At 33.4% G+C, this 144,179-nt stretch overlaps 5 protein-coding genes and 2 non-coding genes across 7 annotated transcripts; 3 read left to right on the top strand and 4 right to left on the bottom strand.

The window, feature by feature from the left end:
- Positions 1 to 8,648: 8,648 nt before the first annotated feature.
- On the bottom strand, positions 8,649 to 11,735 carry LOC124936834 (GDSL esterase/lipase At5g03610-like). Its single transcript, XM_047477356.1, has 4 exons — positions 11,610 to 11,735; positions 10,163 to 10,369; positions 9,776 to 10,050; positions 8,649 to 9,290 (listed from the first exon to the last, which is right to left on the bottom strand). The coding sequence occupies exons 1-4, from the start codon at positions 11,665 to 11,667 to the stop codon at positions 8,781 to 8,783; spliced, it is 1,050 nt and encodes a 349-aa protein (XP_047333312.1). The 5' UTR covers positions 11,668 to 11,735; the 3' UTR covers positions 8,649 to 8,780.
- A 15,807-nt stretch (positions 11,736 to 27,542) lies between these two features.
- LOC124935277 lies at positions 27,543 to 40,549 on the bottom strand. Its single transcript, XM_047475722.1, has 5 exons — positions 40,475 to 40,549; positions 30,910 to 31,080; positions 29,094 to 29,186; positions 28,407 to 28,955; positions 27,543 to 28,229 (listed from the first exon to the last, which is right to left on the bottom strand). The coding sequence occupies exons 1-5, from the start codon at positions 40,547 to 40,549 to the stop codon at positions 27,543 to 27,545; spliced, it is 1,575 nt and encodes a 524-aa protein (XP_047331678.1).
- A 14,232-nt stretch (positions 40,550 to 54,781) lies between these two features.
- Positions 54,782 to 57,443, bottom strand: LOC124935276 (GDSL esterase/lipase At5g03610-like). Its single transcript, XM_047475721.1, has 4 exons — positions 57,380 to 57,443; positions 56,326 to 56,532; positions 55,944 to 56,224; positions 54,782 to 55,426 (listed from the first exon to the last, which is right to left on the bottom strand). Exons 1-4 carry the CDS (start codon positions 57,441 to 57,443, stop codon positions 54,917 to 54,919), a joined length of 1,062 nt encoding a protein of 353 aa, XP_047331677.1. The 3' UTR covers positions 54,782 to 54,916.
- An 11,338-nt stretch (positions 57,444 to 68,781) lies between these two features.
- Positions 68,782 to 76,144, bottom strand: LOC124935696 (DNA-directed primase/polymerase protein). Its single transcript, XM_047476116.1, has 14 exons — positions 76,008 to 76,144; positions 75,676 to 75,806; positions 75,410 to 75,573; positions 75,169 to 75,315; positions 75,007 to 75,058; positions 74,513 to 74,687; positions 74,087 to 74,169; positions 73,602 to 73,814; positions 71,779 to 71,895; positions 71,488 to 71,644; positions 70,486 to 70,593; positions 70,159 to 70,224; positions 69,808 to 70,055; positions 68,782 to 69,309 (listed from the first exon to the last, which is right to left on the bottom strand). The coding sequence occupies exons 1-14, from the start codon at positions 76,060 to 76,062 to the stop codon at positions 69,217 to 69,219; spliced, it is 1,809 nt and encodes a 602-aa protein (XP_047332072.1). The 5' UTR covers positions 76,063 to 76,144; the 3' UTR covers positions 68,782 to 69,216.
- A 10,706-nt stretch (positions 76,145 to 86,850) lies between these two features.
- On the top strand, positions 86,851 to 86,932 carry TRNAS-GCU. The gene has a single exon. It is a non-coding gene; the product is annotated as a tRNA-Ser (tRNA).
- A 19,795-nt stretch (positions 86,933 to 106,727) lies between these two features.
- LOC124935275 lies at positions 106,728 to 122,067 on the top strand. The gene is made up of 8 exons (XM_047475720.1): positions 106,728 to 106,793; positions 106,871 to 106,963; positions 107,161 to 107,393; positions 107,479 to 107,578; positions 108,043 to 108,144; positions 121,348 to 121,467; positions 121,615 to 121,737; positions 121,840 to 122,067. The coding sequence occupies exons 1-8, from the start codon at positions 106,728 to 106,730 to the stop codon at positions 122,065 to 122,067; spliced, it is 1,065 nt and encodes a 354-aa protein (XP_047331676.1).
- TRNAS-GCU lies at positions 112,713 to 112,794 on the top strand. Its single transcript has one exon. It is a non-coding gene; the product is annotated as a tRNA-Ser (tRNA).
- Positions 122,068 to 144,179: the final 22,112 nt, after the last annotated feature.

Raw genomic sequence — 144,179 nt, 5'->3', positions numbered from 1 at the left:
TGCCATTTCTAAAGGCGTTGAGCCTAAATCTTATAGACATGCCTCTCGTGATCCTGGATGGCGCGCATCCATGCAAAGTGAGATACGAGCCTTGGAGAACAATAGAACGTGGAGTTTGAAGGATTTACCTTAAGGGAAGAAGGCATTGGGCAGTCACTGGGTCTACAAGATCAAGAACAATTCTGATGGGTCAATTGAGCGCTTGAAGGCACGTCTGGTTGTCTTTGGCAACCATCATCTTGAGGGGATTGACTACTCTAAGACATTTGCTCTAGTTGTCAAAATGAGTACTGTTCGAGTCTTCCTTGCAATTGTTGATGTTCGGGGTTGGCACTTGCACCAGATGGATGTGCATAATGTCTTTCTCCATGATGATCTGACAAAGGAAGTATACATGCGCCTACCACCAAGTTTTGAGTTCAGTCATACCAACAAAGTGTGTCGCCTACGTAAGTCTCTCTATGGACTGAAACAGGCGCCTCGTTGTTGTTTTTCCAAACTGACAACTGCCTTATTTTCTTATGGTTTTATTTAGTCTCGTTTGGATCATTCTCTATTTTCCTTTGTGAGCAGTGATGCTGTCTATTTTCCTTTGTGAGCAGTGATGGAGGATCCGGAGAGTTATCAACGGTTGGTGGGGAGATTGATATATTTGTCTTTCACAATACCTGATATAGCTTACTCTGTACATATATTATCTCAGTTTATGCATGACCCATTACAAGATTACTATTAGGCAGCATTACGGGTTGTGAGATATCTGAAGAATGCCCCAGGACAGGGTATACTCTTAAGGAGTGATTGTGATTTTTGGTTATCTGGATGGTACGATTCGGACTGGGCATCCTGTCCTAAGTCTCGCAGATCGGTTACTAGGTGGTTGGTGTTTCTTGGCTCTTCTCTCGTGTCCTGGAAGTCCAAAAAACAACCAACTGTGGCCTTATCTTCCGCTGAGGCTGAATATTGATCTTTAGCAGCTTTGATTTGTGAGTTGAAGTGGATACAAGGGGTCATGGTGTTCCTTGGAGTACCTCAATCGGGTATGCATGCATACTCAGACAACCAATCAGCTCTTCATATGGCTCAGAATCTAATGTTTCATGAGCATAGCAAGAACATTGAAGTGTATTTATATTTCTTACGGGATCATATCTAGGATGGGACTATTGTTGCTTCCCATGTTCCCACGACTTCTCAATTGTCTGATATTCTCACTAAGCCTCTTGGAAACAATTATTCGACCATTTTAGATCCAAGTTGGGCATCTGTGATTTGCATGCTCCAACTTGAGGAGGGGTGTTAGACTATGTTATATTAATTGATATTCTATTATTATATATGATTAAATGGGCCGGAAATACGGCCCATTAGGTTAATAGAATGTTCATGTATAAATATACTCTACACAAACCTTATTCAAGGTTAAGAATAAAATTACATTTGACACTCCACTTTGGTTTCACATCTCAAAAGATATGACATCATAAATGGATAGTCTTCTAATCCACTTTTTTTGAGGTTCAAGAGAAAGGTGAACCAATGGGTTACATAGCACGAGTTGTGTTTACTATTCAAGTCCTTCAATGCGTACCCTCTGTGGGCGGAACACTCGAATGGATAGGTAAGGCATGTGATCAACCAAATTCGGATCACAAAAATTGCCCTTAATGGTGGGACATTCGAATGGATAAGAACCTGTAATAGGAAAGATCCTTTTACCGAGAAAAACAAAAATATTTTAAAAAGAACTGGAGTTAAAACCCAAAGAGAGGCGAAATAAACAATGTATAGAGTTAAAAAAAAGGTAGATATATCAAGAGAAGGTCATTGACGAATGAGAAGTACATGATGAGGTGTATGACGAAGATATTAGAGTATTCTTTTTACTGCAGACCAATGAGTGATGGTAGGAGACTACATAAATTAACAGGTACTGTTGACATTAAATGCTAGTTTAGGCCGAGTATACGTCAAATATTTTAGAGAACTAAAAATGTTATGATACAAAAATAGCTTAGAAAGAGTGTTATCATCATGACGAGATAAAAATGACCCAGAAGTGATTGGAGTACTAAGAGGTTTTGAGTCACTCATATTGAATCGAATAAGAATTTCATGGATATATTTTAATTTAGAGGAAAATTTTCGGAGATAGATCGATGAGCTCCAATCCCAAGAAAATAGTTTAGTGGACCTAAATCTTTGAGGAGAAAAATATGGTTAAGTTGAGAGATGATGGAAGAGATGTGAGAGAAAGAATTGATAATGTATATAATATTATCCACATAGATAAAAAATAACGATGTAATTTTTGGATAGTGGTACATGAATAAAGAAGACTCGTTTTTGGATTCTTAAAAACCAATGGAAAAAAGAGAGGATTTCAAAGTAGTATATCATTCACGGGATCTTGCTTGAGTTCATAGAGTGATTTGTGAAGTTTGCACACATGATTAGGATAACTATGATGAGTGAACCAAAGGGGTTATAACATAAAAACTTCCTCGTGTAGAGTTCCATGTAAAAATACATTGCTAACATCAAGTTGATAAATAGTCCATTGATGAGTGACAATAGAGAGGATGGTTCGGATGGTAGTATGTTTCACAAATATGTTGAATGTTTCAAGATAATCAATGCCTTCTTATTTATGAAAGCCCTTTGCAACTAAACGAGTCTTGTGACAATCAATGATACCATCAACTTTTGTTTGATTTTGAAAATTCATTTGTAACCCACAATATTCTATGAGGATCGAGGAATAAGAGATCACATTTTGTTTTGAATTAGAGCATTAAACTCATTTTCCATGGCGAAACGTTATTGAGTATCTTTATTAGCAGTGGAGAAATATGTGGGTGGAGAGGTGGAGATGGTGGCAATGTTGGCATTGTGAAGAGCACGAGTTTTGGCATGTGTGATTATATGACGAGAGAAACATTCAAGAGCATATATAACATAAAAATTTCATGTATGAGAGTAGGAGAATTGATTAAAGATGAGTTGGTTGTTGAGGATGGATGATAAGAGTTTGATGTTGGTGAGTTTGGTTGTAAAGATTGATGATAGGAGTTTGATGGTGATGATGATGATGAATGTTCAGATATTGGGGAAGATGGTAGATCTAGGGTTTGTGATGTTAAAATTTGAGATATTGGAGGTGATGAATGTGACAGAAAAGAAAATGCAGTATTTGTGAGACTGATGGTATAGAGAGATTGGTAGATTCTGGTATTGTATTTTTAAAATAGAAATGTCTGTTCATCAAAAGTGACGTGACGAGAAATATTTATTCTATTGGAAGGAAGATGTAGACAGCGACAACTTTTTGATTTAGACTATAGCCAAGAAAAATATATTTTAGAGTTTGAAGATCCATTTTGAGAGAGTTATATGATCAAGTGAGTGGAAAGTAAGATAGTTAGGAGGGCGATTAAAACGTATTTCAAAGGGAGATTGAAGAGGCTTACCATTTTAAAGAAGACAATTAATGATATACTAACTTGTGAGAAAAGTATTCCCATAAAGATAGGGGCATATAAGCATTAACAAGAAGAGTAAGACACATTTCTATAAGGTGGTAAATCTTGCGTTCATCAACACCATTTTTTTACTTGTATGAGAGCATGATAAACGGTGTTTGATGCCATGAGTTTTAAGATAAGATTTGAGACTCTTATATTTGTCTCCCTAATTAGATTGTAGAGTTTTGATAGATGTATTGAATTGATTTTCATCAAGTATCTTAAATTTGATAAAAGTTGTTAAGACATCAAATTTTCGATAATTAGGATATAGCCAAGTGAAGCGCCTGTAGTCATCGATAAAATAGTCAAAATATCGCAAACCGTTATTAGACAAAATGGGAGCATTACCCCAAATGTTAGAATATATTAACTCTAATGGAGCATTACACCGAGATTGAGAAATAGGAAAAGGAATTTTGTGTGCTTTTCCATATTGACAAAATTCACAATAAGAGCTTGATGAGTGGGTAGAGGGTTGATAATTGAGTGTAAGCGATATAGTCTATTTTTAAGTGTGTCACGAAGGAGTTCCTTCTCCGTGACTTGATTATTGACAATACAATGATTTGGATGAAATTCAACAAAATGTATTATTATCGGCATAAAATTTGGAAACACATTTAAGATTTTTGTGATTAATGTGACGTGTAATATATTACGTAAATAAAGATTTTTATTGGAACATGAAATGGATGATTTTCCAATATTAGAAATATGAAAAGGGTTATTGTCGCCCATTTTAATAGTTTTGTACTATTATAAGGACTTGATATGCTAAGGTTGTCAATATTTATCGTGAGATGGTTTGTAGCACCCGAGTCAGGATACCAGACCGAGTAATAAATAGAAGAAGGTGTAGCCATTAGAGTTGAGTGTTTCGTACAATTTTGGTTCTAACAACGTCGAAAATTTTCAATTGAAAGACATGTAAAGTTTCAAATATAACAAAACTGATCTGATCGATAAACATTAGTCGCGTAACCAAAACGATCACGCAATTGACAATGTATTTTATTTTTATTGGGCCCACTAGGCCCACTACCCAAAATTGAAGGCCCGATAGTAGAAGGACCCCCTAACTCGGTAGTAAAAGCCCAGTTGGAATGTGAAAATTTAGATGAACTTGAAGCTCATTTATTTGATATTCATTAAAATTAGAGGAGCCCAAACTATTAATAATTTCATTTCCTGCACTAGATTCACTTGGGGAGACCGAATTACTCAATCGTTGAAATTGGGATGTTTTTGAAATCTCTCTCTGTCCAAAAGAAAGATTGACGGTTGGAGAGTTAGAATGGAGATAGAAAAATCTCATGTGTAATAATCATTCCTTGGAGTTCTTCGATGGTGATGGGGTTACTGTGAGTTGTTACCGATACAGTGAGATATTTGTATTCAAGAGCAAATCCTCCCAGAGCATAAAGGATTTTTTCTTACTAAGATATGCTTTGGCCGTCATCAGCGAAACTATCAATGATTGATTTTATTTTCTACAAATATTTGGCATCGGGAGTAAGCCTTTTGAACCGTCTAGAGCTGAAGATAAAGCTGCATTAGACGAGATTGAGATTTAGAGTCAAATGTGCACATCTAAAGCATACCAAAGGCTTTAGATGTGGTGTAGGATTCACCAACCACTTAGGCTATGATAGATTCTGAAAGGGTGGAGAGAAGCCATCAAAACCCTCTAATCTTGTTCCTCCCAGATGGTAAAAATAGGAATTAGAGTAAGGACACTAGATCCGTTAGCAACATCATCTTGGAGTGTTGAAATTTTAAACTAATTTCATTAATTAAATGAAAATGAGAATTTGGATATATAAATTAAATGAAATTTAATCTAAATGAATATTAATTCACACCAAATTCAAACGTGAATTTTTGGTGCCAATGAATAATATCAAATGTCAATTGATAAGATTGAATACCAAGAGTATAAAAATGTCAAGAGTTTAGGAATGACAGTCATTGGATTAATTATTATCCGTTGAATTGTAAATGAATTTATTATGATGGTTAAATTTCTAATTATATATATTCCATAATGTTGAAACTCTTTAAAAATATCCCTTCTTCATTTATCTAATTATCTCTCTAAAAGTCAAAATGTATTTCTTTGTCTTCGTGAGTGTTTTTTTTGTGTTCTTCACTTAAATATCTTTTTCCGTTGAAACACGTTGATTTGTTCAGGTACTTTATCGAGTTCGTTGCATAGTGATTCCAGTGTTGAATCACTACTAAATTCATTGTACCTAGGAGATAGTCATTTGCAATAAACTTTAGCATAAGGAGAGACGATGAACTTGTTGTAAGGGAAATGTTCTAAGCATATACCTTGAATCATCCTCTCAAATCGGTAATTTTATTGATTTATTTTTAACATCTTTCTATAATATATTTTATGTTATTCAAGACAAGATTTCAAACATGGAGAAAAGCTTTAGGGGCATAATTAATTCTAGTAACATATGGATATAGGCCATAACCTTTTAGGATATGTAAGATTTGAGATTTCCAAAGAATAAAGTTTTTGTGATCAATTTTAATGGATGTGAGATTGCGAAAGAGGTGAGTGGTTGAAGTATAAGAGGATGAAGAAGAGGTCATAGATACATACGTTTGTTAAAAAGTAATGACTCTGATACAAAGTTATAGAAGATAAGTAGCAAAACTTGTCGTGGATTAAGAATGTATTCGCAATGTCTGATTACAGTTATAAGAGTATGAATTTATATAAAAATAAGAGAAACTAAAAAGTTATAATATGTAAATATTTTAAATAAAAGAAACATGTGCAGGTCCCCACACATCAGTGTGTACCAACTCTAGTCTTTCTCTCTTGAGTTCCTTCTCAATCTTTATGAAACTCACTCATTTCTGTTTTCCAAGAATGCAGTTTTTACATAATTGATGTTCAATAGACTTCAATTCTAGAATCTGTTCATTCTTCAAAAGAATTTTCATCTATTTTCACTCATATGGCCCAACTTGTAATGCTATAGCTCATTGTTCTTCGATTCATCAATTATAGTAGCAATTATTTCTCTACAAGTTGAAGTCCGTATAACGTTCCAGTTTTGTGACCTCGAGTTACAACTATGGCTTCTTTAGTCACCTTCCACGCACCATTTCTACAACTAAAACTGTGACCTTCTTCATCAAGTTGTGTAACAGAACTCATATTGGACATTAAAATTGGACATGTCTCACCTTATTAATCTTCCAAACAGAACCATTTATCATCTTCAGAATGATGTCCCCCATGCCAACAATATCTAGTGGCTCATCATCTACGAGATAAAATTTCCCACAGTTTCCAGCCACGTAATTCTCCATTAATTCTTTATGGGTAGTGGTGTAGAAAGACGTTCCTGAGTTCAAAACCCATGAATCTATCGGGCTATCAACAGAAAGAAGTAACAAATCAACGCAATTTTTTGTAACTGCGTTGGCTGCATCATTTTTATCACCACTGTTTCTCTTCAATGCTTTGCAATTTCTCTTCAAGTGACCATGCTTACCACAATTCTAACAATCAAATGTTCACTCAGGCTTGGACTGACTCCTCATGATCCTCGACATAAATCTGCTTTTACCTCAATTGAAATTTATATCATTATCTTTGCCCATGTATTCAACATTCAGAGCAGAATCTTTGAACATTTCATCATAATCAATTTTACGAACCACTTAAGAAAGAATACGATCTCTAACTTTGATAAATTTCAATTTAGAATTTCCAATAGAGTTACTAATTTTTGCCCTCATAGGTTCCCAACTATTTGGTAGAGATGCTAACAATATCAGGGTAGTAATTTCATCCCCCAAATCAATCTCAACAGATAACAGTTGATTCACAATTATATTAAATTCGTTCAAATTGAGTAGTGACAAAAGTACCATCAACCATTCTTAAATTGAAGAGTCTTTTTTATTAAATATACTTTGTTGTTAGCATATGATTTCTCATACGTATTAAAGAGAGCTTTCATGAGACCTATGATGACCTTCTCCTTTATTACGTCGTGAGCAGCAGTTTTGGCTAGTGTCAATCACACAACTTTCAAAACATATATGTCAAGGAGTTTCCATTCAGTTTCATCCATCTTCTCTAGTTTCTCACTCAAAGGAATATGAAGTTTCTTTCTATAGTGATAATCATTAATTTGTATCCTCCAGAATGCATAATTTGTTCCATCAAATCTTCCAATTTTGTGTCCTATATTGTTCTCGCTTGTTATCATTTCTAATGCTCCAATCTAGTCTAGCAACTCTGATACCAGTTGTTAGGATTTGGTTCCCCAAATCTGACCTACTTAAAACGATTTGTAAAAAATACAAGAAAACATATATTTATAGTGGTTCACTCAAATGAGCTACGTCCACTTCAACCGACGCCATATTTCACTATGAAGAAGAAAAATACAAAGTTTTTTTGCCTCACACTTTATCTCTCTAGAATTTTGTATTTTCAATATAAACCCTGAATAATAACATATTTATAGGGTAAACATTCAGTTAATAAAACTTAAATAACTCTTGGTCTGGCCCAAGCCCAAACCCAAATATAAACCTAATAAATTATAATTAACTTTTGTAGAGTTTATTATAAGTGTAGACTCTATAACTCAACACAAAATTTCTCCATACATAACATTTAATCCAAAGAACGAGATCTTCAATGGAAACTTAGAATCCCGCAACTTCTTCATATGAGATCCTAAAAAGTATTTTCCACAATTAAATAGTAGCAATAACTAACTTTCAAATTATCAATATTTTGTGGCAAAATATCACACAAAAAATGATTCACCTCTTTATACCTCACCAAGTTTAATAGTACTATGTAATGTGAATCTAACTCTTCAACATGTAGTTTTCTTCCATCCGTAATTCTCATTGCAAAATTATTAGAACTCACGTTAAATTATTCTCAACTTATTAAATAACACATACAAATCTAATTCATGTTATTAAATTAAAATTTCTTATGTGTTATCCATGGAAGTAAGAAATAGGCTTTGTAACTTATAGTAACAAATAACAATTGAATGGATAACAAATGAATGGATCTTATTTCAGAATGAAACAAATTCTTTAGTATAAATACACCAATTAAGATAAAAAAAATTTACCACTGTATAAAGAAACTTAACAATGACCCACACATGGCTTATTTGATTGAATGAAGAACTATGGACAACAAGAGAAATAATTGATTTTGACAAGTGGCGAATTTTTATTTAAGCAATATCAAATTTGACTTAGGGAAGATCGGAGAGTGAGATAAACAGCACGCCAACCAGCTTGAGTGGGATGTACTGTATCCCAAAAGAATGAATTCTCGGGCTTCTTACACAAAGTATACATTTTTACTCCCGAACTATTGACAACACCACAACTACCGTTTTTGATCCCCATGCAACAAGGCTTCAACGGATTAACAAACTTATCATCATGAAAGATTGTTGTGTTGAAGGAAGAGAAGAGATCGAGGATGATGAAGGCGGGGGACCCTCTGTTTGTGTTAGCGGTTTCGTTGTTGAGCTTAGCGACGGCTTGTCGAAGCAATAGGTTGTGGAATTCGACGGCGGTGTTCTCAGTGGCATTGCATTGGCTAAAAGAGTTGAGGATTGTACTTCTTGGAAGGCAACCCAATGGCTGAAGAGAGGTTACAACCACTTTTTTCACCCCCATATCGTGAATACTCTTTAGATTGATTGCTAGTTGATTTACAACTTGGGTAATGAATGCTGGAATATTCTGCATCACCCACATATATAATATAAATATACCATCTTGTCTATAAAATTATTGTTTTTTTTCGAGAATATCCTGAATTACTATTGTTTTTAAGGTTAAAACTCATTTTATTTATCTATTTAATTGTGTAGATTGAAACCAAACTACAGAAATTCATAAAAAAAAAATTCAGTTCAAGTTATCAGTTAATTATAAAAAAATGAGAAGATAACTCTCAACCACAACAAATATCACTCACCACACCAAGGAAATCCTCTCTTTATTTTTTTAATAAAATATGATTTCAAATAATAATAATAGATCAATATAGATTTTTTTATCCAAATCTATGTTTCCTAATTAAGTTAACAATATCTTTTACAAACGAATATGATTTTTTCATTAATAAACAGGTCACGCAAAGAAAATTTTAAACTGTTATTATTAAATAAAAATATGTTCTTTTGTGTTATTTAAGTTTTAGAAACACTTGAGGCGACTAATACCTGGAAGAGGCCACCTCTAAAGAGGTATGTGCTATAATCGTTACCGGATAGAGCAACTAATGCCATCGAGGTATCTAAATCCCTTTGGGAATAATGAGAACCGTCCAATAGTGTCTTGAGGAAACCTGTTTGGACGGTCATGTTTGCTCCGGGGAATACAGTATTGAATACTCCCGTACCACCGAAGGCAAAGTTCGTTCCATACCTAAACGCCTTCTTGCCTGCTAAGTTCCTTAGCATGTATGGTAACGGAGACTTCAATCCATAGAATCTAGCTGCAAATAGTTTAAACAAATGAATATAACATTTATATAAAATTTAACATACTTTTAAATGAAATATAAATGATAGGGAGTAAAATATGTATAACTATATGGCATGACATACCAAGAAAATCGGTTAAAACGCGACCATCTGAGAATCGTCCAGCAGGCTTGTTGGGAAAAGTGATACCATATGGAACCTTCCAAGAAATAGACAAAGATTTGTTGGTGTTGCCTGTATCGACGTAAGAGTCTCCGAACACAAATAACTTTTTGGGATGAAATCTATGCCTATAGTGGTGATTATGGCCATTAGCTCCTTCATAGTTGGCTGCAAAATTTAAGACAATTACAACCAATTTATTTACAATCAAGTGATCCAGCAATTAATACACATTAAAAACCATGTAATTTTGATATGGTGTCCATTATTTTAGTTCTTTTCCAAACATGATTTTTTTTTTCAGATTAATCATATTATTATCTTAAATGGTTATATGATATAAATATGTTTGTATAGTTTAAATAAATTGAAATTAAAAATTAAAAATGAAAAGGACATTTTCAAATATAAAAAGATGATTGAATCACACCCAAAATTAAGAAGTCTTGTGTTTTTTAAATAGAAACACTTGCAATATATTTACATTTTTGTAAGGATATAAATTTTGCAAGTATTAAAGAATTTTTATAAAAACATCTCAAATGATCTCTTATTGGTATGATTGGGATCCTATATAAGTATGAAAAGAAAAATATGTTTCAAACTATGTTCAATAAATAATATATAAACATATAGTTATTATATATTATTTAAATCGTCAATTAAAAATATTATATACTTTATTTTAAAAAAGTAATAAATAATCATTTAACTTAAATAATTCAAATAGCCCACGTAACCCACATTTGTGATAAAGACCTTTTAATTATTTATATATATGTCTGACAGATAGACTGATTTTAATATTTAATTAAAAGTTCATTCTTTTTATTATTAATTGATTATAATTCTTCTTGCAAAAGACCATTTTGATGAGCAATAATTTAAATAATAAAAGTTCTTTAATTTAACAATAATAATATAATGCTAACTTATATTTAGCTAATCAGTTGTACAATAAAAAACTCATTTTAAAAGAAAATTGATTAATCAAATAATCAATTATAACCAATTTGAAATCATTTTTCAAAATAATGGATTCTAATTGAATGCCGTTTTATCTTAATGTCTTGAGACGTTACATTAAGACTATCTTAAAAGAAAAATTGATTAAACAAATAACTAATTATAACCAATTTGAACACATTTTTATAAAATCAAGATCAAGTTTTTTTTACACCCAACCACTATGGCCCACCGCTTCAACTCAAAACGATTTCAGATGAAATCGAACCCATAACCATTTAGTATTTTAAGCCGACTCTTTTAAATTGTAGATCAAGTTTTAAAAATGCAAAATCTAGAATTACATTAAAATAACCAAAAGAAGAAAATAAATAAATATCAAATTAAACTACACAAAATAGAAACAATGAAACATATCATCAGATAAATAAAAGAGATATACCTGCAAGAAGAATGAAGAAGAAGATGGATAAATAGGAGATGAACTTGCTCTTTGCCATAGAGAAAGAGGTGATAAATGAAGAAAGAATTTGGTGATTCTAATTGGAATTGAGAGAGATAGAATTTGAGATTTGTGAGTTGTGAAGAGAATATATATATTAATAAAGGATGTGGGTGGTGTGAAATGTGATGGTATCAAGAATTAATGAAGGAATAAGAACGTGGACTCACTTATATTAAGGAGAAAAGGTAAGGTCCAAGAAAATACACATATGTTACTTAGACAATATTGGCTACCAGATCTTTCTTTGTTTTCAAGTCAAACTCATCTATTATTTTCCCACTAGACAATGTTCTTATTTTAAAAATAATGTTCATATTACTATTTTATATAACTTGAGTTGGCTTTTTTTTATGCTTAAGTGGAAGTTAGTTTAATTTAGATATATTAGTCAATTATTTTATATAGCATAATTAATGAATGTAAAATCAGGTTAGGCCGGATTTTTAAAAGTTGGATATCTTTTTATATGCAATTTTTATTTTAATATAAAAAATTACACTTTCAAAACAGTATAAAATATATAATTATTTAATATTAAAATTAACAAAATCAATTTAATTTAATTTAATTAGGTAATTATTTATTTTTCAAGCTTATATGACTAAAGGTGAATTGCTCAAATCTTATATATATATATATATATATATATATTGTATAATTTGTATCACCATAGAGCTGGATTCTGTGACCGTTTTTAAATCAGAACCTAAACGGAGTTAATACTTATGTCATTATATATAAATTAAAGATACTTTTTATTGGTTATAATAATTATTTTATTACTCAAATAACTTTAGCGGAAAAACAGCTGAATTGGATGAAAACGTAATTTTTGAAAGATAAAGCAATATATAGCAAAAACTAGAGAAACAAAGTGGCAGCTGGTATTTCTAATGTTTTAGGATGTGAATAGGCAAAGCGTATGAATCAGAGCATCTCATTACGAGATTTAAAACCTCATTAGGAGATCTAAAACATGTTAATCTCAAAATGATTTTTGGATTCGTTTGTTTGAAATATCTACATTGTAATGGTACTCTAATCTTCTCCGTAGAACCGGAGATGATCTTTGTAGGTTCATTAAGTGTGATTAGAGTTATCAAGAAGGAACGATGAATGATGGGTCCGAATTAATTATTGTGGCCTCTCTTGAACCGAACGTCAAATATCCGAAAGTCTTTATTTTGGATAACAAAACACATCATTGTAAGGTTATGGTTTGGCCAAAACGTTCTACTAAGGCTTTAATAACGACAAATATTAGTTTTTATTCTGTTCCTAACAATGATATCCCTATTGAACCTTTATTGACAACTCATCCTACGAGTCCAACGACATTAGGAGCACGTATTAAGGAATTAGTTGTGACTCCTTTCTATGTGGATCGAATTCGTTTGGTTGTGCTCGCTAATGTTGAATGGTTAACAGTTGTGGAGGATAACAAGTGGATATTGAATCTTGATGCCTTATATGTCGCGGATGTCATAGTGTGTTTAGGCAAAGAGGTGGGTCATGAGGTTGGGTTCGAGGTTATTCCACCCATTAGTTCTCCTATGAGAAATGATATACATTTGGTCTCATACTAAGTTAGGGTGCCCCGGTCTCACACGCAATCTCATATTTATTTGATTGGAGCATGTTGAAAGGGTTGAGGATGATATTTGTCTCATTTTTCTAGTGCGCCTAATGATTAATGTCACCCAAGCAAATCCCTTTATTCCATTGGTGAGTCGACTGTGGTCATTCACGAGATTTCTGAAGAAGAATCCATTAAGTTTGATCTTGAGTACGATGTTGAGAAGGAGGTTTACGCAGAGTTCTCGACTCATAATATTATTTTGAATAAGAATAGATATCCAGTGCAAGAAGTTTTGAGGTATGAGACTAAGATTTGGTCGGAGGTTCATGGGATTCCCCCACTTTCATATTGTTATCTTCGAAGTGAAATGAAGAAGATTGATTTGCCTGATTACTAATATTATTGATGAAAAACATGTTTCAAAAACCAAATAGGGCGTATTCTAATTAATTTATCTTAATGATTGGAAAAATTGTGACGTGAAACGTTTATGGAATTAACGATAGTGCAAAGTGCAAAATGATAAAGTCTTTGGTTGACACTTTAAGTTGTAGTATTTATTGCTTCAGCGAGACTAAAATGCATCATATGAATTAATGAATTATTCGTTACTTCTGTAATTGGAGAATGTGTGGGTAGGAGGCTCTTAATTCAATTATGGCATCATGTGGGATTCTAATAACATGGAATGAGAATTTATTTGAGAAAATTGACGTTAATATAGATCGATTTTTAGTAAGTATTCAGTTTCGTAACTTTGGGGATAATTTTTGTTGGGTGTTTTATGCGTTGTACGAACCTGTGCTTTCTAACCTTAAGTCCGTTTTTTTCAATGAGCTTGTGGAGGTGGCAAGTATTTGGGATCTACCTAATATTTTTGTGGGGATATGAATGAAGTTAGGGTTCCTACCGAGAAAAAAGGGGTACATAGACTCACATGTCATATGTGTGAGTTTTTTGAGACAATTGAAATTTTGAAGCTCATTAACTTGCCTTTGGAAGAAGGGCAATTCAGATTTAGAAGAGGAAACGAACATGGTGGGAATGTGCAATCCCGCATTGAGATTTCTTGTGAGTAACTAGATTTTCAGTAGTTTATCTAATATATTTTAGAAGGTCTTACCGTGGAGTTATTTTGATCATATTTCTATTCTTTTTGAGTGGAGGAAAGAGGTTCCAACTAGTCGACCTTTCAGATTCGAGAACAAATGGTTGACTAGAGATGGTTTTAACTCGATGGTGGAAGGGTGGTGGGCAAGTGAGATCGTGTTTGGCTTCCCATCTTCTAGGCTACTTATTAAGCTTAAAAATTTATGGAAGTTGCTAAAAAGTTGATTTGTGGGGAATCGTGCATTGTTTTACTCCAAGGTTGAGGTTTTATGTTGTGAAATTTTAACAAATGATGGTGTGGAGGAAGTTCATGATCACTCTATAACGAAAATTTCTACATAGATTCATCTAGTGAGTGAATTGCTTAAACTATGTAAAGAGGAGAAAAATGGGGCGAGACAACGCAATAGAGCGATTTGCTCGCGGAAAGGTTATAAAAGTACGAACCAACGATATCTAATAGTAATATTCAATTTTACAAAGATTAGTTTCAGGAACCATTTTGGGTTAGACCAAAGCTAAATGACATCAGCTTTGTATCTATAAATACAAATGAGAAATGCATGTTTGAAGCTCATTTCTCTATCGAGCAGGTGGAGGCGACAATAATAGATTGTGGTAGTGATAAGTCCTTTGGGAGCAATGGTCTTACTTTGGGTTTTTTTAAAGGTTGGGAGTTCACTTAAGGCTAATATTATGACGACTATGAATCATTTCTACCGATTTTCATGTTTTGAGAAAAGTTGGAATTCTACGTTGATTGTCCTAATTCGTAAGGCAAACATAACTATGGACGTGAAGAATTACCAACCCATTAGTTTGGTTACATCATTTTATAAAATTATCTCGAAATGTTTGACAAACAGAATGCGTGGAGTTTTGGGTACGGTTATCTATAGCAATCAAATGGTTTTCTTCAAATGCCATCAATTTTTTTGATGCGGCACTAATCGCCAATGAGTGTATTGATTCAGCTAACTATAAAGGCGATAAATATACTTTTGTCAAACTCGATATAGAGAAAGAATATGATCATATTAACTGGGAGTTCCTTTTTAATATTATGGGTATAATGGGTATGGGAGTTCCTTTCTTCAGATGGATTATATTTTACGCATCGACGGTAAAATTCTCTGTTATCGTGAATGGGAGCTCGCATGGTTTCTTTTAGATTTCAAGGGGTTTAAGACAAGGGATGCTCTTTCCCCTTTTCTTATTTGTTATTGTTATGAAATGTCTTTCTAGAATGATGTCGTTATCCAAAAATGCGGGTTTGTTTCGCGGGGTGGAGTACGGTGCGAGATGATCTTCGTTCTCTATGTCTCACTTATTATATACAGATGACACTCTTTGCATGATTCAGGCTACTAAGAGAAATGTCAAGCACGTTCGTGATATTCTTTGGATGTATAGAGTGTGTTCGAGACTACGTGTTAATTTGGGTAAATCTGATATCTTATTCTCTAATTCAGTTTTGTCTAGGAGAAAGATTAGACTGACATTTATTCTGGGATTTAAAATTGAGATATTTTCGTCTACGTATCTCGGACTCTCTCTAGGGGCTAAAGCTAGCTCCAAAGTTTATTGAGACTCGAGCGATCCTCGGTAAGATGGAGAGGAAGCTTCCCATTTGGAAAAGTATGATGATTTCTAAGGAAGGTTGTTTAGTCCTTATCAAGAGCGCTCTTTATTTAATACCAACTTATATGATGTCTATATTTAGTGTCCCAAAGTGTGTGGTCGTAAAGATGGAGAGAATTATGTGTAAATTCTTATGGGGATCATCTAATTCCTCATTTTCTCATTTAATGAGTTGTGATAAGGTTAAATTAATATAAGGGGACTAAGAATCTGCGATCTTGTTTCTTTTAATAAAGCCTTATTATCCAAATGATGTATTAGATTTGTATTTGAACAAAAGAGTATTTGGGCTAAATTGATTAAATATAAAAATGATAGGATAAGTCTGGTTGGTTCACACATAATTCTTATAGACCTGTGGGATGCAACATTTGGTGTGATATTTATGCCATGTGGAAGGTTTATCGAGAGCATTCGATTTTTATTGTGGATGATGGACGTTCGATTAGTTTTTTGGGACGACACTTGGTGTGGTGGTAAATGTTTGGCAAAGATTTTCCTTGGGCTTGATTCTATTTCTATTTGTAAAGATGCATCGGTCAAAGATATGTTTAACATTCGGTCTAGTGGTTTTGTTAATCGTATCAGATATAAAAGAGTATTGAACAGTGAGAAAAACATGTTTAATGATAGACTTTTGTTCATGGTTAGAAATAAGGGGTTAAACCCGTCTTCTCATGATTCTATGCGGTGACATGATTTGAATAACTTTTATGTGAGACATTGTTATACTTTGTTCAATAAAGTTAACCTAGTTGATCTTTGTTAGAAAATTTTATGGGAGTCTAAGATTCCTACCAAGATCTCATTTTTTGGTTGGAGTTCTATTAACGACAAAATTCTCATTGACGATTGATGTATGAAAAAAGACATGATTATTGTGAGTTGTTGTTGTATGTGTTATAAAGAGGTTGAGACAACTTCTCGTCTACTTTTATATTGCCACGTTGTTGCAAGTATATGGAGTCTTTTATGCAATTTGACTGGAATACAATGGGTTATGTCAGAAACTGTTAGTGTCTATTGGGAGACATGGATTAGGGCGACTAAAAATGTGAGAATTAGAAGATGGGTCTCTATCCCTATAATTTTCCGATGGACTATCTGGTTGGAAAGAAATTGGAGATCTTTTAACAACGTAGACCGTTAAGGATTATTCACAATGTCATTATTATGATGATGTCTGAAATTAAATTCGGAAAACAATTGGATTCATGTGGAGATCTTAACGTACTTCTTGAAAATCTTCGAGTCAATTAATTATTTTATTGTATTTAATTTATACCAAACTTTTTTTTTCATGTTATGGTTTAATAATTTGTTTAAAAGAATTTTTTTTATTAAATGAATCATTTAAAAAAATAAATTATAACATTTATTCTTTAAAAAAAAGTAAGGAAATTAAAGGTAAATGTATCAATTTGAAAGTGTTTGATTATTTAAATTAATTTCTTGAAAGGGAATATTAATATGGTTTTCTAATGATACATGTACTTTGATTAAACATTTAAACTATTAAAAATAAGTAAGATACAATCATTTCAAAATATTTTACAAGTTAATATTAACAATAATCTCATAAAAAAAATCCCAAACAATAACCTTAAAATTCCTAATCAAAATTTGCAAATCAAAATTCTAAAAAGCCTTAATTTGAAGTCTATTTGATACATCTCTAACACATTCTGACCGATCTGGATGTATAATAATTGATATAAATATGAAGTTTCAACATTTTTTCTTTTATTAAACTTTGATTTCACAATTTTCAATTATTTTTTTTTTGTTAATGTTCTTGATGCACAATAGCTTTCTCCATTTAATTTAATAATTTCCTTCTCTTTTAATCTAACAAAAGACAAAGGTTATATATATATTCTTCTATATCATAATTTCATTAATTGTTTATTTGTTTTTTATTGAAATTAATTTTTTTATGAGTGTTTAACAAGATTTTTTACTATCATAATCTCATTTAAATCATAGCCTTTTTAATGTGAATCAAAACATGAGATATTTAATCTCTTATATAAGACTTTTTATTATATAAACTATTACATTAATTTGAATATGGATGAATGAACTGGCATGATGACATTTAGACGTTCTCTGTTAATCCTAATTATTTGTGTAATCTTTTTTTTTTTTTTGTCAAACACCATATTCATCTATTTTTAACTGAAATTCTTTCTAAAAATATGGAAATAAATGAAATAATTATAAAATTATTTTAACTCGGTAATATATTCTTACGGGATTATTGTGATAATTTTGAAAAACAATGACAATTTTAAGTGTCATCTAGCTTGTAAATAAATTGTGAGGGTTGGTTACTAATTTTTATGACGTTTAATTCTGATAAAATTATTTTTGATGAAAATGAAAATATTTTAAATCACACCGATATGTTGGACTAGATAAAAAAATCCATATTTTATTATGCTTGTTATTGACTAATGGCCTAGTCAAAATTTACTGTTTAAATATTGTGATCCAGTCAACCAAACTTTTCTATATATAAATTAAAAAATGAAAAAATACATTCAATTTTTTCTTCACATATTTTCAATAAAAATCATAAACTGTGCAATAACTTGTTACAAAATATTTATTTAAATAAGAATAAATATTCCTCCTAATAATAATAAAATATATCATGGAAAACCAAACTAGTCATGGTCATCGATCCACTAAATAAGCCGAAACCCTTCGAGATTAATTCACCTACTTCTAGCCAGTATTGGATGGTGGAGGGCTTAACTCTATGATAATGAGTTTACTTTAATATATTATATATAATGTTTTATAAATCTTTTTAAATTATATTCAATTTGAGGACAATGTTGACTTCGTGAATAAAATTGAAAATATAAGAATAAAACCAACTCATTAGGGAAATTTAAGTTGTATATATATTGTGTAAGAGGATAAGGTCACAAAAATATATATAATTAAATTCCATTTTTACTAAGAATACTCTATTTTAATAGGATAATGCTAGTTAAGTGTATCTTAGGATAATGCTAGTTAGGTGTATAGATCATAAAATAAATAAATAAATATTTGAAGTTTTTAATTAAGTAAATGAATTAAATTTGATTTCCAATAATTAAAAACAAGGTTAACAAATTTGATGCTACATGTTGGCAGCCTATTTGTGCATAAATAGCCATTTTTGAGAAACAAACATAAAACCTACCTTACTTTTCCATTCATTTCATCACACTCCCTCTCGCAATCTGATTTGTTAATGGTTTTTTACAAGTTTATTTCTTTTTTATTTGTAAACGAGATAGATAAGTTGTACACAAAGTCAATATATATTTATGAAGATGCAATACTTGGGAAAATGAAGACAAATTAATTAAGGGATATTGAGATCCAAAAAATTGAACTTAACTTCACCTTTCTATGTGATATATTAATTATAATAAATGCAGATAAAATAAAATAAACTATTGCTAGGTACTTAATCAATTATTTAATTTTCTCTCATTTATTTTCTTTTTATCCATACATATTTCCTCTCTTCAAATGGAATACTAATTAATACCCTAAATAATAAATACCTACAAGCTTAATCACATATGGTAAAATAATTTAAAAATTATACTTGTAAAATCTCTTACTTTTTAGTTTACGGTTTATAATAAACAAAATGACGACAATTAAACAACTAAAATTGGACGGTAATACCTTTCGATTTTTTATTTTTATTTTTAAAAAGGTAAATTTAATATGATATAAAATTACTGTCATTTAAATATGACAACAAAAACAATACAAAAACACACGTGTCCATCTTGTCACCAAACATATCTGAAATACAATGAGATTAACCATTTGAGAACAACAATGTAAACATAAACCAAAATGTTCACCAATAAACAAACATAATATAAATTTTAGTGTTAACGAGCTCGGAGATTCAAGATGATCAATGAGTTCAGCGACCGTTTTTACAAATTTTCTAGAAAAGATCTCATATATCGTTATAATAATAGTGTTATGAATTAAAACATCAGTCAATCCTGATCACCGAAAATTCTATGGTTCCTTTCGAGTCAAATAGTCCACCAGAAAATAATCGGGATAGGGACCCATCGACTCAATTCAACCGAGCTCGTGGTTTCTATTTAAACATTCAAATAATAAACGATTGATTCAAACATCACCCATTCAATGTCAATCATGTTCAAAAGTAGACACCAAATTGTAGTCACTCATTTGCAATGCAAATCAAGTGACATCATCTCCACCTCTTTCTAATATATTCTGCAGTGATTAATCATAATACACATTTTTTTATAGATCTATCATCCATCAAGATCTCTCCATGCATAACATTCCATTCAAAGAAAGATATTTTTAAACAAAACTTAGCATCCCAAAACTTCTCTCATATAAAGTCATATGGGGCAATTTATGCAAATAATGTGTAACAATTACCAACCTCAAAGGAATCCATATTTTACCAACGTAAGATACCACATGAAGAAGGAATCACCACATTGAACCCTACTAAGAGCAATATCATTTCATGCAAGGTTATCTCTTTATCATTAAGTCTTCTCTTGTATCTGATTCTACTTGTGAAATTATTCGAACGTTGATCGAGCATGTCCTGGATCGAAATATATCTACAGATCGCGGCTGAATCAAGGGTTGGGAATAACAAGGCAAGACTTCTGACACTACATCAAATATCGCCCTAAATGTTGATCGATGATCCGTTGCCAACTAAGAATATGCATTGCCCATGAAAAGACCTTTTAACTTTTTTAATCTCTTAAAACGAATTAGTTCAAAACATCTCGAGTTTTCAGAGCATTTTGTTTTTCTTTACTATATCTTTTAGGAATTAAGACAAAACAAAATATGATAAGAAAAATAAAAGTAGTATAAGTTGAAAAAAAATGTTACAATTAATAAACATTAGTCAAGTGCCATCAAGCCAGCCTAAGTAAATATAGAGTTATATTCACTATTTTTACCTCATTACTTGTGATTCAATCTAACTTTATAGTGGTCTTTACTTGATAATTTTAATCTTTTTTTAACACTTCATACCTCAATAGCTCGATCTATATTTAGGTTTATTGCACATTCATATTTTTTATTTATTTTATAATTCTATAGTGCCTTTGTTTTTCAAATTTTTTATTTTTATTGTTATATTTGTTAGAATGTAGTGAAATATAGAGAAAAGATTGTATTGAATATTATACAGAACTGGAAAGACTCTCCTACGATTCACAAAGATAAAAATATATGTTTTTTAAAAAAAATTTATAATAATATGTATTTAATGTTTAAAATTCTTAATAAATTACGAATAATATATTAAAATAAAAAATAGAACACTCTCATTTTATATTTTATTCACTTTTGTAAAACAATTCATCTTCTCACATATCTCATCACATATTTTTCTAAGGAACCTCTAATCTCGTGAAATTACACTTTCATTTTAATCTATCAAATATCTGATTCATATTTTTTAATATTTAGCATCGTGACCTCACTCATTGGTCAATCAAATATTTGATTTATATTTTTAACCACTTTCAATTGTTACCGGTCTATTATCCCTCGACAAACCACATCTCAATCATACTTGGTTAAAGGGTTGTACTTGTTTTATTATGTTTCAAGTTCGAAACATACATAACCATTTTAAGTTTATGGGCGGGTCAACCCATAATCCAACCTAAGTATGTATTTACTCTCACATATATATCCAAATTAACCACAACTCTCGACCCGGCAATAGGGACATTTTGAAAATTAATCATCATCATTATATATATATATATATATATATATTAGTTAGTTAGTTAAAAAGTTGAACTTATATTATTAAGAATTTCTCGCGTTTATCAAATTTGGTGTTGAATTTAAAATATATAGTCTTATCAGCTTAGTTTGTTAAAGTGTTGTACTTGTTTTATTAGGTTACAAGTTCAAGACATACATATAACATTTTATACTTATTTTTAACCGTTTTAAGTTTATGGGCGAGTCAACTCACAATCTGACTCAAGTATTCATTTACTCTCACATATATATCCAAATTAACCACAACTCTCGACCCGACAATCCGGACACTTTGAAAATTAAGCATTATTATATACAGTAGAAACTCGATAAATTAATACTCGATTATTTAATAAACTCTCTAAGATAATATTTTTGGCCGGTCCCGACTTAGGGATAGGGTGCTAAATTAATAATTCGCTAAAATTATAAGATACTATATTTTTGATAATTTCTTTAGACCCCATATAAAATATAAATTAATAATTCCTTATATATAGCATATTACATGAATGATTTATGAAGGTTTCTTGAAAAATGACTCAATTGTCTTTTGTTTTTTGTTGAAATCAATTTCCTCTTGAATGTCGTCTCTAATTTTTCTTAGCATAATTTTTCTTGCAATTTCTTTTGAGTGAGACTTGTATTATCCTTGTTGTGCTTGCATAATGTTTTTCGAATCTCGTTTGTCATTGTTGTTTTTTTCACACCTTTAAGATGGGAAGTCATGTTGTGTGTATGATTTGTTTGTGTTAACCTATAGTATTTTGATCTTGTTTATATAGAAAATATTTTTAATGTCCATAAAGTGATACATTTAACACAAAAAACATAATAAGGTGGGAGATTGAAGGTTTCTTTCAAATTAGGTCATTCATTTGATATACAGTACATGCATTGTATACAATAATTAAGTGGAAGCTTAAAAGTGTTTGTAAACTAAGTATTTTACTATAAATTAATAAAATATTAATTAATATATAAATTAATAATTATTAATTTATCGATTAATTAATAACTTTTTTAATTAATAAATTTTAGTGGTCCCAAGTGTATTATTTTATAGATTTTCTAATATATATATATATATATATATATATATTACATAAGTTATGTCTAATAAATAGACATTACAATAAATATATAAGTAAATTAATATAATAATATAATATTGATATTATCCCAATATTATAATATTGTGATAATATGTTACACATATATTATTATATATTATAATATATTTTCTCAAACTCAAGATGTAAAGAATTTGAACAACTTGAAGTTAAAAACAAGACTATGAAATGTTGATATTATATTTTTTAAGCTTGATAAACTCGCGAGTGTTGAAATCATCAAATGATGTGATGACATTGTGTTGACAAGTAAAATCATCGAACAAGGTAGAATCACATTAGCGTTGAATGCTATGTTGAAACAACAACCGAAAGAACTACAATATCACTCGTGAGAATTAAGATTCATGCAATATCGGGATGACAATGCGTTAACTAAATAAACAGCGAAAAATTAAAATCTCATAGGAATAAAATGTTGGAATGAAACATTAACTGAAAATAAAATTCATCTAAATGACGAGATAACAGTATGATGACTAAATAACTAGTAAATAATTTCATATAATTAGATTAAGAGCAACAAAATATTGGCATTAACTTCTGTGGTAAAATAACAATTAAAAAACTCAGAAGATATTATCGCCAAAAAAAAAATAAAAACATCAACAAGAAAATCTAAAAGAAATATGAAAATTATTATTGAAAAGAAAATATAATCATAAATTTATGCCAGTCCTCTGTAAATGATTAATCATTGATGTAGGCGAAAGACTGTCACTTAATATGTGCTTAAAAATGAAAATAATATTAGAATATAAATAAATATGGTATTAAATGAATATTTAGAGTTATACATATTGCTATTATATAGATATTGTATTCGACTTATAAATAAACTAATATAATATAATATTGAATATTACGATAATTAGCTATATATTATTATATATTATAACAATTTGATCATTTGAAATTTTTATCAATTCAATCATTCAATCATTTAGTATTATTTAAATAAATAAATTATTTAAATTTATATATGAAATAATCTTGTTCATATTAAAAATAAAAATAAAAGGGTGAGAAACACATACAGTTATTAAGGGAAATTTGATCAAATAACCTCAAAGATGAGGTTATTTGATCTGATGGTAAAGTGATAATTTTATTGCGCTCGTGGTGATTTTTTTTTTTGGACGATTTTGCCCTTGTCGCGAAACGCTAAGTCACTTAGCGTTTCGCGAAGTGACGACATGTGAAATGTCCAAATTGCCCTTACTATTTAATATAACCTCCGTACTTTTTTTTCATTTTTTTCTTCTCCTTCTCTCTCTTCCCGCTCTTCTCCTCCTTCTCTCTAAACTCCGGCGGCGGCGGCGGCGATCTCGTCGGAGATCTCGGCGGAGAAGTTCGTTCGAAATCCACTATGAGCTCGACGACGTGCACGAGCACTGTTCCAATAGGTACGTCTATTTGAAGCATGTTTTATTGATGTTCGTTTTCTGAGATTGATTATGGTTTACTTCCCGTTTCGCTAAGTGCCCAGCGATTCGCGAAGGACTTCTCGTTTCGCTAAGTGCCTTACGATTCGCGAAGGCCTTCCCGTTTCGCTAAGTTCATAGCGATTCGCGAAGTATTAATTATCCGTCTCTAAATCAAATCATGTTTTTATATTGCAGCTGAAGTTTTCGTTTTCTATAATGGAGAGTGGAAACTTGATGCTGATGGAATACTGTTTTTTGATGCATCTTCAATCAAAACATTTGATCTACCCCAAAATACTCGTTATGCTGAATTACTTGATATACTCTACGATAGACTTAATCTCCAGATATCAGCATACGATTTAGTGCTCCAAGTGAAGTATGATATTCCGAATATCAGAAATCCAAAACCTGTTTTTATTGATAATGATGGGGATTTGAACACATATCTATCACGCTTGATTTTGGGTCGAACAGTGTCACCATTGTGTGTACCTGTAGTGGAGAAGTCAGCGTTTACTAAAGAAAAGATACCACTACTTACATACCCAACTCAAGAAAGTATACTACCACCACAACTTACTCAGAAATTTGTTCCACCTGTTGTACCCTTGGAATTCTTTGTTGAAAGTCAAAATGAAGCCGGAGAAACCTCTTTGCCTCACATCCCACTTACTCAGGACTTGCATGTTAATAGTGGTGAAAAAGCATCAATACCTATACAACCAAGTGCAAGAAGATCATCATTGGGTACACCAACTAGTGCAAGAAAGGCATCAAATGGTACACCAACAAGTGCAAGAAGATCATCAATGGGTACACCATCTAGTGCAAGACGATCTTCAATGGGTACACCATCGACAGACCCGACAGACACATCACCGCCAGACCCCACATTTGCGATGGCATTAACTAGTGAAACCGTATTGGAAGTTGGTTCGTTCTTTGAAAATAAAAAAGAACTTCAACTTGCTCTATATAAATATGCAATGGCCAATCATTTTGAATTCAAAGTGGAGAAGTCAAGAAAAAATCTTTGGGAACTCAAATGTTTGGATGAGACATGCAAGTGGAGTTTGCGGGCTGTGAAAGGTAAGTTTTCTGAGATGTTTGAGATCCGGACATTTGAGCATCAACACTCATGCTCAACTTTGTCGAGGCCCAAGAAAAAAATGCAAACACCAGCATGGGTTATTGGGCAGTGCGTGAAGAGCAAGTACATGGACCATCATCATAACCACTTGCCTAAGAAAATAATTGAAGACATGAAAACAACTTATGGGATATTTTTGACTTATAATAAGGCATGGAGGGCAAGGGAAAATGCTTTAATAGTGGTGCGAGGGACGGTAGAGGATTCTTATGGAATACTGCCATCATACCTTTACATGTTGGAGAAGTGTAATCCTGGTACCATAACCGACATACAGACAGACGAGCTCGGTCACTTCAAGTATATGTTCATGTCCCTAGGCCTCTCAATTAGGGGTTTCAAATCCTTTTGCCGTCCTATATTATGTGTTGATGCTAGTTTTCTTAAGCACAAGGTGGGTGGTCAATTATTGGTGGCTATTGCATTGGATGCGAATGAGCAACTATATCCTGTCGCATTCGGCGTTGTTGATTCAGAGAATAATAACTCCTGGACTTATTTCATGCAAAAACTGAGAGACGCAATTGGATTAGTTGATGATCTCGTCTTCGTATCTGACAGACACCCAAGCATCGCTAATGCCTTGTGTGCTGTTTTCCCAGAAGCAGACCACGGTGCGTGCACATATCACATAAAGATGAATATTGTGGCCAAATTCAAAAGTGATAAGTGTCATGCGGAGTTTGATTCGGCTTCAAGGGCATACACTGTCCACGAATTTAATCGTTGGTTTGAGAAAATCAAGGTTAAAGATCACCGGATTGCTGCCTATTTGGAAGAAATTGGGTTCCCAAGATGGAGTAGAGCATTTTTTCCCGGTAAGCGATACAATCAACTGACAAGCAATTATGCTGAGAGTTTCAATAGTCAGAGAAGGGAAGCCAGAAAGTATCCCATTTCAGAAATGACTGAGTATTTAAGATTCACAATACAACAATGGTTTAACGATAGAAGAGAAAGAGCGTCTAATCACGGAGAAGTTTTATCTCCAAATTATGAGAAGGTGTTACGTGAGGGATTCGAGAAGGCCAGATTCTATACAGTCCAATCCCTTAACCGATTCGAGTTTTATGTGCATGACAATCAGTCCCATTTCAAAGTCAATTTGAAAGACATGAACTGCACTTGTAGAGTATTCGAAGTTTCGGGACTTCCTTGTACGCATGCAATGGCTGCTGCCCGTAGTCGGAATTTGGTTTCTTATGACTTCTGTTCAAGGTATTAATATCTAGCTCACGTGTTCATTCTGTTTAACCAATTAATAATTCGTTATATTTTCCCTACACACAGGTATTACACAACTGAGTGTTGAATAAATTCATATGCCGAGACATGTTATCCTCCCGGTGATGAAGAAAATTGGGATGTTCCCGAACATATCAAGCAACGTTCGTGTCTTAAACCAAATGTGAAGGTTAAGAAAGGCAAGCCACAAACAAAGCGTAGGTCATCCCAGGGTGAGGTCCGTAAGATCCCGAGACGATGCAGCTCATGTGCTGGGCTTGGACATAATAGGGCAACATGCAAAGCAGTTATGCCTGCACCATCTACTACACGAGCTTCATCATCTAAGCAGCATGACTCATCATCTAAGCAGCATGACTCATCATCTCAACAATATGAACCTTTAGCTTGATAGATACTATGTTGTAATATATGTTGTTAATTGAACTATGGTACTGGTATGTTGTTAATTCAGGTTTAATGTTTATGTTGTATGTTCTAGTAGTAGTATATGAGTAGGGAAACGATGAGTATTAACTTAGCGAAACGGGAGACACTTAGCGAAACGGGAGGCACTTAGCGAATCGGGAGGGACTTAGCGAATCGGGAGGGACTTAACGAAACGAAAAGTACTTGGCGAAACGAAGAGTACTTGGCGAAACGAAGGCTACTAACTTGAAGGGTCAATTTACAATACATCAATTTACACAAAATAATTTACAATACATCATCCAACTTCCAAAATATTCATCAAGGTTTACAATACATCAAAATAAGTTATCCAATTTACACAAAATAATGTTTAAGGTTCCATAATCTGATGGAATAACCGGACCGCCATCTTCTGCCTAAAAATCCCATATTTTCTGAGGTCACATTATGCACAGGTTGATTAGCGGTCAAGTGTTCCATGTACATTAGCGTGAAGACCCCACAGTCCCCGCTCTCTGTTGCCCGTGGGACTTCACCAACCTTAGCAGCAGCGGTTTTCACTTTGGGGTGTGGAAACCGTTTGTAAGTCATTGGTTGGAGGGGGCCTTCGAAGTTGAAATTAGGATACCTTACCCTCTCACCGGGAGTGATTGTTTTGGCGAATATAAATGGAATCATGTCGCAGAAGGGTTTCAAATAAGGATCCAGATTCTTATAAAGATAGGCATCACAGTCGTACACGTCAATGCGGTACTTTTGAAGACGTGCTACACACAAAATCCAGTGTTTCTGGTTAATGTTCACTGGCATGTAGACGTCGTCAATTGTTGACCACTCTGGCATATATCTATGTGGTGCGCCCATATAATAGTCTTTGAATTCGTCGACTGGATATTTGGCAGGATCCTTAATAAAAGCCCGGTGCTGTCGCCTGATTCTATCCGACAATACGCAATCCCCAATTGCCGCATGTGTATTTTTATACGTCTTGGGATAGCAGGAAATCCTTTTCCGCAGTAGATGGCAGAATGCATCGATTTCCTGCACAATGGGAGCATACAACATACATTGAGTACATATCAAACAACATTGACTAAGTACTTAGCGAAACGAAGAGTACTTTGCGAAACGAAGAGTACTTTGCAAAACGAAAAGTACTTTGCGAAACGAAAAGTACTTTGCGAAACGAAGATTAATGAATTGATTTGAACGACTTACCGTGTCTTCAATCCATGTAAGCCTTGTTACAACTCTAACCAACACTTCCTTCTTTGCTTGAACCGTATGTAAATCCGTTGTCGAATTATCGGTTTTTGGATCATCCAACCACGCCTTTACTTTATCCAGTAGCTCATCATCAAATTTTTGAAGGTGATTCACTTTCATAGGATCCTTTGTCTTGGGCATTTTTGACAAGGAAAGGTTGGTGTACGAGTCATCTTTTTTCGGCTTCCTCACTCTCCTCCCATAATTTCCTTTAGGAGGAGTATTGTATAACTGGAAATCGTCATTGTCATCATTGTCATCATTTGCCTTCACATCCCCCACAGTCTTCTCATCCTTCACCTTCACTTTCAAATCCTTCAGTTTCAGATCAACCTCCACATCATCCACCCTAGCCACACCATCCAGCTTCTCACCGTCCTCCAATTTAGCCTCAACCTCTATCTTTACGTCCTCCACCTTCGCATCGTTGTCTTTTCGTTCATCCTCCACCTTCTCATCATCATCTACCTTCTCATCGTTGTCTTTTCTTTCATCCTCCACCTTCTCATCATCATCGACCTTCTCATCGTTCTCCACCTTATCCTCATCCATCTTTTCATCATCATCCACCTTCTCATCGGTCTCCACCTTCTGTGCGTCCTCCACCTTCTCAACGTCCTCTTTTTGTTCATCCTCCACCTTCTCATTGTCCTCCATTACATCGTCTTTCCCATCAGTCCCATCATTCACCTTCTCATCATCCCCCACAGTCTCCTGCATCGCTATCATCTCCTACAAAATAGACAAAATTCACACTTAGCGAATCGACAACAAATAATTTGCGAAACGGAAACTACTTTGCGAAACGAAAAATACTAACTTAGCGAAACGGAAACTACTTTGCGAAACGAAAAATACTAACTTAGCGAAACGGAAACTACTTTGCGAAACGAAAAATACTAACTTAGCGAAACGGAAACTACTTTGCGAAACGAAAAATACTAACTTAGCGAAACGGAAACTACTTTGCGAAACGAAAAGTTCGCAGAATACCTCTTTCTTCTCCTCCTCCTGTTCAACCTTGCTCTTCTCAACTTCGACATCCTTCTTACAATCCTTAACCTGCAAAATAGGTACTGGTCAGATCAGATATGTACTTAACGAAATGAAATGTAAAATATCTCCATACCTCAGTATTCTTTTCCTCTTCGACCTTCACAGCCTTCTTAGAATCCTTCTTCTTACTCTTCTTCCTCTTTATATTCTCCTCCATATCATCTAATCTGGTTAATAATATGGACATCCTTTTGTTGGATTTTTCTAACAACTGTGTGGACATATTAAAAACCATCTTCTTGAACGACTCAACGTGAGTTTGTTGAGTTTCTTGGATTGTGATTTTTAGCTCTTTGATGAGCTCTGTTTTCATCTTTTTCATCTCCTCTTTCATCTCTATTTTCAGCTCCTCCTTCATCTCATTAAAATCACATCCAACAGTAGGTGTTGGAGCCCGAGGAGAAGGTGTGTCAGCCCGAGGACTTGAGGTCGCGGATGGGGGAGTAAGAATGCGGGCCGGAATCGATTCATAAGCAAGCTTCTTCTTCAAGTTGGCTGCTTCTTTAAGAGTAGCATCAGCCTTTCTCTTCCTCGTGGCAGGTTTGGGGGGAATCGGAGTAACTTCTTCATCTTCACTTTCATCATCTTCATCAAAATCATCTTTTATTACCTTCCCATCAGTAAATCCCTCAAAAAAATCATCAGTTGTCTCGTCGATTTGCTCAAATACATCACCACTGTATAACCTCTTCTCCATGGAGGACTCTTCCATCTCAGTCACATCCGTGGTCTCTAGGGCAGTCTTTACCTCCATCGATGTGTTTTTCCTGTTGGAATGATAGAGTAACAACCTTGGGCGTAGAGGGTCATTAATCTGATTCCTTCTGGCGAATTTAGGGATAAAGTTTTCGATGACCTCATACGTCCACACTTGAAGTGCCAATGCGAACCCATAGATGTTATATGCAAAAGGAGCATAAGGATCTTCAGCCTTCTCCTTCTTGTCAAAAAATGAGGTACAGAGATGTTTCATGTTCTTGTTTAAACCCTTGAGGGTGGCTCTAAAGGTGACCTTCCCCCATGGATATTGGAAGAAAGTGTCCTTGTCTTCCACCATGTTGAGTATTTTTGGAAATATAACTCTTTTTGGGTCAAATGTGAATAGGTACTGGCAAATCAGTACTACCAGCCCCATCTTAAATGCATCTTCCTTGTCTTTGCATTTGATAAAAGCCTTCTCGAAGTCGCACATTTTTACACTCATGCTCCATTTAAAGTATTTAACCGAGAGAGGTGGACAACAGCGCAATTTTTCTTGGTCCAACTCAGGATAAACGCCGAAACATAGGCCGGTAACCAACGCATACTCCTTCATACCAAATACAAGCTTTTGCCCATTCACAGTGAAAGTTATCTCCTTGGAGTTTGAGCTTAACCTCCTCAACAACATTTGATGTACAATACTTCCTGAGAACTGCAGGAGGGGGGCTGTGAATAAGGATCTGAACTGGGTATTGTACACACTCTCTAGAAGATCCATTTCCTCGAACTTATTCACAATCTTCTTCAGGGTGAGGGCACTTTTCCACGAAATCTGACCGGGAAACTCAGTAACAGTTGTTTCTGCCATCTACAAAAGGAAACAACATCATCAAAAATGTTAGAACAAACACATACAACGTAGGAACTTAGCGAATCGGGAGGTACCTTCCGATTCGCTAAGTGCCTCCCGATTCGCTAAGTACTTAGCGAATCGGGAGGTACTTAGCGAAACGGGAGGCACTTAGCGAATCGAGAGGTACCGAGCGAAACCGTTAACTGAACGTAAGACAGCATTACCGAATCGGAAACAATACGAAACTAATCAGAAACAAACAATAAACTTAACATGCAAAAACCCTAAACAAAAAATCTGAAACAAACAAACACTTAAACTTAACATGCAAAGACCAAAATCCATAAGCAAAAAACCAGAAAATGATCGGCCACAACTAGGTATTTAGCGAATCGCTAGGTACTTACCGAATCGGAAGGTACTTACCGAATCGGAAGGTACCTAGCGAAACCCTGATGAAACCCTAATGGCAACAAAAAATATACTGAACAGAAACACTTAACATTACACTAACATGCAAAAACCACCAATAAACAAAAAAGCAGAAAATGATAATGAAAACTAACCTTAATGACGAACGAGAAGAAAGCAGAAATGATCGGGCTTGACAAGATTCAGTGAAGAGAAAATGGGTTAGAGAGAGAGAGTCGGGCGGTTGAAATGAAATGTTATGAATTTTTTGAATATATAAGGTCTAGCGCGTGTGAGTACGCGCGTCTCTTCAACTTCCGTAGCGAGTCGGGAGGCACTTAGCGAATCGGGAGGGACTTGGCGAAACGGGAGGGACTTAGCGAATCGGGAGGCACTTAGCGAATCGGGAGGCACTTAGCGAATCGGGAGGCACTTTGCGAATCGGGAGGGACTTAGCGAAACGAGAGTGACTTAGCGAAACGAGAGGTCAACGAGCTCCAGCTAAGAGAAGATGGTTTGAATACGTTTTCGCTACTATATTTTAATAACGAAATCGAATTCAAACCATTCTCCTAGCTGGAGCTCGTAGTACTTAGCGAATCGTCAAGTACAAAATTTTTTATTGGTTTCATAGGTAATCTATCTCGTTTGACAAGGTATCAACAACAAAGTCATGGTTTTGAAAAGAACATGTGTTAGCAAAACAAACCCTATAATTTTACATGGAAACATTTAGATTCTTCAGAAAAAGTCTTTGAAGAAGCGATCGTTGAACTCCAGATAAGAGAAAATTGTTTGAAATTTATTTCTTTAGCTTAACGACTAACGAGATCAAAGTTAGCCAATCTTTGCTTATCTGGAGGTCAATGATAGATTCTTCAAAGGCATTTTCTAAAGAATCTAAATGTTTCCAATGTAAAATTAGAAGGTTTGTTTTGTTAACACATGTTCTCTTCATAACCATGAAGTGATGTAAATACCTTGTCAAATGAAGTTCATGATTAACTATAAATAACAAAAAATCTTGATACTTAGCGAATCGCGAGGTATACTTAGCGAAACGGTAAGTCCATAGCGAAACGGTAAGTCCGTAGCGAAACGGTAAGTCCGTAGCGAAACGGTAAGTCCGTAGCGAAACGGTAAGCAGATCTGAAACGGAAACACATACGCTCTTATCAGACAGAGATTTTCTGCAAATATGAACAGATAACAAATAATAACCTAACGAAATGCTCAAACATGAACCAATATGAACCATATAAGAAATAAGAATCAACCAAAACGGAGAAAATGATGGACATAAAGGAAATATGAAAAAGTTTTTGAAATGAAGAAAATGTAAACAAGAACATAACTGTTAGAATGAAGATCTACCTCGACGCCGTTCAAATAGTTAGAATCGGAGAACTCACATAAATCCTAGTATAAGAAACCTGCATGCAAAATAGATCTAGGGTTAGAAATCGGCAATAGATAAACATAAATGAATTAGTTAGGTTAGAAGAGCTCTGATCGGGTTTGATTTGTATGGATATTGGAGGAAACGGAGATGTCGTCGCCGCCGGCCGCCGTCGTCGCCGGCCACCGTGAGTGAAGGAGAGAATTGGAGGAAGAGAGAGAAAAAAATTTAGGGAAATGAAATTATTTGGGTATTTATACAAACCTCTAATCCACTTCGCGAAACGCTAAGTGACTTAGCGTTTCGCGACAAGGGCAAAATCGTATAAAAAAAATAGAACACCACGAGCGCAAAAAAAATTATAAAATTCCACCGGGTCAAATAAACAAGTTTGCAAGGTCATTTCGTCAAATTTCCAGTTATTAACCTACTTTGCCCCCATTTTCATCATATAAAGAATGGATCCATGTATTATTTTAAAAAAGAAAAGAAAAAGAGAGAAGAGAAAAGAAAAGAGAAAGAAACGTCCACGTATTATTGGGTTTAATAAAATAATACAGAAACCGTCATACTCTAATAAAATAAATTAAACATATTTAAATATGGTCTACCATTGCCATCAAATCAAATAAAGAGTATGAATTCAAAATAAGCACAAATAATTTAGTAAATGGTAAAACCCAGCTTTCAATTGTCTTAATCCAACCACTCCCTGGTTAGCCAACACAAAGATAAGGATTAAAGACTGATGATACATGCCATATTAAATCAATTTTAGAAAGTAGCAATCAATTTTTACTAATGCATTATAGGACCCAATTTGACCAATTCATCAGGATATTCAAATTTGACATCCTATTTGTATGACAAATTGTCATGACCCCATGAAATGCTGCTATATTTTTTTTCTTAGTTCTATGAAGATTAAACACTTATATTAAATGAATTGTGGTGCATTCAATATATACTAGCTCAAGATTAATTGTTTAAACATAAATGACTAATTCTAGTACACCTTAATATATAAAGTGGAACAAATCTTCACCGGCTGCCTGGAGAGACTAGAATTATTACCTGTAAGATATTAAACTCCTTGTGTCTTGCCTATGAAATGTTACTTTATTTTGTTATGTTTTTTCAATGTGTGATCTATTACTTTGGTTTAATTTTTGAGACTCATACTTAGATTTAATTTTACAATCTCATTGTCATTCACACTAATAAAATTATCTATATAGTCTGATTCTAAGAATACCACACACACATATATATATATAATTAAAGATAAAACCATCAATGATCATATTCTAAATTATATTTCACAATCTTAAGTCTTATAAAAGTTAAATATTACTTAACTTTTTTTTTGGAAAACGATTTAGCGTCATTTCATTACAAATTCCCAAAAATGAGAAAAAAAACCACGAGTTTAAGAGATCATTCTAGACAGGCCTAGAATGATTTTGAAGTCGTAACATTCTGAGTAAAAGCTAAAAAGCTAAAAACGTAAATGAATTATCTGATTACAATGCTTTCAATTCTAGTGAGTTTAAAAAACGGTAAATTCCAGTTCCTACAGATATTCCAGTTCTGCTCCGTGCTTGGAATTCTTGTCCACGTTCCCGCAAGGGCGCTGCAATCCGATACAATATCTTTCCATAACTCTTCAACGCTCCTACGGGTTCTATCATATACCCTTGCATTCCGTTCTTGCCAAATGTTATACACCACTGCTCCAAAGCCGCACTTGAACACGTTTGTTGTAAATCTATTTCCCTTGGCTTTGAGTAGTGTTGCATCTTTGATTTTATTCCATTCGCTCGGGAAACTGATCAGCTCCAGGCTTTTATAGAATCTGTCCCAAAGCTCTGAAGCAATACAACAGATCCCGAATAGGTGATCTATGGTTTCTTCATTTCCTCTACATAGAAGACAGTTCGTGTCCGGGATGCTCATATACTTGCTGATACGATCACGAGTGTTGAGTCTTTCCTAGAAGGCGAGCCATAGGATGAACTGGTGTCTAGAGATAATCTTCGTTGACCATACAAGAGGAGCCCATTCTACTTTCTGTGCGTTTTCCCGAGTTACCTTCCATATTTTCTTTGATACCAGCTTCCCATTGTCCTCAGCTTTCCATTCATGAATATTCGGTCTGTCGTGTAGTTGTATGTTACTTATATGATCAAGTATCCTTTGTCCTTCTGGATTTCTTCTCAGGAGTGAGTCCCAATTTCCGTCTTTAATGTCTCTGCTTTTCGCTTCTGTATAGTCTATTCTAATGCGGGTATTTTGAAACTCCTCCTTGTGGATGATAGACTGGTTTTCGAACCAGGGGTAATGCCAGAATAGAGTGCATTTCTCGTCCCCTAGACGGATGTCATAAAGATATGCAATATCGCTTCTTAGTTTAAGAATCTTTTTTAGAGACCAGCTCATACCTTCATGAATTTTGTAGGTCTAGACGCTGGTTTCATATTTCATAAACCTCGTATGCACCCATTTGATCCATAGTGACTCCTAATTGCGCTCTAAAGCCCACACATGCTTGAAGGTGAGAGCCTTGTTCCACTCGATACAGTTCTTCAAGTTGATGCCTCCCTCGTCCTTCGGTTTGCAGAGAGCGGTCCATTTGACTTTTTTTCCTTCTCTTCCGCTACTACCCCAGATAAAGTTCTTCATCAGTGTATCGATCTTCTTCATTACCTTCTTCGGAATGACCATTTGCTGCGCCTAGTAGCCAACTATGCCCCGGATTTTGTTGGTCCTAGCACTCGGAACGAGATGACCACTATTTTGATAAGTTCGATCCTCCCTGCATAAGAATTTTTTTTCGTTGCCCAGCTAGATATCATGTTTTTTACCTTTTCAATCAGCGGTTTGCAGTGTGAGATCTCGATCTGCTTCGCGGTTAACGGAATTCCTAAGTACCTTACAGGAAAACTTCCTTCCTAGATGCCCATGATGTTGAAGATGTCCTGCTTCGTTTCGTCATTTACGCCTCCATAAAATTCTACACTTTTGCTTTCATTAATAGTTAAACCTATAACCTCAGAAAAGAACGTTAGTGCAGCCCTAATAATTTTAATGGAATCAATGTCTGCGTGCGCTAGAATGAACAAATCGTCAGCAGAGCATAAATGGGTTACCTCCTCTACCTCACAGAATGGGTGAAAGATGTATGGACGATTCTTTCGGAACATCGCGAAGATGCTCTCAAAGATTGCCATGATAGTTACGAAAATGTAAGAAGAGAGGGGGTCCACTTGCCTTACCCCGTTTTCATCCTTGAAATAGCCTTTGTGGACTCCATTGACACTAACAACAAAGCAGGATGATGAAACGCACTGCATAATCCAATCAATAAAAATTATAGGAAAAACAGATACAACCAGAAAGTCTCAAATGGCTTCCCATCTAACATAGTCGAAAGCTTTCTTGATATCTATTTTGAAAGCCACTCTCGGGGATATTTTCTTATTCCCGTAGCCTTTTAAAAGGCTCTGCATGAGAAGAATATTATGAGAGATTGTCCTATCGGGGATGAATGCAAATTGGTTAAGATTTATAATTTTTCCTATGACATTTTTAAATCGTTTAGAAATGATTTTTGAAATTATTTTATAAATCACATTGCGAATATTACTTAACTTGGAGATAATTAGTCGAGCATGTCTAATTCTATTTATTGGGTTGCTTTTATTGTGGCACCTTATATTTTGCGTGATTGTCTGTATATAATTAATACTAATTCATAATATTATAATAGTTTGTTTGGCCAATAATTTTTTGTTTCTATTTTTATTTTTTTAAGTTTTTATTTTTATTTTGTTTAAATGATCCATTTAATAAAATAAAAATAGTTTAAGACAACGACGGTCTCAACACGAATCTATGAGTTTTCGAGATATAATCTCCGACATCGATTTGGTCTATTTTGGTGGTTACATTTTCTCTTATTTATTTTCAACTAGATAATCCACCAAAAAACTATAAAGATAAATAACCATCTTATAAATCTCATTTTTTAAACCTCCCCGATCCATGCCTCGCAATATCAACCGGTAGTCTCCCACATAACCCATTGTAATACGATTAAATGTCATAAAAGACTCCACATATATTTGTAACAATGTGACAATGTAAAAACTGATGAGAAGTCGTTTGCACCTCCTTGTAACACATACTTACAACAACAAATCACAATAATCATATTTTTTCGCATATATCTATCATCAATAAAAATTTCGTCAATGAGAATTTTGTTATGAATAGTGTGAAAATCTGTAAAAACAGTACAAGAAAAAGAGAATTCTTGTATATCTTAAATGAAAATTAATTCCATGTTTATAAGAATAATATGAACAACAAAATAATACTAATAGTCATGATTCTAGAAGAAGACAAAACAAATATATGAACACGTGATTATTAATTGTGATGCTACACACTCCCCTCAAGCTTGACTATAGATGTTCAACAAGTCAAGCTTGCGACATAAGTCGTAGAAGCTATGTCTAGACATCTGTTTAGTTAAGATGTAAACTAGACTTTGAGACATAATATATTTCAAAGAGATAGTATGATCTTCTAGTTTTTTGTTGATGAAGTGACGATCAATCTCAATATGTTTTGTTCTATCATGATGAACTGGGTCTCTTTACATTGTCAATGTAGCTTGATTTTCACACAACATGCGAATGGGGCCATGTGAGCTTAGATTGAGATCTTCGAATAATCTTTTAGTCCACAACACTTCACACACTCCATAAACTAATGAACACAATTCAGCCTTAGCACTACTATGAGCCATAACAGATTGCTTCTTGTTGTATCAAGTAACAAGGTTTCCCACAAATAGGTATTATACACACTCATTTTTTCACCCACAATTTTTATAGTTTATAAACAACAATTTTTGAAACAATTGAATTTTCAAAAATAATTGATTTCTGATTGCTTAAGGTAATAATTAGCCTAAGTTGAAAAAATCAAAGCTTTTATTATACTTAAATTTAAGGGTTTTAATTAAATTAAATCACCTTAGATAACAAAATAAAATAAAATGTTTTTCCTTCCTATTAACGAGTTTGTTTTATATATTATTTTGTTAAATTTTAACTGTTTTGTTTAATTATATTATATTAGATTAGATTTAATTGAATTAAATAAAATTATCATTTTAAAGGGTATAAGACTTGGTGTTTTCTATTTTATTAAAATAATTTGTTTAATTTCTAATTAGAAAGTTAGTTAGTTTTCTTGTTTTGAAAAGTTATGTAGCATTTCTTTTAGAAAATTAGTTAAATTTGTTAGAAGTGAGTTAGTTATCTTCATTATTTATTTTATATGTGTAACCCTCAGAAAACCCTTGTCTCGAAAAAGCTCAAGGTTTGAGAAATTTCAATATTGGTTTGCATGTTGATAATATTTTTTAATAAAATTTTATTTAAAAAGATTTATAAAAATATGTCACGTTATTTTGAAATTAATTATAATAATAATTAATTTTGATTAAATTTAGATAATTTTTATGATTTTAAAATAATCAAATTACAATTTGATTAAAAATTCTGTATTTTAAATTAATTAAAACTAATTAATTTAAAAGATTATTTATTTGATAAAAGTGTCACCAATATATTTTTAATTTAAAATCAATAAAATTATATATTTACAAACATATATTTGACTAGATTCTCTTTTAGATTCGGTTTTGGTGATACTCGAGAAATGACTTTATAAAGAACGATTTACTTTATAAAGTTTTGGTTTTTGAAAAATTGGTTTTATTTATGTTTTATTTAACCAATTAATTTTCAAGTTTTAGACAATCACATATTTTCCTTGCATTTAAAATTGTAAAATAATATTTAAATACTAGTACTTGAGGTTGATGTCGACGATTGTCGAGAAAAATACTTAAAAAATAACAGTTTAAGGCATTAAACTCTAAAAATAAATCTTAAACGGTCCTTTAGAATTTTTTTTTTTAAAATCTTATGAAAACATTTTGAAATTGTTTTCCATTTTTTCAAATTTGTAGAAAATGGTTTATGATCCCAAAATGAAAATGTAAATTTGAAAATTTAAAATTCCAACCAAATAGGCCATAGGTCTGGTCCCTTAGGTTCTGGCAATTGTTTTCCTCGATCCTAAGCTAAAACCCTCGATCATGGGTCTTGTTTCCTTGGTTGAAGTGTAGGAGGCTCTCGGTCTTAGGCTAGGAACCCTCGGCCGTGTGCGAGATTCTTCAGTTAGGGTGTGAAGAGCTCTCGGTCCTAGGCTATTCCAGGGCTAAGTTTCTTCGGTTGGGTGCATGAGAGGGTTCGATTTTCTCAGTCCTTAATTGAACCCTAGTTGAACCCTCGGTCAGACGTCAAGAACATCAAACTATATGTTTGATGTTTTTGATTGGGTCTTTGATCCTTTAGTCAAAAGAAATGGGAAGTTTTGCTTGGACCTAGGGATCATTTATTACATCATCCTGATGTCATTCGATCGGGATGATGTCCCACTTAACTCAAACAATTATGATGAAAAAAACTTGTTTTTGAGTTTTAAGATTTGGTGAAGCGTAAAGAGTTTGCCAAAGCTTCCTTATGCTTCATATAGTTGAATGAAACCAAAATATGAACACTAACTGTTCGTTTTAACCAATTCAAGAACTGAAATTTTATTTTTTATAAAAAAAAAATTATTTTTTGATCAAACATGATCGGGATGGCTTGGAATTGGCTTGAATATATTCCCAACCTCTTTAGAAACATATTAGAAAGGTTTCTGGGTTGTTGATCTAGAGTAGTAACTCAAGAACAGAAACCCAATTTTGAAAAATTTCAAAATCAAATTTGGGTATTTCTGATATAGGTAGATTTATTCTGTTTTGTTTCAATAGAAAACTTACAAATGAACCTAGGATTGTTTTCTAATCAAGAAATATATAATCAAGAAGTATATTAAAGTGGTCGAACTGAAGTGTAAAAATTTTCAATTTAAACTTGTAAATCGAATTACAGTATGATTGGAAGTTGTAACATTAAAATTTGACTTACCCTATTTTCAAATAATATTATTATTTTTAATAATATTAAAATAATATTTTAAAATTTTATATTCAAAATAACTTAAAGAAGGAATTAAATCCTAATTAAGGGTTAATTATTGTGATAATTAAACCCTTTGTTCAAAATTCCAAAAGTAATTTGATTATAAAATATTGTATTTGTTTTACTCAAATTAGACCAAAGAAGAGGTTTAAAGTATTTAATTGTGATTTAATCAATTATGCTTAATTTATGACTTAAAGTAATTTAATAAAATACCCCCAAAATACCAAATAAAATATTTTTTGTGAAATTTTTGGGTGAAGAAATGAATTTAAAAGTAATTAAGAATCGATTTTAATAAACCTTTTAAATAAAAATAAAATCGGATAATCATGTATTGTTGGATATTTGTTAAAACCATGCAACATGATCGTGGACCATCAAATGAGCACCCAAATCTCATCCAACAGCCTAGAACGCACCAAACCCATATTACAACGGATCAAGTACGCAACCGGCCACACCCGATCAACTAAAGGGACAGACTAACCCCGTTAGTCAACCAAGTTAATTGCAGACAGAACTCCAATGGAACTCTGTGTTCTGCCACCCAAAACGACGTCATTTCCTTCGTCTTCTTCCTCGTGACCTCGCCATTGCGGTTTTTCCAAAAGCTTTAGCTTCCTCCATAGGTGATCAAATCTATTGATTTTTTTGGCCACGTGCTCCTCTTATCGACGCCTACATTTCGCCCTTATCCTCCAGCCTTATCCTGCACGGGATAAGGTTGTTAGCTGCTAGATAAAACTTAAGGGATACGTTCATCGGAGATTAAATTCGTCCTGAATTATCTATCCTCAACCAACCTTCCTCTAGTATAAATACTCCCCCATGGTATGTAGACCAAATCATCGAACAACATCCAAAAATTTCACACTAAAAGAAGATTTGAAGATTCCGGCCAAATCTGGTTTTTGTCAAAACCTCCTTCGGCGATCCCAACTTCAATCCAGGCTTCTGAATAGCCTCCAACACATCCAATGAGTGTTCTCCCGCTGTTATTATGAATCTAAAAGCCTTGATTTTTTTAACTTTTCTTGTTTGATAGTATTTAATCTGTTCTTGAGCTTGATGGTGTGATTTCTTTGTTGAGAATCATTATATATATTATGTATGAACTTTCTGTTCAATGAAATCAGATCAAATCACTCCAAACCAAAAATTTCGAAAATTAAGTTTGAAAATTGGATTTTTTTAAAATGTTTATGTTCTTAGGTTTAATCTAGATTTTTTTATCCAGTTAGCTGCTATATATGTTTGTTAACATTTTAGAATGAATCCCATACAACTATAATCACGTTTTGATCATGTTTGATCAAACTGAAATTCTAAAAAAATAAAGCTCAAAAATTAGATTTTTGAAATTCTGTGTTCTTGGTTTTAATCTGGATTTTTTGATCAAATTAATTGTTATGTAGGTTTGTTAACATGTTATGATGAAAACAATTGTTTAATCTATTTGATCAAATTGTATTTCTGAAAAATTTTGGATTTTGATTCAATCTTCAAAAATTATTTTAATGTTTGAATAATGTTCTTGTTTTGGTTAAGTTCAACTAGATTCATCATTTCAATGCTAATGGAACAAAATCAGAACTTAAAATGTGGCCTAATTTAAAAAGATCCTAAAATTTGACCTAGAAATGACTATTTAAAATTGATCATTGTAAGGTCTTTAAAATCGTGATTTATGTTAGAGCTTTTGTTCTTAATGATTATATGAACTTATTGTAGCTTACGGATCGTGATTTTATGATCCCAATCAAAAGTTATGGACTTCTGAAATTTGGAACCAAAATAAGAATACACGGTCCTAAGGTTTTAACTTAGGATCGGTGATTCTCGGTCCTATTCTTCAGCAAGGACCGAGAAAATGAACCCTGGATCTGAAATTAGGACCGAAAAAATTGACCTAGGATCATGATCCCTGGACCGAATTTTATGAACTAGGATCGGTGTTATTCATTTAGGACTGAGCCCTAAGACTGATTTTTCGAACCTATGACCGTAGAAGCCGACCGAAAAAATTGACCTAGGATTAAACCTTCACTTAGCCTAGGACCGATGTTTCTAACCCTAGGACCGAGCCATCACTTAACATATGACCGATAAACCTAACCCTAACCATAGGCCTAAAACCGATGTTTCTAACCCTAAGATCGAGCCATCACTTAGCCTAGGACCAATAGCTACCCAACGCTAGGACCGAGCACCTAGACCGATAGAATTGACCTAGGACCAAGCCTCCTAGGTCCAAGACCGAGCCGCTTGAGTTTGTGACCGAACCTCCCTAGCCTAGGACCAAGCTCTCTAGTCCCTTGAATATGCGACCGAGCCCTAGTCTGGACCACCCCAATCTTGACCGAGTCCGACCGAGCCTAAATCGTCCAAATCGAACACAAACCCTAGGACTCCGGTCGTAAGGCCTGTTTGGTTCCACTTTTCAAAATACAAAATTATTTTTCTAATTTTGGAACCAGAACCCATTTTTAAATAATCCCAAAAGGTCAGAAAATGATATTTTTTATATATTTTTAGGAGGTTTCCTCAGCCAATGTTTGGGAGATATAACTTCAGATGGAAATGCACTCATTCAATCCTAGAGAGGAATCGAAAGGAATGAAGAGAATAAAAATTCCTGTCAGATATGGGATATTTATTTGAGAAAATCACAAGTAGAATTAAAGTAAAAAATGATATAGGCGTTAATTAATTGTGTTTGCGGGCTACATACTTAATCCGTTGTCTCATTTTTATCCTCTCTTCTAGCCTAGCAACAACGAGAGATGAATATTCTCACCCTAATGTCTTGGGTTCGAGCCCGTCAAACGGTAAGTTCTACACCTAGTTAAATGATTAAGTGTATTTGTGGGCTATGTACTTAATTCGTTGTGCCAATTTTATTACAAAGAGAGAATGAGGAGAAGAGGCGGCACAGCACGATCGACACTGGAGACCTGATATTGTCTTGTACTAATCATTAAGTGTCGATAGTCACGATTTGTGTGATCAGTGTGTCGTGTGCGCCGCGATATGTGGAAATATTGTCACGGTCGTAATTGTCTCTGAAAAAACCCTCGGTTGCGGTCACAAAGAAATCGCACACCATTTGTTGTCGTGTGAAATGTGCCATTTGTGCGATCCGTGTCTCGTGTGCGTCGCGATTTTATCTCTCGGTCGGAAGGATTGTCTTTTTGCAGAAATTTACTAAATTTCCTCGGCGATCTCTCTCGATTGACAATAGATACCATTCTCGGTCAAGAATAGAGTGCATCAATAAATGAATTTTCTTGAAATTCTACAAATTTCAAACCAATTTGTATTGTAAAGTTGTTAAAAGCTTCACTAACACGAATTCGTCTGTGTCGGCCACTTTAAATATGACTTTTGCTAACATCATAAATTCAGCAGTACGGGCAAATCCCTCTTTGTCAACAGTTAGTACAAGCCCGGTCAACTCTCTTAATCGGGCAATGGTGAATTCAACACCTACTCCCTTGATCCTAAGACAGAGAATTCGAATGCAACTAACCTCCACAAAGGCTCAGGAGAGAATCTAATGAATATCCTCCTTGAATATCATGGACCTCCAAAGTCAGGAGGAAAGGGTAGAGACCAGACTGACGTGAGCAAGAATAATAGTAAGGATTTTGTAGTCAACACGTCAGGTTTATATATCAATGAGGACAAAAGTCATGTTTTCTATGGAGGAGTTAATGAAGAGAGGAAAGAAAACATATTCAATATTATAGAAATCAAGGAATGTGAACTACTAGTGAAATACCTTGGAGTACCCCTGTCATTCAAATAACTCCAATATAATCACTTTTGAGAACTAGTAGAAAATGTTAGAAATTATGTCTTGAGTTGGGCTAAAAAAACTGTCTTATGCAAATAGAATCGAGCTCGTTAAAATAGTAATCTTTGAAATTATTGGCTACTAGGAACAACAAATAGTCATCCCAAATAAAGTAATGGCTGAACTGAATAGAATCATGAGAGATTACGTATGGGAAAAATAAGGTAGAGGAGGCAAAAAGGTCAAATGGGAGGATGTTTGCACACCCATAAAAGAAGGCGAACTAGGAATAAAAAGTTGTGTTGAATGGAACAAAGTCTTCGCCATCAGGAGCCTATGGACGTTGGAGCAAAATGCGGACTCTATGTGGGTTAAATGGGTGCATACAAGATTTATGAAAGAAGAGTATAGTATTTGGACACGAAGCATCAATGAAAAAATGACATGGTCATTGAAGAAGATCTGAAAAACAAGAAAATATATCTTTCAAATTGTGCAAACCACAATTAAAAATGGAAGAGGGATACTGTTCTAGCATGATCCTTGGCTGGATAATATCCCTATTATGTTCAAGGAAGAAATGCAAGGAAACAGAGTTAGAAGAGAATGCATCAAGTACTCATTTAGAGACTTCTATGAAGTTAAATGTGATTCACTTTTGAGGTGTATTCCAGAAGGTGATAGAATCTTAAAACTAATGAGATAGAAGCAATTCAATGATAGAAATGGTGAAATATGTTGGAGAACAGAAAACAACGAGAAGTTCATTACAAGAAAGGCACGAGAAATGATTAGAATAAGAGGACATTAGGTAGATTGGAATAATTTGGTATGGTCTCCAAAGATTATTCCTCATCACCAATTTATTCTCTAACTAGTATACAGGAAAAGGTTGACAACAAAAGACAAAATTCGAAAATACATAAACATTCCTGATATCAACTATGTCCTATGTTCGGGAGTTGAGGAAAACATAAACCATGTATTTGGGGAATACTCTTTTGTAATACAAATCTGGATGAAGTATGCTGCAAACATGAACATGATCAACTTTTCAGGAACATGAGAATAAATCCAATAGTGGATGAAGAATAAAGAAAAAGAAAGACCCTTCTATGTAAATATGCTGAAATGTACTTTAGAGCAGTAATCTACAATATCTGGAAAGAAATCCAATAACTCACTGTCGAAGAAGTGGAATTGCTGAAGATATTTGGGGAGATATAACTTCAGATGGAAATGCACTCATTCAATCCTAGAGAGGAATTGAAAGGAATGAAGAGAATAAAAAGTTCTATCAGATATGGGATATTTATTTGAGAAAGTCACAAGTAGAATTAAAGTAAAAAATGATATAGGCGTTAATTATAGTCTTTATAAAAATCCTAAATTTGAAAAATCGCTCCAACCACAGTCCTAATTTATCATTACTTGACAAAATTAAGGAAGACGGAGACTATAAGGTTGCCCGAAAAGCCCACAAACTCCGTGAAAAGGTATACCGTATTAATTTCTAATTTTTTGTTTTGTTTAATTTTATTACAAGATGGTGTTCTTTTTAAGAAAAAAAAAGGAGGTGGAAGTGGAAGAGGAGGAAGAGGAAAATGAGGAGAAGGTGTGCTGGAGGAGAAGGAGGCGGAGGAGGAGTCGAAGTCGGGTTTAGATGGTCATTATGAAGTCATAAGGTAATGGGGGTGGGGACGTTCTTATCAAGTTGGAATCTCTATGTATGGGTGTTGTCATTATCAAGTCAGAAGGTAGTAGGGGTGGGAACGTTCTTATCAAGTTGGAATCTATATGTATGGGTGTTGTCATTATCAAGTCAAAAGGTAGTGAGGGTGGGGACCAGGGTCGACCCTAGGGTAAGGCAACTAATGCAGTTGCATATGGCCCCCCACTTTTATAGGCCCCATTTTTTAATATTTAATAATATTATCTTATTAATATTATTGTTTCCTCTTTTTTCTTCTTTAATATTAAATATATATTATAAAAGTAACTTTTTTTTATCTCTTTTTAGTCTCCGAATTATAATATATTAATTATTTATATTTTATTTTATCAACTAAAATTAAAAAAAATTACTATTTTAGGGGCCCCAAAATTTATATTTGCATAGGGCCCTAAATTCTCAGGGCCGACCCTGGTGGGGTCGACGTTCTTATCAAGTTTGAATTTGTATGTATGGGTGTTGTCATTATCAAGTCATAAGGTAGTAGGGGTGAGGACGTTCTTATCAAGTTGGAATCTCTATGTATGGGTGTTGTTATTATCAAGTCAAAAGGTAGTGGGGGTGGGGACGTTCTTATCAAGATGGAATCTATATGTATGGGTGTTGTCATTATCAAGTCAGAAGGTAGTGGGGGTGGGGACGTTCTTATCAAGTTGGAATCTCTATGTATGGGTGTTGTCATTATTAAGTCAGAAGGTAGTGGGGGTGAGAACGTTCTTATCAAGTTGGAATCTCTATGTATGGGTGTTGTCATTATCAAGTCAGAAGGTAGTGGGGGTGGGGACGTTCTTATCAAGTTGGAATCTCTATGTATAGGTGTTGTCATTATTAAGTCAGAAGGTAGTGGGGGTGGGGACGTTCTTATCAAGTTGGAATCTCTATGTATTGAAGAACACACATTTGACACATAATTTGAAGAACAGACATTTGAAAATTGAAACACACACTTTGAAAGTACACAACACTCAAATTAATTTGGGAACAATTCCCTCAGTAACATCTGATAAGTATTCTCGTCCACAACATCACGCTCTTCTTTATTCTTCAAGGACATCAACATCTCCAACTTCCTAACACGTGCATATTCCAACATAGCCGAAGCAATACTATCCCTCATTTCTTCAAAATTTTCAAGAAGCTATATTAGATAACTCCTCATCAATTTTAGCCTTTGATTTTCTCGAAGTTGATGTTTTTCTAGGTTTCTTCTTTGTTGCGTCCCAACTTTCTGGACGTACGATGGATGGAGATGAGGATTCAACTTCATCACCTCCACTTTTTCTCTTTGATCCACTAATTCCAGATTTATTTTCTCCTACCATATATATTGGTTGGTCACGACCATCTTCCACTCTTCCAACAAGGAAAATATTTGCTTTTCATTATCGCGGTACAACTCTAAAACCTTTTCCACGTAGTTATCATCGGACCAACCATTACACTTAGTTCTACATGTTGAACTATAATAACCAATAAAAGTTGCGATTTTTGTATTGATGGTTTGAAAATGATTTTGCATTGTAATCCAGTCCTTGGTTTCTCACATTCAAACTTGTCATTTACAAATTCTACAATTTTAACCCAGAAAGTGCCGCCCTTTTGGTTCCTCCCCAATTCACTATCATTACTAAAATGGAAATAACCATTTAGTAAAGGTTTGTTGTCCTTCGTGCTCCAAGGATCGTATGATTTTCGGGTTGATTGTTGGGTTGGAGCAAGAAAAGTTGTTGGGGTATTTCTATCAACATCCCCTATAGATATTTGTGTAGAAAAATCGGGAATATTAGTTGAATCACTACTGAAACAGAGTGTGTTTACATCATTTGGTTGTTCACTGTTTGGATAGTTGGTATGAGCGACATGAAAGTTATTTCCAGAGATAGGTGGATAGTCATAAGGCATATAAGGATGGTTATACGGGTATTGCATGCCAAAGTTGGGTGGCATCATATATTGTTGTGGAAAATTAGGATGGATTCTGGTATTCATGGGATCTTCCGGACGTTCAATGTTTTAGTTCGAAGGTTGTATATTTGGATTTTGAGCTTGATTTGGGAAGTAATTTGGAAAGAAGTTGTAGTTTTGTGAAGGATCCATGAAAAAGTTTGAAGATTTCAAAAGAAAAGTGATACAAACAAGGATGATAATATGGTGGAAAATTTTAGAATTTTTTTGGTGTCCAAATGACACAAACCAAGTTTTGGATAAGGTCCCGTTTAAAATTTATTTTTAAATTCTAACTTTCTCCTCTGATATTTTAAAGATTTGTTAAATCTGAATACTAGCACAACATGTACACACCCCTTTTAAATGATTTTGTTCAATTATTTAAAGCTCATTCTTGTTTAGGACCCTTAGACTACTATTTAAAAGTAAAAATGTTATAATTGGATTTATAAAAGCCATATTTTGTTTATTTAAGAAGAATTTTTCAAATCTTCCTTAGGCGGGGGCAGAAGACATAGTGCGAAAGCCCTTTCTCGAGTGTAAATAGACAACGAACCACTCTTTTTTAGAACTCGGGTTGAAATATGTTTATACACGTTTCATTTTATTGATTTTTATAAAATCTCTTCGCGACTCTAATTTTCAAATAAATAATCTTTTAAATTAGTTATGTTTGATAAATTTAAACCGGGTTCAGTTTAAATTGTTATTTAGCCTCCTAAATTATTTAAAATTTGAACAAATAATTAATTATTTTTACATAATTAATTTCTTACTGCTACAAGTATTTTCAAAATATTTTAAAAACAAAATGATTTAATTTAAAAGAGGTCTAGCACCCAAAACAAGATTGAAACGCATCAAACATTGAGCCACCCCGTGATATGAACTTTTCCCCATACTGCCACGTGTTCGCCTCACCACGGCACGTGCTAAGCTATGAGATCTGGAGGTAAAAGATTGTTTTGGGGGCGTTACATCTCTCTTGGTGACTTTTCTAGGCATGTACCTTGTTATTTTGAAAAAGAATAAAATAAACAAAACTCTGGTTATTTATAAATTCTTATTTATAACATTCCACTCTCACAATAATCCACCCCATAGGGTTTATCACCCCAACAGGTACTTAGGTTTTATCTTATACCTAGGTTCTACCATAATAATTGCCTTAAAAGGATATATCACCCTAAATTACATGAAGGAGTAACAAATCGGAATTATGTACTTCTACAAATTACTTTTACATCGATCATACAGGTTTGTGACTGAGAGATGTTGCGTGAGGAAAAACTAGGAACCTAGAGTGGATCCCCCTTTCGACTTTGATACATCCTTCGGGATGCAACTTTAGCGATGGTGGGGAGAGATTCACACACAACCTCGACAGAAACCTTAGCACACAAAACCTAGTTACTTTACCCAACCGTTGTTTGGCCGTGCCCCAAACAACAAGGCTTCGACAAGTCAACCTAGTACGTGCTTATTTATTATACATGCATACATCTATAATAGATATACTAAACATCTATAAACATGTTTTCTTTTATCAAAATCAAACGACATGTTTGTCAAAGTGGATTATACATCGCAAGATGACCTTGTTATATAACGAGGATCTATTCATGTGACTCACCACTTCCATGAGTCAGAGTGTTATTGTCCCACAACATTTTTGAGGTGTCAAAGATGAAGATTATGATTAGTTTTATATTTAGAGTAGTATAAATTTAATTTTAATTTTCTTTTATTTATGTACATATACAAGAGAATATCAATCTATTTTTTCAAAGTTTGAAACAACATTCTTTGCTTCTTGAACAATGACAAAATTGTCTTTGTCTTAATTTCAGTGGCTTAGGATGTTTCTACAAAGAGTTCTCCTATGGAGTGCGACTCATCATCGCGGGTTAAACACATAACCCGCAAACACACATAACCATTTAATCAAGCACATAATTTGTCGTTTGACTGTCTCGAACCCAGGACCTTAGGGAGGAAGATGATATCTATCTTTTGGTGCCGCTAGACTAGAAGAGTGAATCTTTTATAGAGTTCACTTTATTATTTTAGTATACAAATTTGACTTTTAGTTTAGTTGTTTTTAAACCATTAAACATTATTAAGACTTGTAACATGTTAGTTAATGTTTTTTATTTGAGTATGGTATGATTTTATAAGATAATATTATTGAGAGTGTTTATGTTTCTTTTGTTATTATTTAAAATATGAATAATGTATAAAAATAATCTTTTAAATGTCTTTTATAATGATTATTTAATTAAAATTTATATAAAAAAAATAAAAATTAAGAGTAAATTTAAAAAAAAAACATTCAAAAATAAAATATAAAACAAAATTGCTAAAAATTAAATAGATTGTCGTCGATGTTTAAATTAATCTTATCGGCGCTTAAATAAGCATTATTATAATTTGCGTCGACCCATCTTCTGTGTAAGAATAAGCATCACTGATATTTTTGGCGACGCTTTTAAAGGTTGACTGATGTTTTTTTTAAGTGTTGTCCGAATTTGTTTTGTTACCTTGAATTTTGCATTATTGAACGGAACCAATGCTATAGATTGTCCAGGTACATTATATTATACAAAAAAAATGATAACTAAAAATATAACTTTGTTTATATATGAATTGATCATATACAATGAGATTAACATGTTTCCAAAAGTTTCAATGATTTTGACATCTAAATATTATCTTATGAATACTGAATTTTCCGTGAATATTGTGCAATTTAATAGATTAACACGTTATTGGTATAAAACAACACGATATTGATACGGAATAACACGACATAATACGATCTCACTCAGATCGATCATGACACAATCACAAGTCTACATAATACAAACACCGACACAACACAATCATATACTGGGAACAAGCACAAATATTCACATTAATCAACATATGCATTACATGACATAGTTAAACATGCATTCATTTTCTATTAACCTTTCCCATTTTGTTTATCAAATAATCTAGTTTTACATGTCCACCATTATATAAATTATTCTACCTGATATGTCCTTATAAAAACAAAGTTAATTGAATTTTTTTATAATATTATTTTATAATAAGATATAAAAATAAAAAATAAAACAAGAATTTAGTGTAGACTAATATATTAGTTGTAAATCTAGATAATGAGTTAGGTCAACACGATTCAACACTATATTTTTACGGAAAGACAAACCACGTTACTATCTTATTTGGGTCGTGAGTTGAACACGACACAAACACAAGTCGGAATGACATGACACGGCTATCAAATAGCTAATGAATTATGGTGGATTCGGGAACAACTTTAGCATATTTGGCATATCATACGTATATGATGTTTTTATAAGTCAATAAATTCATATATATATATATAATTATTTTAACATATTTCTAATTCTCTAGTCCTAGATAAATTTTGTAGGTAACAATTGCAGTTTTGCATTATTCTACACAAATGAAAATCAATGCTATAAATTGTCTATGGGTAAATTATATTACACAGCCTAGCGGCAATAAAAGATGGATATTAACCCTAAGTTCCTGGGTTCAAGCCCTTCAGGCGACAAGTTCTGCGCATAGTTAAATGCTTTGTTAAATGTGTTTGCGGCAACGTGAGATGAATATTCACCCTAAAATCCTGGGTTCGAGCCCATCAGACGGCAAGTTCTGCGTCTGGTGAAATTAATAAGTGTGTTTGTGGGCTACATATTTAATCCGTTGTCTCATTTTTATCCCATCTTCTAGCCTAGAGACAACGAGAGATGAATATTCTCACCCTAATGTCTTGGGTTCGAGCCCGTCAAGCGGTAAGTTCTACACCTTGTTAAATGATTAAGTGTATTTGCGGGCTATGTACTTAATTCGTTATCCCACTTTTATTACAAAGAGAGAATGAGGAGAAGAGGCGGCACAGCACGATCGACACAGGAGACCTCATATTGTCTTGTATTGTTCATTAAGTGTCGATAGTCGCGATTTATGCGATCAGTGTGCCGTGTGTGCCGCGATATGTGGCAATATTGTCACGGTCGTAATTGTCTCTGAAAAAACCCTCGGTTGCGGTCACAAAGAAATCACACACCATTTGTTGTCGTGTGAAATGTGCCATTTGTGCGATCCGTGTCTCGTGTGCGTCGCGATTTTATCTCTCGGTCGGAAGGATTGTCTTTTTGCAGAAATTTACTAAATCTCCTCGGCGATCTCTCTCGATTGATAATAGATACCATTCTCAGTCAAGAATAAAGTGCATCAATAAATGAATTTTCTTGAAATTCTACAAATTTCAAACCAATTTGTATTGTAAAGTTGTTAAAAGCTTCACTAACACGAATTTGTCTGTGTCGGCCACTTTAAATATGACTTTTGCAATCATAGATTCAGCAGTACGGGCAAATCCCTCTTTGTCAACAGTCAGTACAAGCCCGGCCAACTCTCTTAATCGGGCAATGGTGAATTCAACACCTACTCCCTTGATCCTAAGACAGAGAATTCGAATGCAACTAACCTCCACAAAGGCTTAGGAGAGAATCTAATGAATATCCTCCTTGAATATCATGGACCTCCAAAGTCAAGAGGAAAGGGTAGAAATCAGACTGACGTGAGCAAGAACAATAGTAAGGATTTTGTAGTCAACACGTCAGGTTTATATATCAATGAGGACAAAAGTCAGGTTTTCTATGGAGGAGTTAATGAAGAGAGGAAAGAAAACATATTCAATATTATAGAAATCAAGGAATGTGAACTACTAGTGAAATACCTTGGAGTACCCCTGTCATTCAAATAACTCCAATATAATCACTTTAGAGAACTAGTAGAAAATGTTAGAAATTATGTCTTGAGTTGGGCTACGAAAAACTGTCTTATGCAAATAGAATCGAGCTCGTTAAAATAGTAATCCTTGAAATTATTGGCTACTAGGAACAACAAATAGTCATCCCAAATAAAGTAATGGCTGAACTGAATAGAATTATGAGAGATTACGTATGGGAAAAATAAGGTAGAGGAGGCAAAAAGGTCAAATGGGAGGATGTTTGCACACCCATAGAAGAAGGCGAACTAGGAATAAAAAGTTGTGTTGAATGGAACAAAGCCTTCACCATCAGGAGCCTATGGACGTTGGAGCAAAAAGCGGACTCTATGTGGGTTAAATGGGTGCATACAAGATTTATGAAAGAAGAGTATAGTATCTGGACACGAAGCATCAATGAAAAAATGGCATGGTCATTGAAGAAGATCTGAAAAACAAGAAAATATATCTTTCAAATTGTGCAAACCACAATTAAAAATGGAAGAGGGGTACTGTTCTAGCATGATCCTTGGCTGGATAATATCCCTATTATGTTTAAAGAAGAAATGCAAGGAAATAGAGTTAGAAGAGAATGCATCAAGTACTCATTTAGAGACTTCTATGAAGTTAAATGTGATTCACTTTTGAGGTGTATTCCAGAAGGTGATAGAATCTTAAAGCTAATGAGACAGAAGCAATTCAATGAAAGAAATGGTGAAATATGTTGGAAAACAGAAAACAACGAGAAGTTCATTACAGGAAAGGCACGGGAAATGATTAGAATAAGAGGACATTAGGTAGATTGGCATAATTTGGTATGGTCTCCAAAGATTATTCCCCATCACCAGTTTATTCTCTAACTAGTATACAGGAAAATGTTGACAACAAAAGACAAAATTCGAAAATACATAAACATTCCTGATATCAACTATGTCCTATGTTCGGGAGTTGAGGAAAACATAAACCATGTATTTGGGGAATACTCTTTTGTAATACAAATCTGGATGAGGTATGCTGCAAACATGAACATGATCAACTTTCCAGGAACATGAGAATAAATCCAAGAGTGGATGAAGAATACAAAAAAAGAAAGATCCTTCTATGTAAATATGCTGAAATGTACTTTAGAGCAGTAATCTACAATATCTGAAAGAAATCCAATAACTCACTGTCGAATAAGTAGAATTGCTGAAGATATTTGGGGAGATATAACTTCAGATGGAAATGCACTCATTCAATCCTAGAGAGCAATCGAAAGGAATGAAGAGAATAAAAAGTTCTGTCAGATATGGAATATTTATTTGAGAAAGTCACAAATAGAATTAAAGTAAAAAAATGATATATGCGTTAATTGATTGTTGTTGTTGATGTATGTAAATTAGTTCTTGTTTCACTGTCAAATCTAAAAAAAAATTAGATTTGATCTTAAACTTTTATATTTTTTTTTTACTCTTTTAGTTTTTTTTAATGAGATGACACTTAACTTTTTTTTTTAAAAAAAAAAATATTACACACAAAAATTGGTAACTAAAAATACCGTATAACTATTTGTTTATTTATAAATTGATCATATATATTGGGATCAACATGTTTCCTCTCATTGCTTTCAACTTTGAATGAGGAGCTTTCATTCTTTTGACGCCTGGACACTATATTATGAATAATGGATTCTTCGTTAATACTTCCGAATAAACTATAATAATTGCTTAGGTCAATACGATTAACACAATATTAATACTGAAAAACACAATATTATCACTCCCGGGTAGTGGGTTTAACGACACGACACAAGCACGAGTTGACATTACAGGACAACAACACGAGTTAACATGGTCACGAGTTGATACAACACAAATACTGATACGATACGAGTATATGCACGATACGAACACGAATTTGCACATGAATCGACATGTCACATGACCTAAGAATGACATTACATAGTTTTAACATGTTTTCATTTTTTACTCACTTTCTCATTTGTTTTTTCAAACTATCCCCATTTACTTTACTATTTCCAAGCTACCCACATTATCTCTAAATCAATAAATTATTTAATTTTATAAATATAAAAAATCTATATTGTAAGATTAAATCATCTTAAGATTACAAACTGTATCAAATTATCCCAATCAGAATTTTTATTTTCAGTGTGTATATTTATTTAATTTTATAAATATAAAAAATCTATATTTTAAGATTACAAATTGTATCAAAAATCCTGATTGGGATAACAACAGTTTGTAATATTTGTTTGTAATCTTTGTTTGTAATCTTTGTTTCTTATATGTTTAATTGCTAATAATCAGGTTCTTTAGGGTCGTTTAATTGTTATTATTTAATCATAGTTAAAAAATTTGTCTAGCGTTGATTCTTGATTCTCCCACTTTTGAGATTTTAATCAAATGGTTTTAACCGTTTTTCAAAAAAAATCTATATTACAAAATATTTAACAATTGAATTTATACACCCTCTAAGATAAATTATATATATAAAGAAACTAAACAATGACGCATTGACCAAGCACATGGCTTATTTGATTAAATGAAGAATTCAAGACATTGATAATACAAAAATAAAATAAAATAAGCTTGAGATGTTGCCAAATCTATGAAATCACTTATTTGTTCAATTAAGTAACATTTGTATATTAAATACGACTCAAAGAAGATAAAAGAATGAGATAAACTTCATGCCATCCGGCTTGAGTAGGATGCACCGAATCCCAAAAGAACGAATTTTCACGTTTCTCACACACCGTATACATCTTTTGCCCCTTATTGTTTACCGTACCACAATCACTGCCGTTGATCCCCATGCAACAGGACTTCAACGGATTCACAAACTTATCACGACGAAGGAATGTTCTTTTGAAGGAAGAGTAAAGATCGAGAAAGATGAAGGCGGGGGACCCTCCGTTCGTGCCAACAGTTTCATCGTTGAGCTTCGCAACAGCTTGTCGAAGCAAGAGGTTATGGAATTCAACGGCTGTATTCTGAGTGGTGTTGCATTTGGTGAAATTGTTAAGGAATGTGCTAGTTGGAAGGCAGCCCAAAGGCGGGAGAGAAGTTACAACCACTTTTTTCACCCCCGTTTCGTGAATCCTCTTTAGATTGATTTTGAGTTGGTTTACCACTTGGGTAATAAATGCTGGAATATTCTGCGTTAGCCACATTCTTATGAATAACTACACAAATACAATCCTTAAAATTGTTTATAAAATCTTTAAATTAAACAAGAACAAACATAGCATAAAAATGTGCTTAGAGCTTTTAGCTTTACACCTAATCCACCACTAGTACTTATAAATGGAGTAATTTTAGCTTCAAGAAGCACATGAAGAGGTTTAATTAATTAATGTCCAAATTCTAATATTCGTACCATTCCACTAGGGTTATGCGTTGTAAGGTTATACTTTATGTTTATGGACATAAATCAATAATATATATAAAAAACAATAATAATAAAAAAAAAAGTATCACAACATTATGGGTAGTAGAATAGTTGAATATTGTTATGGTATCTTCAACTAAAAAAATAGCTATGGATAATAAATTATTAGAGGTTTGCACAAACTCATTTCATGAACAAAAATAATTTGATTATTAGAGGTTTGCACAAACTCATTTCATGAACAAAAATAGTTATTATTTGAAAATGAAAAATTCATGTAATACCTGAAAAAGGCCACCGTTAAAGACGTAGGCAGCATAATCGTTGCCAGAGACCGCAACGAGGGCCATAGAGGTATCTCCATCGCTTTTAGAGTAAACCGAACAATTCAGAAATTCCTTAAAAAAATCGATCTGAACGGACATGTTTGCTCCGGGGAATTGAGTATCGAATACTCCAGTCCCGCCGAAAGCAAAGTTCATTCCATACCTAGCCACTGCCTTCGACTTTCCTGTCAATGTCCTTAGCATATATGGTAATGGAGACTTCAATCCATAGAATCTAGCTGCATAAATTAATCAAATACATATATAAATAATAATAATGATAATTTCACTATTATATGATATGGTGTAATACATGCATATATATAATGATGATAGATACCTAAAAAGTCTGTTAAAACACGACCATCGGAGAATCGTCCAGCAGGCTTCCGAGGAAAAGTGATACCATATGGAACCTTCCAAGAACTAGAGAAAGACTTGTCGGTGTTGCCCGTATCGACATAAGAGTCACCGAAAACGAACAACTTTTGGGGACGAAAAAACTGTTTATGATGATGATTATGGGCCTTAGCTACATCATTGTTAGCTGCAAATTTAAGATAAACAATCACATTATTATATAAAACTGGTTTATGTGAAAAAATAACTTTTGTAACAAAAATAATATTTTAAATTAATTGTAACAAATTTATTATTTGCAACCAAGATATATATAAGTTATTATCTTAAATAAGTTAAGTTGTTTTAAGAACTTTAAAAACGTTGAAATTTCTTATGCCAATTTTTTATTTATGTATAATAAATAGGAAATCACTATTGTAGTCATTTCATTTATATTATTATTATTATTATTATTATTATTATTATTATTATTATTATTATTATTATTATAATCACAACCAAACCTAATCCTAATGAAATCAACACCATCCACCGACAATCATGTACGTATTAAAATAGCTATTTATTTTTGTATAAAAACTAAAGGTTGAAAATTTTCAATAACAATATTAGTTTTAAAATACCTAAACTAGAAGAGAAACTGATAAATTATGGAAATAATTTTTATATTAAAAATATAAAATAATATATGTCCTAATATAAAGATTATTTTCATAATCTATCAGAAACTCCAAAACAAGATCAATTGAACACAAATTCCCAGATCAAAATCCAAGATAAATCCTCAAAAGATTTTGTACATTTTTTCTTTGCCCTGGTTCAGCATTTTTGTGTCGTTATTAGTTTTTTTTTAATATTTTTGTTATTACACTTAAACGACTCGCAATTATATCATTTTACATAAATATGAAAAATTAGCAAATGAACCACGAACCACAAAGAAGAATAAGATGGATAAGTGAACATAGTCTAGATTTGTACACAAATGATAGATCGATGATATTATAAATTTACCATTTTAGATGAGATACCTGAAAGAAGAACAAAAAGGAAGATGGAGATGGATAAGTAGGACAGCAGCTTGCTCTTTGCCATATGTGTGTTAGTAGAGAGAGAGAGGAAGAGATGATAAATTGTAAAATGGTATTGTAAGAAGGGAAATATTATATATATATATATATATATATAAAAAAATGATGTGAATTATGGTACGAAACAATATTGTAAATGGAACAAGAATGTGGACACGAACTATTTTAAGGCAAAAGGTAAGATAGGGGAAAACACATGTTACGTAGGGTTAGTTTGAATATAAATATCCAATCTATACTCTCTCTATATATGCAATGTGAAGAATTAACCAAAACAAGGCAATTAATAAATAAAAAATTTAAGTTGGACTAATTGCCGGCCTGAATAATGGATTTGGGATGCCCCAGCTTATATATTTATTTATTTTTAAATTAAAAAAAAAACAAAAAACAAAGACTTTAAAAAAGAAGAGAAAAAAAAATGGAGATATAGAGGGAGAATGTGAGAGAGAAATGGAGGGAAAAAAGTGAGGAAAACATAGAGGAAAGTTTTTTATTCTTAATTTGAGATTTGGCCGCCTAAGTAGTGGTTTATCCTGTGTCAAGTTTTTTATTCTTAATTTGAGATTTGGTCGCCTAAGTAGTGGTTTATCCCTGTGTCAACATCTGGTTGTACTTAAGTACAACTGGATATGAGTTACTGGGTTAATATACGAGTCAACATTTGATTATTATCGACATATAAAGTTCTTACTTCACTATTTGGATCACCACCGTTTCTTTTGACCCTTTTTCTTCACTGCATGCATGAACGGAAAGAAATTCTAATGTCTCTTCATAAGTTATGACATTCGTGTTCATGACTATAAGAAATTTATCAAATGATATCAAATTATGTGCGAAATTAAATTGAGCATATGCGCGAGGCATCTGTATAGTAGAGATGTGTAGGCATCTAAGTGGGGTTTAATGATTTGGAATAATGTTCCATTATGGTCTTATTTTATATATTAATTTGTTTTTCTTTGATTGTTGTTTTAATTTTTCTTTATAATTTAAAATTTAAAATTATAACTTAGTCGAAAAAATAAAGTGATTTGTAAATTTTATTATAGAAAAACAATCTAAATATATAACACTATTTACAAGTGTCAATTAAATATTGATTTGTGTAAGCTACAATTTGATGATTTAAAAAACTTAAATCAACTCAAATTCAATTTGATTATAATATAAAAAAAAATCTATTATTAACGTCGGCTTTACCTTAAAAACGATGCTAATAAAGGGGAGTTTCTGCCAAATTTGAAACGTTTTTGGAAAAGCATATTAGCGTCGGCTTTAGCCTAACGCCGACGTTAATATTTTATATTATTAGCGTCGGCTTTAGGATAAGCCGACGCTAATAAAAGGAAGTTTTTGCCGAATTTGAAACGTTTTTAGAAAATAGTATTAGCGTCGTCTTTAGCCTAATGTCGATGCTAATATGTTATATTATTAGCGTCGACTTTAGGGTAAAATCGACGCTTATAAAGGAGAGTTTTTGTCGAATTTGAAATGTTTTTGGAAAAGAATATTAGCGCCGGCTTTAGCCTAACGCCGACGCTATTATATATGTTATATTATTAGTGTCAACTTTAGGGTAAAGTCGACGCTAATATTCATTAAATGAATATAAGCGTCGGCACACGATAATGTCCTCGCTAATGATTAAACAAAACTTCTACACTTTTTCTTTTTTTTATACTTTCTTCTCCGTACGTGATTCTCTCTCTCTCGCTTCGCCGTTCAGCCTCCGATTGCTCCACCGCATAGTCATCGTCTAGTCGCCATCGGTCGTCGCTCCCCTCTTCTTCGATTAGGCATCGCTCCTCTCTTCTTTGCTCTAGGTAATTACAGTCTTTCAAATAATGTTATTTGGTTTGATTTAGGTTTAATTTAGGTTTGATTTAGGTTTGATAGATTGTTTGATCTATTTCTAAATAATGTTTGTTGTTAGTATACTTGATAGGTTTGCTGATAGGTTATTAAAAAATTAGGTTATTTGATAGGTTTGTTGATATGTTATTAAAAAATTAGGTTAGTATGTTGATTAGTTGCTTATATGTTAATATTAATTAAACTAAGTAGATGTTAATTGTTTGTATGCTGATAGAAATTTTTTGGAACTATAGATTAGATTATTAGTTAAAATGGAAATCCCCGATAAAAGTTGGACGACTCTACGCTGATATGATTCAAATTATATTAATGGGGTTGAAATGTTCATAGACTTCGCGATTAGGTCTACTAACAGAAATTCATTTGTTTGTTTGTGTGTAAAGTGTGCAAATTTAACTTATGAGAATAGAATAGTGGTCAGAGATCATCTAATTGCATTTGAGATCCGTCAAAATTATAATTTTTGGTACTTTCATGGAGAAACGAATCTTCGAATGAAAGGGATGATGATGAATTAGATGACCTTAGAAATGAAAATCATGGTGGTGTAGAAGAGAATGTCGTTAATATTGAAATGAACAAAGAAATTGATCAATATGATCAATTTATGGAAGACCTTATTAATGATTTGTATTAAACCGCTGAAGCCTCAAATAATGAACGCCATGTTGACGATGTTAAGGCATTTTACCGTTTCTTGGAAGATTCGAAACTTTCCTTGTACGAAGGATCCCAAATTTCAAAAGCTTCTACCTTACTAAAATTACTTCACATAAAAAATGTTGGTCAATGGACCAACACGTCATTTGATTTGTTATTAAAAATGCTCAAAGAGGAAATATTATCAGCTAATTCTAAGTTTCCAAGTTCATACTATGAGTGTAAGAAATTTATTATAGAGATCAGTTTAACGTGACAAAATTGATGATTATAAGAATGATTTTATACTCCTCTGTAAAGAAGATAAAGATTTGGACAAGTGTAAAATATTTGGTGTGTCTAGATGAAAGATCAGCCAATCAATTGGTACGCTTCGGAAAAAGGTGAATGGGGAGTTAATTCCAAATAAAATTTAACGATATTTCCCACTTGCACTGAGGTTGCAAAGATTGTACATGTTCTCCAAAACCGCTTCTCGAATGACTTGACATAAAGATAATATTAATGTTGATGATGAAGTCTTAAGACATCCAGCTAATTCAATTACATGGACATCCTTCGATAAAAAGTTTAAAGATTTCTCCTTCGAGCTTCGGAATGTAAGACTTTCTCTCGCAAGTGACGGGTTCCAACTCTTTGCAAATAGAAATACTTCTTTTAGCATTCGGTCTGTTATTATTATCTCTTACAATGTCTCTCCTACAATTTGTAAGGATAAAAAAACTTCATTCTTTCCATATTAATCCCCGGGCCAAAAAGTCTTGGGGATTCGATTGACGTGTTTCTCCAGCCATTAATTAACGAGTTAAAAGAGTTGTGGCATACCAGTGTAAGGACTTACGACGCGATTCGTAAAGAATATTTCAATATACAGGCAACTATGTTATGGACAATTAATGAATTCCGGCATATGCAAATTTATCTAGATAAAGTATGAAGGGAAAACTTGCATACCCATGTTGTAATAAGAATACAACTCCGTTGAGATTGGTACACTGCTAAAAAAGTGTTACATGAGTCACCGATGGTTTCTTCCACCTACTCATCATTGGAGTAGGAAAATAGATTTTTTTGACGGTGATACAGAGTTAAGACCGGCACCTTATCTTTTGTCTAGAACCGAAGTATTAATGCAGACAAGAGATTTGAAAGACATCTATTTAAATCAATATTGTCCTGAAAGGAGAAAGATTTCTCATGAATCTCGGGGTGATAATGGAATAAACTCAACATATTTTTCGAACTACCATACTGAAAAACACTGTTATTGAGGCATAATTTAGATGTGATGCATATTTAGAAAAAAAACATTTATGATAGCGTGTTGGGCACTATAATGAATTTTTTAAAGAAAAAAATGAAGGATGGACTCAAAGCTCGTAAAGATTTGGAATTATTGAACATAAAATATTCATTGCATCATGTTGAGGTCGATGGTGTTCTTCAATATCCGGCAGCCCCATACGCATTTTCCTCGGATCAGAAGAAACGATTATGTATGTTTCTTAAAGATGTAAAAATGTTATAAGAGTTCTTCTCCAATATTGGAGGGTGTGTAAACGTAATTGATAAAAAAAATTATGGATTGAAAAGTCATGATTGTCACATCTTATTACAGTATTTGATTCCACTTTCCACATGTGCTTTACTTCCGGATGATGTGTACGATGATCTAGTGCACTTGTCTAGGTTCTTCTGATTGTTGTATCAAAAATCCTTAAATCGGGATGTATTGGAAGAGTTGTAGGATGACATTGTTTTGACCCTTTATAAATTGGAAAATATATTTCCACCTTCATTCTTTGATATAATGGTAAATTTTCTTGTACACTTGGCCTTTGAGACTTTGCTAGGGGGTTGTCTATTATCGAATGATATATCCAATTGAACAATATATGGGTACCGGAATCCCACGGTGGTGCCACATCATCTAAGAAATTAATCTGATCAGTCACATGCCTAATTATACCATATATGGAGGTCTATCTCCGTGAGTTTGATATTTTTTAACATGCTATCTTATAATTTGAAGATTTTATAATCCTAAAATCTATTATTATTTTTCAGGATCCTTCCGAGTCTTCACCCCCATCTCCTTTACACTTACAAAGATAGGGTGATATCAAATGTGAAGAAAATATGGGATATGTGAAGATATACGAACAAAAGGGACTACATCCAACCACATAATGACGGCGATGAGGTAATAAAATTAAACTCTCCTCTTGAATTCGACTATGAGGATTGAAATTATCTCCTTGATCATCACTACTTCACAACTAAGTTTAAGGTATAATAGTCATTTTTAATTCATTATATGTTTAATCGATTAATAACTAACAACTATAATTATCTTATAATTGCAGAAAAAAAGTACGATCAATCCTGGCAACAGAGCAAAAGTGGTATACACCCACCACACCGATAGCAAACCATTTTCGAAAGTGGAGTGACATATGGTATGTTTTAGTAAGAGTATTAAACTTTCATAATATCTAACAGATGATATGTATGTTATTTGTACAGGAGAGGGATATTGGATACGCCCCTAAATATATAGACTTTCTTCCTACATACGCATACTAGGAGAGCGACCACTGAGTATCTGACTCACGTGCTTTCTCCGCATGTTCAATATGTCGTCATAAGTTATAATCATTTCTATCATTTTCATGTTTAAGTTTAAATTACTAATAGTGTTGTAAATGATTATAGAATGTGATGCACGAGCGGCTAGAAGAAAATCATAATATGTCGATGTTTGATGTGTTTGAGGATGCTCTAGAACACAGGGACACGGGAGGGTGACCGGGATGGGATCGGAAGTTCGTCCAACGCACTTCAGAGTGGATCAACGGGGAAGTTCTTCCTCGGTCATCAACAACTCAAGGGTGTCTTAACGTCAAGATACAAAAGTGTTGCACGAGGAGAACAGGTCCTTGTGAGACAAGATGACGCATATGCGTGCACGGTATGACACAGGCACAGATGCTCGCACAACATGACACTCTACAAGCGCATATGCGCACACAGTAGGACTCTTTACAAGCGTAGATGCGCGCACAACAAGAGGCTATACATGCGCTTATGTCTAGGATGCCCCCTCCTCCCCCCGATCAGTATTGATTGACATACGATTTGAGATTTTTATTGAAACTTTGAATTGATTTTTATTTATTAATTATCTTTTTTTTACTAATAGTAGTAGAAAAAAATATGAAACAGGTTTAATAAGAATAAAAAAATACCAAAAACCTGAGAGCAAGGATTATTAGCGACGACGTTAAGGGAACGCCGACATTGATAATGAACAATATCAACGTCAGCGTTAGGGGAATGTCGACGTTAATAAAAGAATCAAAAATATACTAAAAACTCGAGAGTAAGGATTGTCAGCGATGGTGTTAGGGGAACATCGGTTAATAAGAGAGTCAAAAATATTCCAAAAACCCGAGAGAGAGGATCATCAACAACGGCATTAGGGGAACGCGGATGGTGATAATGAACAATATTAGCATCGGCGTTAGGAGAACGCCGACATTGATAATGAACGATATTAGCGACGGCGTTAGCGGAATGTCGACGTTGATAATGAACAATATCAGCGACGGTGTTAGGAGAATGACATCACTATTAATTGTTAATTATTAGTGACGGAATTCCCCATTCGCCGTCAATAAAAACCATTATCAGGTATATCAAATAACTCTTGATTTTGGCTTTCAGTCTCCATCCTCTATTACATCCCTTTTGGCTTACACTAATGCTGATTGGGGTGGGTGCTCGAACACACGTCGTTCGACGTCTGACTACTATGTCTTCTTGGGAGATAATTTAATCTCTTGGTCGGCTAAGCCAAACCAATTTGTCATGTTCTAGTGTCGAGTCTAAGTATTAGGTGGTTGCGAATGTGGTTTCATAAACTTGTTGGCTACGTAATTTAATCCTAGAACTTCATTGCTCGGTTCTCACCGCTACTATTGTTTACTGTGATAATATGACTACGATCTATCTTTCACATTAAGATGGACATTCAATTTGTTTGTGAGAAGGTCTCACGGGATCAGGTTCGAGTTCTCCCAGCTCGCTTTCAACTTGCGGATATCTTCACAAAGGGAATTCTGAGAGTTCTATTTGAAGAATTTTCGATACAATCTTAGCATACATCGCTCACCTGCTTCGATTGCGGGGTGTAATAAATGTAATCAACTAATAATTATCTTGGATTTTCTATATATTGTTGGACTAATCAATATATTGGAGATCTCTATATTAGTGACTGAATTAGTGGATCTTAATGTTATAATTTTGTATATATAGTTTACACTTTAGAATGATATATAGGACAACGGATTGTATTCTTTATTTTATTTTTTTATAATTGATAATGTTGGGTAAGTATTTTAAGATTATCTTTTAATATTGTAGTAATAGACAAAGCTGTTAATTAAAGTGAATTAATTTTAATTTCAAATACTTTTAACACATGATGAATTATTGTTACACATGAGAAACATAAAAAAGGAAGCCATAGTTTCCCTCCACGCGACTTGGTTAGGTACGTATGTCCTTTACAAGTTAATAAACGAGATAAACAAATACAAAAGATTACAATACATCAATTAAAATTCAAAACATGAAAAAGAAAAAGAAAAAGAAAAAGAAAACACACAAAAAGGGGTTGGAGATTGAGATAAACAAAACAAATTAAACCTTTAAAAAACACATATATTCACCAAAAGGAAGAAATAGATCTCCAGACGGTGAAAATATCCACTATGATTGAAAATATAGCTCAAAACTATTTTAAAAATTATTAAAAGTCTTATTCATTTAATAAAAATTGAGAACCACCCACTTAAGATTGAATAAAAAATTGTAATGCAAATAAAATAAAGTATTACAATATCTCCATACTCAAATTCATCTCTTCCTCATTAAAATATAGCTCAAAACTATTTTAAAAGTTATCAAAAGTCTTATTCATTTAAAAAATTGAGAACCACCCACTTAAGATTGAAAAAAAAATTATAATACAAATAAAATAAAGTATTACAGTCTCCATTCTCAAATTCATCTCTTCCTATGAAAATATCCACGGTGATTGAAAATATAGCTTAAAACTATTTTAAAAGTTATCAAGTCTTATCCTCAAAATCATCTCTTCAAAAAGAGAAATATTAAAATGCCTTATAGTGCCTCACCATCAACCTTCTAGATCTTACAATTTAAGTTAGTTTGTCAATTATTTTTTATTTTTTTAATTATAAATAAGTTTACGGTGAGAATCGAATCTGTGTTATTTTTGTTACTTATTAAGTATCGAACCACTCTAATAGGGTAACTTGTATTTTAAATTCTAAAATCAAGAAATTATAAATTAAAATTAAAGAGACAAAATCTCGCTGTTAATAACTGTTTTCTTTAATTGTAAATTTGTATTGAGAATGAAATATTTCAAGTGCAAAATAAAAAATATAGTGTAAATATGAGCAATTGTGCACCAACTTAAGATTATATTACCAAAATACCTGAATTTGGATTGAGCATGAACGAAAAATGTTAATAAATTTTTTTGGGAAAAAAAATGGACAACGGATTAAGTATGTAGTCCGCAAACACACTTAACCAGCGCCGCCTAACGGGCTCAAACCCAAGAACTTAGGCTTGATATCCACCTCTTATTGCCGCTAGATTAGAAGAGGGGATTTAAAAATGTGGCAACGGATTAAGTATATAGCTCCGCAAACACACTTAACTAGGCGCGAAACTTAACACCTGACGGGCTCGAACCCAAGACCTTATGGTTAATAACCACCTCTTGTATAAAAAAAATGTTTTTAAATTTATTTAATATATATAAGGTATATTTAATCTAAATCAATATTAGAATTAGATATTTAAAAGAAAATATTCTTAAAAAATTAGTTCAAAACCAAATTTGATTCCGAATCTAGGTGTTTTCAAACCAGGATTATATACAAAGCTATACAAAAGAAAAATATATATATCATCCAATAAATCCTACCTCAGCACACACACATAATCATCTCAATTATAAGCAAAGCTTGTCATAATATTACTTCAATTATCCTTTTAACTTATAAAACTAACCAACAAGTTAACTAATTCATACATTTTCTTTTCTAAAGTATCCTCCTAATACCAACATTATTAATGGATTTTAATTATTATCAAGTTTTTGTTACTTTTTCTATCTCTAAAATTTTCTTTCATTTTAGAAAAAATAAAAAGAATTATATAGTTTAAGGAATCCTTGGATGATTGAATAAATGCTAATACTATAGGCCAAGATTTGGTAAAATTGGTTTAATATACTAATTAGTAATTTATTAGGCTCTGATTTTTGTTATTGACTGATTTGTGAGACACATGGTCTAACAATTGGTCTTGTAAAATATAAAATTAATTAATTAAATCATAATTATTTTTTAAAGACTGCATAATTATAATATTGACATATTTCCATAATACAATAATTATGTGCTTTTTAAATTGTTACTTCCAATTTTTTGATATTCAATATTGCATCTTATCTGCCTTCAAATTAAGGACATTTTAGAGGGAGCATGCTAAATTTCTTTACTTAAAACCAACTTACATTATCCTTGTAGAAACGAGCCCATTCTTTCAAAAGGGGATACAAATTTGCCTAGAAATCTTCTCTAATGTCAAATTCAATTATTGGAATATTTTTTATTTGCAATGATATTCATTTGTATGCCTATTTTTTTTTATTTACATTTCCAAATCAATATACGTCACTATGAATACACCAAAGCATTTTTTTAAGTACACCATTAGTCATATATATGTAATAAAAATTAAGAAATTATCAATAGTCTAAAAGTCTTTAAGAATGTGATAAATCATGAAGTGAAAGATCCTATGATCAAATGATGTTGACGCTGAGAAGCTAGCTAATAGGTAATTGTAGTCAAGGGTACTACTCCCGTGGAATGTGCTAAGTAACGAAATTGGTTTAGGAGGTTATGAAAATTGAACTAAAGAATAAGCGAACCAATAGTTGGGATAGAAAATTAAAGTTTCTCATCGAGATTAAAAAGATCTAGATGGACATTCGAATATATACAAGATAAAGGTAATATGACAACAACGGAGATTAGGGTTTTTCGACAATACGAGAAGCTTCCGCAAATTTCTTCACCTTTGGGCAATGATGGGTTGCCGGAGATATCTTAAGACTTTTTAACTACCTCGCTCTCTTTTGCATCTAGGTCGCAAAGCATTTGTTTTCGGGTCTTTTTCTTTTCAATTTCAGTTGTATTCTATTAGTTGTTTACTCAAGGATATCTTGTCTAATCAATATTTTCTACAACAATTCCTTACAATCTAATGACTCCCAATATTTTCATATGTAAAGCCAAAAAATGATCCAAAAGAGTTATATTATGCTAAAAGAATTAATTTTGAGCAAGTGGTGACAAACACATTATTGTTAAACACACCCTGCCCCATTTTCATCCTATAAAGCATTCCACCTACTATTGGGGTTTGATGAAATACTACAGAAACTGTCCTACTCTAATCAAATAAACTAATATTGTTTACCTTTCAAATAGTCTTTTTCCAACCACTCCTCACTAGCCAACACAAAGAAAAAGATTTTTTTAGCATAAATAAAATGACTGAGGATAGATGCCATAGAATTTAAAACAATGTTGGAAATTAGCAAAAATATATATATGTATATATAATAATAATTTGACCATTCTACTTGTATGACAATTTCTCATGACCCCATGGAATAATGCTATATTATTTAATTTTATGAAGATTTAACACTTATATTAATTGAATTAAGAAAATCACCATGGAACATAATTTCTAAGAAAGTAAAATGTATTCTTAGACACCTAATTACATGCTTTTAGATATGCCCAAGTAACATTTTTTCAATTTTAAGATGCATAACCCACCACCTTCATAATTATGCACTTCAACTTAATTTTTATAGTGAGAATTAAACTTGAAGCTAAAAAATATTATTTTTATTTAAGTTATCATAATGATTATATATATATATATATATATATATATATATATAAGATAGCCCAAAACAAAGATGGACATCTTATTGCTTCCTTAAGGCATGTTGTCCAAATGATACGAGTAAAAGTAGTGAAGATATTGATTGCATTTCATGAAATATAATTTTCTGATAAAAAGAAAATTATAAAATGAAGATTATTTTCATTAATCTACACACACAAAAAAAAAAAATCAATTTTACTGAAAGTAATCAAAACATAACCATTTGAAACCGTCAAAAATATCAATTGTTCAAATTCAAATTAAAAAATAAATAAATCTTCTTCTAATGAACATTCTTCGAGTTCTTCAATCAACATTCTTCCTTTGAAGTTAGTTTAAGTTTTTGACATCAACATTCTTCCTATGAAGTTAGTTTAAGTTTTTATCAAGTTCGTAGTTGCAGTTGTTTTTATACTATATTATTGCAAGTTCAATTATACCAAAAAACTTACCAACGAAAAACTCTAACGAACACATCCCTTAGATCAACCTTTAATTCGGTAATTTCATTGTTTAATATTGTATTTTACTTTATTTATTTGTAGTCATATTTTTATAAGTTTTTTAAATTTCAAAACAAGTTACCTAACCATTTGTACATGTAAAAAACTAGATTATACTAAGTCCTAAACAGGACTTGAGATTCAATTTGAACAAACATGATTCATACAATATTACATTCAGTATTATCTACATTCTATTCTTCCAGCCCTAATTATGAAAGAAAACTAATCATACATGAATAATTAGAAAGAATCAAGAGGCAGATTAAAATTGAAATAACAATTCAACCCACAATTCTTAAATTACCCATGAAAAATAAACAAATTAAGGGTTGACACGTGGCATGAAAAAGCATGTTCATTAGTTACCCTTTAACTATTGTGTCATGGATATTCTTCTCTCAACTCTCCTCTTGTTCATGTCTAAAACTACAAAAATATGTGAGGCTGCTAATCATCTTCTAAACTAGAACATTAGAATAATAAACAGATAGAAACTTCATGGAAATATAAAATCAATAAAGTAGATTGATCATATTCCCATGTATAACTACAACCCCACAATATCAGCAACGTTGTATCATGGGTATTCTTCCTTAGCCGTAAACAAAATGCAGTACATATAGATGGACAGACCTTAGTAGAGGTTAAGACAGCTTAGATTTGGCTGAAGAAGTTCACTTCAGTCTCAGCTGCTGTTCTTTCTGCTGCTTTCCACCAATCTTCTTCATCTCCATCATTTCCTTCATCCTGTGCTTGGATCAATGAGATTTATAATTATTTACCAAGAGTGTTAAACTACAAATAATTGAGGTTAAAACAGCAATATATTGTGTTTATTACTCTTCTTTCTCCATTTTCTTGATTTTCAAAGCTATGGTTCATCCTAATATGATATTTGGTGTCTGACAGTTGTTGATTTTCAAAGCTATGGTTCATCCTAATATAAAAAGCGTTTTTCAAATAGTAGCTTACATCTAGAAGAAAGCAAACTTATTTGAACAGAAATAGGCTTAGTTGTCAAATCGAGTTTGAACACTCCTTTCATAAACAGAAACTGGATGTTACCATATATAATTGATTTTCTAATGCACAAACCAAATAAACAAGTCAGAAATTGTGTATTCACTTTTAGGCTACATTTGTCTATGGAGAGAATTGGAATTGAAATTAAAATTAGGATTAGGAGGTTGAACATAACAAGACCATACCAAATGAACAAAGTTATAAAAGAGGAAAAAGTCTTACCATTTCAGTGTACTGCTGCGAATTTTGGATTTTCTCAATGTTGTCTGCAAATCGTATAGCTTCACTCCACCATCCGTCTTTCTTGCAGCTGTTTGTTATGTTGTCATCACTATGACACATTATGTGATCACCACCATCTTCAGCAAACTGATGTTCCAAGTTATCATTAACTGACCCTTCGGGATTTAATAATTGTCTAGTACCATTAACAACATCTGAAGGGATGATGCGGAATGGGGATCGATATCCTAATATACCATCAATCATGTCATCAAGATAATCAATCAGATGCGACATGGAAAATAAATGTATGATGGAGAATCAAATTAAAGCATTAAACTCTTTATTCACCTTGGCAATCAGGATCATGACACTTCTGATAATAAACACCACTTCTTAGACCGAGAATATATAAAACTGGATAGGTAACAAGTAGAGAGGCAATATTAGCAAATATCTATTCATGATAAGAATAATAAAAAATTGTATTTTTCTTTCATGTTATCATAGAGTTGAGAAAGAAGTGATCTCAGTGAATAAATCACAGAGGTTGACATTTTTTACTAGCACATACATTTGATTAAGCATCCTTGTGAATAAGAGAAAAGAGGGAGTTTCTGAAATAACAATTAACATCCAATAAATAGATGCATTGCCTGAAAATATAACACCACTTACCATTATTGCTTTTATGCTCTCTACCAATTCGTTCGCAAAACCTATTTCTTGACATACTGTAAACCATCAACCCATACTCTGAGATCCAATACCAACTATAGATCTTTCCTGCAATTGGGGATAAAAAAATTTAAAATATGGTGCTATATAAGGAGTCGACTCATTTGTCAATGTAGAAAATAGAGAACCACAGAGCAGGAACTTTCTGCTTCCAACACCAAGAAATATAGAAGCCACATACATTAGTTTCACCACTTCAAAATATAGCTCCTTCTATAACATTATGGCTTTACCACATCAAGTGGTGGAGATACATGCAATATTGTCGGGTATTTTATTTTATTATTTTGCTCAAAGTATTATTTTGATTACAAACAGAGAGACCAGGTAGGCAAACCATGAGTCTATTTGAAAACTGTTATTTTGTCAGAATTTGTGTCACAATCACGATACCATTGGAAAAAATTAAAGTTAAAATTGTAAGCGATCGTCTTTCGTTTGGTTAAGATTTTTTATAAGTCATGATCCAAAATTATTTTATACGGAGATTATTTTTTGGATCAAGATAATAGTGTGAGTTTTTGCTTCATTTGGTTTCATGATTTTCTTTTAGTATAACAATCCAGATTATGAATTTGATTAACATAACAAATGTAGATCTCCGGATCATTGTCACAGTGAAAAAAGAAATGCATACCAAAGTATCCCATTAGAAGTCACCCATTTTATTAGTTCGGGTACTTGGTCTGTTCAGATGATTGATTCTTCCAGAACCATCAGTTAACCCACAAACCCAACTAATATTATGATGACCCATATTCAGTGGTTTGAATGGTTATTTGATCCACATAAATGAAGACCACCAGCACTGGAAAGTGCTTGAAGAGACGATACTTAGCTTTATTAAAAATTGGCTATTTCAAATAAGGCAACGATCCAATATATAATGGGAGATATGGTATGAAAGATTGGCAAAGTCATTTGGAACACATAAAATATTACCTGGTATATTTCCTGTGGAGGCAACAGATTCCACGAACAAGTCTAAAGCAGGAAAGGGTGATCTCCCCATCAAATAAGTACTGGACAGATCACTTGTATAAGCACTTACTGTAAATTGTTGAGATGATTCTGAATGCTTTTGTACGTCATAGGTCACCTGAAAGAGAATAATTTTTCTACATAAAAGCGAAGTCAACAACAAAAAGGCTAAGGAATAGATTCATGCACACTAATGGGGTACAAAAGAATGACAAAGGGATTAGAACTCAGACTCAGGTAACCTGTTATTACCTCTGTATCAAAGTGCAGAGCTCTCACACATTCTAGATCCATCTTGCATATGAGAAGCTTTTCACAGTCATTGTCCATTCTGCATATCAATGATGCCATAAAAACTTCTTCCTCACTCTGAAAATTATCATCAAATTAAGAAATGTTATAAATGACTCCAGTTATAATGAGATAATTACAATAAGATACTTTTAGTTCATTTTCTCTTATATGTGATGAACATATGCATGTTGCAGTTGATATCTTCTAACTTCATTATATTAGGTTTGCATTCCACTTCACTTCTAGGACAATACGGAGATAACACATTTGTTGTTTTTTAATACATCTTTAGCATCAAAACGTTAATATTTATGCACAAGAGAAAGTGTTATCAAATATACGTCAGTCTTCACATTAGCAATCTATTAGGGTCCTCAAATTAATGCAGCGGTCCTAGATTAATTTCAACACCCTTCATCAGTCCTAGTGTGCACTTGGGCTACATTTTTGCTTTTTGTTTTAATATTCTGTTTTGTTTCCTTTTCTTATATTTCTCAAACCGAATTCTGTTATGTTGTTACAACAATAATTCTGAATATTGTGGGGGAAAGACAGCAACTATATAAGGCTGATCTTTTTCCCCAAGGACCTATGAATGAAAGCTTTGTGAAAGTTCTTACTCTTAATTATCTTTTCGGTCTTGAACCTCTATCTTGGACTGCTAGGTATATTATAGTAGTATTCTCTTCTCATCTTTGTTTCTTCTTTCCTTTAACCTCGAATTCTCTTCTCATATTATTTCCGCTGCGCTTGATTATAGAACTCCACACTCGGTCCCATCAATCAAGAACTCGTTTCTTGAAATAAAGAACTCAGAAAGCTAAGTTATAATTTCAAGCTTAACACAATCCTACAAACTTCTTGTAACAAAGTTCATTGTAACTAAATGAAATATAAAGCAGAGACCAAAATAGGACAGATAAACAAAAAAAATGTAAATATAGTCATTTAATTTCTCAAGCAATCAGTAAAATCAATCTAAGGACTTCACATAATTAGATTTTGCAAACTAACTAATGAAACAGTAAAATCTCTTTGTAGATAATTGATTTGTTAGGGCTAAGAATAGGTTAATTGGATTGTTAGTGGGAATTGTTAGTAGGCCTTGATTAATATGGTTTGTCGGTACTATTAATAATGGCCCTAAGACAAATAAGATCTAACGGTGTGGAAGAAACATCAATGAACGGCTAAGATGAAAGAATGCCAACAGTTACATGGGCACATGATCTCCAAGGAATTTTATGTTGTTAGATGGAATAAACCGTTCTTGTTATTTTCAGTATCTTAGATAGTGTTTACCATTAGCTAAGGTATTAGGTATGTATCGGGCTCTGCAAGAAAATCGGGAAACTGTAAACTGAACCGGTAGCTTACCGGTTCCGAATAACCGGTTTCTTACCAATTCGGTTTTCGGTTAAGCTATTTTTCTACTGGTTTAACCGGTAAACCGACAATAAGTTAATTATATAAATGGAAAAACCGGAATTAACCGGACAGGTGAACTGGTTAGCCGACTGGTTGAACAGGCCTAGGTATGTATAAATTAATGTAATGTCTCTTTCTCCTAGCATTTGGGCTAAGATGCAAGGCACTAAAACACTTGTAAGCAAATACTTGCTTTTATAGAGAGAATTATAAGAGGGTGGGAGCTCTCCCTGTCTCCTTTCTCTATTTCTACTTCCAAATGATACTAGGGAGAAAACTATATATATCTAAAGAAGCTAGATATGGACAGAATTGAGACAGAAAATAAAAACATTTATGATAGATATTTGTACCATGTTCTTACACTTGAAACGCCCACTTGGTAGAAGAATAGCTTTTTTCCCTGCTTTTGATGATAAATGGAGGCGAAAGCAACGATTTCTTGTATAAACAGCAGTATCCACAAAAAGATTGCATGAGATTCCAGCAGAATTCGAATCTTTATTAACAAATAAGCTTTCATATCTTTCATTGTTCTCCCTTGCATTGTTGATCTTTGAACATACCTGACAGAATGTACTCATTTGACACAACTGTATAAAAAAAAAAGGGAGAGGAAAGAAACTATTTTGACTGACCACTAAATACTCGTTGTCCAATACATTACCAATCAAAGATGAACAAAATTCAGGTTCATAATGATTTTAAACATATTTACTACAAATTTTGTACTGGTATTTTGATCAAGACATTCACTTTTATAATATAATTGATAAAGGTAAATGTTAAATCCCTCATAAGGTAAATTGAAAAAGTTTGACCTAGATAAAAGACGCACCTCAGCAACAAATGCACCAGCATGTGAGTTGTCCTTAAAAGCAGCCTTTTCCAAGCAAATAATTAGGTGCCGTGAAAACTTTGCTGCCAACAGATATTAACAATCACTTAAATTTTTGTTTCACAAAAGAACATGATCTGATATCTAAAGATGAATACCAAAAAGAAACAATAAGTTGTTAAGGTTCAAAACTCTCTTAAATGAATCATCCTAGCAATAACATAAATCTTTAGATTTAAATGACAAATCTTGCCTGCATGTGTCACTAGGAATTTGAGCAGGATAAATAAACGTGTTTATGTATTCATGCAGTGCAACTTAATAATATGTTGGGTGATGTTCATAAGTCCCATACTTTCTTGGAGCCAGATTGCAGGAGAAACTCAATGGTGAGATTGTAGAAGAACAACCACTAATGTACTATACCTTCAGTTGAAGAATCAAGTTCTATAATCCAGTCTTGTTTGGCCTCAATGGAGTACTTATCAGAAAGGATTTCAAAAACAACTGATATCAGTATATCAACCATTTCATCGCCATTCTTTTCAGCATTGCACCACTTATCGAACTCCAAATCAAAATACAGGTGGCATGGCAATCCCTAAAAGCAACAGAAAGTCATGTCACACAAAAACGTAATATTTGCCATATGTGCACAATCATGACTGGAGTGACACAAAGAATTTAAATAAGATTGGTTTCTTACAGGGAAATCTTATATTTTGCTTCTTAAAAAGGCAATAGCAATTAAAGAAGAGACTTCTGCTAATAAACTCACTAAAAACAAATCGAGGAAGTCAGACATATAACTAAAGAAGGATAGGTAAATATGAAAATCTAGAGGATAAGAAAGTTTGTAGCAATATAAGATTTTTTTTAACTTGAATCATTTCATTATATAGCAAAATCAAAAGATATACCTCCTGAATCACTTCATAATGGTGCCGTGATTTTGGATTCATACTTTTGTACCTGAGATTGTGGAAGCATCAACATACCATATGATGAGTAACAAATTTCAAATAACAATAAAATGGGAAACTTGTGAAATGCAGAGCTAAAAGTTGGGAACACAGTGCAACCTTTGCCAAAACTCCTCATATGACGTAACAAGGAACCTTCTTTGGCCATTTGCATGATCTTGGTAACAGAAAATGCGTGCATGTGGATGGTCTTTTGAGAACTTCATTGCGTGATCCTGCCTCGGGAATGTATACCATATTTTTTCCCTTATTAAACAGAAGTTGAGTTAAATCAGCATTGGAGATTACAACATAACTAGAAAATGGAAGCCATAACCATGTACATATGCAGGGAAAATACCTTGGTTTATTCTGCTTAGCAAGGTCAATACGTATCTCACGCAATAATCGCAACAAGCGGGTAGGCTTTTTTGGAGGGACACCATGTGGCGAACCATAAAATATGATAGGAGAGAAATCCTTCTGTTTAACAACCGTGTTTTCTTTAATTGTAGAGGAATTAACCTGAAAGGAACAATGTTTGAATTTCAATTTTTAACTTCTGCTTCAAGCTATGTAATCAAACAATGACATTTGAAACCAAGAGAAGATGATATACACGAAAACCTGAGCATCTTCATGGGCATTTTCTGGGTTTGTCGATTTTGCAGACAGTGGGCTTGATGTTTTGGCCAAATCATGTATGGGTTTTACTTGCTTCAACCTGTTACTTGCTCTTCTTTCTTTTACAGCCGATTCTGGGAAGAAACAAGAAAAGGAGTTCAATGGTAACAATTTTATGGAATATAAGGTTATGTATTGTGAAGTGAAGTGCATAATATGAGTAGGAAGCTGGAAAGTATTGAATATTGTGCATTTCAATTCTCTAAACAATAGATGAAATCGAAGATCATACTGAGAATCCATCACTTAACGGAGTCGGAATGAGAGATATTTACCAGGAGGAGAAACTCCGCATCTGAAACACTGGAACAATCGATCAACGTCGTCCATGGTCTACGATCGAATAACCTCGGCTATCCAGTAGCATCAACAAGCAACTGAATTTTCAAAAAAAACCTAAATAAGCAATAGGACAATTTTTTTTTTTAAGATGAGATCAATAATTCTACAAAATAAAAAAAAAGAAAAAAAAAGAATATATTAAATAATTTGATGAATTTATAAAAAAATTTACAAAATTAAAATTATAACCGAAAATATTCAAGAATTAAATATATATATATATATATAATTAATGATACTTAATTTTTAAAATGTTCTCCTAAACTTAAAACAGTTAAACATAAAATTAAAAATGATATATATATATATATATGTTTCGAACTTGCATTTTAATAAAAAACAAGTATAGCTCTTTAACAAAATAGGCTAATACAATTTTATATTTTAAATTTAACATTAAATTTGATGAACGCGGAATGTTTTAACAATATAAGTTAAATTTTTAACAAACTAATATATATATATATATAATAATGATGCTTAATTTTTAAAGTGTCCAGATTGTTGAGTGAGAGTTGTGGTTAATTTAAACATATATGTGAGAGTAAATTGATATTTGGGTAGGATTGTGGGTTGACCTGTCCATAAACTTAAAACAATTAAAAATAAAATAAAAAATGTTATATATATGTTTTTGATCGAAGTAAAAGTGTAAAGTCACGTATTAGAGTTCGATTATTGGGGTGGATAAATGTGGAATGAGATGGATGGTTAATCAATTAAGGATAAAGAAGGTCGGGTTGTATTTGAATGATATTGGTTAAAATTTGCAATAAAATCAGTGGGTGGGTAAATTAGAGTATTTTATTTTTTATTTTAATATATTATTAGTGATTTATTAAGAATTTTAAACATTGAAATAAATATTATTATAAAATTTTTTAGTAATTTATTTTTTAAATATTTTTATGCGTGTGTATTGCATGAAAATCTTCCTAGTTTATTAATATAATTCCAAATTCGTTTAATTTTGAAAATTTCATAAACGTCATTATTAAAATTAATGCAGAACAACAGCCGTAAGACAAAAAAGACTTGACAAAATTAAGGAAGACGAAGACTATAAGGCTGCCCGAAAAGCCCATAAACTCTGTGAAAATGTATACTATGTTAATTTATAGTTTCTTGTTTTATTTAATTTTATTACAAGGTGGTGGTGTTTTGAAGAAAAAAAAAGAAGGAGGAGGAGGAGGTGAAGGAGAAAGAGAAGGAGGATGACGAGAAGGACCCGAAGACAGGGTCCTCCGTCTAGGAGCCGGAGTATGCAGTAAGTATCTTGATAATTTCTTACATACTATCTCTCTTTTTGTAAATAATAATAAATTTACTATCTCTTCTTCTTTTTCTTTATTGTCTCCTTCTTTACTAACTTTTCTTTAAATAATGTCTACAGAATCAAAATAATTAAACAAAAATATATTAAATAATATAATAAATTTAAAAAAATTAAAATTATATTTAAAAATATTCAATAATCAAACGTATATTTAGGATAACTCAAAAAAAATGATGCGAGATTCATAATAAAAAAAAATAAAAGATGAAGCAAATATTCAAGTTGGTAATTATTGTTGAAAAATATTTGTGAAATAATAATTAGGTTTCTACTATCAAAATTACATTCTAATTTTGAATTTTAACTTTAATATGCACACCTTTAGAAAAGCTGGAATACTCATCCAATATTTCTGTTTTGTAATTATGAATCATACAGAATATACCTTCAATCTTTCTCTCTCATAAGTAACTTTAGTAGTTAATAAATTATCATTGTCTCTACTATATCTTATCATGATACTAAACCCAATCCTCACATCCATTTTGTATACTCTCTATTCCGATAGCTAGTTTAGTTTAGTTAGTTGCAGCCACACATCGGTCGGCCTTTCCAAGTTAGTAAGTTTAGGTTTTTATTTTGAATAATGTTTGATTATTTTGTTAGTTTTGGAAAATAGAAAGCAATCAAATCAACCCTGCTGTTGTATGGGTTTTACTGACTCTTCTATATATTGACCTCAAATAGATAACTAAAACCACTATTGATGCGACCACCCAGCCCCACTTTCAGCTAGGGTGTCAAAAATGAACTCGACCCGTCAACCCGACACGAGTCGACCCGAAAAATATTGGGTTAGGGTTGATGGTTTTCGGGTTTGAATCATTTCGGGTCAGACCCAAAATATAACCTGAAAAAGAAAATTGGGTTGGGTTGGTTCGGGTCAACCCGGGTTGACCTGAATTAAAAAATCAGGTCACTCATAAACCCGAACCCATCCACCCAACCCGACCCACCTAATATATTAATAAAAAAAAATAACTTGCCTACTTTACAAAAAAAACTCTAACCCTGACGGGCCTAACCCATATCTTTAATTTATAGTTTAATTTCTTTTAATTTCATATCTTATTTCAAGGTTGGGTTCATACAAAAAGGTGTACAACGATGAAGAAGTGGAGTTTGAACTTGAAAATACTTTTGTGATGATTGAAGACTTTTTTTTATAATATATCATAATTTCGTTGTGTAATATTTATTTTGTGAAAAAATTGAATTTTCTAAACATAATTATTATGTTTATGCCAATTTTATTATTTTGTATTTAAATTAAATTATTATTAAGCAAAAAACTTATTTCGGGTTAGTCGGGTTGGTCGGGTTGGTTTGGGTTCGGGTTTGTTGTTTTCAGGTTGGTTTAGGTTCGGGTTGGTTCGGGTTGAAAATTTTGTTATAATGCACCTCCTTCAACCCGACTCGAACCCACCCGACTCACCTGAATTGACACCCCTACTTTCAGCTATACTAGTATTGTGTTGTAACAATGAGATGTTTTAAATCCAAGCTCAGATAGTTTCTTGTGTGATTCACCTTAGGACCTTCCAAAGGATAATTTTGTGCCCTTAAAATTATAAATAATTTTTATTTTTATTTTTTAATTTAAAGTTTTTGAGAATTAATAATTATAAATTTTATAATTAACAAAAAAATATATATCCAAATTAAATATATAACAACAATTATTTTCTTCATTTCTTCAATATTACTACTAAGTTGTTTCAATACTTCGTCTCCTACTCTTATACTATCATTTTCTTTATTTCATCTTGACTCAAAGATCAAAGGTAAACAACTTTGATTTTTGCATTGAACTGTTTAGAAATTGAACCAACTATGATTATGTTATTGCCTCCTCGTGTCGTTTCTTGATATTTCTTTTACAAGCTCCAAACACATATTTTTGAAACATTATTCGATCTTATCATCACTAGTAAAAAAATGGTTTTTAACGAGAGCAAAAACTCTCGGTGAAAGCCTATTTGCCCTCGGTGATAGTTTTCACCGAGAGTGACAAATGCTCTTGGAAGGTGTCAATTGACTGTCGATGATGGAAAAATTAGTATCGCCGAGAGCATTTGATGCTCTCGATGATAATATTATTACTGAGAGCACTAATCACTCTCTAATAATAATTCCAATCTTTCACCGAGAGCGGAGTAAATGTTCTCGGTGATAATCTATTTTTTTAAAATTATTTTTTCTCACAGGAATGATTACATATGAATTAAAATATGATATATATATATATATATATATATATATATATATATATATATATAACACTGATAGGGAAATTTGATCAAATGGGTCATTCCCAAAAATAACCTAAAAATTTTCAATTTTTATATTTATCCTTTTTTTTTATAATTTTGACAGTTTTATCTTTTTTATTATTTTTTTTATTCTTTTCCCTCCCTCATTTCACATTTCCCAATCCCACCAACCCACTTTCTCTCTTATCCCGACATCACCTGCCACCACTCTCGTACCCATTCTCATCTCCTCGACTCACCAAGCAAGCAACGCCGTTCACCTGCAACGCCGAAGGACGACGAGACCCAACAGCATCGCCGTGTAGACCCGACCAGCAGCATCGCCTTCAAAATGGGTATGTTCATTTCTTTTATTCCCATTTAGTTGAAGAACACTCTATATGTTTGATACGTTTGAAATGCTTTGTTAAAATGAACGTTTGAAATGCTGTCAAAATGAGTATGTTACTGAACGACCCACGACCCACGCACCACGACTCTCGCACGATTGCGTCCCACGCAATCTGAGTGGCGTCCCATGCACCACGCACAACGACCCACGCACGATTGCATCCCACGCACCACACCACGATAATATGGTTTTGTTTACTACACTAATATTTCAATTTGTATCAATTGCAGATCCCACTTTATTTGTTAACTGTTTTGTCCTATATGATGGAGAGTGGAAGAAAGATGATGATGGTATTAGTTCTTTTGACTCAAGTTCATTAGTAGGTGTGCCTCTATCCTTATATACAACATATGACGAATTAACTGACATTGTCTATGATTCTATTGGTGTGAACAAATTAAGATATGATTTAATGTTCAAAGTCAAGTATAATTTGGTTTTGAAAACTGATCCTTCTACTGATATCCGATCTGATAAAGATGTGATGTTCTATATAAAAGAAATTTCAACTTCACCATACGAGCTTCACACTCCTCTATGTGTCTCTTTAGTAGAGAAGTCACTATCTTCACACCCAATTGATAAAATCCAAAGAGAGGAGGTTCCTGAATTCCCTATATTTGAGCAGGATGTCTTACAAAGTCAAAATGACATACACCATGCAGATGAAGAACAATAAGCCCCATGTTTGCACCCCGACCACCTATCACTTCCCCTATGAGGAAAACATCCAACCATATTGAATTGCTTGATTCATTTGAACTAATCCAGGTTAAAACACATGCTCAATTAACCCTTGAAAGCGGATTGGAAGTGGGTACGTTTTTTGAGGACAAAACAGAACTTCAATTGAGGGTGCATAGATATGCGATGACTAATCATTTTGAATTCAAAGTCGAAAAGTCAATAAAAGATCTTTGGTTTGTGAAATGTGTGAACGAGAACTACAAGTGGAGATTGCGTGCTGTGAAAGGAAAATTCCAGGAGATGTCTGAGATTCGAAAATTAGTAAATGAACACGCATGCTCAATTTTGACGAGGCAAGAGAATGTGAGGCAAACACCATCATGGGTAATTGCAGAGTGCATCAAACGTAAGTACATGGACCATCACCATGACCACATGCCTAAGAAAATAATGGAAGACATACATATAAATTATGGGTTTAAGCTGACCTATAATAAGGCTTATAGGTCCAGGGAAAAGACCTTAATGGCGGTGCGAGGAACTGTGGAGAAATCATATGGAAAATTGCCATCATAACTGTTCATGTTGGCGAAGAATAACCCAGGTACCATAACTGACATTCAGACGGATGAGCATGACCACTTAAGGTATATGTTCATGTCCTTAGGCTGCTCAATTAGCGGTTTCAGGTATTGTCGTCCAGTATTGTGCGTCGATGCCAGTTTTCTTAAGCACAAGATTGAAGGTCAACTATTGGTTGCAATTACATTGGATGCGAATGAACAACTATATCCTGTTGCTTTTGGCGTTGTTGATTTGGAGAATAATAACTCTTTGACATATTTCATGCAACAACTAAGAGTGGCAATTGGAGTAGTCTCAGATCTCGTCTTCATATCTGATATACACCCAAGTATTGCCAATGCCTTGTCCGCTGTTTTTCCAGAAGCACATCACGCTGCATGCACATACCACATAAAAATAAATATTATGGCCAAATTTAAAATCGATAACTGCCATGTTGAGTTTGATATGGCTTCACACGCATACACAATGTCACAGTTCCATCACCATTTTGACAAGATCAAGACTAAGGACCCTTAGATTGCTGTCTATTTGGAACAAATATGAGTGGAGAGATGGAGACGTGCATTTTTCACTAGTTTGCGATACAGTCAAATGACAAGCAATTACGCTGAGAGCTTTAATAGTCAGTGTAGGAATGCTAAGAAATATCTCATATTAACATTAGCTGAGTATTTACGATTAACACTACAAGATTGGTTTCATAATAAAAGAGAAAAAGCTTCCAGCCACACAAAACATTTATCTCCATATTATGAAAAGTTCTTACGTGAACAAGCCTAGAAGGCCAAATATCACAACGTTAATCCGCTTAACAGATTCGAGTTTCATGTGAACGACGGTGAACATGATTTTCATGTTGACTTCCAAACTCGAACTTGTATTTGTAGGGTATTTGATATATCTGGTCTTCCTTGTAAACATGCCCTTGTTACTGCCCGTTCCTGGAAAACTATTCCCTATGAGTACTACTCAAGGTTAGAGAATGATTGCATGTTTAATTCTAAGATTGAGTTTATATGACTTAAATATCATTTTTCAGGTTTTTCACAACTGAAGCGTGGTGCATGGCATATGTAGATACATGTTATCCAGTTTGTAATAAAGATTCTTGAGATATTCTAGAAAATATCAAGCAACGAGTTTTCCTAAAACCCCCCGTCAAGGTTAAGAAGGGTCGGACAACAACAAAGCGTAGGCCATCACAAGGTGAGCCTCGTAAGGAACAAAGACGGTGCAACTCATGTGGCGGCCGATGCCATAACATGGAAACATGCAAAGAAGTGATGCTTGCATCATCTACTACAAGACAATAAGTGTCACAACCTTCACAACCTTTACAACCTTCACAACCTTCACAATTGGCCCAACCTTCACCATCTTCATCTTTTCCACATTCTCTAGACAACATTTCTTTTGGTTAATTTGTATCTTTTGGTTAAATTGTATGTTTTGGCACAACCTTTAGCACTTGTAGCCGTTCTCTTTTGTTAGATTTTCATGAACAATGATGTTTTGTAATGCATTTTCAGGTGTTGGTTTAATATCTGTTAGGTATTGTTTTCATGTATGTGCAGGATATGTACAGGGTTGGTGTGGGGCGTGGGCATGGGGCATGGTGTTGGGTGTAGGCATGGGGCATGGTGTTGGGTGTGGGCTTGGGAGTGGGGCGTGGACTTAGGCGTGGGCTTTGGCGTGGGGCGTGGGCATGGGCTTGGGCGTGGGTGTGGGCGTGAGGCGTGGGCTTGGGCGTGGGCTTGGGCTTGGGCTTGGGCTTGGGCTTGGGCGTGGGGCGTGGGCGTGGGACGTGGGCTTGGGCTTGGGGCGTGGGCTTGGTCTTGGGTGTGGGGCGTGTGCATGGGGCGTGGGCATGAGCGTGGTCTAGTGCGTGAGCCGTGGGCTTGGGCGTGGGGCGCAAGGTTGGTGCATGGGGCGCAAGGGTGGTGCGTGGAGTGCAAGGTTGGTGTGTGGAGCGCAAGGGTGGTGCGTGGGGCGCAAGTCTAGGGGATTTAGATTAGGGGATATATACCCAAATATTGATTGGAATGCTTCTTGGTTTTATACATAAATATTGATTGGAATTCTTCTTGGTTTTATACACAAATATTTCATAACAAAATGTATATCTATTCATAACAAAAATGTATATCTATTCAATTTAGATTAAGGGTCTACAATTTGGTGGAATAATCTTACTGCCCATTTCTTTCTTCAAAAATGCATTTCTTTGGTGACCACATTTGATACATCCAATGAGGCAGTAAGGTATTCCAAATACATAATAGTAAAAACATCACAGTCCCCACTTTTGGTTGTCTTTGGGATTGTTGGGTGTGGTATTATGGAATATGGCATCTTCTCCAAGTTGAACAGCGGAATCCTGGCCTTTTCCACCAAGGTGAATCCATATTCAAGAAAGTATGGAATCATTTCACACATTGGTTTCATGAAGTCGTCATATACATCCTTTAGGAAGATTTTCTGTTCGTAGTCATATACGTATATGCACCAATCTTGTAGATGAATCTAGCACAGGAGGTTCATATGTACATATATCATATCAACAATATTCCAAGGATACAAATGTCTTTCTTCATCCCCAATTACATATTCCATGAAATAGTCGAACTTGAAGCCTGCAGGATTTAGGGCAAACATATGATGGCGATTCACAAACTTCTAAGAGAGATGAGAGTCAGCAATTGAGAAATTCTTTGCATATGTCTTAGGGAACTTCGCAACAATTCGTTTCATTATGTAACAGATTGCATCTATCTCCTGCAAAAAAAATTATTGATTAAGAAAGAGCAAGGGTGATGCATTGTGCGTGGGGAGAGTGTGTGGGGCGCAAGGGTGGTGTGTGGGCTTGGGCGTGGTACGTAGAGTGGTGCGTGGGCTTGTACGTGGGACGTGGGGGTAGTGCGTGGGGGTGGTGCATTGTGCATGGGGATGGTGCATTGTGCGTGGGAGTGGTGCGTGGGGCGCAAGTCCAAAGATACTTACACAAAAATAATGAACAAAAATACTTACTATATCGTCTAACCATTTTGAGGCGTGAGCAATCTGTTAAATAAAGAATGATCTACTTCGCAAATAGTCAAATCTTTGAAGTCTTTATCCTTACTCTTCAACAATTTCTTCAATTCTTTCATCTTTTCCTCGTCATATCGTAATATAGGATTAACCGTAACCGGATCATTGAGTTTAAACCCTTTCCCACCAGGGTCGGTGTAGTCCCTCAATTTTTTCGACTTCTTTCTCCAAAATGATTTTCCTCTAAATTGTGAAGGAGACATTTCTTTCACATTATCCTCCTTATTCTCCACAATCTCCACATTCTTCTTCTCCATAATCATCTCCTTCTCCACAATCATCTCCTCCTCTACCTCTGTAGTCTTCTCCTCCTCCACCTCTGCAGTCTTCTCCTCCTCCTTATTCTCTTCAATCTTCTCCTCCTCCTTATTCTCTTCAGTCTTATCCACCTTTGAAGTCTTCTCCTCCTCTTTATTCTCTTCAGTCTTCTCCTCGTCCTTATTCTCTTCAGTCTTCTCCTCCTCCTCCTCAATAATCTCTGCAGTCTTCTCCTCCATTTTCTCAATAATCTCCTCCTCCTTATTCTCCTTAGTCTTCTCCTCCTCCTCCTCAATAATCTTTACAGTCTTCTCCTCCATTTTTTCAATAATCTCCTCCTCCTCATTCTCTTTAGTCTTCTCCTCAGTCTTCTCCTCCTCCTCCTCAATATTCTCATCAAATTGCAATTTGCGTGGGGCGTGAGATCCACATCCTCCTCCTCTTCCTCCTGCACCTGCACAATGAAAAAATCAGATTAATATACATTTAGGCTAGGTCGTGGGTGGGGCGTGGAGCGTGGGGATAGTGTGTGTAGTGCGTGTGTGGTGCGTGGGGATAGTGCGTGGGTGGTGCGTGGTGCGTTGTGCGTAGGCGTGGTGCGTGGGTGGTGCGTTGTGCATGGGGTGATGTGTGGATAATGCGTTGTGCGTGTGGGGGGTGTGGTACGCAAATCTACCTTCCTCTTGGCAATTTCAGCCTTCCTCCTCTTCATGGCCAACTCCTCCTTCTTGGCCAACTCATTGGCCAACTCATCAGCCTTCCTCTTCTTGGCCAACTTTATCAGCCTCTCCTTCCTCTCATCTTTCTTTTTTTTAATCTCATCATCCTCCTTCCTCTTCTCCATCTCATCCTGCTTCCTCTTGTTCATCATCTCATCATTCTTCCTCTTCATCCTGTTCTCAGTATCAAGTGCAACCTCATCATTCTTCCTCTTCGTCCTCTTCTCAGTCTCAACAGCAGCAATACCTTCCTCCTCTTTTTCTTCTCCTTCACCATTCTTTTGTTCCTTTAATTCCCCCAATAATGTGATCATAAGATGTTGATTCTCTTTGATGAGCTTGATTTTAGTTTTAATCTCATTTACATCCTTTGTCAGCTCATCAAGTTTGGCATCAGTATGAGCTTGAGACACTCAATTGGGTGCACAAGATGTAGAATTGTCTTCATCAGTTTGAGGAGTCATCGCAAAAGGGACTTGCTGAGAGCTGTCTTGGCTAGTTTCATCGTTAACTTCAGGGAGTTAGGGACTAATAAGTCTCCTCTTCTTGGTCGGCGGTTTAGGAGTCCTTTCATCTTTTTCATCTTCTTCACAACCTTCAATATTTCTCTTCCTCCCATCCAATTCAAAGAATTCATCATAAATGTTGACTCTCATATCTTCAAAGTCGTCCTTAGAGTACTTCCGCTTCTCCTCCTCAAACTCTTCAATTTTGCTTAAAACATTGCACTTTTGGAAGGCTATGAATACTTCCTGTAGAGGATAACTCTTATAGGATGTATAGAGCACTATCATTGGGCTTGTAAGATCTTGCCGTGTCCTTTCAGCAAATTTGGGGACGAATGTATTGATAAGCTCATAGCTCCACATTTGGAAGGCTAGTGCGAACTCATGTAAAGTATAAACGACATCACAAATGATTTTTTTGTCCCAAGTTTTCTTCTTGACGAGATATAATCCACAAAGGTGTTTCATATATTTGTCAATACCCTGCAGGGTTACTCTGAATGACATCTTTCCCCATGGAAATTGGAGGAACATCTTCATGTCCTCCACCATTCGAAAGATTCTGAAACTTACCTTCCTCCTATTATCAGATGCGAACAGATACTGGTAATGAGGAATATTAGCCCCATCTTCCATGAATCATAATTTCTTAAATTTTTTCAATTTTATTTATTATTTTTTTATAGTTATTAAAAAATAGAAAAAAATATATTTATCAACTTGTCTTATCCAAAATTTTCTCGTTATTTTTTTAAGCTCACCCTAAATTTTTTTCAAGTTCACCCCAACTCAGATTCTTGGATCCGTCCCTATAGTAAGTTATGAGTATGCATTTAAGTTTAAACACATGAATTATGCACACCAAATTACACACTCACAATTCATTCATTTCCTTGTTCTACCCATTGTAATTATTAACATCAAAGTCGCTTTGGCCGAGTGGTTAAGGCGTGTGCCTGCTAAGTACATGGGGTCTCCCCGCGAGAGTTCGAATCTCTCAGGCGACGCTTTTATTTTTTTCCCAACTAAACGATTTGTAAGGCATCACACAATGCATATGAATCCACAAAAAATGGTATAGTAGAGAGGATGAATGGATATTTGATGGAGAAAGTGCGATGTATGCTCCTTAATGTTGATTTATCAAAATCTTTTTGGTTGAAGCTGCAACTTTAACATGTTTCCTCGTCAACAGTTTGTCGACTACAGTTAATAAGTAGACTCCACAAGAAGCATGATATGATAATATTCCTTTAAATTATTCTAACTTGAGAATTTTTTTTGTTCTGTGTATGCTCATGTTGATCAAGGAAAATTAGAGATTCGATCTGTGAAGTGTATTTTATCTGTTATAAATCAAATGTAAAGGAGTACAAGCTATGGTGTCTAGAAACTAGAAAAGTAATAATTAGTCGATGTTACTTTCGATGAAACACTTATGTTAAATACTAAATTTTCTATATCTTTTTCAATAAAAATCAACAAAAATGAGGCACTTTTGGTGATAAGATAAAAAAAATCTAACACTTCTGGTAATAAGACTTAACAAGAATCTAGTACACATGTGGAGTTTGAGAAGATATTAGAATCAGAACCTGCAATACAACCGTCAACTACACTAGAGTTGTCTGATATTTACCATCGCTTACACCACTATAATAATCTATTGCTACTGATAGGCCTAAACACGATATTAGACCTCCTTTAAGACTTGGTGAAGCTGATTTGGTTATTCATGTATTGAGTAATGTAGAAGATATTCATTCATATGAATAACCTTCTTCATATTTTGATGTAGTCACTTGTGATGACTCTAACAAGTGGATGTCTGTCATGCAAGAAGATATGTAATTTTTTCATAATTATGGTACATGAAACCTCGTAAAATTACCTATATGAAAAATGGTATTCTATGTAAGTGAGTGTATAAAAAAAATGTACACATGGATTTGAAGATGCAAGGTTTAAAAGAAGACGAGTTGCGAAAGGTTACAGTCAAATTTCATGGATTGATTTTACTAATGTGTTTTCTCTAGTTGTCAAGCATACTTCGATTCGTGCACTACTTGGCATCGTGGTGATGCTTAATTTGGAGCTTGAGCAACTAGATGTGAAGACCACATTTCTACATGGGGATCTAGATGAGCACATCTATGCATGAACCTAAGAGATTTATAGTCTTAGGACAAGAAGATTTTGTATGTTATTTGAAGAAATCCCTTTATGGTATAAAACAATTGTTAAAGCTGTGGTATAAATGATTTTATTCTTTCATGATCACTCATTACTTCAAAAGAAATGATTTTTATAGTTGTATCTAATTTAAAATTGGTAACGATGGCTACTTTGTTTATCTCCTCATGTATGTTGATGATATGCTGATAGCGACTAATGATCAAAAGGAAGTAAAGAAGGTAAAGATACAACTTGGCAGAGAGTAGGGAAGGCAATTCGGGTAACGAGTTGTGTTTCATGTCGTGCATTTCTAGGTACAAGAACCATTATGGGTCAACTCATAAATGACCCATTATTTTATCGTATTAACGGGTCGACATGACATGACCCGATATACACGAAATTAAGTCCGGGTCAACACGTTTACACGACACGTTCTAACACGAAAAGACACAAAATAAATGAATAATTATTATAAAGAAAAAAACATAACTAAAGAAAGGATTTCCCAATCTTTTCATTGCAGACCGTGTTAGGTTTTGGGGAGAGAAAACAAGTCGAGAGTCGTACTTGCTGATGAGCTGCGACTAGAAAACGGTAAAGGGGAAGGTGAACTACAGAGGGGGAGGTATGTGGCTAGAACGTCAGTCTCGAGTTGGGGTCATGAGGTTGGGTGTGGAAAGGTCTCAAGAGTTTGAAGAAAGTAGTTAACTTGAGTGTTTGAGGGGGGCGGGTTATTTACGTGTTAGAATCGGGTAATAGGTCAAACATGGGTAATGAGTAACCCGTATTTGTTAGATACGATAATTGAAATGGGTCATTATCATGTCTAACGTGTAGACACAATAATGACCCATACACGACCCGTTAAAAAATGACACGAAAAAGACAAGAAATGTTAAGGACCGGCCCAAACCCGTTAATAATGTGTCATGTTTGTGTCGTGTTATTGTGTTGTGTCAAAAATTGTTGCCCCTATTAAAATAATTTTTAAATAAATAAAATTAAATAATTAACCTAAGACAAAATCTAATAAGATAATTAATTAGTTAATTATTGTGATAATTAAATCCTAATTAATTAAAGAAAATGATGTCAAAACAAAAAAAAAATTATTTAGTATAAATATTGTACTCATTTTATCTGAAAATAATTTAAAAAAAATTAAGGGATTAAAATAAATAATATAGGATAAAATGAGATACCCATTTCATTCCAAAAATTATTTATTTAACCCTAAAATATATATAAAAAAAATTAGCAAAATATTTGTAATATTTATTTTAATATTTTGAGTATTTAAAAAAGATTAGAAATAATAACATAAGGGTGAAAGAAAAATTAATTTCAAACAAACCCTTGAACTTTAAAATAAATATATATATATATATATATATGTAATTCTATGTAACCAAAATTATGAAATTCGACTACAGCAAGGACCAAAACAATTGGATGAGTGCTGGATTGTCATCCAACGCTCCTAGACTACCTGTGTAGCCCACTACAACGGAGGGAACGCACGTCCGCACATCACTCGATTAGCTAACGCGGACTTAGCTTTGTCAATCAAAATTCAAAATGCAATAGAACGCCCGCGTCTTGACGGAAAGTTGTAGGAATGCTCCGCGTCCGCTAAACAAGGCTCGAAATGGCATCGTTTTGGCTGTCACTGTCTTCTTCGTCACGATCGCCAGAGAATATAAGGATGAAGTCCCATCCTTTGATTTTTCAAAAAATGGAATACAACCGATAGTCAACAAAATCGACTGATTCAAAAACTAAAATGATCACCCAACTCCGGTGATCATTTCCCTTACATCAATAGGGATGAATCATCCATATTCCAACAAGTGGGATGAAGAATAGCCAAAACGCCATTAATGGATTTTGACTGATTCGATCCACTTGAAGCATCTAACCAACTTTAAATCTGACACTAAGAGATCCACTCTCAAACTTTACATCGAAGAAACTTAGAAATCCGCCAATATGCTTCAATCTTACAGATTTTTTGAAATCTTTTCATAAAGCTCTAAATCTTGGATCTATGCATCCTAAAAGTTTCCTTAAGGTCTAAGGAGTGTTCTCCAATCTTAGTATGTTTCCAATCATCCTTTAATTCATACTTCCAGTTTGAAATTAAAATTTTTATATTTCGATTTTCATAAGTTTGTATGTTGTTTGGTTGTTGCATTTTAGGATTGAAAATTGATCCTAATATCATTTCCAAGATTTCTATTTATGTTAAAATCAATCAATCAACCTTAAACAGAAAAACCTAAATTTGAATTTGAAAAATTCAAAAATCGGGTTTTTTGTTTAAGGGCTAATCCTCAACAACAGTTGCCCAGAAATCATCCCAACATGTTTATTATGATGATGGGAAACTGTTTGGATCATGTTTGATCATCCCTATAACAAAATTAAAATAATCAAAATAATTGAAATTTATGAGTTCTTGAATTGGTCCAAGCAAATAGACAATGTTCTTGTTTTGGTACCAATCAAGTATATGAGGTATAATGAAGTTATTGACTAGCTCCTTTCACCTCAAAACAACTTTAAAATCAAAAACCCATTTTTTGGCTACGAACTGTTTTAAACAAATTGATCATCACCCAGGTAGATTGATACATTGGAATGATGTTCTAAATGTTCTTAGGAGCTTTGTGAAGTTATCTATGCCCTTGGATAGTAGAATCCAAGCACCATCATTTTAGTGTTCTTGAGGACTGATAGGTCTGACCGAGGACCGAGACTTGTTAGCCAGGACCGAGTGTTCCGACTGATGATCTCCATCTAGGATCAAGAGGTCCAATTGATGATCTCCATCGAGGACCGAGAAATCCGACCGAAGATTTTTACATACGACCGAAAGTGTAGACCTAGGACCGAGAACTTCCGAACCTAGGACAGATGACCTCCACCCAGGACCGAGATGTCAAACCTAGAACCATGTAATCTTTATCTTGACCGAGAATTTCTAAACCTATGACCGATAAAGTTAGCACAAAGTTAACCCAAGACTGGTAGTTTTTAAACCCCGATTGATAATCTTAGCCAAGGACCGAGAGTCCTTAACAACTCGACCAAGGCTTCTTAACCTGAACCGATAGGTCCGACCGAGGGTCCCGGACCCCGACATATGAAAACAAACCAAGTCCTAGGGCAACGGTCCTAAGGCCTGTTTGGTTCTCATTTTCAAAATCTAAAATTATTTTTATAATTTTGGAACCTCAAACAATTTTCTAAAAATCCCAAAAAATTAGAAAATGATTTCAAAATATTATTGGGATGTTTCCACAAAAACATATTTTGACAAAGACCTGTTTGAGATTTATGTTTAAACCTAATGTCTTTAAAAACAGATGTTCTTCAAGTATTTCCTCCCTAGTCAACGTTATTAATAAAAAGTACCAACATTTAAATATTGTTATTCAAATATTTTAAATAACGCTAAAACATATGCAATCCTAAGACCAAAAGAATAATTTGTTAAAATAAAATATTTTACAAACAATTTCAAAAGACAAATTTATAAGTAGAGACCATTTTGAAATGAGTACGGAGGATAAAACGCGAAAGCCTTTCCCGAGTATCACCAAAATATGAATTAAAAGAAACTGTGGCTAAATACGTTTGTACACGTATGCCATTTTTATTGATTTTCAAAAATTAATTGGCGACTCTATTTCAAATAAATAATTTTTTTAATTAATTAATTTTAATTAATTTAAACAACGGATTTCTAAAAAATCAAATTGTAATTTTATTACTGCAAATCCCCGAATTATTTAAAATTGAACCGAAATTAATTATGTTTACTTAATTTAAAAAGTTGTCAGGGTCATTTAAAATTTTTAAAATAATGTTCTATTTTGAAAAGATTTATGACATGCAAACTGAGGTTGAAATTATCGAACCTAAAGCTATTCCGGAGAAACTGAAATAAAGGGTTTTTTTTTCAGGGATACAAATATACATAAAATTTATTGTAGAAGGAATGGGTATTTAATTTAAATTTATTGTCACACAATTATCTAGTGTTAATTTATTGTTACTTTGGACATTCGTTGCTACAATTTTATATATATAACCTTTACTTCATCATATTAAATTTTATATTTTTCGCTAAATTTATAAATGACTAGATTTAAATTTTGATTTTTAAAGTTAACTATTTAGATTTTAATCGTTATACAATTTAAAATTGTTAATTTAAATTTATAATTTTGAAAATCTATTGATTATATGACTCATAAGTTGAATATATATTGAATCATGAGTTATTCATACCAATTTATACTTATATAAAAAGCAAAACTTATTAAATTGTGAGAGCTCATAACAAATAATTAACCATTCTAATAGATATAATAAACCTCTTTTAGAAAAAAACATAATATGTAAAATATTAAAAAATGCAATTAAGAATATCACTTTCAGGATAATGGATCTTGAGGATAACGTTTGAGAATTTGTAAATGTCTTTTCTAACTTACTGAGCTCCTTTGTTTTCAATACTCATTCGACTTAAGGCAAAAAAGAAGTCTTACGAAGAAATGAAACGTTCGTTTATGAAATACATAACGGGCGGGCTTCCTTAACTACCTAAAAGAATTCAGTACATGTGTAGGATACTGTTAGGCCTACGCATCAAGTCCTCGGTCCTAGAATAAATTCCAGCAACCTTCCTCGGCACCCGGTCTCCGTCCTAGTGTGCACATGGGCCAGATTTCTGTTTTGTTGTATTATTATTTTGTTTTGCTTTCATTTTCTATTTTACAAACCGAATGTTGTTATTCTTTTAAAGTTGTTGTAACCGAATATTATGGGGCAAGACATCACCTATATAAGGCTGGTCTTTCTTCCCCAAGGACCCATGAATAGAATGATGAAGATGTGACTTCGCCCCTATTCGTCTATTATTATTATTATGGACTGTTTGGTATAGACCAACAGTAATTCTCTTCGCACCCTTGATTCTTCTATCCCTTCCCCCCCAAATTCTCTATCGAAAATCTTCCGCTGCCCTTTGATTGTAGAATTCCACCGGTCTTATAGATCAAGAAGTTGATTCTTGAACCCAAAACACATCTTACGAAACAAGTCGTAACATTCTTGGTATTAGAGCAAGACGATTCTCAAATGAAAGAAACCAGATAGCAGCAAAGATGGATGATCTTAAGACCCTACTCGAAGGGCTGACTCAACAATATGCCTCAATGAATGCTGCCCTACAATAACATATGACCGAACAGGCTGCCTTGCACAATGCTTTTCTGCCAAATATGAACAGAAGGTATGCTGCTGGAAAAAGCTTGACAGCCATTGAAAAATGTGCGTTTAATAATGGCCAAGATCCCGGCACCCGACCCTATAATATTGCTTCTTGCTACCTTCCTCCAACCCGGCTCATAAATGTTAATATTCCTGAATTTGATGGGACGGATTTGGAGGGATGGCTCTTATTTTCCGAGCAAATCTTTAGGGAAAGCAAGACGAATGATGCCACAAAGCTGGACATTGTCCGCACTCACTTCTCAAAAGAGGCAAGAACGTGGCATGAATCATATTTACGGAATCGCAACCATATGGAAGTATTGACGTGACATAAATTCAAGAAAGATATCTTGCTGCGATTCGGTTGCATGCCCTTGTACAATGCCAAACCGCCGCTGCTGCCCACGTCTTGCATTGTTAACACGGTCTGGCCAAGCACAAACCGGACGACCGATCCCAAGGAAGACCGGCGCTACACTTGCAATGATAATTGGAAGCCCAATTATAGGTGCAAATCCAGATTGTTCATGGCCCCGTTTAATCATCAAGAAGTCCAAGAACGCGTTCAAGAACCCATCCAAGAATCAGATTTTTATGACCCACCTTTAGTGTTTGAGATAAGGGACGAACGTGTCATTATCTTGCACACTTTCTCGGTCCAACAAGGTGCCCCTCGGTCGCAGGTCAACATAATACAAGGCAGCCAACTAGAAAAGGCCTTGGAAAATCATAATGTTGCTGCCATGGTACAAATAAAGAGCAAAAACGAATGCCAAACTGTTTCACTTCTTTTGGAAGACGTTCCTAAAAATTTCCATAAAATAATCAAAGGGCTCACCCAGCAATCCAACAACCGAACACCAGCCAGGAAGGTAGTCGAAAGACATGGCTATGTTGTTGCGCATGTGTTGCTGGTCTGGATAAAGGACTGGGCTTGGTTGTTTGAAGACATTCTAGAGTATGCCCGGAAGAAAGATGACCATTTTGCTGCACTTGGCGAGCTGGGCCGAAGGAAGGACTGGCCGTGGAGCAGGAAGACTGAAGGCTTCTAAGAAATGCGGTCCTAGACTCCGACACTTGCGGGACTTGCTGAAGTTCGACCGAAGTTTTTGAAATATTGAGCATGCGCATTAGAGGCTCGGCAGACTCGGCAGACCACGGTCTTATTTCGTCGAGGGCGACGAATTTTGAAGGGGAAGATAATGTTAGGCCTACGCATCAAGGCATCGGTCCTAGAATAAATTCCAGCAACCTTCCTCGGCACCCGGTCTCCGTCCTAGTGTGCACATGGGCCAGATTTCTGTTTTGTTGTATTATTATTTTGTTTTGCTTTCCTTTTATATTTTACAAACCGAATGTTGTTATTCTTTTAAAGTTGTTGTAACCGAATATTATGGGGCAAGACATCACCTATATAAGGCTGGTCTTTCTTCCCCAAGGACCCATGAATAGAATGATGAAGATGTGACTTCGCCCCTATTCGTCTATTATTATTAGTATGGATTGTTTGGTATAGACCAACAGTAATTCTCTTCGCACCCTTGATTCTTCTATCCCTTCCCCCCCAAATTCTCTATCGAAAACCTTCCGCTGCCCTTTGATTGTAGAATTTCCACCGGTCTTATAGATCAAGAATTTGATTCTTGAACCCAAAACACATCTTACGAAACAAGTCGTAACATTCTTGGTATCAGAGCAAGACGATTCTCAAATGAAAGAAACCAGATAGCAGCAAAGATGGATGATCTTAAGACCCTACTCGAAGGGCTGACTCAACAATATGCCTCCATGAATGCTGCCCTACAACAACATATGACCGAACAGGTGGCCTTGCACAATGCTTTTCTGCCAAATATGAACAGAAGGTATGCTGCTGGAAAAAGCTTGACAGCCATTGAAAAATGTGCGTTTAATAATGGCCAAGATCCCGGCACCCGACCCTATAATATTGCTTCTTGCTACCTTCCTCCAACCCGGCTCACAAATGTTAATATTCCTGAATTTGATGGGACTGATTTGGAGGGATGGCTCTTATTTCCCGAGCAAATCTTTAGGGAAAGCAAGACGAATGATGCCACAAAGCTGGACATTGTCCGCACTCACTTCTCAAAAGAGGCAAGAACGTGGCATGAATCATATTTACGGAATCGCAACCATATGGAAGTATTGACGTGGCATAAATTCAAGAAAGATATCTTGCTGCGATTCGGTTGCATGCCCTTGTACAATGCCAAACTGCCGCTGCTGCCCACGTCTTGTATTGTTAACACGGTCTGGCCGAGCACAAACCGGACGACCGATCCCAAGGAAGACCGGCGCTACACTTGCAATGATAATTGGGAGCCCAATTATAGGTGCAAATCCAGATTGTTCATGGCCCCGTTTAATCATCAAGAAGTCCAAGAACGCGTTCAAGAACCCATCCAAGAATCAGATTTTTATGACCCACCTATGGTGTTTGAGACAAGGGACGAACGTGTCATTATCTTGCACACTTTCTCGGTCCAGCAAGGTGCCCCTCAGTCGCAGGTCAACATAATACAAGGCAGCCAACTAGAAAAGGCCTTGGAAAATCATAATGTTGCTGCCACGGTACAAATAAAGAGCAAAAACGAATGCCAAACTGTTTCACTTCTTTTGGAAGACGTTCCTGAAAATTTCCAAAAAATAATAAAAGGGCTCACCCAGCAACCCAACAACCGAACACCAGCCAGGAAGGTAGTCAGAAGACATGGCTATGTTGTTGCGCATGTGTTGCTGGTCTGGATAAAGGACTGGGCTTGGTTGTTTGAAGACATTCTAGAGTATGCCCGGAAGAAAGATGACCATTTTGCTGCACTTGGCGAGCTGGGCCGAAGGAAGGACTGGCCGTGGAGCAGGAAGACCGAAGGCTTCTAAGAAATGCGGTCCTAGACTCCGACACTTGCGGGACTTGTTGAAGTCCGACCGAATTTTTTGAAATATTGAGCATGCGCATTAGAGGCTCGGCAGACTCGGCAGACCACAGTCTTATTTCGTCGAGGGCGACGAATTTTGAAGGGGGAGATAATGTTAGGCCTACGCATCAAGGCCTCGGTCCTAGAATAAATTCCAGCAACCTTCCTCGGCACCCGGTCTCCGTCCTAGTGTGCACATGGGCCAGATTTCTGTTTTGTTGTATTATTATTTTGTTTTGCTTTCCTTTTCTATTTTACAAACCGAATGTTGTTATTCTTTTAAAGTTGTTGTAACCGAATATTATGGGGCAAAACATCACCTATATAAGACTGGTCTTTCTTCCCCAAGGACCCATGAATAGAATGATGAAGATCTGACTTCGCCCCTATTCGTCTATTATTATTATTATGGACTGTTTGGTATAGACCAACAGTAATTCTCTTCGCACCCTTGATTATTCTATCCCTTCCCCCCCAAATTCTCTATCGAAAACCTTCCGTTGCCCTTTGATTGTAGAATTTCCATCGGTCTTATAGATCAAGAACTTGATTCTTGAACCCAAAACACATCTTACGAAACATGTCGTAACAGATACTTATCAAGAAGTTTTCGCAACTCAATCATAGATGAAGGAATCATCAAAATATTTCACCTTTTCAAACTTTTTTTGTAACAAACTAGATCTTAGCATTAACATTGGATAGACCCCATATAATAACCATCCTAGTTCTATCATATCTTTTGATTTCATTTCTTCTAGAAGAATTCACATACACTTTTTTTTATTATGAATTTACTACTATAAATTCAATAGGTATGCAACATTATTAGTGGTGGAAATGTGATGAGTACATCTAAAAATGACTAACTTATTTTTTTCCATCTCCCCTTGTTTCTTCTATTCTCCCGTCTATTTTTTTTTTTTTACATTATTCACATAATTATAAGAAAGAAATATGAATTTTATGGAAACTATAATTCATTAGAAGAGACCATATTATGATAGACGATTAAGGTGTAAGATAGACAATTATGGTGCACGAAAAGACGGACTAACTAATTTAAGTCACAGTTTTGTCGTAACTGAACACTTACCTAAAACTCTAAATATATACCCTTAGATTTATTTGCAAGGACTAAGTAATTTAAGTCACGATTTTGTCGTAACTGAACACTTACCTAAAATCTAAATATATACCCTTAGATTTATTTGCAATGATAAATTGACTTGTCTTTTCTTAGTTTATAAGAATCATGCTTAAATTAAGTGGCAACTCAAAAATATATTTTAAAATTAATCCTCTTAAATAAATTTTATATATCTAAAATAAATTTTATATATCTAAATTAATTAGACTAGATTTTTCTAAACTCAAACATTTATTTTGTTCTTCTATCTTCTTTTAAATTTAAGACCAGATAAAGATAAAATCGTGTGTACAAAGAGCGTTACAAGTATTTTTAAAATGTAATTTTCATTTTTTTTAATTATCCTATTTTTGTAAATATCAATTTTATACTCTATTGATATAAAGTCGTTAATAAATTAATTATATTTTTTTGAAATGACTTCATAAGAAATAAAGATTTAAATTGTCCATCAACTTATTAAAAATGAAAATTTCAAAATTTCCCAAAACCCAGTAATAAAGATAAGATCTTGAACACATGACAAAACAATTAAAACAATGTACAAAATAATCTAGATTAGTTTCATAAGTTTTATCAAAGGTATAATTTAGATCAAATTATTTTCTTTTCAAAATTTTAAGAAACATGGAAAGTACTTAAAAGTAATTGTATTCTATGGCATGGAAAATGTGGCAGATTTTTCCTCATTATTATTAATGTATTTAAATGTTAATATCATAATTATATTTATATTATTTCTTTTAATTCCATTCCCAAAATTACAGCTTAATAAATAAAATTAACGTTAATTAAAATAAAATGAATCATAAAACACGTGAAAATAAACAAATTACTATATTTAAATATCAACTATCACTAAAAAAAAATGATCAATTAAAACTGTGATCCAAAATATAGTATGATTAATTTTTAAATATATAAGAAAAAATAGGAATAAAATTTTAATTCGCATAAAAAGGAATCGATGTATAGACGACATATGATAAAAAATAAAAACGAGGCTTATTATTATTTTTTTTAAGTTAATATAAAACGTCTCACGCCACGCCACGCCACGCCACGCCACGCCACGCCACGCCACGCCACGCCACGCCACGCCAACGACTCCTCTACTTAAATAAATTTAAGATAAGGAAGTGTTATATTACAATAATAATTATTATTATTAATATGTAAATGAATTAATTCATTTAAAACAAAAGTTTCCAAATCTATTTGTATTTGTAATTTATTTTAGGAGGGGAATTCAGATAAAAGAAAAATAAAATATTGACCCCACAAATCATCTTATACTAAGTTTTTTTTGCTATAAATAGTTGAGTCTCCATTGAGATTTTCCACACACATTTGATAAAACTCAGCTCTTTCTCACCATTAGCAAGTGATTATGAATAGAGGTGATGTTTCATTTTCTTGTCAAGAACTCAAACAATTTCTCTATCTATTTTCTATGATTAAAATTATGAATGTTTTCTTATTATAGGAGATTTGGAAAAGTTGAACGCCAAGATCCACATGAAGAGTTACTTAATCCATATGGAGAATGAAATGCTGAAGAAAGAAGCCGAGATGCTCAGCAGAGAAAATACCATCCTTTTAGCTCGCCTGATTCAGAAAAGGATAGCTGAGATTGAGGCGGCGGCTAATAATAAGAACAAGAATAAGAACAAAAACAAAAAGAGGACAAACCCAAATCCCAAGAAGGAGGAACCAAGATCCAGTTCAGATGCAATTTACAATGGCGGCGATGACGACGACGGCGGCTGCAGCAGCAGTGGCAGGCCATAGAATATGATTATATATGTATGATTTATTTTTTTTAGTAACTTATCAATATTATTGTCTTTTACTTATAGTGTTTTTATATTAATAAAAATGTTACCCGGGTGAGTCTCAATTATGAATAATCTCAATTTCTTTTCTTGTATGTCATTACGGATTTATTTTTATTGTATAGATAGTTCAAATCATAATAGTCGTTACGAAGAGACTAAAAATAGTTCAAATGAGCAATGACTGACCGGATACAACGAACCAGATATATAGAGGCAGAGCCAGGATTTGAAATCTACCCGGGCTATTCTTTTTTATACAAAATCTATCCGGACTAACTTGATAATAATATCAAGTTTTAATGTGAATGTTATTCTCTAGTGACGGGAAACTTGTCAATAACGACGGGAAAATACCGTCGTTATTGTCGAATACACAAAGTATTTTAAGCTACCCGGGTTACAGCCCAGATAGTTTTGTACATGAATCCGCCCCTGCGGATACAACAAATCGATGCTAATAAATTAGTCTTCATTAATTGTTTAATTGAAGTCATGAGTACTTTTTTGGCAATATCTTTATTGACTTGTTTTTATTCCTATCTCAGTATTTAAAACAAGGAAAAAAAAAAATGGTATTGTATTTGGAAACAAGTTTAAAACCCCCATTAATATATACGGATATGGTTTAAAAAATCAAAAATGGGATAAAATCACGGGGAAATTATTAGATTTTTTAGATCTAAAATAATAATTTTTATGTTAATAGGAAAATGAGAAATACTTTGATTTTTAAAGTCACCTTATAATTTCCACAAACAATTTATACAATATGACAAAGACTTCTTTCATGCAAATTTGTTAATGCTCAAGCTTTCAGAAAAAAAAGTTGTTCGAAAGAATTAAAAAAGAAAGAGAATTGAGAAAATATAATAGCGATAATAGAGAAAGATCACCAAATAAAAATGATCTATGTATATTAGTAGTTGTTCTTAATAATTTACAAATAGTATTATTTGATATTTATACAATAATAACTAACATTGTTCAAGAATAATAAATGTGATGATTATTTAACAAAGGAAATGTTTGAATAACTGCGACAATAAATATTATGTGGACTCTTAGACTTCTATAAAGAAATATGTTGGCTTAACATTCTCCTACAAGCGAAACGAGGTGTCATACACCGTAAACTTGTTACGTAGAAAAGAAACCTATGTTAAAAGAAAGTTCTTTCGTTCGAATATCAACAATATAATCATGATGTATTGAATGGCGAGAGTCTTCCGAATGAATTAATCATGAACAAAATAGAAATTAATTCAATGTGTTTAGTTCGGACATGGAAAACTGGATTGGCGGACAAGAATGTAACCACATTATTGTCACACCATAGAGTTGGAGCTTAGATATTGAAAGTCGATGTTTACCAAAAAGAGATTGTAACTAACCAAGTTCAACGGTGACATGATCTAGAGCCCGACTCAATGTTATAGCAAGAAACAATAAGTTACTTTGGAGTCGGTAGTCAAGGAAGAGAATACCCCATTTTTCAGGGCTTCTTCGACAAAAAAATAGGATCTTCCAAGATATAAGTTATCACCAAGAAATATGTTGAGATACCAGGATATGAAGTATCTCTTAATGCAAGAACAACAACAATACTAAATAATTGTTGAAATGAAAGAAAACCACTAAACGCAAATACGATATTTATAGTGGTTTGACCAAAACAAGCTTACATCAACTTTCGAAACACAAAAGACTCTCAAATTTTATTATCAAAAATGTGATATAAGTATGAAAATGATTCAATCACAATTAAAGCTCACACACAACTCACAAGGAAACGATGCTCTCAAGATAAAAAGTTGGCTTTCTAAAGTGCCCAACTACATCTTTAAATAAGCCCCAATTAAGTCAATATCAATATCTTATCCAAAATTCCTAGAGAATTTGCAAAATATTCTTACCATATTTTTCTAATTGTATTTCCATAACAAAATATCTATTTTTTTTTGTGTTAATATTATTTTATAATATCAAGATTATACACCCAAATATTTAGTTTTCTTTTGTTGAATATACACTTTCCTTGTACCAAAATTGTGTACAATAAACATACCATACTTGTAATATTTTAAATCCATTCTCAACACTCTAACTTAATTTACATATTATCTCCCTTTGTCTTCCATTATTTTTTCTATCAACAAGCAACGTCTCCATAGCTCCCAAATCCAAGAATTGTCACCTTTTTTATAACAACTTCTCTTTGCTCAACTATGCTCCTCCCGATATACAACTCCACGCCTAACTTTAGCATGGAAAACTCCTTCGACAAGAGTAAAACTACGGGATCCTTAAGTCGCTTATATCATCCACTATATCACATCTAATGGGTTACACAATGATTTTGAAATTAAGATTTAAAATATAACGACCCACTAAGGTAGCCCAGTGGTAAGAGTTAACTTAAAAGACTAAAATGTCACAAGTTCGATTCCAACTAGAAATGCTTTGAATGAAAGTGGGGGACCATGGTTGTGGTGTGTCATGCTAGTTCTCTTTATTTAAAAAAAAAGATTTGCAATCTAATGAATTACAAAAACCTTCAAAACAACATCATCAATAAATATGGTACATACATATTAAATGTATTTTCACTAATGGTGGAAATACCTACACCTAGGTATGTAGGGATAGAAGAGAAAGTAGTTAAAGAAAAATGATTTTTTTTTCTTAACACGTGACTTCGTCTTGATAAGTCTTCCTCTCTTTGTCTTATTTTTGTCCTTGAAATTTACAATCTAACATATTACCTAAATCCTCAAAAACGACATCATCATGAAAGATGACATATACATATATAATGTATCTTCACCAATTGTGAAAATACCTAAACCTATGTATCTAAGGAGTGAAGAGAAACTAGTTGAAGAAAAAAAATTCTTCCTAACATTTGCATTCGTCTTGATTCGTCTCTCTCTCTCTTTATCTTCTTCCTTTTTCAAAATTACATATCTATAGAAACCGAGGACACCCAAAACGAACTTTCATCTCCCACTTTCTCAAAATAATATACTAATTAAAACTTGAGAAGACCGAAGATGAATTTCCATCGTGTACTTCTTCAAAATCAGATATCTATCGAAAACTGAGGACTACAAGACAAACATACATCGTCTACTTCTTTAAAAATATACTTATCGATAACCGAGAAGATTCAAGATGAACTTCCATCGTCTACTTTTTTAAAATAAGATATCTATCAAAAACTGATGACACTGAAGATGAACATCCATCGTCTATTTCCACAAAATAAGATACTAATCAAAAGCTGAGAAGACCCAAGATGAATTATATCGTCTACTTCATATCAAATAACTAGGTATCTAGCTATCGAAATCTCCTTACTCAAGCTCAATATCTAGCAAAACAATTGTCACACATCTTGCTTTGAATTTTGCACAATCAACTAACTTGAACTACATACTTCTCATTGAACAAGTTAACATCCAACTACTAGTTTTTGAATAATGTCAAAACAACTAGTAATTCAAGAATTTCTTTTCAATATTTTCTAAATATCTTCAATTCTTTTCACCATGCTTCATATTTTTTTGGAAAAAAATCGTGAATGTCCTTTCATTTGAAATGATCAAGCCTCTCATCTAGCTCATTTTTCATGACTAGGAATCACATTTAAGACCTCATTCATCTTCTATCATTATATGACAATTCAACGATCTCATTTGCATTCAAATTGACCGAGCCTCTCATCAAGCCCCTTTTTCATGACTATGAATCTCATTCAAGGTCTCAATTCTCTCCTCAATAATATGACAAATCAATCATCTCATTTATCTTAACTATGATCCACAATGCATGGAAAATAAAGATAGAACAAATGAAGTAACCAAATCACCACTTTTGAATTGACCGAGTCTCCCATCTAGCCCCTTTTTCATGACTAGGAATCTCACTCAAAGTCTTATACAATAATTTCTTCTAGGTTTGTTTGAGAGTTGCTCTCAAGATGTCTCCACTTAAACTTATAAGTGTCTTTCACAGTCTTCTTCTTGGTCTTTCATTCATATTGCGTATTATCTAGAAAATTTTCAATCCTTAATCACCTGTCAACTCAATTTTTCATGGCCGGTTTAAACTTAACTTACTTTAATTTTTCTAACAATTTCTCCCTTTTTGATTATTTAGAATAAATATTCAAAACTTGTAAGTGTTGGCCGGTTCGAAATTTACTTAGTTAATTTTTCTAACAGATGTATCCCTTCGATAGGTATGTACATACATATTTTGTATTATATTTGTATAAAATAATTATAGATACTTCATAATTTGTACCATTTTTAATTTAGGTTTCTAAAGAGTGTGAAGAATATAAGGTGAAAAACATGACTAGAATTGAAGCATCCATATGCAATGCCTATATTCATGAAGAAATATCAACATCTGCTTTGTATTATTTTGAATCGAATGTAAATTGCAAACTAAGACAACCTCAAAGGCACACGGAAGGGTCATTGAACAAAAATCAACAACCAATTTCTATTTTCAATTACCTAGGACGTGGAAGTGGTGGTTCAAAGAGATTCATGACTAGCAAAGAAACATTAGTTGCTCACACATATGTCCTACTAAATTTTCCAAAGGTGGATCCATATTATAGGTATTGAACGATCATATCATAATTCTTTATTTTAAACTTGATAACTTATTTTATTTCATTATTTAAGGATATTTTGTGGTATGAATGCTGAAGTAGATCCTAATGAAACAGATTGTCAATTCTCATCATGGTTCTGGTCAAAGGTGATTTCAATTTTCATTATGACTAAAGATGTCAAGTCTCATTATGGTTCTCATCTAAACATTATAATAATTCACTTTGAAGGTTTTACAAGAACAAATAATGGATCAGCTTGACAAAGAATTAACGTATTTAATATCATTTGGTCCTAAGACTCTAGCAACTAGATATTCAACGTACTTCATTAATGGATATGTGTGGAGAGCTGGTGATTTTGGATATAATAAATCAACCTTTAATAGTGGTATTTGCGTTCATGTAAATGATTCTAATTACTATGGACTTTTGGAGAAGATTATTGAATTAGAATACCCTGGTCCATATTTACATGTGGTTCTATTTAAATGTTTGTGGTTTGATCCTATTAGAGGTACTAGAGTTAATGAAACATATAGATTGATTGACGTGAACATGAGACATAGATATACTAAGTACGACCCATTTGTTCTTGCTCAACAAGCTATACGAGTTTACTATTTGAACTATCCAACCACAACGAATGATCGTGATTCTGGATGGATGGCCGTTTGAAAAACAAAAGCAAGAGGAAAGATAGAGGAAATATGGACAAATGAAGTGGTGTATCAACAAGAGTATCATACCATAGAATTGTATATTCCCCTTCATATTCCCTTATATAATGTGAACGATTTGAGTGATCCCAATGTTATTCATGGTGAGTTAGATGGATTTGATGAAACTGAATTGATTGAAAGTACTTCGGAGGAAAGTGATCATCTACAAACCGATTCGAATAATAGTACAAATGGAGATGATGAAGATTTAGAAGGGGAAGAACAATTAGGAGATGACATATTTTGATTTTGTAGTTTGAAATGTTACTGCTGACTTAATTGTAGATGATTTTTCTTAATATGTTTTGTTAAATTCGGCAATATTCTGATTATATGAAATGGAAACTAGTCTTTGAACATCGCAGGTTTTGTTGCTCGCAAATAAGAAGAATAATTACTAAAAATTACATTGCATCTGCATTAAAAACAACATTGGTCTTCAATATGCATTTCAACGCTAAATGAAGATTAATGAATTAATAGTTGCTATCTAAATGTGTATTTGTTACCCGAGAGCTGAAAAATAATTACAAAATATGCCATTGCATCTGCATTAAATACGTCATTGCCCTTCAATATATATTAATGCCGTAACTATTGCAGTTCAGCACCAAATGAAGAATAATACATTGATAGTTGCAATCTAAATGTGCATTTGTTACCCGATAGTTGAAAAATAATTATAAAATTTACCATTACATCTGCATTAAAAACGGCATTGCCCTTCAATATATATTAATGTCGTAACTATTGCAGTTCAACAAGAAATGAAGATTAATGCATTTATAGTTGCAATCTAAATGTGCATTTGTTACCCAAGAGTTGAAAAATAATTACAAAATATGCTTGCATCTACATTAAAAACGACATTGGCCTTCATTATATTTTATTGCTGTACCTATTGCAGTTCAACGCTATATTCCAGTTTAATGCATACGTGGTTGCAGAACTCTTTAGTTCAAAACTAATTCGCGATATATATTGTTTAATGCAAAAATTATTGTAGTTGCCTTCAGTCGAAATATTTTAATATACCGCGTAAATATTTTTTTTGCGTTAACACTCCCTTCATTCTATCATTTCTACATTTCATTCTCTCTCTCCAAACCTCTTTCTCCATTCTCTCCACCCAAATCCTAGCCAAACACCAACGCCTCCCATCACTGCCCAAATCGTCGATTCTCTAATTCCCCGCCGCCCCCATCCTAGCCAAACCCCATTGAACCCTAAAGCTTCTCAATACCCCGATTCTCAATACCCCAATGCCTCCCATCGCTGCCCACAAATTCGTTATTTAATTTCGTTTATCCGATTCTCAATGAGTGTCTTCTCCTTCTTCACGGTGAATATTCTCATTCTTGTCTTTTTGATTTCGTTTTCCCTGATGGTAACTGTATTTTAATGGTTGTTCTTCTTAACTTCGTTTTCCCAAAATCATTACAAAAATGTGTTTGCTTTGAAAGTTATTTTGTATTGGTTTCTATTGAGTTGTTTTCCTTAATTTCCTTTTCCCTAATGAGTTGTCTTGCTGTCTATTGGTTGTCTTGTTGTCTATAACTTCGTTATTCAATATTGGTTGTCTTGCTGTCCATTGAGAATGCATTCCAAAATGTGTTTGCTTTGAAATTTATTTTGTAGCTTTATTATGAATTCTATATTTATGGTAGCTTCAGTGTCTAACTCCAATATTGTGTTTCCTTTAGTCTTATTAATAGTAATGTTTATAGATCAAAAAAGACTAAGTAGATCTTCTAGATTGATCTGGTGAATCTAACCAAATATGTATTAGAGTTATGACTTGTGTTTGTATTTTGATCTATATTTATTAATTTTGTCTTCTTTAATGTATTTTGCTAATGTGTTTCCTTTTTATTTAATATAATATGATGAAGATTGGTAATTTCTTTATAAGAGATCTATTATGCTTATAGCTAATATGATGCTTTAGCATTAATTTGTTTAATATGATGCTTATAACTTTTAAGACGGTAGTTTCTTCAACTTTGAGATCCAATGTTTGAGTTCTAATTGGTTTTGTATTTCATATTGGTTAAACAATGTATCTTACAATATGAGTAGACAAAAATCTCACAGAAAACGGGATCTAAGTGAATCTGAATATACAAAATCTGACGAGGTATGATTTGGTTGATAAAGTTATAGTTTGGTTAATAATATTATTTATGTGTTTACAAGGCTTATTACTTGTTATAGGATGTACATGAATATGAAATTGGTGATAAAAGAACAAAAAAGAACAAAGAGGCTCTAAAGACGAAAGCTTCATCTTCTAAACGTGCCAAAATGGTAATATCCCCAAAAGAAAAACAACCCTCTTCAATACGAACAGCCCCAAAACAACCACCCCCAACTGCAGCCAAAAAAACTGTCTCCTAAAAAGAAGGGATTACCCCCTAAACAACTCGTACCCCCCCAACCGACAAGTAACCCCAAAAAAAGCACAACTCACTTCAACTCAAAAACCCCAAAACCAAAATAAGAAGTCTACTCCAAAGAAACTGCCTTCAACTTTAGTTCAACAAAATCTTCAACAAATCCCTTCTGAAGGATTAGAAACTCAACCTGACACAGCAGATGTTGTGGTCAATCGTACCCTCATCCTCGACAATACATACCCAATACAGCCATCCTCAAATATTGAAACGGAAGTTGAGGATGTAAACCTAGATGATCTTTCCAAATCATCAAAGACCTATATAGAAATTGTTGGAAAGAAGTAAGTTTATTCATTTAAGTTATGTGTATATTGTACTTTAGATATATAAAATGACTTCATTTTTAACCCTTGTATGTTTTTGCAGCTTCTATCCGGATATTTTGAAAGGCATACATAGGATAATTACGGGTTATTGGAGGGGGGCATACTTGAACTGGAATCAAGTTCCCGAAGACCTTAAGAACGTTTGGTGAGAACAATTCACGGTATGTTTTGTTGTATTACTGTAATTGATTTTCATTGTTCTAAGTCTTTAACAAATTTATATAACTAGTTGTAGAAGACATTTGAGTGGGATCCCATTAAGGAGGTGAATGTGAATAAACTTTTCAAGAGGAAGGGTAGTGCAAAGATAAGAAATTTTGTTACTAGGGCCAAATCCGGTATGAAAAAACCCTCACACGTTACCCTTGAAGACTGGAATGAAATGAAAACCAGATTTGATGAGCCAAAGTATTATCATAAGTGCACAAAGGCCAAATGAAATCAAAATAAATATAAAGAAAACGATGGTGCTACATATTGTGGGGGTTCAATCTCGGCTATAAAACATCAAAGAAGATTGGTAATTAAGTAATTTATTTATTTGAGTTGTATTTAATTGATTGAATTTTATATTACTAACACCTAAATTTATAATTTATAATAGACAAAGGAACTTGGAAAACCTCCTTCCCTTCTTGAAACATTTGAGAAGACACATAAAACGAGGAATGGTACATGGAGTGGAAACAGGGCAACAAAAGTTGTGGTAATATTAATGTTTTATATTCAATAAAAGGTTGAGCCTTATTTTTTGTTACACAACTAACTATATTTTATTTGTTATGAAAAAATCTTTTTCTCAACTCCATCAAACTCGAGAAACTTTGGATCCAAATGAACATAAATCTGAAACGGAGTTGTGGATGGAGGCAGCAGGGCGTTCCAAGAACGGGCGTGTGTTTGGAATAGGCTATATGGGCCAAAAACAGGTATTCGAAAATGGACAATCTAACACAAAATTTTATTTGGAGTTAAATACACTTAAAGAAACCGTTACTACTTTACAAAAACTATAAATTCTGAGAAAGAGAAAGAGATTGCACTGCAAAAAGAAGAAGTTGAGAGATGTAAGGTAGAGTATGTAGAACAACAAGAGAGAATTAAATCTTTGGAGTCCAACCAAGTTGAACTAGTTGAGGACAAAGTTGTTCTTCAAACTCAAGTGCAGCCTTTAAATGAAAAGTTTGACACTTTCTTAGAAGTATGGAATAAGTCAGGGCAAGAAAAGATCCCAAACATTCCTATCAGGACAGCTGATAAAGAAAGTTAGTCATTCAACTTTTAATTTGGTAATATGTTTCATATTCAAATAAAATTCATATGTTATTATCATAATGCTATTAATGTTAGTTATAATAATAAAGTTTTAAGTATGTTGAATTATAGGTTTGAACAATTAATAGGTAGATTTAAGATGGTTGAATTGTAGTTTAGTGTTTTATGAAATTTATTTAGTAAGTTTTCAAGTGATTTTGTTTTATGTTCAATATATGAGTTTTTTAATGTTTTCAAGTGATTTGGTTTCATGTTTAATATTGTCTAATTAATAGGTTAGTGTTTTATGAAATTTATTTAGTAAGATTTCAAATGATTTAGTTTTATATTCAATATATATGAGTTTATTAATATTGTCTAATTAATAGGTTAGTGTTTTATAAAATTTATTTAGTAAGTTTCAAGCAATTAAGTTTTATGTGCAATATATGAGTTCTTTTAATGTTTTCAAGTGATTTCAATTCATGTTTATGTTTTCAAGTGGTTTAGTTTTATGACCAACATATGAGCTGTATAATGTTGTCAAATTTTATTAGAGAATGCACCATAATTGGTGTGATGGGTCTTGGGCTTCAAAAGTTGTAAGAAAATTAGAATTGTATGTTGTTCAATATATAAACTAATTAGTCATTCTAATTTCTTATTTTTTTGAATTGATATAGGTTTGGACAAATAGAGATGGATGGATTGAAGCTAGCATAGTTATGAGTTATTTGGAAATGTCATTTTGTGTAAAATTTGGCATGTTTTTGTTAACATTTTTGTCATATTTATGGAACAAGTACAAGTAGTTGGTGAATTTCATTTACAAATGTGTTTTGCAAATTTGTAATGAATTTATGTTGGTGTACTAAGAATTGATACAAGAATCATTGATGAATATAAGCTGGTTTTGGTTATTATTTATATACAGGAATTTGAATTCAATTGAATTACCATATTTGTTTTTTAAATATTGCGCTGAATGTTGCAAAAATTATGCAAATTTATTGCAAATTTTGAAAATATATTATTTTGAATTATGAAAATTGTGCATTATAAATAATGCAAATGAAGTTGTATCGATTATTGTTAATATTAATGCAAAGTTGTGAATAAGATAATTGCAGGAATAGTTACAGTTTTATTATAATGCGAAGAAAGTTACAGATATGTATAATACAAATGATAATGCTATAATATACGAAAATATAATTTAGGTAATATAAATAGAATTTCAAACGAAATAATGCAAATTGAATTGCACATATATTTGTAATTGATTTTGAAAATTATAAATATAGATATTGCAAAGATTATTGCAGTAAGAAAATTAATATATTATTGCAAAGAGTATTACGTAACATAATTTTATAAACTAATGCAGTTTTCATTGAATGTACGTTTTTATATAAAATGTGTAGATATTACAGTATTTGTTGAATATATACTTTTATAGAAAGATGTAAATTTTTTTGCTTCATTTTCATATATTTGTTATATTGGCTATTGCAAAACATATTGCAGTTCATAATTTTATACGTTAGTGCAGTTTATGTTGAATATATTTTTATTGTTAAATAGATTTATCTTATTGGAATTTCTATTTCAAAACATTAAATTTATTAATAAAATATATATTGCAAATCTTATGACAAATATACTTTAACCATGGTTAGTTACGGTTTCAGAAAAAAATGGATTTTCTGCAATATCCCTATATTTAGTGGAAATTTTGTTGAAATAGTTAGTGTAAACACCAATGCAAATTTGCAACCAGTGATTTGCAATGTTTTTCGGTAATTGTAAATGTGGTTGCGAAATTCTGAAATAATGCTAAGACAAATGCTAAAGGTCGTTTTTAATGGTTTTTAATGGAAAGATAGTTGCGGAGCACCTGTTATAAATGAGCAGTTTTTTGTAATGATATTAAATTAAATTTTAACAAATATCTTAAATTTGATAAAAAAAAATAGTAAGAGATCGGATTTTCGATTAAAGGAAACGACTATAGTTATCGATAAAATAACCAAAATATCAAAAATCGTAAAAGATGAGCAAAACCCAGAAATGAGAATGTATTAACTGTAATGGAACATTACAACGTGATTGAAAAAATGAAAAGATTTTTTTTTGTGTGCTTTTCTATATTACTAAGAGTCACACAAACATAATATATTGTTACATAAATGAAAAGAAGACATATTAATGTTGATGATGAAAATTTTCCAAGACAATAATATCAAGAGTAGACAGATGAATGAGTTTCAGAAAGAGTTCGATGAGTGGGCGGATGGTTAACAATTGAATGTAGGCGATATAGCAAATTTTAAAGTATGACCCGAAGGAATTCACTATTCGTGACCTGATCCTTAGACAATTTAGGAATAAATTTTTCATAGTGAAAAGATCATTTTGACAAGGAAAGCTATGATTTGGACCCTTGGAGATTGTTGATAAGCTAATCCAAAGGGCATTCCTTTGCACCTATAAATTACAGAAAAAAAATAGTGAGAAAGAACATGAAAAAATATAAATGGACTTACTATAGAACCAACAAACATGAAATATTTTTTACTTTAATTTTGCAAAAAATGAAGATAGTGAGCATTTTATACTAACTAGCATGTATCCCGTGCATTTGCACGAGTAATAATATAAAAAATCGTGAAAAAAATATTACGGTAAAAAATTTATGGGCGGGTCAGCCCACAATCCGACTCAAGTATCCATTTACTCTCACATATATCCAAATTAACCACAGCTCTCGACCCGGCAATCCGGACACTTTAAAAATTAAGCATCATTATATATATATATAGATTAGTTAGTTAAAATGTTGAACTTATATTGTTAAAATGTCACACGTTTATCAAATTTTAGGTTGAATTTAAAATATAAAGTGTTATTAGCCTAGTTGGTTAAAAGGTTGTACTTATTTTGTTAGGTTGCAAGTTCGAACTATACTTATAACATTTTAATTTTATTTTTAACCATTTTAAGTTTATGGGCGGGTCAACCCACAATCCGACCCAAATATTCATTTCCTCTCACATATATCCAAATAAACCACAGCTCTCGACCCGGCAATCCGGACACTTTAAAAATTAAGCATCATTATATATATATATATATATATATTAGTTAGTTAAAAAGTTGAACTTATATTGTTAAAATGTCACACGTTTATCAAATTTTGGGTTGAATTTAAAATATAAAGTGTTATTAGCCTAGTTGGTTAAAACGTTTTACTTGTTTTGTTAGATTACAAGTTCGAACCATACCTATAGCATTTTTAATTTTATTTTTAACCGTTTTAAGTTTATGGGCGGGTCAACCCACAATCCGACGCAAGTATTCATTTACTCTCATATATATCCAAATTAACCACAGCTCTCGACCCGGCAATCCGGACACTTTAAAAATTAAGCATCATTATATATATATATAGATATGTTATTGGGTTATAGATAATTAAATTTGTGGAGAATGTTGGAGGTTGATTATCTTATCTAAATCTTAACTTTACAAAAATGTAAAGAACAAAATTTTTAAACGCTTGTCTTTTCAATTCGGTGATTAATCATCTATTAGTATTTGGAAGGATATTTATATTTGTTTCAATGATGATCCCTACTTACCTTACTCAGTACTCTCGGCTTCATAATTATGGTCACCCAACCATCCAACCCGAAATTAAGGAGTTATGTGATCCTTATTTTCACCTTCTTTGACCCAACTCATTCTTAATATTCCTCTTGGAAGTCCAGAAGTTTCAGATAAACTTGTTTGAAAGGATTGACATTACAACTCCTTTAACTCTCATTACATCTCCCTTATCAAAAATTTTATCTTATTCTTTTAAGCTCACCTTAAATTTTTTTCAAGCCCGCCCCAACTCAGATTCTAGATCCGTCCCTTAGTAAGTCATGATTATGAACACATAAATCGTGAACAATTAATTACACCCTCACGGTTCATTCATTTCATTGTTCTACCCATTGTAGCTATTAACATCAAGTCGCTTTGGCCGAGTGGTTAAGGCGTGTGCCTGCTAAGTACATGGGGTCTCCCCGCGAGAGTTCGAATCTCTCAGGCGACGATTTATTTTTGTTTTCCGTCGCCTTCAACGACATAGTCATTGGGTTTGTATGGCGACGATTTATTTTTGTTTTCCGGAGCCTTCAACGACATAGTCATTGGGTTTGTATGGCTCCTGAAGAAGAGAAATGACTCGTCAATGTTCTTGACTCGGCGGGAGATGACATAGTCATTTGGTTTGTATGGCTCCTAAATAAGAGAAATAATTCGTCACAATCACTTGATTTTCCTATATGCACATTTTGTGTCTCTCAATATCTCATTTCTACATTTTCTTGAGGTTTCATTTCGTTTGTATTTCTCCAGATGAATAAAAATGACCTGTCAAAATCCACTTGGTTTATCTAATAAATTATTATAATTAATAAATTTAAAATAACAATACACAAATCTAATAATATTATTTCTCTTGTGGAGCACGCTTTACGGGAGAGCAATTTAAAGTAGTTATCATGTAAAGCGCGATTTATAACACTTTAAAAAACTTCAAACTAACGGTTCATATGGAGGTGTGAATCGTTTCACACTAATGTGTGAATTGCTTCACAGTAGAGTGTTTCATAACAGATATCGTGTAAAGTGCGCTTTAAACGATAGCTGTTGTGAAGTTCGCTTCCTGTAAAGTGCGCTTTACACGATAGTTGTTGTAAAACACTCTCTTATAAAGTAGGTTTTACACGATAATTGATGTTTTACACGATAGTTGACACTTTATAGGAAAGCTACTTTACAATAATTATCATATAAAGCGCTTTACACAAGAGTTCTTGTGTAATGCTCTATTGTGAAATGATTCAAATTTTCATGTGAAACATTTCATGTGAAACTCAATATTCATTATCTCCAGGACTAAAATTTATTAAAGAAAATAGAATATGAAGAGAATGGTCAGTTAATACAATGAAGGAGCTGATGAAGGTTCCCAAAACCAAGACGTACACTATCAGGAGTAATTCAACATGGAAAGTCAACGAGGTGTGGAAGAATAAAGCAGAAAAGAAACTTGAAGACCATGCATACAAAGGAAAATGCTACTTGGGGGATATCCAAATAAAAGTAGAGTTACTCAACTCTCATTTTGAATTCAAACTATCTTCTAAAGTAGAGGAGAAATGTATTGAAAACTCGGAGTTTGTGGAGATTGGAAACTTCATTGGGAAAAAACAGAGTATCATTCTCAACTACCAAAGATGCTCTAATTAAATAGTGGAGAGAAAAGGGACTTAAAAAAGTATCTGCAAATATACATGACCTCTACTTCCTACAGTTCAAAAAGGCTCAAATCTGAAAGAAATCTTGAATAAAGGGTGTACTTAAATAAGATCAAATTGCATGAAGCTGAAAAAGTTGTCAGAAGAGATGAATCTATAGAGCACACCAAAAGAAACTGTCCAGATTTAGTTCAAGCTATGGAACATTCCAACCCACATGTACAATGTTGAAGCAATTAGTCATTTTGCATGTACAATTGGGAAATTATTATATATGGACCCAATAACTGAAGGAGGAGAGAAATTGTCCTTTACTAGAATTAGCATTGAAGTGCATCCTAGGAGTGTCTTGACAATGAAAATGACATTTGTTGATAGAAAAGGAAAGCACAATGTCATGGAGATCTCTTATGAATGGAAACCAAAAGGTGTGCTTTTTGTAACATTTTCTTGCACAATAAATGTGATAAAGATAAAGAAGAAGAGCAGAAAAACCAAGAAGTAGAAAAGAAAAAAGGAAACAGATGAGTCTAAAACTCAAAGATCAAACATTTGTAGAAGAAAGCAAGAAGGATTCTGAGAAAAAGGAAAGCAATGAAGGAAGGAAAGTAAAGGGAATCAAGGTGAAGAGAAAAAAAAATTTATAATGCAAAGGATTATGATGAAAATGAAAGATGAACCTCAAGTTGTTGTTGATGAAACTCAAAAGGAAGACACCCGAAATTTCAAAACTGAAACATAAAATTCTAAATCCGATAAAGATGAATCCAAAACTGATGTGAAGTCTAAGCTGAAGTTGAAGATAAGGAAGACAAGAATACATAAATTCAAGTTTAAGATAATAAAGGTAAAAACTCTGAAATTCTCAGACACAATTATTTCTATCAAATTAGAACAGACTCGTACAAACAGAGAATTCAAAATGAGAAATAACAATAGTAATCATCCTCTTCAATACAATCTCCTTTATCGTTAGAGGAAGAGTAAGAGGAAGGGGAAGAATGCCTCTCAATAAAAATAGATGGCATGCAAAAATCTCAAGCTGGAATAGTTAGATTTGAATGTAGTTTTTTCTGTATATAATCTCTATTTTTTTAGAAGGTATGAATGCTACTAATTAGTTTTTAGGTTCTTTTGATTATCATCCTTAATCATAGCTAGGGTTCGTCTACTTTAATTTCTGACCCTCCCACTTTTGAATTTTAATGAAATAGTTTTAACCATTTTCTAAAAAAACATTTTACACGTTTGTGTGAAGCTTCAGTTCAAATTTATTTTAAAGTGTTGTAAATCGCGCTTTACACAATATTTTTTTGTATAGAAGACACTTATTAGAATCCTTATAATTCAATATTTATTATAATACTTAGTTTTATTATAATTCAACACTTATTATATTGTTTAGGTTCCTTATAATTCAATATTTTAAATAAAAATAATATAAAAACAAAATGTGTTAAATATATTAATACATTGAAATATAAAAACTATAATATTTGTACAACTTTTTGCATAATGCTAGACTTAGCAAGTAGTCAATGCTTGTAGAACTCTTTGGATAAGTTTAGCAACTATGTCAAGTGAAGACCCTTCACCTTCGCACATAGTCAAACCTACTTGAGAAAGTTGTCAGTATCCATGCTCAAACTTTCATTCCAATGTTGTGGAGTTGATATTGTAGAAATTGTTGCCATTGAAATTGAAGGTTGAAACAATTAAACAGTTGTTAGTAAATAATGACTTCAAATTAATACTAGAATTATTGTGGCTTGGCTGAAATAGTGAAATACCATAATTATTGTTGTTTGACTTGTTTTTCTTGTTGATTTTCTTTTCCTTGAATTCTTCTCCAAGCCACCTTTTAATCCCTTACCAGAGTCTATTTTCTTCTTCGATTTAATTCCTTTGATTGTCATAGAAGTACCATCACCGGATGCAAATTCCAACTTGTGTTTCACTCAAAATTTCTTGTTGTAACTTATCATCCACGATCTTACATTAGATCAACAAAATGTATTTAACATCCCTATAAGTGTCATCCCTTTCTACAGCCTTCATGTTCAAATGCATAGACAAGACACACAATTCTTCGTATGCCTATTTTGAAGTTCTTTTACATGAAAAGTACTAACGTTCACCATTGAATCTATAACTGTAAAATATCTATTTCTTGCCGTTTGAGTCCACCTTCTTTATATAAACTCAGTAGGAATCTTCATAATATTTGAGAACATAAAATTCCACTAAAATCAATTTTCTGACAGCTACACTCAATTTTTACAACTTTTATCAACTATAACTATATGACGATATATTTTTTGGGGGGAGTAATTTTATATTTTTTGTGTGTATCAACATTCTCAACAATTTCTACACCACAGTCGTGAGACATGAACCATTGTCATTCAAAACACTTGAATGCCTCAAAAGTTTAAATATTACTTGCATCCTTTAAGAGCTCAATTGGGTAGGACAAACATGTCACACTAGTAGTTGATTTAAAATTAGTTTTTAACTCCTCATATCTACTATCATCAATGAGTCTTTTGAAATGTTTAAAAAAATCTAAGAACTTGTGTTTATATGAGACATACATTTTCAAAACATTGTTCATGCTCTCACTTTTTTGGATTGTAGTCATAACTGCACAAAACATATATCGTCCATATGCTAAAGCTCACTTCTTCCTAATGCAAAACATACGCATCAACCAATCATTGTCTTTAAGTGCATATTTTGTCAACATTTGATCCTAGACATCAAGAAAATATTTCTCTTCATCAAAATCATATATACATGAAGCAAAATTTTTGGAAAACTCTCTGATTTCATGAAAGACTTCTCTTAAATGTATGGATGCATTTTTATAAATGTGCCAAATACTTGTAGACCATTTTGATGCTAAGGCCTTTTCCATTTCTATATCTTGATTGGTAAGAATAATTGTCAGTTTTTGGCAAGAATAGCTATAGTAAATGTCTCAAGAAACCCTTCAAAAGTCAAAGCAGTTTTATCATATAATAAAGCAATACCAAAAATAATATATTACATGTTATGTTTAACACCTACAAACAACACAATTTAATGACCTTTATTATTCTTCCTACAAGTCCTGTCAAAGAAAATATCATCTCCAAAGTATCCATAATCAGCTTGCATCTTAGCATCAGACCAAAATTATTGGTTTTTAAATCGTCGGTATCAAGTTGAATAGCATGATAAAAATTAGGATCATCAAATTGTATTTTCTGCAAATATTCTAACACACCCTCTGTATCCTCAATCATACATTCTCTTGCTCTTTTGGATCGCGAGTAGATTTGTAATTTTCAGGTAATAAAACTTAAATCGTCCTTCCCACCTACTTGTATAGCCATAAGAGCATGTGATTCCTTTGGAGGGATTCCCACATCAAATGTTATCTCAATTTTTAAACTTGCAGATGTAGATATATTAATTATGACATCTATAAATGTGAGATTTCATTGGACTTACAAGAGGATGTTTATGCTCACTAACAAAGTCCAATACTGTAAACACTCCATTTTCTCCCATTTTTATCCTCATTTTAGCCTCACAACTAAACTTTGTTTTAGGACGACTACATTTGACATAAACATATCTTTTGTCTTTTCCCCTTTGACCTTGTGTACTACAACAAAAAACTCTATCTAGTAATAAACATAATTCATCAATGTATTTGAACTGTGTTTTATACCAAATCCAATTTTTAGTGTATGCTAAATAGAATTCATATGCATCTTCTTCTTTCTCAAATTCCCTATCCATATGAGGTATACATTCTTCTGCAATACATAAAGGGGTAGTATTATCCAAATTCTTACCGTTTTGATCAAAATTTAATTGATGGCGGCAATTCGTAGATTCACTTTCAATTCTAGATCAGTTAAAAAATATTTGTTAGTCAACATCTTATATAATTAGAAATCATGTAAAGTGCTATTTATATTCATTTGATTTATAGTAAAAAGCTTGTAAAGTACGTTTTACACGAGAGCTGATGTAAAGCAGCAAACGTGTAAAACGCGCTTTACGTTAAGCTGATGTAAAGCAGCTCTTGTGTAACTTTATATTAAGCAGTTTACAACAGAAACTGCTAAAGCACGATTTACATTAAATTATTTTACAGAAGCTCTCGTGTAATGCGTGCTTACATTAATCTGTTTTATAGCAGCTATCATGTAAAACGCGTTTTACATTAAGCAACTTTACACAATTAATGAAATATGTTACCTCCCATCATCATCGTTGTTGTTTGTTTTCTGAATATTAACAAAACAAATATTAGTTCTCCAAACAAAATATAACATTTCAAACCAATAAAATAGAACCTTGTTAGTTCTTAAAAGCGTAAAGCGTACCATTTTCGGGAGTAACAGAGCTTTTTTCTAGCAAAAAATCGTGAAGTTTTGGCAATCTAATGAGCTTATTTCTGGCAAAGAAATCGTGAATCGTCTAAAGAGAGAAATTTTAAATAATGATGAAATTGAAAGAAATGATGACTGATGATGTGAAACGATTATGGCAGATAAAGTGACGGAGCAAGAAAAGATAATTTGGAATACTAACGGAACAAAGAATTGACGAATCCAGAAAAGGAACTGTTGGGATGAGTTTCAGATTTAATAATATAATATTTAGAAGGATTTTGATATGTGAGAACAAGAGCATAAAGAGAGTCTGGAACAGAAGATCTGGACTAGTCAATTTATGACTTGAAAGAGGGGTTTCACATATATGAAGTGAATATCATAGTTATCCTCTGAATCATCTTCATCCAAATAGGAGTGCGATGTGTCCTCACCAGTGTTTTCTTCAACAACGACAATGAAGACGAGATATTCACCATGAGTCTAACTTGAATGATCGAGCTCCAATTGGGTCTGCGCCTCAGTATTCCTCCTCCACTTCAAATGTTCATCAATTGGATGAACTAAGGTTCATGTTGTGCTTGTATTCTAATCTTTTCTAACTTCACTTGATCATCTTACCACTGAAGTAAAATTATGGGCAATAAAATAATGTACTGATTTTTTTGCTAAGATTTATTCATTAGAGTATGACTCCACTTTAATTAAGGCGTTTTTAATGTAAACTTAGGGCAATATTATTATAATTCAAAATTGAAATAGTATATAATTGATCTAGCTAGCATAACTCCAACAGTACTAATTAGGAAACCGTCTCACATGGATCAACCCAGATTTTAGAATCTAGAGATTAAGAGTGAGCATATGAGTTTACTTGAACTTTTTGTCCACCCAAATCCAGACTAGGTCATTTGGTTAGACAAATTTTTTATTTTTGGGAAAAAACGACTTAGCGTCATTTCATTAAAAAATCCCAAAAATTGGAAAAAAAAAACACGAGTTTAAGAGATCATTCTAGACAAGCCTAAAATGATTTTGACGTCGTAACATTCTGAATAAAAGCTAAAAACATAAATGAATTATCTGATTACAATGCTTTCAATTCTAGTGATTTTAAAAAATGGTAAATTCTCGTTCTTACAGATATTCCAGTTCTGTTCCGTGTTTGGAATTCCTGTCCACGTTCCCGCAAGGGCGCTACAATCCGATACAATATCTTTCCATAACTCTTCAACGCTCTTGCGGGTTCTTCCATATACCCTTGCATTTCGTTCTTGCCAAATGTTATACACCACTACTCCAAAGCCACACTTAAACACGCTTGTTGCAAATCTATTTCCCTTGTCTTTGAGTAGTGCTGCATCTTTGATTTCATTTCATTCGCTCGGGAAACTGTTCAGCTCCAGGCTTTTATAGAATCTGTCCCAAAACTCTGAAGTAATACAGAAGCTCCCGAATAGGTGATCTATGGTTTCTTCATTTCCTCTACATAGAAGACCACTCGCTTTCGGGATGCTCATATACTTGCTGATATGATCACGAGTGCTGAGTCTTTCCCAGAAGGCGAGTCATATGATGAACTGGTGTCTAGGGATAATCTTCGTTGACCATACAAGAGGAGCCCATTCTACTTTCTGCGATTTTTCCCGAGTTACCTCCCATATTTTCTTCGATACCAGCTTCCCATTGTCCTCAGTTTTCCATTCATGAATATCCGGTATGTCGTGTAGTTGTATGTTACTTATATGATCAAGTATCCTCTGTCCTTCTCGATTTCTTCTCAGAAGTGAGTCTCAATTCCCGTCTTTAATGTCTCTAATTTTTGCTTATGTGTAGTCCCTTCTGATGCGGGTATTTTGAAACTCCTCATTGTGGATGCTAGGCTGGTTTTCGAACTAGGGGTCGTGTCAGAATAGAGTTCATTTCCCGTCTTCTAACCGGATGTCATAAAGATCTGCAATATCACTTCTTAGTTTAAGAATCTTTTTTAGAGACCAGTTCATACCTTCATGAATTTTACAGGTCCAGATGCTGGTTTCATATTTCATAAACCTCGCATGCACCCATTTGATCCATAATGACTCCTGATTGCGCTCCAAAGCCCACAGATGCTTGAAAGTGAGAGCCTTGTTCCACTCGATACAGTTCTTCAAGCCGATGGGGTAAGACAATTTTATTTGAATTGATTTCGGGTTAAATTTTTAATTGAGTTACTATTATAAATTATTCAAATAAATTTAGAGACAATTTAATAAATAATTATTATTTTCAAATCCCGTATTTATCCTTGTTTTAGTAGGAGTTTGTAAGAATACATATTTAAAAAAATATATTTTTAGTTTTATTTTGATTTTTGTTTTATATTTGTTTTAAATACTATTTTTAACTTATTTAATTAATTTTTATTTATTAAATATAATATTAATCATAGCCCACTATAATGGGAAATTTGAGGAAATGACCCCAAAAAGGGGGCTAATTATGTTTGGTGCGGGCCACTAATTTTTATAGCGCTGGTGACCCCCAAAAAATTTTCTGCCGAAAATACCCCTATTGCGTCACGCACCCTCCGGTTGCGTGACGCACCCGAGGGCATTGTGAAAAGTCCACAATGCCCTTACTATATAATAAAAAAAATTCAGTTCTTCCCATTTCTTTCTTTCTTTTCTCTTTCTTCACTTCTCATTCTCCTCCTTCTCTCTAAAAAGACCACCCCCGACGACGATCCCCGACGAAGACCCCGACGAAGACGGCGGAATCCCAACGAAGGAGATGTTCGCTGCTATCCTTCAGATTACAGATTACAGGTTACCACAAATGGATCATTTTGTAGCTTTTTGCATTTCAGATTCATTATATATTCATAATCTGTAAACTGTATTCTTCCTCCTTTCTTTATTTCTCTCTTTCGACGCATTGTTTGTTAAGGTTTAGTGATTAGGGATTGAGTAGGTGAATGTCACCGTTGCGGCGGAATCCGGGTGCGTAACGCAGTTGCGTAACGCAGGTGCGTCAAGCAGGTGCGTCAAGCAAGTGCGTCACGCAGGTGCGTCAAGCAGGTGCGTCAAGCAGGTGCGTCACGCATATGCCTCTTAAATCGTTCAATAGAAGAAGAATGATTGAATTACTACTAGTAGTATTGTTTCATTAGTCTATTTCATCATAATACTCCCATTTATAAAAGAAAAAAAAGAATATACTTTTGTTTGTTTGTTTTAGCTTTGCAAGGGGATATTACTTTTTGGACCTCCTGAAATTGGGAAAACCCTTATTGCTAAGGCACTTGCAACTAAAGCAAGCACAAATTTTATCAACATAACTACATCAACTTTATTATCAGAGGTAACTAACTGTTGAATTTAATTTTTATTTTGTTTCTATTGATTTCCCTTAATAGAAAGAAAACAACTACTGAACACTTGTGTTTACAAATGATGTTTGCAGTGGTTTGGTGAAAGTGTCAAGATATTCAAAATTTTCTTAGCTAAAACAGTCCATGGCGGAAGCAGGAAGACAACATGGCCAAAATTCTCTTGGCTAGTGTTTACGAATGATGAGGCATCTAACATGAACGAGCTTCGAAAATGGAATGAAAAGTATGGTCAAGGAGGAAGCAGGAAGATATCATCTTTTGGCTTTGCTAATCAATCTGAATTGCTAGCTTCTTCTTAATAGATAGCAAAATATAACACTCTTTTTTATTTATTAGTCTTTCTTTTAGTTGAATTAATTTTCTTTTGCAAGTAAAAATTGTTTAATTTTTTAACTATATGTTGATATATAACTCAAAAAACTTTTTATTAATAATAATCGGCATTTGAAGAAACAAGAACATTGCTTGAATTAATTTGGCATATTAATCTCCAATAAAACTCCAATCACTCTTTCCATAATTCATCTACAAGCCAAAGTCAAAGCCAAAATTACATGGATAAAATGGAAAGCCTTTTAGGGTTCATACATACATTCTTACATACATAATACATAACAACAGTGTCTAGGGAAGGTTTTCAAGAACTTCTCAGTTATCATCATCTCCTGTATCTTTCTGGGCTTAGAAGTAGTAGTGTTCCAAACAACTCTAATAAAGACTTTTCATTTCTAAATAGAATTCTACATACAAACTCATTTTAGAGCTCATTACACACTCAAGTCCATACTATAATAAAGTGATTTTTTATCATTCTTCAGGTATGGTAATTAACATAGGTATGGTAATTAGCATACTTGAAGTTATAATAATTGTCATAATGCATCAGATTGCAATTGCAAGAGAAAATGCATTTTTCTATTTGTGTAAGAACATATGATATCCTAACATTACTATTTGTGAGCTACTTCCAGGCCTTGTTTCTGCATTGTGAGGACGTAATGATGTCAATGCTGATTGGTTTGATGACAATGCTCTAGAGGCTGATGATGGCCTAGAATTTGAACCCCATGAACTTGGAACAGGTTCATGCCCTCTATCGCTAGCTGCAGTTGATGGTCGAGTACCACTGCCACCATCACTTTTTGGAGACAATGCTAAGGAGTTCCATGCATTGCCCGTGGATCGATTTTCCCAGTTATTGGTCCCCTGTATGAACAAATAAGCTACTTTCAACTCCTATAAAATTTTCAAGATAGGATAAGCAAATAAAGTACATTACAATGTAGCATGTGCAATCTTTTTAAGTGCCTGTTTGTCTAGTTGTTTTATGAAGGATTTGAAGATTTATATGTATGAATGTATAAAGAAATTGATATCATACTCACTTGGGAACAATTTCAGCATTTGGGTCCAATCCATGATTTTCCAACCTAACAACAATGTTCAGCAGTAATGTGAGACATCAAAATGAGAAATTCAATATTGGGTATGACTTATATTTGCAAAAGGATACAATGGAGAGTTGGAGACTTCATTCTTGAAATGTATTTCCGAGTTCATTCAAATAACAATGCAATATCCTAGAGCAAGTCACACAATTGAAACATCAAAAACAAAAGAGAATACTTTAAAGCAATGTTATACTATTTCAAGCAAGTAAACCAATCGGTATTGATTCAATAAAATTGTAAGCCTCCATGAAAGCATCAAGTTTGATAACAATAAGCATATTATTATTATTCTTTCATTACACTGTACATCTACATATGGGAGGTAAGTGTATATTCAAAATAAAACAGCATGAAGTCGACTAGCAATGGCTTTCAAAACTCTAAAGTTTTAACACTTTATGTAAACAATCAATTACAAAAAAAAAAATCAAAAGTCCTGCATAATTCTCAAAAAGGTAACAAAAGGAAGATCTAGAACATAACTGAAAAGATGCAACAGATCATAAAATACAAGATAAGTTATTTAGGGTACAATAACATGCCAAAATAACTTTCGAAATGATACAACAATGGTTACAAAAAAAGGGGGACGCAATAGGTTCCAAACCATAGATAGAGATTCTACAGCTATATGATACTACACGTCCACGGGAGTGTGCTTGCTGGAAAATCGACACTATGTTCAAACCTTAGATATAAATCAATAACTATCTATAATAACTGATTCTAGTGATCCTTCCTCCGGAAACCTAAATAAGTTGGTATTTATTTCACACGTCTACGAAAAAACAAGGAAACCAGAAGAAGCGTTAGGCAGAGAATGTGCTAACCAGATGAGACACATCCTACTTGACGCATCCTACGTGACGCACCTGTGTGACGCATCCTACGTGACGCATCCTACTTGACGCATCCAACCAACCAACCTGCATTCAACAAATCAGGGCAAATCAATGACGTTTTGTAAAGGAAATTAACACAAACAATCATATGTAAACAAAATAAACACAAAATATAAACGAATATAGTGAAAAAATTTGCTTCGTTCGCCGTTGGAGCCGCAGTTCGCCGTTGGAAGTTCTTCGCAGCTCTAGACCATTGAATATAGTGGAATGGTCGACGGTGCCTCTTCGATTCGTTCTTCATCGCTGAAAAAGAAGAGGAAATCTTCTCCGCCACCATTAGGGTTTCACGGAGGAGCGGAGAAGACGGGGAAGAAAGGGGCCGGATGAGAGAGAAAATGAAACGAAAATGAAAAAAAATTAAGTCTTTATAGGGTTCAGGGTGCGTCACGCATCTGGAGGGTGCGTCACGCATGGGTATAATGGTCATTAAAATATTTGGGGGTCACTAGCGCTATAAAAATTAGTGGCCAGCACCAAACATAATTAGCCCCCTTTTTGGGGTCATTTCCTCAAATTTCCCACTATAATAGTTCAAGCGACAACAGCAGGTGTGTAAGAGATTAAATGTTACAGATATTATAAAAAAAAATATGAATAGCTAAAACATATTACGAAATAAAATAAAATAAATGAAGAAGGCCCAAAGAAGATAAAGAAAAAGAAAAACACAATCTCCTTTGTCGACATTCTTTTTGTAAACCCTATTCATTTGAAATGCGACAATATTTTACCCCTCGGTTCTCCCCCTCTATCAGTTGAGCGGCAATAGACCCCTTCCTACTCTAAAGCAACAACATCTACATGTTTAAGTGAATTTCGGTATCACTTCTCTTCCTTGTATTATCATCATTATTATCGATAAGAGATTTTGAAACAAAATTGTTCTTACTCAAGGATGATTTATCGTGAATTTGTAATATATTATTATAAAGTTTTGTCTTAATGTTGATATCATTTCTTTTAATGTGAATCATTCTAGACAAGCAAGCAATTTATGTCTAGTATAAAGATAAAAATCTTCAACTAGTTACTTTTTGCATTATTACATAGATCTCGTCTCGTGTTCCTCCAATTGTTCATGACATGTTGCATCTGAATAGTTCTTTGTATGTATTTTTTTTACTTTTAAAAATTAATTATTACATGATAACTAGTTTCTTCACGAGATAAATCTTCGAGTTTCAAAATCAAAACTTCAATATTAGAGTTATAAAAAAAAGAGTAAAATGTTCAATTTTTTAGATATGAGATTGATTTTCTTCACCGCAATAATCATATTTGTTTATCGGTACAAAGCATATATTTTGTTGTCATTGAAAGATAAATTTTGCATTTGAGCTATAAGTGAATCAACATCAAGGTGCTCTTTTCCAACATCATCCCCATGAACCCTAATAAAACCTCATGTGACTCTTATTGTTGAAGAAAACATAGGTGATCATTTTGTGTGATGTATAAAATTAATTGAATATCTAATATTGTTCAAAATTGATTCTAGATCCTAGTTGAAGGTAGCTGGTGTACGCATTGAATCATGCTCATATTACAATTCATATGATATATAAGTTGTGGAGGTATGCACTGTCCAATTCAATTGAAGGTTTCCTTTTTCTTTTTCTTTCTTTGAAATCTTGTTTAGTTGCTTTGTTGGAATTTTGACTTGTCATTTTAATTTGAATTTTCTAGAGCTTTTCAAAACATGTAAAAATGGACCACGGGTTAAGCATATAATTCGCAAACACATTAACCATTTAACCAGATGTAGACTTGTCGTCTGATGGGTTTGAATCTAGGATTTCAGGGAGGCTGGGAATATTCACCTCTGGTTGCCGCTAAACTAAAAGAGGGGATAAAAAATAGGTAAACAGGTTAAACACATAACTCACAAATACATTTCACCATTTAACTAAACGCAGAATTTGCCGCCTGACGAGTTCGAACCCAGAACCTCAGGGAGGCTGGAAATATCCCGCTCTTATTTTCAGAAACATGTAAAGTATCAAATTGAATTAGTTTATTAATTAATGGTGAAACATAAACATTTGGATTCAAGTTATGAATATCTAACTTAACTTTTGATCAAATAAGTGCATTGACAATGCCATAGATTTAATCCAAAAGATTGCAAATTAATCTAATGGATTCCATATTACTTATCTTAATTTATTTTTTAGCCCCAATTGTGAAAGTTTCTTAAGCAGATTGAAGAATAATTGCAAGGTAAGTAATTCTATTATTTTGATTAATCGTGGCGTCACATGTACTTGAAATTCAACATTTGGTGTTTGATCTCGTCCCAAATTTTCATTAAAAAAATTGCATTAACAAAGTCTTTGTCGTCTTGTATAAAATTGTTTGTGGATCGATCTAGGTCGATCACTTAAAAATCAAATTATTTATCGCTTTTCAGATTACATGCAAATTACTTAGATTGTATATAAACAAAATCACATTTGATTTAACTTTTTGGGATATTATATTATATGACCAATACATTATTTCAAGAAAACTTTTGATAAACATTGAATTGCTCAAGATTTTATCCCACTTCAGAGATTTTTAAAACTATTAATGGATTTTAACTTGTTTCCAAATACACTAAGATTTTAAAGTTTTTTCATTGAATTAAAATTTAATTTAAATAATAAAAATAAGTGATTAAAGATATTTCCAAAAAGTTCTATGACCTCAATAGAATAGAACAATTAGTGTATACTAATTAATTAATCTTGTAGATATATCAAAACTTTGAAATTACCTTCTCTTTAATTTTCATCCTCTCCATGAAAATATATGAAACCACCTAATAGAGAGAATATATCATATTTTTTTTTTAAACTAGTTCAGAAAATAAAGAATGAATTTAAAAAACCCACCAAACAAAAACAAACAAACAGATTTTCGATTTCGAACAATGATTAACTGACTAATCAATAACCCACCGAGATAGTCGAGTGTTAAGAGTCAGCTTAAGAAACCAAAATATCACGAGTTAAATCTCCAATCAATGCACACCACAAACATGAAGAAGACAAAAGAGAATTATGAGACCCATCCAGAATTATATTTTTAAAAATATAAAAATCCATTACAGGTAAAACTACAATAATAACCAAGAAATTAAGAAAACAGACATTACTAATAATAATAATATTTGGAGGGTCTCATTTATGATCATCTATAGTTCCCTGCCGCTGATGCTGCAGCCACCGTCATCTTCATCATCGCCGCAGTTTGAAATTTGGCATGTCTTGTTTTTGTTCTTGGCAGCCTCAGCCTGAGCCATCCTTTGCTGAATCAGGCGAGCATAAAGGATCGCATTTTCTTTGCTGAGAATTGCGGATTCTCTCCTCAGTAAATCATTCTCCCTCTCGATCAACCAATTATCCAAGTGGATCTTCGCGTTCAACTTTGCCAACTCTACATTATAAGAAGAAAAAAACATTCATAATCATTAAAAGAAGAAATTGGTGAGTAATTCTTGATATTAAGAGCAAAAAGGATCACCTTTCTTCATTGTTGCTTCCTAAAGGCTGAGAAAAAACTGAGTTTTATCAAAGAGTAATGAAGCTAGTGTGTGTGTGTGGAAAACTCAATGGAGGCTCAACTATTTATAGCATAAAAATACCTAGTAAAGAGAGAGAAAAATATTATGTAGGTCAAAAAAGGTTCCCTCTTCTTTTTTTTTAATTCCATTTTCACTTTTTAAAAATAAAATCAAAATATTTTCAAAACAAATTAAGTATAATAATTGATTTGAAAACTTTTATTTAATTCATTTACATATTAATAATAATTATTATTATTATTATTATTATTATAGTTGGATTGAACGGTCATTATTGAGTTAGTAAATTAGTGCGATAAATGTTTTATATTTGACGTTAAAATATGTAACTTTTATGCTGTCAAATTATTTTTATTTTTTATGCATTTATTAGGGTATTTTATTTTTTTACTTAGATGTGAATTAAAATTTGTAAATTATTTTCTTGTAAATTAAAAATTAATGATATTATATTTAGAGAATATTATCAATTCAATATGTATTCCTAGTTAATATTCAAAGATTGTAATTGTTTATCTTCATGTGTTTTATGATTAAATTAATTTAATTTATGTAATTCAAGATTAATGATCTATTTAAAGAACATTATCAATTCAATTTGTATTCCTAGTTAATATTCAAAGATTGTAATTGTTTATCTTCATGTGTTTTATGATTTAATTAATTTAATTTATGTAATTCAAGATTAATTGTAATTATTAAATTGTAATCTTGGACTGGAATTAGTGAAAAACATAAATGTAATTATTGTATTAACATTTAAATACATTAATAATAACAATAATATTGATACAAATTTGGAGAAAATTGCCTCATTCTCCACCCCATAGTAGGCCTAATACTAATTACTTTGAAGTAATTTCCATGTTTTTAAAATTTTGAAATTAAAATAATCTTTATCTAAATGATAACTTTGATAAAAACTTAAACTCATCTAAACATATTGTGTACCTTATTTTAATTAGGTTTTTCTTGTGTTCAAGATATTATAAGGCAAGATTCATAAGCTTTATCATTCATATGGATTTTTGGGTTATTGTTTAAAATTTTAATTAAATCTCCATTCTTAACAAGCTTTGAGTTATTTCAAAACAAATCATTCTTATAAATGATAACAATACATTTTTATAATCTAATACAAATGTATATATCAAAATCATCTTAAGAAATAAGTAAAATCCAATTCAACTCAATTAATAATTATCCAACTTATCTCATATTAATTAATTAAGTATTTATCCAACCCATTTAATTTAAATCAGGCTAAATTTATTAAAATTTTAAAATTTGAATTCTCTCTCTCCTATAATCACTCATTAATAAATCATTTAAATAAAATTTCCAATTAATTGATTTTAGTGGAAGTTAGTCATGAAAATTAATTTAAATGAATTTATAAAATCTACTTGGTTTGACTTTAATAAATAGATATATAATAAGAATAAAATAATAAAATAATGTTTAAGAATCATTTTGATTAAGTAAAAAATCTAATTGTTGGGATTTAAATCAAAACTATGTGTTAAGAGTACATGGGGTAAGGGGGTGTGTGGCTCGGGTGGGTTCGAGTCAGGTTGAAGGAGGTGCATTATAACAAAATTTTCAACCCGAACCTGAACCAACCTGAAAACAACAAACCCGAACCCAGACCAACCCGACTAACCTGAAATAAGTTTTTTGCTTAATAATAATACTTTAATTTAAATACAAAATAATAAAATTGATATAAACATAATAATTATGTTTAGAAAATTTAAAATTAATTTGTGAACTCATTTTATTGCTGGATATTAGCGGAGTTCAAGAGATTAAAAAAGATAAAAATTAGAGAAGGAATGTATATTGAAGGGAGAAGTGAGAAAGATGGAAGAAAAGAAATAGTGAGAAAGACGGAAGGAAGAAAAAGAATAGAAATTAAGGATATGGGTTAGGCCCGTTAGGGTTAGGATTTTTTTGTAAGGTAGGCAAGTTATTTTTTTTATTAGGTGGGTCGGGTTGGGTGGGTTTGGGTTGATGAGTGACCTGATATTTTAATTCAGGTCAACCCGGGTTGACCCAAACCCAACCCAACCCAATTTTCTTTTTCAGGTTATATTTTGGGTCTGACCCGAAATGATTCAAACCCGAAAACCCTCAACCCTAACCCAATATTCTTCGGGTCGACTCGTGTCGGGTTGGCGGGTCGAGTTCATTTTTGACACCCCTAATATGGGGTTGTCTATTAAACCATTACTTAATATGTTAATATAACTTTTGGTTTGGGAATTGGAATGAGTAAAATAATTTTTATTCAGAAAATTTTAATTTTAATTTCTTTTTACCTAAAGTTAAAATTGTATTTAGATATGTAATGCTTAATTGTCATGAAGTAGATGTTTGTTGTGTGGCTTTGTGTTTTAGGGGTAACATAACATGTGAGCAGATTTAATTTTGCAATTCAAGTAAATGAAGTAATAATTACCTTTATCAAGGATATATGCTATTATATATGTCTTTATTATCTAATATACAACTGTTACTTTTACCACTATTAGGAGGGCTAATTCTTGTGAATGATTCCCTCAAGTTTTGCATGATTCTTCTAATATAATTCAATTGAAAATTGAAAAATATGCCTTTTTCTTTACTTAACCGGTACATCTTCCTTTTAACCTTGTTTTATTTTCTTCTCCTTTTTGGTTAAAATGGTAAGCAAAACAAAAATTAAAAATAATTGTACGATAAAGAATATTTTCTATTACACAAGCAACTATAGTTAATTGAAGTAAAATCCATTTTTACACTGCACATAGCTAGATACACATCACCGAATGTTGTTTCTTGTTTTTAGTTTGCAATTACTATAGGATGTTTAAGAGCCTTCCAAGTGGAAAATAACAACTTAAGTACCCTTCTGGCTAGACAGTTTTGAAAAAAATATATATATAATGATTTTTTTATTAATACATTAGTTTCAAATAGACATATTTATCCCGACAAAGGTGTGAAGATTCATAGAGAAAATGAATTTGTGTTCTCAAATCATGGTTTGAGTCTTCATCCCAGACCATTTACAAAAAAAAAGAGCTACCCACAAAGGTGTGTTTTTTTAGAACAAGGAAATCTTATTATCTTCTTCAGATCAATCTGATGGTCGTCCTTGGCCTCACCACTTACCTCAATTAAGAATCTAGAAATTGTAGGGGAAAAAGGTTGCGACCTGTCCCCGCGGGTTAAGTACATAGCCCGCAAACATACTTAACCAATTAACCAGGCGCAGAACTTGCCGCCTGACGGGCTCGAACCCAGGACCTCATGGAGGCCTGGAGAATATCCACCTCTTGTTGCCACTAGGCTAGAAGAGGGGATGCCCTCAAGGTTACTAAAGACTAACTTAGGATAGTTGGAGAAAAATATTTTAATAACAATAGTAGAATAATTGTTTTTTAATCTTTGGCACAATGAGATAATTAAGAGAACTAACCCAAATAATAAATAATAAAATCAAGCCTTTAGGGACACATCAATTTTAGCGTAAAAATCTAACAAGGATAAAACCACGGGACCCGTAGGCCTCTTAAAACACATTTACTATATTGTAGTGAGTTACATCACGAGCTAGTGTGGGTTGTAGGTCGAGCCATGAGTGTTTCTTGTTATCAATAGAAATCTAGCTCAGAGATCTTTCCAATGGTGGCTCACTTGCACCAAATGGTTAACTTAGTCAAAAAAATATGAATTTTTAAAGTAACAACAAGCTTCAGTTCGCTCTAGAATTAAAGTTGGTGTACTTGCATCGCGTTGCCAGGTTGCATAGACCACCTTAACCATCGAATGGAGACTTGGGATCAGTGACATTCGATTGGGATGTGTCTTAAATTTCCAAACATAGGTAAAAATCTAATTTTGAGGCCATGTGGCTCAAGTTATGAATTTCTAGTTGCAAGCATGTTCAGTTTGATCATATTCAAGTTGCATTGTCTTGAACCGCCGATTTCTTGGGGTTAAGAGCTTCGATTCGAATTTCGATTCAAGCGGGCCTTGTAGAAGACTCTTCAAGATTTCCAAAACATCTAAGATCATCTTAAACCATCAAGCATAGCAATCTGGGTGAATTTTTTAAGTTGATGATCCTTGAACTTCCTTTAGCAAACCAATGCCAAAAATGGGCTTTTGGGAAATTTTTCAAATGAGGTGCGTGCCTGGTGTTAGAATGACATCAGCCTCTCATTTAAAATGCTTTTTAGATGCGCAGGAGCTCCTCCGTTGACTTTCGTTGGCTCGGTCTTGACCCGACTAATTTGACTCGATTTTGACACTTTTCCCTTTTGAAAGTCTTCTACACCAAATTTCAAATATTAATATTATACTCAAAATTTATAATTTTTCGAACGGGTTAATCTGAACGTGTTAGGTCCCCTAAATATCGAAATTTTATGAAAAGTGACGTTTGGATGTAAGATAAGCCTAAAAATAGGTGTTATGTACATTTTCTTCAACGAAAATATTGTACTCAAAGTTCATGATTTTCCCAATCAGACAATCTGAAGGTGTTGGATCATATAAAACTTGAGTATTCTTAGAAATTGGCATTTGGACCGTTATTCAAGGGTCATTTTGAGCCAATTCTTAAAATTATTTTTGATTTTGTTTTCCGATCCAATAATCAAGTATGATCACCACTGGACTAAGTAGATTTATTTTAATTTTGGGTGTAAAAATGAGGTGTCTATATAATGTCACTCTTGGATAGAGTTTGGAGAAGACGACCTCTCTCTTTGCAAAATGCGTGTCTAAGCTTGATCAAATCGGCACCACTTTTGTAAATCCAAAATGTAAAATATTTTACTAGAGAAAGAAAGGGACAACCTGAAATCGTGCATTTTTCGTTATGCTTTAACTTACTTAGGGAACATATAATTGAGGAATCATGCGTAATCGTAGAGAAGTTCCTGCAAAGTACCTATAAGAAATGATAACACATGCAAGCATAATATCAATATATTCAAAGCATAAGTTCCAAACTTGTTGCGTTTCGATTTCACGTAGGAATATAGCAAACTGTCTTGCAACCATGTATTCTCACGTAGAGACTCCATATACATCCATGAGATAATGCATCATGACAGTTCTACGTGTTAAGTGAATTTTAAGGTGATACCTTTTGAGTAGTAACACTTGCAAAAACAACATATAATATACCAAAAACCATGAGTTGTGGTGCATCTTGTGTTCTGTCGATTACCTGATCGTGGAGACCAATGAATTATATTGATGATAGAGATGAAGACGAGTCATGCTAGCTAACCGAGATCCACACTAGGGATGAGGGTTTGATCTTGGTTACAAAGGTTTCGATTATTCTAAAATAATGAAAGCCTACCAAAGATCACACATAATATTTTATCCTGGGGGATATCATGTTCTCATATCTTATAAAAGAATAATGAGGAAGCATCAGAAGATCGGAGTTTTCACATCGAAAGAAGATGAAGAACTATCGGGAACATTGAGTTCTCATATCGAAAGATGATGAGAAACTCCTTGCGAACACTAAGTTCTCATATCAATGCGATGATGAGCAACTACTAGAAAACCACGAGTTCTTATATTGAAAAATGATAATCAATTTCTGGAAAACAACAAGTTCTCATATCAAAATATTATGAACAGCTGTTTATTTTTTTAGAAAATCAAAAAGGGTTGAATCTAACAGACCAAGGTTGTAGATCCATCGTAACGTTTCATATCCTAGGGGGAATCTTCATTGTTTTGAGGAAGACATAAAAATGAATCCAGCGTGCAAATGATACTAATTCATGCAAGGTATCAGATCTTAGCGGATATTTGTCACTGTCTTAAAGAATATATAAAGATTAATCCAATGTGCAAAGGTTGCTAATTCATGCAATCTATCAGATCTTAGTGGAGATCTATCACTATCTTAAAGAAGACATAAAGATGAATCCATCACGCAAAGGTTAGTGATTCATGCAACATATCAAATCTTAGTGGAGATTTGTCAATGTCTTAAAGAAGACATAAAAGTGAATCTAGTTCGCAAAGGCTGATGATTCATGCAATTTATCAGTTCTTAGAGGAAATCTGTCACTGTCTTAAAGTAGACACAAAGATGAATCTAGTATGCAAAGGTTACTAATTCATATAAGGTATTAGATCTTAACAGAAACATGTCATTGTATTAAAGAAGACACAAAGATGAATCCATCTTGCAAAGGTTGTTGATTCATGCAACATATTAGATCTTAGTAGAGATTTGTCACTATCTTAAAGAAGACATAAAGTTGAATTCAGTTTGTAAAGGTTGTTGATTCATGCAACATATCAGATCTGAGCATAGATCTGTCACTTTCTTAAAAAAAACACAAAGATGAATCCAATACGCAAAGGTTGTTGATTCATGTAAGGTATCAAATCTTATCGGAGATATGTCACTATCTTAAAAAAGACAAAAAGATGAATCCAGCATGTAAAAGTTGATGATTCATGTAAGACATCAGATCTTAGAGAAGATATGTTATTGTCTTAAAAAAATACAGAGATGAACCCAACACTCAAAGGTTGTTGGTTCATGTAATCACGACCCAACTAATCGAATCACATGCGTCAAGAGAGTAACATCATGTTTCTTTGTTTTCAAGTACAACTTCTCAAAATATGGTTTTTTAGAGTTACTAGTGTTCAATAATTGGTTTTACACTACAAATATTCTGTAAGGATGTGTTGACATTACATAGGAGGTTTCTGAAGAAACGCCTAATTTGAACTAAGGCAATCAGTACAAGCGTTGCTTGGAGAATTTCTAAAAATGATTTAAGGATTCCTTAGGTTTGTTATCTAGACATCTAGTATGAACCAGGAAGAAAAATAATGATCATGATGTTGATGGTATCTAGATGATTCTATGCATGCCTTGAAATAAATGTCTTAGTGTGAACTCGGAAGTTTTGATTCCCTAATGCACAAATGCATGTTTGGCTCAAGACCATGAAGTCACAATGCATTTGTTAGTTAATACTCGTAATAATTAATGCATTTTTGAAACTCAAGACTCTTAGTATGAACTAGATTGCTTAAAAATTTTAATGATATAGGATGCATGATTAGATCTGGACTAAGTGGATGCAAGATTAAAAATTTCCTTGGTGAAGAACAGAGAAATTTTCTTTCTGGATTAAGAAGTTAGTGAAGATTTTGATCTCATTGTTGTGTGATTATCTTTGGATCAAAATATCTTTACGTTTTAAGACTTGTGAAAGGTGATGGATTGCTTCAGAGGAGATTTGATTTTTTTTTTGCTCACTTTTCTTTTTCTCGATACAAAGAAAATACCTAGAGTAAGTTCTCACTTGTATTCTAGTGATTGCTTTCAAAAACGGTTATTTGATAACTGAAGTTTGACTTTTGTTGAAGATTCTGATTCTTCGTACAATTCATCTTTCAAGCTTAAAATTTCGGAATTTTGTCTACTTTTACATATCCTCTCTTCTTCTTCTTTTTCTTTTTTTTCTTCTCTTTTTTTAGAGAGAAATCTTTGAAAACTATGATCTTGAGCGAGCTTATACTCGGTGTGTTTGATTGAATCGATATACTTAGAAAAATTTCCTATATGTGATTTCAAAACCTTAACCACTATGAGTATTATTATAAACTTTTTTACAATTGGGTGTATCTGGACGAATCGTCACACCTAGCGAGATTTCTTAGTGGTGATTTCAAAACATCAACATTCACAGAAGTATTCATTGTTGTCTTATTCTGTTATCTTTTAGTTAAATTATCATCAGTATATCTGATTGATCGACATACCTAGCGAGATTGTCTAGTCATGTTTTTTACTGCCTATACCTTGTGATGAATACTTTACTCCTTAAATTTTTACTTAGTTGCTCAGAGTTTCAAAGAATCTCCCTATTCATTATTTTTCTTTTCTTTTTCTAGAAGTTAGACAATTTCCCTAATCTGCTCAACTTTGAGACCAATGTTCGAATGTCGATAACTTTGTAGAGTCTATAAAAGTTTAAGCAATTCACAAGATACAAGAAAGAACTAAAGTAGTTAATCCTTTATATGAATTTTAAGGAGGTTTTCAAAATTGTTTTGCACCTGAAATGGTCCCTTATTTAACATTCAGTCTTAAAGTTTACTCATTTCATTGTGTCCTTGATAATTTACAATGGGAGGGATCTCATTCTTCTTTTACTTTAGAATAACAAGATTTTTCCGCAAATTTGTGTGTGTGACCGAACCTATCAATATGTTCTCTACCTATCCTCGTAGATGAGGAATAAGGTTCAAAGGTAGTTAAATTATTTTTCAAAACCGAAAGTAATGGTTTGAAAATTCATACATTAGCATGATGTTGAAGGTTTTGTTAAATGTATTTTAAATGACCGCTAGTTGGTAGCTATGAAATGATATGTAATGCACTCTTGATCATGTGAATGATGCATGTGCTACAAATTATGTTTATCATTTTTTTTCCTCTTGAAAAATGTCATTAGTATGAACTAGGGTCCTAAGCTTTCATTATTGACGAAGAAAGATAGTGAATGAGATGGGTTGAACCTACTAGGAGGTTACCTATATATCCTTATGAATAGGAAATCAGGCCCGCATGTAGTTCAGAGTCAAGGAATCTAAAACTAGTGAAGGTTATAAGAATTACCTTAGTGTTCAGAGCCAAAGGATTTTAATGAAGCGTTCTAAAACTCCGTCCTTAGAAAATCTAAAAGGCTTCGAACAAACTAAAAAAGATGAGGCTACCTTAGCGCTCAAAGCTTAAGGAATGCAAGGGGATTATGAGGCTACGAACAAGATCAAAAGGAGACTTCCTTAGCATTTAAAGATGAAGGGATTTCAATCATAATAATTTTTTATACTTCCACCCAATCGATGTTGAAGGGACTGGACAATTCAAAGGAGGTTACTTTAGCGTTTTAAGCTGAAGGATTTCAAAAGAGACATTTCGAAGTTTCCACCCTAGCGATGCTGGAAGGAATTGGACAGTTCAAAAAGGGTTATCTTAGTGTTCGAAGCTGAATGATTTCAAAAGAAAATTTTCAATGCTTCCACACTAGCGATGCTGAAGGGAATAGGACAGGTCAATAAAGATTACCTTAGTGTTAGATTAAGTTAAATAAAGAAAAGGAAAATTAATTAAACGAGAAATAATTAATTAAGGAAAAATTATTTAATAAACATAAGAGAATAAGTTTAAATCAATACGACATAGTTTTAATGATGTAGTTTGTACAAAACTAAGTTGGGTAATTTATCTGTGTGCAGTTACAAATCTAAGGAAGTATGTCTCTTCGGACGCGGTCTGAAACGCGTAGTTAGACGTCGTCTGAACTTCTTAGACGTGCTAGTCTGAAGAAGAGTGCAGTTAGACGTTGTCAAATCTTCTTAGGCGTGGTAGTCTAAAGAAGAGTGTAGTTAGACGTCGTATAAACTTCTTAGACGTGCTAGTCTAAAGAAGAGCACAGTTCGACGTGGTAGTCTAAAGAAGAGCGCAGTTAGACTTCGTTTAATCTTCTTAGACGTAGTAGTCTAAAGAAGAGCGTAGTTAGACGTCGTCTAATCTTCTTAGACGTGCTAGTCTAAAGAAGAAGCGCGTAGTCAAACGTCGTTTGAACTTCTTAGACGTGGTAGTCTGAAGAAGAGCGCAGTTAGACGTCGTTTAAACTTCTTAGACGTGCTAGTCTGAAGAAGAGCGCAGTTAGACATCGTCTAATCTTCTTAGACGTCGTAGTCTAAAGAGTAGCATAGTTAGACGTCGTTTAATCTTCTTAGACGTTCTAGTCTGAAGAAGAGCGCAGTTAGATGTCGTCTAATCTTCTTAGACGTGGTAGTCTAAAGAAGAGCGTAGTTAGACGTCGTCTAATCTTCTTAGACGTGCTAGTCTAAAGAAGAGCGCAGATAGACGTCGTCTAATATTCTTAGACGTGGTAGTCTGAAGAAGAAGAAGCGCGTAGTCAGACCTCGTCTGAACTTCTTAAACATCTGAAGAAGTGTCTAATGACGTGCTTCAGCGGTCGTCTGAAGAGGTATCTGATTATCTACTCAGCTCATCAGCTTGGCACTCGGCTCCCTTATCAGCCATCTACTCAGACGTCTAAACACGCTTATATTTCCCAAGTGCCACGTACTCAATATTCCATCTCACGTTTTGTATTGTTCTATACACCACGATCTCAAGAATATTCTATAGTACAATTCGATATGCCCACAATCAAACGCATATCCTCTGATGTACTACCTCGTACATCCAAGCGTACATCCAATGGAAAGAGGACACGTGTCCATGGAGAAGATTCGACCGTTGGCTCGTTTTCAGTATAAATAGTTATCCAAGGACAATGGACGAATCTCTAGTTTTTCATGCTCTCGGTTTTAGAACTCTCTCTCCAACCATTTGATTACTTAGAGTACTTGAATTCTTGCTTACTTGCTGAACACTCTATACGAATCAAGAATTCTAAAGCATTGTGTTTACATTCTCTAAGATTACTCTATAATTCCTCTAATGTTCTTTCTGTGTAAAATTTCAGTGTTGGGAGTTGAACTGAGGTTGTTCTGTTCAACAAAGAGTTAATTAGAAGTTAAGAAACAAGAAGGTGTTAAGTCTTGTGTTTTCTTACTAGGTTTGTGTAGCGTTCTATTCAAATCAAAGCCTTCTAGTGAATATCCTTCCCGTTGAGGAAGAAGGGGTGACGTATGAGTTTTTATCTCTGAACATCCATAAAAACTCACATTGTTATTTTCTTTCTACTCTTTGCATTCTTTAATCTGACGCTTCAAATCCAGCAAGTTGTTCCACACTTGAACTTGTTCAAGAGCTTGTGAAGATTTGTGAAGAATAGAAACAGATCTTAATCTCTAACAGGATTAACATCGAAGCGGAAGTCATAAGTTGCCAACTATAGTCAGACCCCGTCTCTATAGTCGACATCGATCATAAGAAGTGGTATTAGAGTAAGGTTTTCTATTCTCAAGCATCATCAGATTTTTGAATCATGTCTATCGTTAACAAGATCCATATATTCTCAAGGGAAAACTATTATCATTGGAAGCTAAGAATGCACGCTCATTTGGCTGCCTTAGATGATGACATGTGGTATGTCATCACCGATGGCCCAATAAAGATATTGAAGGCCAACTCCAACAATAACCCTGACGGTACTTCTATGATGAAGGAGAAACTGAGGCTCAAGTGGACCGCTGAAGATAAGAGGAAGAACAACTTAGACAACATGGCAAAAGACATTCTCTACAAGACACTAGACGAAAACATGTTCAGTAAGATCACCACATGCACCTTTGCTAAAGAAATTGGGAGAGGTTGACCCAATTGTGCGAGGGAAATGAGCAAACAAAAGAAAACAAACTCATGATTGCCACGCAGTAGTTCGACAGCATCGAAATGTGTCCAGGGGAGAAAATGGTTGATTTCGATGAAAGATTCAGCAAGATCGTCGTTGATCTCACTAAATTGGGCAAGACCTGTAGCAATTAAAAGGTTGCAATCAAAGTTATGTGTGCTCTGCCCAGAGAATGGGACATAAAGACGATGGTCATGAGGGAGTCCAAAGACCTCAACAAGATGGGACTACATGATATGTTCGTCGATCTGAAGGCCTGCGAGTTTGAGATAAACTCTAGAAACGAAGAGTAGCCATCCACATCATCCATCTTGACCAAGGCGCTGTTGACTGCTGAGGAGTCACCTGTCGTCAATGCTGTGAAGTCTTCCGAGCAGATTAGTAGTGATGCCATGGCCTTATTCGTGAAGAAATTTTGCAAATTCATGAAGAAGACCAATCCTTACTCAAGCTCTTAAAATAATAATAATAATAAGAGTGATTATAAGGCTAACTTGAAGTGTTTTAATTGTGATAAATTAGGACACTTAAAGGCTGAATGTAGAAAGATGAAGCGTGATGACAAAAGGAAGGATGATAAGAAGAACAAATAGCAGAAGGCTCTTATGTCTACTGAAAGCAAGGGAAAATGGGACGACAACGATTCAGAAAACTCATCATCCATTGACAGTGATGATGAAGTTGTTACTTGCTTCATTGGAGAGGACAAATCTGAGATATTTGACTTCTCCTCAGACGAGTTCACAAGAGATGACTTAACTACTACACTCAATGACATGGTCAATGAGTACACTTTCAATGAGATAAGATTGAAAAATGAAACTGATAACATCTTTTCATCTCAATCTTTTGAACTGAAAGATTTTGAAAATAAAATGGTTGAGCTCTCATCTGAGAATGAGAAACTCAAAGAAAAGATTTAAACACTTTCTTCTGAAAACCAACGTTTGACATATGTGGTCAGTTCTTAGACGAATTCTGGGAATGAAGTCAGACAACAGATTAGTCTACTGAGGCCTTCCGAATGCAAAACCGGTTTAGGATATGACAATGGCAGCCCAGACAAGTCTTGTAAAAAGTTGAACCCGATGAAAGGCGAGCTTAAGCCTATAGGCTTTGTCAGGAGACATTTAACTAACAAAGTAACTGATCCGAGTTGTGAAGATCTAACTATAAATGATGAGATCACTTATGTTAAGCCAAATGAAAACTAGTTGAAGCCCGAGAAATGGGCAGCCAGCAAGTCTGGCAAACCAAAACTTGACAAAAAGTCAAGAAATTTTAGACAAAAACCATCCTCTAAAGTTAACGAATCAGTTGCTGGTAGGAAGACGTCTGTCAAGCCTAAATTATACGCACTAATCACAACACAAAATAGGAAATCCATAAAAATAACTCAAATATGGACTCCCAAGGGACAGATCAACCGTGGACCCAATTGAATGTGGGTACCAAAAGTTGTAAATATGTGTATTTGTAGGTACAGCAGGCCAGCTGCTTGGAGGAGTCTATCTAGTATCTAGATAGCGACTGCTCCAGACACATGACGGGTGATAGACGTCTACTGACCGAAGTTACAAAGTGCATTAGGCCTAAGATCACCTTTGGTGATAACAACAAGGGTAAGACTATGGGTAAGGGTAAAATTATCCATGGTAATCTAACCATCAACAACGTGCTAATAGTTGAAAACCTGTACTACAACCTGATCAGTATCAGCCAGATATGTGATAATAGATATATTGTTGATTTTCAAAAAATGCTTTAGCAGAAGCTTAAAGAAGTGCTGGCAGCAGCCTTGCTTCAGCAGAAGTCTGAAGAAGCGCTGGCAGCAGCCTTGCATTAGAAGCAACTTTGCCTTAATAGAAGTCTAAAGAAGCGAACAATAGTGTTAGGCCAACAGTTGTGTTGCACTAACAGCCGAGTAGCCAACATCAGTGTTGTGTTAACAACTGTGTTGCACTAATAGCAGACTGTCACATCAGCTTAAGACGATAAAATGTACAACTTCCACATACACGATTATTCCACTAGCCCGCACAGTACTATCCAGTACACCACGTTCTACCGAATATTCCACACACTACTATCCCGTATGCCACGATCCACAAATATTATTATTATGAGTATGATCCCGTACACCTGGCGTAGAACAAACAAAAATCTAACACGTATTTACGAATTAGATTCAACCATTGCTATGCTTCAAATATAAAAAATGATAGCAAAGTAAAATGTATAATCTTTGAACAATGACATTCCGAACATGATTTTAACAGGAAAATATATCTCTTATAAGCATTCGAGAGTCTTTAGATATAGGGAGTTTGTTCATAACCCAAATTATAAATGATTGAAGCTTGGAGATTAGGAAAAATTATGTGTCTTCATAAAGTACGATCATGAAGAGTTTGTATACAAGTTATGATATTCGGTGATAAAGAAGATCATGAGAAGTATATATGTTGTATTTCTTGAAGACCAAGTTATGGGTGATAGGGACAAGGTTAAAAACATTATTTCCTCTACTGATATTCCTATTAATTTGGATGCAACTCCACCTTCCATGAGTTTTGATCATGGGAAAGACACACAGGAAGGCGACATTGATAGTGTTAACGACGACAAGCTAGTTGAACATATTGAGAAAGAAATAATATTGACGCCGCTAGTTGAATAGCCTTTGAGAAGATCTAATAGGGAGAGTCAACCCTCTGTTAAATATCATTTCAATGAGTATCTATTGTTCGCGTATGGAAGAGAACTAGAAACTTACCAAGAAGTAGTCGAAGTTAATAACAAGAACAAGTGGTTGAAAGCCATACAAAAACAGATATAATCCTTACATAATAACCACACATACGACTTGGTAAGGCTAAATAAAGGAAAGAAATCACTCAAGAATAAATAGGTTTACAGGTTGAAGACCGAAAATAATAGCTCACAACTTAGGTAAAAGGCTCAGTTAGTTGTGAAGGGTTTTGGTCCGAAGAAAGGGATCGACTTTTAAGAAATATTCTCCCTAATGATAAAATTTGATCAATTCATGTTGCACTAGGATTGACTACACACCTGAACCTAGAGGTGGAACAATTTGACGTAAACACTACTTTTCTTCATGGTGAATTGGAAGAAGAGATTTATATTCAACAACACGAGGGATTCAAAGTCAGAGGCAAAGAACAACTTGTGTGCAAGTTGAAAAAGAGCTTGTTTGAACTCAAGCAAGCTCCAAGAGAATGATAAGAGAAATTTGACTTGTTCGTGATGAGTCATGAATATAGTAAAATTGCATTAAATCACTGCGTGTTTATTAACATGTACTAATATGAAAACTTCATCATTTTGTTGTTTTATGTCGATGACATGTTGATCATTGGTCGTGATGTTGCCAAGATTGACAAACTTAAAGTATAGTTGAGCAAATGTTTTGTAATAAAAAACTTAGGGTCAGCGAATATACATGGAATGAAGATCTCGTGTGACACGTCTGCTTGGATACCGTAATCCCTCAACTATTGTTGAACTCACAAGAGTTGAGAACATCAATTGTCAACAGCAAGGTAATCAGCCTCTGCTATAGATGTGGCGATAGATAGATGCTTCTTGTTAAACCAAGAGATCAGACGATCACCAAGGAATTGGTAAGTCTCACTCTTGCTCTTCCGATCGATCTTCCAGCCTGCATAATCTGCATCAGAATAGCTAATTAAATTGAAACTGAAATCATTCGGATACCACGGTCCAACATTTTGAGTTCCCTTTAAATACTTCAAAATACTCTTAGCAGCAATATAGTGAGATTGTTTAAGGTTAGCCTGAAATCTTTCGCAGATGCCGACATCAAACAGGATGTCTGGTTGGCTGGCTATTAGGTAAAGAAATGATTCGATGATCCCTCTATAGGCAGTGATATTGACACTCTGGTCATCTTAATCCTTGTCAATCTTGTTGGAAGAATTTATTGGAGTAGAAGCAGTTGAATAGCTCTCCATGCTGAACTTCTTCAACAACTCTCTTTTGTACTTGGCTTGATTGATGAATATGTCATCTACAAGTTGACAAACTTGAAGACCTAGGAAGAACGTCAATTCTTCCATCATACTCATCTCAAACTTTTCATGCATCAACTTAGAAAATTTCTTATACAATGCGGGGTTAGTTGACCCGAAAATAATGTCATCAACATATATTTGGATAAGTAATATGTGAGAATCTTTAACAAATCTAAATAAAGTTTTATCAAATGTGTCAATTATAAAAGTATGTTCAAACAAGAATTTAGTTAAATTGTCATACCAAGCTCTAGAAGCTTGCTTAAGACAATATAAAGTTTTATCAAGTTTAAAAACATGATTAGGTAGGGTGTGATCTTGAAAATCAGGCGGTTGTTCAACATACACATCCTCATTTAGAATTCCATTTAAAAATTCATTTTTCACATACATTTGATAAACTTTGAAGTTCTTAAAAGATGCATAACCTAGGAAGATTATGATTGCTTCAAGTCTAGCGATAGAGGCGAATGACTCCTCAAAGTCAATTCTTTCCTCCTGCCTATAGCCTTGAGCTACCAATCGGGCTTTGTTTCTCATAACTAAACTTTATTCACTAAGCTTATTTCGAAAAACCCATATGGTTCCAATAACCGATTGATCGGTCAGTCTTGGAGTCATATGCCACACTTTACTTTTTTCAAATTGATTCAGCTCCTCTGGCATGGCATTGATCCAGTCTGAATTAAGCAATGCTTCATCGATTTTCTTTGGCTCAATTTGAGAAATGAAGGCGGAGTTTGTAAATTCATCCAATAATTGGTGTCTGGTCCTAAGAGGAGCATTAAGATTAACAATCTTAATTTGGGTGGATGATTTTTGTTTCATTTGAAGTTTGGTCCTAAAGGAGCAGACGTTTGGTCAAACGGTCCCACGACATCCGAACTATCAGTCGTCTGCTGACTTATAGTCTGGTCGTCTGGTTGAACATCAACCGCATCAGTTGTCTAATTAGATGTGTTGATCTTGTTGACCAGAACTTCATCGTCACTATCAGATTAAAGACTGATCACTTCTAATTTGTTAGCAACTTCAATGATCTCGTTAG

The sequence above is a fragment of the Impatiens glandulifera genome, chromosome 4 (genome assembly GCF_907164915.1).
Source record: "Impatiens glandulifera chromosome 4, dImpGla2.1, whole genome shotgun sequence".
Lineage (NCBI taxonomy): Eukaryota > Viridiplantae > Streptophyta > Magnoliopsida > Ericales > Balsaminaceae > Impatiens > Impatiens glandulifera.
Note: the sequence above shows the minus strand (reverse complement) of the source record. Positions and strands in the feature narration are given on the sequence as shown.

Bases quoted from the DNA above. Each gene is read 5' to 3' on its own strand.
- LOC124936834 (XM_047477356.1), bottom strand. From the start codon at position 11,667: ATGGCAAAGAGCAAGTTCATCTCCTATTTATCCATCTTCTTCTTCATT. The intron at 10,051-10,162 runs GTATGTCATGCC...AACTATTTGCAG, and splicing joins CGTTTTAACCGATTTTCTTG to CTAGATTCTATGGATTGAAG. The intron at 9,291-9,775 runs GTATTAGTCGCC...TGGGTGATGCAG, and splicing joins TTAGAGGTGGCCTCTTCCAG to AATATTCCAGCATTCATTAC.
- LOC124935275 (XM_047475720.1), top strand. From the start codon at position 106,728: ATGAGTAGACAAAAATCTCACAGAAAACGGGATCTAAGTGAATCTGAA. The intron at 106,964-107,160 runs GTAATATCCCCA...CAAAATAAGAAG, and splicing joins CTTCTAAACGTGCCAAAATG to TCTACTCCAAAGAAACTGCC. The intron at 108,145-121,347 runs GTAATATTAATG...GGGATTGAGTAG, and splicing joins ACAGGGCAACAAAAGTTGTG to GTGAATGTCACCGTTGCGGC.
- LOC124935276 (XM_047475721.1), bottom strand. From the start codon at position 57,443: ATGGCAAAGAGCAAGCTGCTGTCCTACTTATCCATCTCCATCTTCCTT. The intron at 56,533-57,379 runs GTATCTCATCTA...TTAAATTTGCAG, and splicing joins CCTTTTTGTTCTTCTTTCAG to CTAACAATGATGTAGCTAAG. The intron at 56,225-56,325 runs GTATCTATCATC...TAATTTATGCAG, and splicing joins TGTTTTAACAGACTTTTTAG to CTAGATTCTATGGATTGAAG.
- LOC124935696 (XM_047476116.1), bottom strand. From the start codon at position 76,062: ATGGACGACGTTGATCGATTGTTCCAGTGTTTCAGATGCGGAGTTTCT. The intron at 70,594-71,487 runs GTAATATTTTAT...CCCCAATTGCAG, and splicing joins CTCCACAGGAAATATACCAG to GAAAGATCTATAGTTGGTAT. The intron at 70,225-70,485 runs GTAAGTGGTGTT...TTACCTATCCAG, and splicing joins AGAGCATAAAAGCAATAATG to TTTTATATATTCTCGGTCTA.
- LOC124935277 (XM_047475722.1), bottom strand. From the start codon at position 40,549: ATGACGTCGTTTTGGGTGGCAGAACACAGAGTTCCATTGGAGTTCTGT. The intron at 31,081-40,474 runs GTTAGTCTGTCC...TTCCTTTTGTAG, and splicing joins TAACTTGGTTGACTAACGGG to ATGGCAGAAACAACTGTTAC. The intron at 29,187-30,909 runs GTACATCAAATG...TCTATTTTGTAG, and splicing joins TGCAGTTCTCAGGAAGTATT to GAGATGATAGCGATGCAGGA.